A 135,862-nucleotide genomic window follows, 5' to 3' on the forward strand; every position below is an offset into this window, starting at 1 on the left:
TGCCCTTGGAGTTATGAATCACATGAAGTACTGAAATACGGCAGTGGACTGGGCTGGAATGTTGAAGTACTTGGCCTTGGCGAGTCTTTAGAGATTAGAACGAATGTAGAGTTTGGATCTCCAGATCCTACAGTGACATTTTGTCTGTGGTCATTGAAAAACATAGGAACTAAAACATTCTGTTGCTAGTAACAGTTTCTCTGTTCTTTGTTTCATTTGTCAAACTTCGCTGCCATATGTGATTACACTTTTAAGTATGGTGTTGTATATGAGTTGTTTGTTCGCTTTAGATATTGTTTGGTCCCACAGAATTCCGTTCATCATGGATATGGCTTTTCTACCCTGTATGTTTCTGTCTTTTATAGCAGCATCGAGTGTTCCATCTTGAGTTATCTTCATACCCAGGTACTTGTATTCATCACAGTTTCTAATTTCTACCCCATCGTCTAATATAATGGACTGTTTTGTCCCTCCAATACACATGGCTTCAGTTTTCTTAATGTTGACTTCGAGACCCCATTTGTTATATTCTTCTATTAGCTTCCGAGTCATGTAACTCAAGTCGTCATGATCTTGAGCAATCAGTATTTGGTCATCAGCGAAACATAAGGTGTACAGTGTAGTCTCGTCATTGAGAGGAATTCCCATGCCATTACATTTTCTTTTCCACAGCTTGAGTGCTTGTTCCAGATAAATTTTGAAAAGGGTAGGCGAAATACAGCAACCCTGCTTTAGTCCTTTCGTGACCTTAAATCCTTCAGATATCCTTGATCCAGTTTTAATTTTTGCAGTCGTTCCATTATACAGACTTTGGACTGCTTTGATAAGACCATGCTTAATGTTGGTTTGCTGTAGGGTTGACCATAGTTTACTTAGGGGTACACTGTCATATGCTTTTTGTAAGTCTACGTACATCAGGTGAACTTCTTTATTGACGGCTGTTTTTTTTTCAATAACTTGCGTAATAGAGTACAGTTGGTCTATTGTGGATCGCCCAGCTCTAAAACCAGCTTGTTCCTCTGCTTCGTAATCTCTATAGTCATTTTCTATTTTGTTCTTAATAAGTTTCCCATACATCCTACTTATTGTGCTGTTTACCGCAATTCCTCTGTAATCTTCACACTGATCCTTGCTGCCCTTTTTGTGGATAGTTGACATGATAGATAATTTCCACTCTTTTGGTAGTTCGTGTCCATTCAAGCAGTCTTGAAAGAGTTTTCTTAACTGTTCCTGGAGTTTGTCTGTACCGGCTTTCACTAATTCTGCAGGGATGTCACCAGGACCAGGGGATTTTCCATTTTTCAGGGATTTGATTATTTCTTCCATCTCTGATTTACTTATTTGTAATGGTGATGAATTTATACGTATACCTATCGTGTTGTCTTCCATGTTAGCAAATTCTGGTCTTTGTTCTGTTAGTAATTTTTTGAAATATTCTTCCCATTTTTCTGTTGTTATTGGTGATATAACGTCTTTTTTCTTATTATTTCTCATACTTTTAATCAATCTCCAACTCTCTGTGCTTCTTCTACCTCCTATGTAGGTGTTGATCTTTTGGCAGTTCTGTTCCCATGATTCGTTCTTTTTTTGAGTGATCTTTTTTCTTACTTTGGCTTGTGCTTCTTTGTAAATTGTTTTATCGTTTTCTGTTTTTGTTGTTAAGAATGTTTGGTATTTCCGACGTTTATCTTTAATTTCCTTCTCTATTTCTTCATCCCACCAGTATGGTTTTATTCCTTTATGATTTTCGTCACATTTCCCCAGTGCTTCTTCTGCTGCTAAATGAATCGCCCTTTTGATGTGTTCGTAGTGTTCTTCGGTATTTTCGAAGTTACCCATTTCTAATTTCTGGTCTAATCGTTTTTTATACAGTAGCTTTACACTCTCATGGTTTAAACTGTCTAGGTTGTAGTTTTTTAAATACTCTGTATCAAAATCAAACAAAGACCTAAATAAACAACAAGGGGAAAACGACGGGTATCTAATTAACATTATCCTTACAAATCGGTTATGACTCATTACGCAGCCGTCGGTATCAGTAAAATATTGTTTTCGAATATACTGGACGGAAACGTTAAGTGTCTGAAACGCAATGTTCCGGACAGTGTGCGTTGTTCATATTTAAAACCATTTAAATTATATTTTTCGGAAACGCTATGCACGATAATATGCCACGACCTTTAGATTTAAATTCAGCGAAAAGTCGGAAACTGTTTATTAGAATGAAATGGCATACAATAGAGTAAAATAATAGAATATAATGAAATAAAATAGAATAAAATCAAATCTTAAATTTGTCTTTTATTTTAGTTTATTATCAAGACATAGTTTGTTATGTAGCTTAATATATCTTTCAAAGAAAATTTATGACGCACCATTAATATTTGACAGTAAATAACTGTTATTCATTTCCTTTGTGACTTTATAAAAGAAACCAACAGTTCAACACTGAAGCATTTTCCGAAACAGTTCGTACAAATTTTCTACAATTGAATCAACATCAATCGAAGGATTGCCTTCGACACTTTGATAGAAGCTGTGAACATTGGACCTAGTCGAATTTATTTCCTTGATGCTGGGGATGGACATTACTAATTTTATTGTTATTGGCAAGGATCAGATCGCAGTAGCCCTAGCGTTGGCTTCGTCTGGAATATCTGCAACTTTATTAGATGGCGAACGAATTGCAAATTTTGCCTTGAAATTACTATTAAACATACAAATTCATGAAACACCAGGTTGCAACATCGCCAAAAATATCGCACTGGCGAAGATTTTACAGGCATGCAAATTAATCTTTCGGGATGAATGTACATTCATCATTATAGAGACTAGACAGAACTTTGAAAGATATTCGTGGCAATCAAAAACATTTTTGGTGGAGCTATGATTGTCAGTCAGTTGACCAATTAATTGCTGCGGATGAACTAAACGCATGCCTAACATCATCCAATTTGTGGCGGTACGTAAAGACGCTGCAATTGGCAAATAACATGAGAGTGGTTTTGCAACAAGATCAAAGTGCAATTGTGTTTTCGAAGCAGTTATTAAATATTGGAAATGGTAAAGTAGCTATTGACACTTAGACCGGATTCTTTTCATTACCTAGAGATTGAAAATAAACTATTATTGATTGTTTTTTGTTATTTGGGGTTTAGAAAAATGCAATAAGACAAGATGGTATTATTCAGGAGTGTATAATATACTAACTTGCTTATTTTTTGTTTTCAGCATTAGCAGAAAGGAATAAATTTCACTTAGATGTTGTATATTTGATTTTCTGTTAATCACATTAGCTGTTACAAATGACTCACATTGCAACAACATTTAATTTCTTAATGTAAATCCTTTAAATAAGGAAATATAACCAACTTCCAGCTGGAAAAACTTAAAGCTTCTCTTTTGTAAGAATGGACTTCCTTCAGTTGCTATCTTGTTTTTCTATATTATGTTTTATTAAATTGTACAATTCATTGAAGCTGTTTATTGACAACGAAAACAAATAAAAAATCGTTAATTTTCAAGTAATTCAGCAAAAAACGGTATTAAATTCAATATTGGAACTGTAACCAAACGAAACGCTGTTAGTTGACAGCCGAATGCGTGCCATCGAAACTCCAAAAAAAGAACGCAGAACTCGGAACACCTGACGGTTGTCTGTGTGCCCTATTTTCTCCCTTAAAATGCAATGCTGAGTTAATGATGAGGGTAATAAACTAATTAGAACCGAATGAACTGAACAATTATTTAATTTAAATAAAACACAGTTTAAAAACATACATAAATACTTTATTAAGAGTATATAAAGGACGGATACAAATAGAATAGAATGTTTCAAAGTCTTATTATTTTGACATGGAAGCATAATTATTATTAATACATCTTTATGGCTAAAACCTAAAACTACATAACTGCCATACGAACGAGTTAGATAATTCTATAATTTTGCCATACATTGACTTTGTTAATGGAATGGCACTTGTATGCAGATTACCTAGAATCAGATCTACAAAATTGTCGTATTTTATAATGCATAAACAGATCTAAAATAAATGAGAACATTTAAACAAAACTCTTAAAAATATACTGAAAGGTAAAATATTCTTTTAAAATGTTATTGGGAAGATTACAGTAATGTTATAGGACTCATTTTGTCAACTTTGCTGTCCTTTTTCAGAGAGGGACAAAGGAACAGCTAGCTTTGAAAGTCGACAACAGCCACATGACATTTTTTATTTTTTAATGCAAAATGCAGATATTTTTTTACTTTTTAATTATCCGTATCAACCATCCAATGTTATTGGTGAATTTAAATTTCTTATCGTGTCTTTTATTTAGCCTTGCTTTAATCTTATAAAGTTTAATTCGAGAGTCCCAGATTAACACAAATAGCACTATCTTAAACAAATGTGTCGAGTTGTCGGATATGCAGACGACATCGACATCATAGCTAGGTCCACAGAGTCTGACCGATGCATTCCGGTGTTAAGGGCATCTGCACAGAGACAGGACTAAATATAAATACCCAAAAGACTAAATAAGTGCTTGCCAATAAGTGTTACTATCACTTGTGAAGACATATGGCCTCAAAACTACCCAGAAAAATTAAAGTGACTGTCTATAAAACACTAATCAGACCACTGCTAACATATTGAGTAGAAACGTGGTCACACACAGAAGGAACAAGAACTGCTTAAATGTTTCGAGCGAAAAATCCTAAGAAAAAAAAAATAGAAGAGCAAGAGGAATAGAAGAGCATTGTTTGTGGCACAGGCGTTGCAACTTTGAAGTTTCGGGTAACTTGACGCAGTAAAATTCATTATTGATAGGACATGTAAATGGGACAACGAGCCAGAAACAACTTAGAGGACGATTTAAACTCTATTGGAGTTAGAGCATGGAGAAGGGTTGCCAGTTGGTTGGAGAGAAGAGGTGAATGGAGGATTGTTCTGAAGAAGGTTTTGGCTCATAAGATGTGATGCCACTGATGATGATAATAAAAGTTCGTATCGCCACACGTTTTAGTAATTAAAAATGGCTAAACATGTATAAGACACTTCGATAGTTCAAATCAGTTTATTACAAATTTTAATTTAGTAAAGACAATAGAGATTGAGGTAATTTGACTAGTATTGATACAAACCGGACGGTTTGTATCAGTACCGGACGAAAACGAAATAAATGTATTCTTAGGAATTGCGACAACATTTTTGGAAAATCCAGTGACACGTCGATTTTTAATTAAAGAGGGACACATTGTTCCGATCTTTTAGATTATTTTACTTCGACCCCTAAGACAGGGTAAGAATCACCTTAACATTTTTCAATTACAATAGGGGTTAAATAAGATATCGTTTTAAATCCCTAGCAATTGCCTATACATTAATTTTTAACTTTTTAATTCGATCCAATACTTTATTTTATTCGTTTAGAAAGAAATACATTTTAAACTTTCAATTGTATTTATCTGCTTAGTTAGTTGATTAAGTAAGTCAGTGGTTTAGATTTTAATTTCTTTCTTATCATAGTCTTTGGTTTTTTTTTAAACGAATAGATAAAAAACGTGAAATAAAGGATTCTCTTGTGAATATCAGTTGTAAGCATTAATTTGGAGTCTTTGAAAATTTCTTACAAACCACTCCGGAAATGGTAGATATTACTTCGTTGTATTTTATGAACAATAAATGTGCCAATAAGACATTTCAGCAATTTAATGAAGGACATCAAGATAAACATGTCAGTAGGAAGTATGTTTTGGAATTAGTAAATTTTTTGGCAATGTAGGTAATAAAAAAAAGAGAAACCTAAGAGCCTGTAGTTAATGAAGCTAGTGAAATTAGGACATCTTCACCTAGATCCCATGTAAAGTACGAGGCAACTAGCAGCTGTATCTGAAATCAACCGAACTAGCGACCAAGCCATTTTTAAGAACAAATTCGATCTCGATAAAATACACTTAGTGCAGGAATTTAATGAGGATGATTATGACCGCTGGCGCCGTTTACAGTTTTATGAAATAATTAGTGAGCAAGCTGTAATCGATCTACAGTTTTTCTTTAATATCTGCTTATCTGATGAATGCACTTTTTTCATAAACAAAATTGTAGTTAATTGCCACAATTGCCGTTATTAGTCTAATTAAAACCCCAGGATTTTCCACGAAGTACATACACAGCAACCGCAAAAATTAAATGTATAGTCTGGTATTTTCGGTGATAGACTGCAGGGACCATTTTTCTACTTGAAAACTTGACTATTGAAATGTATTTAAAATTACTGGAAGACGTGATTAATCCTGCCTTGGCCAATATTATTTAAAAAGAATCAAGAATAAGATGAAGATCATTTGATTTTTTAACAGGACGAAGCTCCTCATCATTATGCTTTACTTGTTCTTCATTATTTAGAGAAGATTGCATACTTGCATTGAATTGGGATCGAATAGCCTCCTTGGTCAACAGATTTGTCTCCCCCTGGATTTCTTTTGAAATGATATATTTGAAACCCATATTGTTGGGGTGATTCTTACCCAGGATTAGGGGTCCAAGTAAACTAATCGAAAATACCGGAAAAATGGGCCCCTCTTTAATCAAAAATGTCCAAATATTTTAACAATTTTAGGAAATATGGAAATTTAAAGTTCGTTAAAGTATGTTGTAGTAATTCAATAGGTTATTCTAACCTTACCAACAAACTTAAATCTACAATTAAGTGGATAAATTATTGGAATATTTTATTTTGAGCCGGTTTCAAAAATTAGTCAAATAATAAGTAATTTACAATTTTACGTATACAAACTTTGATTAAAGAGTAATGTAGTGCAAAAATCCTATATCCGTAATTCTTATTTTAACTTTTTAGCGCTTATGAAACAAAACTTTTATTATTACATTGTTTATAACTAGCTGTCAAGCTATTTTTATTAAATATTTAAAAAGCTTATTCACACTACTGTAATCTTTTTTATATTTAGTCTACATCTATCTATTATTTTGCAACATACTGGTTAACAACAAAAATGAATTGGTCTTATTTAATTATATGTGGATTATAACTTTATAACTTGCATATAAAAAATACGCATGCATCATAGTGAAGTAATTTGTTTCTATTTCATTCTTTGTTTTGCTGAAAAATTAACACTAAAGACATTACCTAATTAACGTATAATGTTCACTGAAATTACTAAAAAAATATGACAATAACATGAAATGAAAATACATAACACAGATTTTGAGTGAATTATGATTATAACCAAAAAGCAAAACATAATTACGCAATAAATGGTTTGAATGAGGAGTCATGCACTATCGGATAAAAGTAGAGCAACAGTTTTGACAAAATTTTCGAATCCTGATTCCAAATAAACAAACTGTTAATAACATAGTAACTTTTTGCAGTAACTGCAACTGTGGAATATATCAATATCAACAATATTTGAAAAAATAATTTTGTTGATTTTATATTTTGAACATTTCTGTGGGGAAGAATAATTCCAAGTGGTATTGCAATTTCGAAAAAAGAAAAAAAAAGAGATATGTGAATGCCTTAATGGGGGGTCAAAACTAGATGAAATTTCAAGACAATTTAGTCAAGACAAGACAGTTAGAGAATGTCTAAAATAATTTCATTCCATAATGAAACAGAACATTTCAAAAACCTACTAAAATCAGGAAAGCCAAGAAAAACAATAATAACTGACAGACGCAAATGATCCTTGCTTCGCACATCCCATAAATTATTACCAGAGGCCGTTGGCTAACCGACAGTACAGATAAGGTTAGTAGAAACAAAGTTGTTCAGTAGACGTCCGGCATTTGCACGTCTACATTTAAACTGAACTTAAACGAAAGGAATGAAAGAGGAGAAAGGCTTCTAAATTTCTGCACCTCTTGGGAGAAAAATTGACTGTATCCTGATTTAATCCCGTTTCAAAATTTCCATAAAGGAAGCACACGTTTACCCAGGAATAACTGCAACAGTGATCACTAGTTACTTTCCGCCGAAATTCGTCTCAAACTAAAATATACACTCGTCCAAACTGGTCTCTAAGGAACAATTATGAATTCACACGGCGGGACAAAACCCAGAAACAAACTCATTGAGTCGAACACAAACATAAGACCTGGACGAGCAGGGAAAAAGGAAAACGTAGGCGTCAGACCAGACAAGGAACAGAATACAAGGAAGAAACGAGGTGAAGGCCAGAGGCTTAGACAATGAAGCTTCAAGATCAAAACATAATGAACTACCAGCAAGTAAAACAACTATGCAGATAGGATAAAAACAAGTATTTAAACGAAGTCGAGACACTTCAAAATAAAAGTGAAAACAGGGACATGTTCCAAAGGTAAGGCAGGTAAGGACAGGCAAATCATATTCGACTTCTCACCAAATCTATATATATAAGGGCAGAAAATGGAGATCCTAACACATAAATCACAAATAACTCAAAAATTAAGCACATACTGCGAAAATCTCATGGCTTATCATAAAACAACAACCACCACAATTACAGCAGATATTTATATTAAAAAGGTAGAAGGGCTTAAAGGCCCTGGTATAGACCAGATAACAGCAGATATGATCCTGGCAACAGGTGAAGTAAGGGTAAATATAATCTAAGAGATTTTCCTAGGCATATGGAAAACTTGTAAGTGGCCGATGACTGGTTCACCTCAGTTTATGTACCAATCCACAAAAATAGTTCAAAGAAATATGCAATAAATACCGCATCATTGCCCTTATACCACACACTAACAAGGTAACGATGCAGATTATCTTAGAAATACTAAAGCCGTACGGGCTCCCTGAAATACCAAAAGAACAGGCAGGATTTATGTCAGGCAGAAGCACCACAGAACAAATTTTGAACTTTTGAGACAATTTATCAAAAAATCAAAAAAATTCAATGCAAGCACACACGCGTGTTTTATTGATTAGAGTAAAGCATTTGACTTTGTCAGATTGGACAAATTGTGGAAATATATGGTGGAAATGGGTGCTCCATAACACCTAGTCGCATTACTAGTATGGAGAAAACTCAGCAAAAATGAGGGTATCTCAGAATGGAAAGGAGGCATATCCATGAAGCACCAGAAGAATCCACAACTTAAGGTACGCAGATAATACAACCCTTTTCGCCGAATCCTTGGAATAATTGATCAGCGATGGTCGAGGAAGCAATGACAAAGCTCACCAAAATATGGAAAAGTTAGACCATTACCATACATACAAAGATGAGACTTGTAAAATCACTAGTGTTCCCCATGTTTTTATGTTGGTATAAACGCTGCATGTTACAAAAAGTTTCTAAAACATTGTTACCGAAAAAATCACCTCTTAACTTAATCATGTGGTGCGTGGAGGTGGTCTGGTGAAGCTGACATTGTAGGGAACGGTGCAATGAGTTACAGTCCGGGGAGGAACACCAACAGGATATTACAAAATAGTCACAGCCCCACTAAACCATTGCTTCATTATAGAAAATCGAAAAGATGGAAACACATCAAGAAACATAATTGAGAATTCAAGATGGCACGATGTCTGAACCGGATGACCAACTAGGAAGAAGGGATTTAGAATAAAAAAAAATACTACGTTTGGGGACAATATACTTCTCCGAATTTCTGTTCTTTCTTGCAAAAATTTTTGTATCGCAATAATTTTGGTTTTAATTTTAGCAAATATTTCAACAAAATTCCGTAATATGTATGGCCTCTCATATTATAATGCACTCTATTGAACCTAACGAAATTATGACGAAGATATGTCCTTAAAAAAATAAATTATAATATGCAAAATAACTATAGACTACCAGTTTTTATACCTAAAAAACTGCAAATCTCATTGTATTCATTTTCGAGTTCCAGTATGATTTAGCTAAATAAAGTAAATATATGTATTATTACGTTTATTTCTTTGTATCCGACAATAAAGATAATAAAATACTTCGCGATATAGATTTAATGGCGGATTTACTAATACTATTGTCGTATAAAGGCACTAATACGAATTAAAAGAAATGAAATGATAATAGAGTAATACTCAATAAATAAAATGGATTTAAAGAATAATAAAAAATAAATTTTAATCAAAATGAAAAAGCGAAACTACAAAATCTAACATATCTCACTGCAATTATCATATTTCGTTCCAAATTATGGCTAGTGATATTAGGATACCAAAAAGGAGAATCATGTGTTTAGGATTCTGTGTAAGGCGGTGGTCTCGGATAAACGCCGGACGCCACGTATAGCGTTACGCCATACGTCGCATCTGTATTATATAATAAATAACGGATGCGGACTCTTGCACGCTGAACGCAGCGTGCAACTACTGTACAAGCATACAGACGGAATGTACGACGTAACGTTATACGCGGCGTACGGCGTTTATTTCGTTACGCCATACGTCGCGTCTGTATGTTTTATATAATAAATAATGGATGCGGACTCTTGCACGCTGAACGCACCGTGCGACTACTGTATACCATTACTTAAGAGACGCTCGCGTTAATATCTTTATTCCAGAAGAATATATCTATCTGAAAAAAAATGTATATAATTTCTGTAGAGAATACAGATACATATGATAGGTAATTTGCAGTAGTATTGCAATAGAGGCAAATTCATGACCGACAGAAATATCCATCACTTACAAACATGAATTGACGAGAATTGCTCCACCTTGCTAAATACAGAGAAATTTCGAAAACATGTGATCGCAATTCTCGGCGAAAAAACGTGAAAGAATGATTTGAAAGGTTTAAAATCGCGGTAGCCATAAGATGAAACGTTTTTCAGTTGTTTGTATTTACTAATAATATAGGAAACAAATTTAAAACCATAAGTACATGGCCGTCGTATGCAACTTAAGTACTTAATTAATTAAAACTCATGAACTAGGCATCATTAACTAAATTAGGAGCTACCAATACCAATTGCAATACTTATATGATAGCGTAGTTCAAGAATTTTAGTTTGAGTTGGAAGTTTGAAGAACCTTGAATGTTATTGAAACTTTTGTACATCAAAAATAGTTTCCTTATCAAGAGTGTTTTAATTTTATTGTCGTATATCACATAGTGACATACCAAAACTACAAATAACTGTTTGCTTTAAGAAAACATCCGTTAATATAGACAAACACACAAGGCTCTTCCCATTAAAAAAAAAACAAAAATAGTGTACTCGTCTTCTCATAGCTGCGTTGTAATCACAGACTTTCGTATTATTGTTGTTTCGGTTGTATCCACTTTCGACACAGGAGCTGATACCACATCTGATGAGACAAGCCAGGGAGATACCTTACTCAATGTAGGGCTCAGAGGGGTGGTGGGCTTCGAATCGGATCCGTCCTCTAGGCTAGTTTTGTTCTGAAACAGATAAATATTAATATATTTGAAAAAAATCATTAACGGTAGTATAGAAACGTAGATTTAAGCTACTTATAGTAGGCGAGCGGCGAATCTCCAAAAAGATAACCATGACCTATAAATCGTAGGCAATCGGAGAAATTTGGTACCAAAATGTTCACAACTGCACAAATGAGCACAACTTTTCTAAATAAAATTTATTGAATGGGTTAGGGGAACATAAAAATAAATGAGATAAAAGCAAACATTTTGATTTTATAATTTGATTGAAACTTCGGCTTGGTTTTGATTTCTAATTTTGACACAATATACTATTACAATTCTACATATAAATTTGATATTTAAAGAAGACAGTTTCACAATTCCAAACTAAATGATCATAAAGTTTTAGCAATTTTTATCCGACGCGCGAGTAGCGCGCAACCTCGTTTATTCCTACTTGTAAAGTGCGCACGGAAAATTATTTACATGAAAAATTTGTAACCCTTTATAAGGGTCGATAAAAGTTAAGATAAAATAAAGTTGATTGTTGAATAAATTTGTTTATATATTTAAAAAAATTATCTTTTTTTAATAACTTTGATAAGAGTACAATAAAGTATCATAATTGTAGCAAGTGACTCATGTTTTAACGATTTTTACAGACTAGTATAATTGGACGTTTACCTTTTAGAAAAAAATATTAGTTTGTTCCGAGAAAAGTAGAAAATTTAATTATTATTTAATAAACAAATTAGTGGATTATTGCAGAATCTGTTTAATATCTTAAAAATTGACAAAAACCTTCTTCTTTTGACCGTTCAAAGAACATACGTTCAGGTAAAAGAGCTCTCATTTGATATGAAATACATTTCAATAATTTGATGGTCTATTTTGAAACTGTTCAAATGTTTTGGCAAAGATTTAGGTCTAGGAAAAATGTAAAGTTGTCAGCGTGTATGATTTAAGTTGAAGTTATCTGCAATGATGCAGATGAAGGAAACGTAACTGGCAACAACGCCACTGTTCGGGTAGCTATCTTATTGTCTGTTATCTGTAAGTCGGTTTCCTAAGCGCACTGACAGGGGTTTCATAAAGCAGAGAACAGAATTGTTTGTAGTAATATTATAATAGTATACTTGTTATATTATTATATATTATTGTAGTGGAAGGAGCTTTTGCGTTTACTTTTTGCGAATTGTAAGTAATTTAGTTAAATTCAATTTGGTGACAAATAATAAATATGACAAACAGTAGTAATAGTATATCAAACGAAACGTCACAATTTAACACCCGAAGAAAAAACTATGATCGGAAATATGTTTGAAGGACTTTGAGCCATAGAACAAAATATAAATATAAGCGATGTAGTTACATTATGTAGTATTTTGACAATAGATTCCGAAGCTAATGTGTACAGAATAATTAAAACAGACGATAAAAACGACGATAATAATGCTTTGAAGGTTGAGACAAGAGGAAGCAAACAAATTAAATTGGACGATACCAAACAAGCCATTCGTGTTGCAGTACATGAATTTTATTTCAAAAAGGAATTACCAACTATAAAAAAAATTGCTTCTTCTCTTCAATCTAATGAAAGTGTTACAAAAATATCAAGACATGTTTTGTTACGTACTTTATACGAAATGAACTTAAGGTATTTAAAGAGAAAGAGTAATAGCATCCTTATTGAAAAATAATAAATCATTTTATGGCGCTGAAAGTATCTGAAACAAATAGCAGAATTTCAAAGAGATGAAAAAAACATACAGATGAAACCTGGTTAAATGAAGAACATAATGTGACAAACATTTGGCAGGATTTAAATGTGAATCCGTCGTAAACAAACGACAAGCTTTGCTAGATGGTTAATCGACAAGTTTAAAAGCCCCATCTGGAAAAGGAAAACGCCTTATTATTAGCCATATTGGTAGCTACTCAGGATTTATTGAAGCAGGTTTAAATTCATTTGTTTCTAAAAAGACTGAAGATTATTATGAGGAAATAGATGCAGATCATTATGAAAAATGGTTTTCAGATATTCTTCTAAAAATCGAGTCAGGATCTGTTATTATTATGGATAACTATGAAAGGTTGTCACTCCATCTTTTGTGCGGTCGTCCGATACTTCTTCTGCCGATTGGTGACTTATCTCTTGCTATTTTGACGACACGGGTCTCCTCCATTCTGCTTATGTGGTTATTCTATTCTTTTTTTCTAAATGACAATCAATTTGTTCTAAAATCCCGATTTTTTTTTATAATAACCGCACGCCTATCGTCGACTCGTCGATTTCCTTTCCCCTCAAATCCGCAAAGGTCAACATTGAAAATATGAGTCACTTGCTACAATTTTGGTACTGTGGTGTAGGATTTTTACTCACAATACCATATTCGTGGAGAAATTTTTGTATTTCGGCCAACATGCAAATTATTCGTAGTTTGCACTTTAACTCAATAAATTTTCCCTTTCTCTAATTTATAACGTTTACAGATTATTCGTTATATTAGAATGATTCAATTAAGCTTTGTATTGATTTTAAAAAATTCCATCTCTTCTTCTGAAAAAGTTATCTCAAAATTTACAAATATACATCTATGAACATTTAATTATTAAGAAAAAGTTGTTTTTTAAGCATTAATGTAATAAATAGTATTATAGAATTATATTTGTATGAGAATGAATGTCGTTTAACTCAATTTCTCTCTGAATATTTAAAAGAAAATTCATGGAAAAATATAGTAAAAATATAGTTAAATTAAAGAGTTTCAAAATAGAAGAGTATTTCTTGCTGGATGATTACCCGCTCGTAAAGCAACATTCCGATTATTATTGTAAAATCGTATTTATGTAATCACATAGATGCAGATACCCGGCTGATATTTCAAGCAAAACAGCTTGATTGACTAAGGTCAAATAAAGCAATTATAATAGATTCTCCTGATACAGACGTATTTTTATTATTGTTGGCACACATAAAACGCTCAAACCTTGTCAAAGAATATGGTTTTGTACAGATACAATGATAGCCCCCGTAATGGAAGGCCTGTTTCAATGTTTCAGAACATTGAAATTCGGCAACATTTAAATTAGAAAACAGTTTTGTCTTTCAAACACTGAAAGACAGAACATTACCTTAGTGAAGGAAAGAACGTTGCAACATTGTGAGTAATGAGAAATGACAAACAAAAAGGACACCTATGACAAGTCATACGTAACTAATACAAATTTGGATATTTACAAGAAAATAAAGCTAGGGACGGCTCACGATGAGGCAGAATATTTAGCAATGCGCCGTCAAAGATTTCACTATAAGAGATTTCAGAGCCATTAGTCCAAGAATGTGCATTTTAAGAGTTAAAGGTCGTTTCTTTAACTACAGTCTAATTAATGCACATGCCCCGACAGAAGAAAAAGAAGAAGAAATTAAAGAAGAGTTTTATGACGAATTAGAGACCGCATATCAGTTATGCCCAAAAAATTATATAAAAATAGTCTATGGAGACCTAAACGCCAAAGTTGGAAAAGAACAGCAATTCCAACCCACAATAGGTAGGCACAGTTTCCATGAGCAATCAAATGACAGTGGCAATAGGTTAATAAACCTAGCAAGATCACTTAACATGGTGATTGCCAGCACGTACTTCGCTCGCAAAGATATACACAAACGTACCTGGAAATCCCCGGATGGACTTACAGTAAATATGATAGATCATGTCATTGTAGACTCGAGACACCAATCGAATATAATAAACGTCCGCACCAGAAGAGGAGCAAATGCGGATTCTGATCACTACCTGGTCGAAAGTAGGGTAAGGGCTAGAATTTCAAACATCAAAAAGGAAAGAGGCTCTAAACATGAACGATACAAGGTAGAAGGACTCAAAGAAACAAAAAAAAATAAAGAGTATAAAGAAAAGATAAACAACAAACTAGAAAACAGAATAACACATGAAAGCCTAAATAAGGAGTGGGAAGAATGCAGAGACATCATAAAAGAGGCAGCTAAAGAAGTACTAGGCATAGAAGGTAGAGAAAGAAGAACAAGAACGAATGACTGGTTTGACGAAGAATGTCAGATCATATTTACTGATGCAACAGGGGCACAGAACCCGACAAGCAGAGGAAGAATATAAACGACTAGGCAAAGAAGAAAAGAAAACTCACCAAAGAAAAAAGAGAGAATATATGAACAAAGAACTTCAAGAACTACAAGAACTAAGTAAATCAACAGAGACAAGAAAATTTTATCAGAGACTAAACAAAAGCAGAAAAGACTTCAAACCGAGAACAACGATGTGTAGAGATAAGGAAGGTAATATATTGACAGAACAGCAAGAGATACTAAGTAGATGGACAAAACATTTTACGGAAAAGTTTGAAGAAGATCGGAGAGAGACGAATCCTGACATACCATTAGACCAAGTAGACAACAGAGAAAAGACTCCACCAACAATAGCCGAGATTAGAGCAGCAGTAGACAAATTAAAGAACAATAAAGCACCGGGATCGGATCAAATAGCATCGGAGTTACTAAGGAAGGAGGAGACGCACTACAAAAAACAATACATGAATTGATAACAAAGATATGGTCGAATAAACAACTACCAGCGGAGTGGAATAGCGGCATTATTGTACCATTACATAAAAAAGGAAATCAGTTAGAATGTGGAAACTACCGTGGAATCACGCTGCTGAATGCAGCATACAAAATAATGTCCAACGTCATTTATGAAAGACTTAGACCACACGCTGAAAAAATAGTTGGCAAATACCAAAGTGGCTTCTGTAGACAGAAGTCAACAATAGACCAGATATTTGTTCTGCGACAGATACTCGAAAAAACAAGTGAATATAACATCGACACACATCATCTCTTCATAGACTTTGAAGGCGCATATGACAATATAAACCGAGAATTCTTAATAAAAGCAATGAAAGAATTTAATATGCCAACACAACTAATAGAACTGATAAAAGAATCTCTAAAACTAGAAAGTAGAATCCGGATAGAAAATGAATTAACGGAAACAATAGATGTGAAAAAGGGACTACGCCAGGGAGACGCTCTATCATGCATCTTGTTCAACATCGTACTCGAGAAAATACTAAGGGACACAACATTCAATACACGTGCAAATTCTAGCATTTGCAGATGATGTTGACATAATCGCAAGATCAAGAAGAGAAATGATAGAGGCATACAACCAAATAGAACGAGCTGCACAAAATAGTGGTCTTAAAATCAATCAGACCCAAACAAAATATATGCAGGTAAGTAAAAACGCAGAAATAAGGCAGCCACAAAATATAACAATAGAATACAACATAGAGGGGGCAAAAAACTTTATAACCTTGGGATCCCTAGTTACGTCTGATAATAACGTTACGGAGGAAGTGAAGAGGCGAATATTTATTGCAAATAAATGTTACCATGGCTTAATTAGGCAACTAAGATCAGATAACGTCGCAAGAAAAACAAAATGCCAAATATATAAAACCCTAATAAGACCGGTACTCACATACGGCTCAGAAACCTGGACACTCACTAAAAGAGAGGAAACGTTGTTTGCCACCTTCGAAAGAAAAATCTTGCGACACATATATAAGGGCAAAAAAGAAAACGGAATATGGCGAAGAAGATACAACTCTGAACTATACAAAATATTCCAGGATCCGGATATTATAACATTCATTAAAATAGGACGGCTGCGTTGGATAGGACATGTAGAAAGAATGGAAGAAGGCGAAATACCAAACAAAATATTCAAAAAGATGCCAGTAGGAAAAAGAACAAGAGGAAGACCGAAGCTGAGATACTAAGAACAAATAGAAAATGATATAACAACGTTAAAAATAAAAAACTGGAGAAAAAAAGCACGAAACAGATCAGAATGGAGAAGAATCCTGGAACAGGCCAAGACCCAAAAAGGGTTGTCGAGCCAGTGATGATGATGATAACCCTCAAAGATAGAAAACGTGGGTAAATGTGACCTCCATCTAAACAGTATAACCTCCATATAACTCTCAAGCTATCTGTTATTTACAGTATATTTGAAGTATCTTTAATTACCCTCAGTTGTATATTATTTTGTTCTCAAATATTTAAAGATGCGATCATCTCTTAATAAGTCTAATTATATGTTATTCCATAGTCAAAAGCCCAAAGAAAAAAGCATTAGAAAGCAGAAATACAATATTTCAAAAGCGCAATTACATTACTAATAGAAACATTACTATTAGAAAAGAAGTGATTTACTTCTCAAGTGTATGAGGTTTCTTTTTGTTATGATTTAACATATGATGAATTTAGATTATTATTCTAACAAAAGTATTGAAAGTATATTTTGTTTGTAAATTGTTTTTCCTTAATTCTAAAGGGTAAACTGGTTAACTTAAAAACATGACTTTTGTAATAATACATATACTGGTTTCAGTTTCAAGTTTATAGACCGTGAGTCTGAAATTGTTTCTTCCCTATGTTTCGTCTGCAACTGTGGCAGACAATATCAAAGGCGGTGCGATAACAGTTGCAAACGTCTCCCGCTTACTGATTAGATTATGAGATTAGATAAGCAGTTACCATCGTTACCGACTCGTCTTTGTAATTTTGTAACCATTGTAAAAGGCCGGCCACGAAAGCTTTCATTCTTTCTTTGATATGGTGACTTTTAGGTGCATCTTTAACGTACGTGCCAAGACGTTATCCTGCTAATTATTTTTGATTGTCAGAACTATCAAAAGACGCTATTTATTCTTGATATAATAACAACTCTTCTTTTTATTTTTGTTCCTCTCCTATTGGAGATGGGATATCGTCAAGGCTATTCCAACTGTGTTTACAGCTGTTCTAAGCAGTTTGTTTGTCCTCTGTCCATGTATTATATTTTATAGGAATGTGTATTTTTGTCCCCGCATTAGACGGCCCATATAATCCAATTTTTTCTTTGTTATGGTCCATGCTTTCACATTCACGTTAAAAAGAAGGACACAATTATCATGGGCTGCTTTTGGGAAGTTGAGCTTCATTTTAAAAGACAGAAAAATCCCAATACACTTAAAACGACAAACCTATGACACTTGTATACTACCAGTTGCAACTTATGGATTGGAAACTATGGCAATAACAAGAAAAATGGCAGAACAATTAAGAGTAACTCAACGGGCCATGGAGAGGGCCATGTTAAATATAAGCCTCAGAGACAAAATTCCTAACACCGAAATACGTCGAAGAACTAAAGTAACCGACATCATGGAAAAAATAGCGACATTGAGATGGCAATGGGTAGCACATGTAGCAAGACAAGACACCAACAGATGGTCTCATAAAGTGACATTCTGGAGACCTCGAGAAACAAAAAGAAGCGTGGGAAGACCCAAAAAGAGATGGATAGACGATATAACAGCTGTAGCTGGAAAGCAGTGGATGAGAATTGCAAAAGATAGGGAAGCGTGGAAACAATTGTAGGAGGCCTATGTCCAACAATGGATGAATGAAAGCTGAAGAAGAAGAAGAAGAAGAAGATGCTTTCACAACAAGGTAATAAACACATATATGACGGCTTCCATGCCGTACAAGGTACTAACACATATGATATTAACATAATTATTTGTAGACTGATGTCAGGAAACAGTTCCATTTTTATGATAATGTAACAATTACTTTTAATACGTCTTTTGATCTCGATAACTTGATCACTTGTCTCGTTTATCATAGCTTTCAAGTATTTGTATTTTCGAAATCTTGATTGACGTCCAAGCATTGATGAGCGTGAACATTTAGAGTAGACTGAGTTTCTCTAGTGCCTAGCCCTTTTCTGAATCTCAACTCTATCTAGCTAATATCAAGTTCCAGCTTTCTATAAACACGGTTATGAATGATTTTTAGAAACACTTGGCTTTTAGAACACTATATGGCAGGTTTCACTCTTTATTTGCGGAAGGTTGTTTCTATTGTCACGAAATAATTCATTTATATATTCAGTCCATCTCTGTAATGTTTTTTTTTTAAATCCGTGATTATCTTTCAATATTGTCTTACACCATTCTATGTCCTTAAGTGCTCCCAAAATTCTTTGACATCTTTTATTCTTCTTTTGAGGTTTCTGTCAATTCTTTATACCTTTTCGAATGGTTTTTTACTTCTCGCCTTTGGTCCATCAACTTCAATCTCTTGTGTTATCCACACTTTGTTTTTCTTATGTGCTTTGGTTAGATAGTTCTTGTCCACTACTGATATCCTTATATTTATACAATTTAACTCTTATTTATGTCAGTTATATCGTTTATGAGATTGAGAAATTTTCGTCAATTTCTTTTTCTACACCTTTTACGATGTTCTCATTTCTCAGTTTAGTTAAGTAAGGATTTTGGTTTTTAGTTAAGTAAGTCTTCTGATCTTTTTCAATTTACTTTAAATTGTAGACACTACACGATTGTAATCCGAGCCAAAATCTGTCCAAGAGTATGTTTTCTTACATGTGACGGCGTTACGGTATCTCCCTATTTACTTGTCATTATGTAGTAGATTTGGTTTCTCACAATTTTTCTCGTGTATGCTGTGGAGAGGTTCATGTGTATACTAACAACAACTCATCTGCGGTCAATTCAGATCTGTAACGCGAATAGTCCATCAATTTAATGTCTTAAGTGATAGCCAATCAAAGCGATCTGTAAGAGCTCGCTACGTTACTCTATTATATGTATCTAGGTGTAGTTGTTGGCGACATGTTCAAGGAATAGGTGTCAATCTGTTTCTAAGTGGTACGTTTGCGAATTTGTAAAAAACTTTCAGTTATAACAATTTTCAGTTATAACAATTTTTAATGGTTTTAAAAAATAGTTTTTTCCGGTATACCTGCTAGCATAAAAAATAATAATTAATATTAGATAAAGAAGATACACCATAAATTAGTTCTAATATGCTACATTTTAAGTTAACTTTAAAGACATTGCAGACACCAAATAACAGAAAAAAACGCATATTAACATAAAAGCGTGCATTACTTACCTCTTCATCCGAGTCTTTAGAATCACTTTCCGTAATTTCCTCTTTATGATCCATTTCAGAATTGCAAAATGGATTATTAGGGTGGAAAACGCTGATAGAACTGAAGGGGTTAACATTACTGTCGTTCAAGTAATCAGCAAACGGATTAAGATTTATTTTCTCGTCCTCGACTTTGCAAATCTCCAACTTTCCGTCGTTCTGTCCGAAGAAAGTTACTGTTACCGGCGTAGGACATCGTTTATGATCTTTATCATCGTTTCTATTTCTGTTTTCGTCGACTAATTCTTTTTCTAGTATCTTTGTCGGTTTGAGGATCGAATTGGTTATTATTGGTGGTAAGCTCGGTGGACCACTGACGGATAAAGTTAATTTATCCCCGCCCTAGATGTGATGATAGGTGTTAATGAAAAGCATACACACACGGGGTAACATGTATCAAACAAAAAGCAAAAACAGTAAAATTATTAAAAAAATATACACTAAATAAATTAAGTTCGCACAAAACACTCAAAATGGTTATTAATCTGACATAGATGTAAACGTTCAAGTATTGCCCCACAAGGGGACTGAATTGGTTCTAATACTGCTTGTTTTGCATTGCATAGCTCTAGCAACTGATGTTACGCTAGTTTATTATCTTTATTATCCAGCTATTGGTTAACCTTATGCAGGTATCATGATGTCATTAAATGGCATTCCTCCATTCTTCTAGACATTGTGCCAGTTTTGGACATAAATCGTCAGTTGTTAGGTTAAATGTTTCAATATTATCAATTTGTTTTACTGCCTACCTAAGGAAAGTGTGAAAGTCGAGATCAGGTAAAATACTATTTCCGTAATCAGAAAGATAGAGAAAATATATCAAAGGTGTCTCATAGAGCTAGAACGAATTAAAGTCAATGTTTTTTTAATCGAATATCATGTATGTTAGTTTGAATTTTAATTTTTCTTATATGAGCCGTTGAAAGCCAGGGTGGTACAAGTGACTTTTAGTATATTGTTCTGAAGCTACTTTCTTGTGGCATTTTAAATTAATTACTATTTAAATGGGAATAAGCCACAATTAAAGGTTAAAATACGTTTATTGACGTTTCAATTTCCACTTCGGAAATCGTTCTCAAAATACAACATTTAAATTTATTTTACATTATTCCATCTTATATGTTAACATCTAAACATAAATTGTAGTTCCTATACTACAATCGAGATCTGAATCGGCCACGTGGCCCAAGCGGTTGCAAATACGCGGAGGATCTGCGTATCTGCTGGAAAACTTTAATAGTGTATGTTAACAAACCATAGTGCTATAGTGGTTAAAGGATACAAAGGGTTGTCCGTAAGGCTCACAAGTGAAACAATAGAGTGAAATACAGATATTCAGAAACACAAGTACCCATAAAAGTAGTATTTCTGAGCGGCACAATGGCAAAAATTTAAATTAAAATTTATAACACATAACAACTTATGCGTGCAAAAAATGAAGTCCCTCCAATTTTAATGGAAAAATAATTAATAAATAGTATAGAAACTAATAATAATAATACAAATAAATAATAAATTAAACATAGTAGAAAATAATATAAATACAAGCCAAAATATATTAAATAAAGATATTGTTAATAAAATGGATTCAGATAGAGAAAGCTCAGTAATACTTAGTATAAATATTACAAATGTGCATAAATATGAAAATTTCGATTTTTTAAACAATGACTCAGTGAGTGATTAGTTCGAAGACATTGCAACTGAGAGTGATAGTGTGCTCTCGACGGATGCCTCTCAGTATAGTGATTTAGAGGAAGAATAAATAAAAACAAACAAACAAATAATCAGATAGCAGCAGTAACGAAAAGATAAAGAAAAAAAAAACAAAGAAAACAAGATGACGGAATATAACGAAAAAATGATCACAGTAGAAAAGTTGAACAAGGTAATAGTCAACATGAATAAACACCATGCGAGACGCATCGAAAAGATGCAAGGTCAAATTACAGAGCTGCAACTAATCATTATAGCCAAACATGAAGAGGACCGGAAGCTAACTGACCTGATGGACCATGACTGACACCATCAGCAGGATGTAAGAACAACTTCTGGCAAAAAACAACGACCAAATAGATAAACTCCACGAAAAACCAAAAAAAGAAAAATTATTGAAACAGATGGAAAAACCGGTGGAAATAAGTTTCGAGGCAAGAACAGCCTAGTACCGGCACTAAGAACTAACAAAAGATAATGGAAGTCGAACAAACGGAACCTGGATGTACAATCCAGACCAAGAAAACGAAAAAACCCAGCAAAAGTGAAGAACCGGACAAAACAATGGGCATTGGCGAAAAACAAATGCTCATAATACAGTAAAGGAAGGAAAGAGAGGAAACATGCGAAACAAGGGCGATGAAAAAATCAGCACCGACATAGACTAATAAAGACCCTGCAAATACAGTGTCAAATGTGCCAAAACAAATGCGGAACCAGAAAAACAGGCTGAGACAACACCAAAACCACGGTAGGGAAAAATCGTTCTCAAAATACAATGTTTGTATTTTGAGAACGATTTCCGAAGTGGAAATTGAAACGTCAATAAACGTATCTTAACCTTTAATTGTGGCTTATTCCCATTAAAATAGTAATTGACTTTTAGTATATTGTGAGATAAAAAGCCTTAAAGTTTAGATAAAACTGAAAAATCCTGAGACGTGTTATTATAATTTTTTTGTTAAATATAGTTTACAAATATGTTAACTTAGATTTTGGTGTAAAATCAGCACTATAATTTTAATTTTTTTTATTAATTTGTGACCACTTTGCCTCTCAACATTAATAAAACTAATAAAAATAACTACAGCTTAAAACAAAATTTTATTAGCAAAAATCCATAAAATCATGTAAGCTCTTCCTCTCCCAAGGATCCAATATCTCCAATGGACTGGTCTTCCACAATATTCTTAAAATACTTCTTTTGAAAGGGTGGTATGAACTGGAGTAGATCCACCATGCCCTTTTTTTATTGGCGCCAATTTTAAGTGGAGCAGAGTGCAGTGATTAATTTAGGGGCACAGTTTTTATTATTTTGTGGAAAAATGTTGATTGTTTCAAAACCGAAGTCTTCAAAGTGCTCTTATAAATATTTTGTACGATTGATCTTTCTCAAAATGCAGCCACTGAATGTTCAATCAAGATACTGTACAATCTTTTTCATTTTTCTTGCGGCGAGTCACGGAGTTTTCCACCAATGCTATGGAGAGAATATTTTCCTTTTTCATTTCATACACCGAAAAAACATTTTTTGTTCTACATTTTTTTATTGTTGTATACCAGTCTTCAGGCGTATATTTTAAGCGATTTTTGGCCGAATTTGACCGAAATCTCGATCATTTGGTAAAAATTAATGGCCCGAAACCGTAAACTTATGATCTATTACTTCAATATCTGTATCTGAAATTAATTTTAATCAGAACAAACACTGCTTGAAGTTGCGGTTTTGACCGCCGCAAGCATTAGTGTAAGCAATAATATGCTTTGCTGCATTTGCCATAATATGCTTTAGTATGCATGATCCGTTTTTTGTGGTCCCCGGGAAGCAGTGATTTCATCCCAAACATACATAAAAGAGTTTTTCTCAAGGGAACAACTTAATGTCGGAAAAGGCAAAACCTTTTCTAGGTCGAACGTAAAACAGTAATTCATTTCATTGGTGACACACGCTAGTTTTGCCTTAAATGTATCACACTTCACACATGGGTCTTTAGACGGACTATGAAAGTGTAGATTAAAATCGATGGAATATATTTCGGTACATTGCTTCCGATACTGGACTTATATTTTCTGTTGAGAATTTTTCCTTATTGTACATAATTTTTATGTTCAGACTGGCATCGAGGTATTTTCTATTCGGATTATGACTGAGTATAATGGGACTGCTACATGGGGAAACTGCTAATATGTTCACGTACATATTGAACATGTTCTTACATGTTCTGAACAAGTTTTATTTCTGGGTTTATGCCTACCTCGCAAATCTTCTCCAGGCGATGAAACACGTGAACGTTAAATTGCTCTTTCAAGTCGACCATTCGAAATTTGAAACCTTTGCAAAAAGTACTGTTTACGTTTACAAACATTGTGTGAAATACTTAAGTATTTATAAAATACATATTTGTGGTACTTCTAATATTATTTATACTTTGATCACGAGGACGTCTATGTTTAATGGCACCTTATTTAACTAAACCAAAAACCAAAGCATTTTATGCAGAAAAATCGCCCATTTTCCAAAAGTTTTCAAACACTGTTTTTCTCTCCAGCTCATCAATTCGGTTAAAACATTTTTTTCTGCAATTACAATTTGTATTGGAAAATGCTTTTTGTGGCATCTTTTTGCCAGATGTACTGTTATATTCACGTCCTGTAATCCTCTTTCTCTTACGAATTACTTTGGTATGTTTTTCGGGTTCTCTAAAGCGCTTTTTTTCAACGCGTTTCCTTTTATTACCACTTTCATGCTGACTTTGCAAACCTGATGCCTCATCAGATAAAATATTTTGAGGTTATGTATTTTGTTAAATGTAAACAATAACTATTTGTACCTGAAGATAAGGATGATTTCAAATTATCCAATCTGTCCGGTTCATATTCACACTCACTACCAGGAAAAGGTTCTATTTTAGATTCACTAGAACTCATGTTTCAGATCTTGCCGCTCTCAAAATAAACCGATTTTAAACACGCTACTAAAATCTGTTAAATGTCACGAGTCTACTGACTTGTACCACTCTGCCTTTCAATGCTATTAGCATTTCGTTAAATAGGTAAACTAGTTGTGCCATCTCTAGGTACAATGGCAAACATAATTATTTCATATTTTGTGTGAAAATAGATTCCTGTAAAATGAAGATTTTGCCGATATTTGGACAAAAATGGAATTTTGTGACTTGTACCACTCTGGCTTTCAACGGCTCATATAGTCCAGTCGTCAGAGGACCTCTAAAAATCATAAGAAGAACTGAATTTTGCCGAGAATGTCAATTTTGGGACCGCAAAAAGATGCAAAACAGTTTGCCACTTCTACCCCGGTTTCCCCATTAAACCAACTCTTGGGGCGGAAAACATATCAATTTATTAAAAATCTACACCTTAGAAAAAAATATTTCAAACAATAATTTTGAACAAACATGTAGATTATCACTTTTTGTGTAGAATAAACCGTTATCTCAGAAACAACTCTTGAAGCGACCGGCGATTTTAAACGTAAGTTAAGCGCGCGAAATACATTTTTTTAATAAAATTTGTATCAACTCGACTGTAAAAATTCAATTTCTGTTAATCAGAGTGTCCTATCGACAAAAATTAAAATGTGTTTTAAAGGTGAAGAATGCAGCTTTCTGCACTTTTTGCATTTTGCCGCAAGTCAGTTTCTACACTGCGCGCCATTAAAAAGAAGCCACCTAAAATGTTTGGCATTTTTTAATTTTTAAGAACCCTATAAGAAATTGAATGTCATTAGATGTTTGTGTAATGTTTAAGAATATGTTCTAAAGCAGTATGAAACAGCTTTAGCATCAGCATGTTCTCCCAACATGCTGATGCTGAATGGAAAATTTTAAAAATTTACATTGTAAATTTTCTCTGCTTTCTTTATAAAAATTACAATAAAGTCGTGATTTTTAATGTTCTGTATTATCACCTTTATTTTGAATTACACATCTCATTCGACTTGGCATTGATTTGATCAAATTATGGATATTGTCTTAAGGAAAAGCTACCCATTCTTTCATGAGCGTCAATCGAAGCTTCTCACGATTTATTGGAGTAGGGTATTCTGTTTCTTACTCTTCGTTTGAGTTGGTCCCAAAGATGTTTAATCGGGTTCAAATCTCGGATTTGACCCGGCCAATTCATTTTTGGTACACCGACGGTTTCCAGGTATTGTCTTACCATCGTGGCTACGTGTGGCTGCGCGTTGTCTTGCATGAAAATAAAGTTTTTGCCCACAAATCCAGCAAAAGGCATTGCATGCTCGTTTAGAATTTCGGTAATGTATCAGTGAGCATTCAACGCTCCTCTATTAATAAACGCGAGATCAGTACGGCCTTGGAATGAAATGCCTCCCAAAACATTACAGAGCCTCCTCCAAAAGCAACACGTGCTTGTCGATCACAAGCAGCATATCGTTTTCATTCTGTACGTTTTGATGCGACCGTCTGAGCCATAAAGAATCATCCTGGACTCATCACTAAACAAAACATTTTTCCAATCTTCTATCGTCCAATGCTTGTGGTTTCTAGCAAACTCAAGTCGGCGTTGTCGATGTGCTGCTGTTAACAAAGGTCCTGTTGCTGAGGCAGCGAGTCCTTAAATAAAACTCCGTTAACTTTCTTCTCACTGTAGAGGGGCTTAATGTCCACCCGTGAGCATTTTGAAAACGGTTTTGGATTGCTCTAGCCGTAAAGAACAGATTTTGCAAAGAAGTGCGTTGTAAAGAACGGTCTTCTCTGGCCGTCAAGATTCTTCTCGCGCCTGATCCTGGTCGTCGTTCGTGAGATCCAGTCTCTATGAATCGTTGGTATGTTTTTTTGACCATACAATGACTGACTCCAAGCTGTCTGGCCACTTCTCTTTGACTCATTCCATTATCAATCACAGTAACAATAACAGATCTAACAAATCTCTCAGCCATAGTTTTAAATTTAAAAATTGCACAAGTTCACTCTTTGAACAACTGTACACTAATAACAGATTTTTCAAAAACAGGAACAGCCATATTCCAAGAAAAACAACGAACAAACAACACGTGCATTCTCCGAAGTCGTAAAACGGATATCAATTTTGCGAACTTATTACCCTTAAATGACCTGTCGGCACCCAATGGCGGTGCCTAAAAGTGTTTCTGCATTTTGGGAGTTTTGTTTACAATAGAATAAATTGCATAAACTTAAAATTATTGAAAAATTCTGAGTGGCCTCTTTTTATTGACGCGCTGTGTATAAAGCTGTAAAATAAATAAACATTGTGCGATTTTTGCCATTTTTTACGATTCCCATGATATCAATAAAATGTATCACTTTCATTAACCGATCGCTGTAGAATTTTCATTACTATAATAGCCTAATCTTCAAAACCTATAACATGAAATTTCTATCTTGAGTTTTAGCATCAAATATGTGGCATTTGAAATATGCCTATAAAAATGCTGAACTTAAACTTTTACATTACAAACGATCTCACATTGCGAAAAGAAATGCTTCCACGAAGACGGCATTAGGTGAAATTTGTAGCTGAAGTTGTGTAGTTTAAAAAAACGTACCTGGACAATCGAAAAGAAGCAGTTTTAAACGTTTTAGATCGTTTCTGATTCCAGTCCAATCGTTTCAATTCGATTTTATTTTAATTTTATTTAATTTTTTTAAATTTATTTAATTTTATTAACAAACACGCATGGGAATGCGTTTACTACTCCATGTAGTGTGTGGTCGCGCTATATGTCGTTTCAGGTGTTACTGGAGCTGCAGTCATTAAAGTCGCTATAGTCGGTTTTATTTTTTTCACACCTGTGTGCAATCCACCGCTCCGTACATAGCCCGCGATAAAAAAGCTATGCTTCCAAAAAGAAAATTTTTAGGAGTGAGTTTTATGCCGCCCAGTATACAAATTAAAATCTTAGCCAGTAAGTAATTGACTCTTAGTGCTTCGTTTTTAATTATACAAGGTGTTAAATTCATTTAGGAGTTTAGGTAAAATTCATAACATTGATTGCCGTATCTTTCTCTCTTGTCGTTCCCCGTTACTGAGGATCGTGATTTCTTCCAATACTCCTAACAATTTTTCTCCATTGGTCTCTATCTTCAGCTGCTCTGAGAGCTTTGCAGAATGAGTTTCCAGCTGGATTCTTAATTTCATCGGACCATCTAGTTGGTGATCGTCCTCTTGATCTTTTCCCTGGAACGTTTCCAGAAGTAATTAATCTCTCCAAACTATTGTCATCTCTGCTAACCACGTGACCGAAAAATTGCAGAATACGCTGCAGACATATTGTGGCAGACTGCCCTATATAAGGTATAAAATGTATATTAACAAGGATTATTCAAATTCAAAATAATATACAGAGTATTCTATAAAACAGTTTTAATTAGTTATAGCTAGTTCTATTGGACCATCTATATATTTTAAAAATAGTTTTAAAACGTGAATGTATGCCGATGATTTTTGTCTCTTCTTTCTCTTTTTCTCTGTCTATCCTAATAACAGAGATATCAAACTTCGCAGTACTGTATATACTATATATAAATTAAAACAAAACATAAAAAACTATTCATATTAGTCCACCTGTCATTAGTAAAATTAGTTAACAATTGAAATATAACAATTGACAATGTAACAACGTATAACAATTTTACTGTTTTATTATGAAGCATTATCAGTTATCAAATTTTAGCCCAAATATTCTTTTTTATTTTAAACACACTTACCACCGAGATAAACGTTGCAGCATTTAAAGAAGTTTCTTCTTCTTTTGCTTGAACGAACATCTGATTCGTCAGTTTTTGATGTTGAAGCTCTTCTTCGGCTTTAGCTAAAATGTTAGAATGCCAAATCTCAAATTTACATGTTACAAGGAAAATATAATGTTTAAACATTGCGTAGTAAAATGTATACAACATTTGTAAAGTTAGACCTGACAATTTAATCAATAAGGATTCTATATATTAAACAATTACAATATGAGCTGATCTGAAAGCTTTAATCCCAATAAAATGAATGTTCTTTGCGTTTTTAACTTTACTGCTGTACAAATATCTTCAATGCGTGCGTACGGTTTCAAAATGGTATACTATTGTTTATTTTTATGAACGAGAGAGTAATTAGCATAATTTTAACTGGTAGCTCCGACCACTCCATGGGCGTGCTCAAGATTAATTGAAAAATTACTTTGAATAATTGTAAAAAATAAATGAATTATTTCAGTGTTATAAAGTGTTATGTGTATGTAAACAAAAGTGACCTCTTTTATCACACACTATATTAGAACTGACTGGCCTACATTAAAAAGGGTTTTAAAAAATTCACATTTTTTTTAATTTTTAAAAATTACAAAAGAGAAAAAGAGTTTTTAAAACCGTCTAAGGTATGTTAAATAGATGAATAAAAATATTAATATAAAACTTACAGCTACTTGTTACAAATCCAAATCAGATTCAGAAGATGAACTTTCAGAACCAAGATTTATAATAACTGGCTCGATCATTTTATCAGTAATATTGTCCAGCTTCCACATTTTTTCCTCTTCTTTAATAGTGTGATTTACTGCCTTTTCCCAGTTTTCAGGTTTTACATTATTTACGACCTCCAAAAACAACTGTTTAACATCATGAATTTTAAAAGTGGTATTTTTTCTTGAAACTTCACTCTTTATCTGTGCCCATACCAGTTCAATCGGGTTTAATTCACAATGATATAGTGGGGATCTAAGTACTGTCATTCCACGATTTTTGGCAATTTCATAAATTTCGTATTTTTTAAATTTTTCTTTATGAAGGGCACACAACGAATAAAGTTCCTTTCTTATAGATCCGGGATGGTACGTAATATTTTTTGAACTCAGCCAATTCTGCAAGTCTTTTTTTAACCACTTGGTTGTGGGCAGTCCTTAAGTCTGGAGTGATAACTTGCATTATCCATTACTATTACACAGTTCTTAGGAAGAAGATCTATCATTTGTTCGAACCATTCTTGAAAGACATCAGCGTTCATGTCTTCATGGTAGTCACCGGTACGAGTTGATTCAAAAGTTAATAAACCACCTTCAACAAAACCGTCTGAACTGCCAATGTGTACTATTATCAGCCTGCGTCCCTTTCCTGATAATGGGTTTAAACCAGTAGATAAGTTATTTACAAAAGCGTGCCTTGTAACAGTTTCATCCTGCCAAAATTTATTTGGTGTATGACCCTCGTTGATCCATGTTTCATCAAGATAAAATATTTTTCTTTTTTGGTTTCTCATTTCCTTTATGGTTCTTAGAAAATGTCTTCTCCATATGACAATATCGCTTCTTTCTAATAAAATAGACTTTCTGGGATTCTTTTTCCAGCGGAAGCCTATTTCTTTTAAAAGTTTCCATAACGTACTTCGACTCATTTCTGGGTAATCCTTATCATCTCGAACTGAGACAAGAACTTTATCCAATGTTGGAAATTCTTGTCCAAAGAAGAATTCATGCACTTTCCGTCGAAGTCCTTCTTTAAAATGATATTCTATTTGAAATTTTGGTTTCCCTGGAGCATTACGTGGCATTTGAAAACTACCACATTTCTCTTCTTTAATAACTCTGTAAATCGTAGATTTCCCAACACCAAGTGTACTGCTAACTAACTCAACGGTCTCATCAACACTTTCACATAAACGTTTGTCTGTAAATGATTTAAAACAATTAAATATTAATGTTTTTTCATTAACTGTTAGAGGACCAATTTTTCGGCGTTTACACGGCACTTCCAAATTTTCCATAACACTAGTATACACAATAAACTGCACCTTGCAACTGAAGTACTTACTTTTAGTGAACTGTTAAGAATTTTGAATACGCCACTTGGACCTTCCTACAAAATGGAAAAAATCACTATCACATTTTCTGTGGAATAAGTTTAGAAGGTAATTATCTAGTCAATTACTGTCTTAGATTCCTGGAATTAAAGAATTAAATGTTTGATTGTTGAAACCCTTACTTCGTGGAATGCACTCATTTCAGATAAAATAAAACGTTTTATTCTATCTAAAGAATTAAACTTTATTTTGCAAATAGGTAGGTACTTATTAAACTTTTATTGGTTATATATAACCAATAAAATAAACATCTTACATTTCTTGCAAATTCATTAGTACCTGTTAACCTACATCACTCCGACACTGGCAACCTTATTTAGGGATTAGTAACCCTCACAACTATTATATTCTCTTCTGCTCCAACCTTTATACCTGGTGGTCATACTCAATTTAAAATTGTTTTTCTATATACTTCTGTAAACTTGTTGACAAATATCTGTTTTTCATTGAGTCACCCGTATCAACAGTTTAGGGATTTGCATACATAATTTATTGTTTTATTACTCTCTCATACATAAAAATACACTATAGTCAAAATTATCTCTCCACCTCTCGTAACTACGATAACCTTTTAGGAGTATAGGAAACTTCAAATATATCAATTATTCTAGGAAGCCTATAATCACTTTTCTACTAATCACATTTGACAATCATCTTAAAACAAATAAAAGACCAGGTCCAGACGGAATATACCCAGAAACGTTAAAATTAATCAGCGAAGAAAATATCAAAATATTTGTCCTTTTATTCAATCGCATTTATGATACAGGTAAAATACCCCAAGATTGGCTGGAGTCAATATTCATCCCACTACCAAAAAACCCACAACACTGCAATGAGTTCCGTCTGATAAGCCTTATGAGTCATGCAGTAAAAGTCTTACTAAAAATAGTACATAATCGTATCTATAGAAAGTGCGAAACAATCACCGGAGACGATCAGTTTGGATTCAGAGCCGGCATGGGAACGAGAGAAGCCCTGTTCAGTTTACTAGTTCTCGTCCAAAAATGCTACGACCAACAGAAAGATATATTTATATGCTTTATAGACTTCGAAAAAGCATTTGATAGAGTAAGACACGACCTACTATTAGAACGTTTGCAAGAAGTCGGTTTAGATGGAAAAGACATCAAATTCTTAAAAAACTTGTACTGGAACCAAAACGCCAGAGTTAGGATCGAAGGTTCCACATCCGCAGAAGTAGAAATTAGGAGGGGAGTTAGACAGGGATGTGTTCTGTAGCCTCTGATGTTTAATCTTTACTCCGAGTTTCTATTTAAAGAAGCATTGGAGGATTCCAAGGATGGAGTCAATGTGAATGGCGTAAATATCAACAGTATCAGATACGCCGATGATACAGTGTTAATTGCGGATTCCGACTTAGGTCTACAACGACTCATCGACAAGACCAACTCGACCTGTGAGCAATTTCGTATGAAAATAAACATTAAAAAAACCAAAGTGATGTCAATCCGAAAAAACCAAAACGTACCTCAACCTTGCACAATAAATGGGCACATTTTAGAACAGGTCAATAGATTCAAGTACCTGGGATGTTTTATCGATAGCAGCCTAAATCCTGATCTAAACCCTATTCATTCTACAAATTCCCAATTGTCAATAGAACCACGTGTAAGCCAAACAGGGTCGTACTGATGTACGATCTATGTATCATATGATTTTTAAAAATATTTACTTTTGAAACTGTTAGTGTAAGAATTTCTTGAAATTTAATCATTATATCACAATTAAACTAAACTCTAAAAAATAACACGACCAGTAAATAACTTAATAATAATTATAACATAAATATAACACAATATATTAACTTAAAAATCAACACGATACAATTATAATTAAAAATGATCACAAGTTGGGATCTGTAACATGAGAATCTGTTTCGCTTACGGTAATAAATTATATTTTATAGCCTCTTGACGAATGAGACGGCGAATATCAACACGTGCTCATGTTTACTGATGGGAATTTGGTAAACGAATAAACTTTAGAAATAAGATCGAGAATAGAACAGGCCAGAAAATCTTTCGAAAAAATAAAAAAACTGCTTTGTGATTCTCGAATAAAACTCGAAATTCGACTACGTTTATCAAAATGCTACGTCTGGTCGACTCTTCTATATGCAGTTGAAACGTGGACCCTTAAAACATCAACCGTAAATAAATTGGAGGCCTTTGAAAGGTGGATCTACCGGAGAATACTCAAAATTTCATGGACATCGCATACCTCAAACGAAGAAGTGCAGCATAGAATAGGCAAGGAAAGAGAACTTTTTAACACAGTAAAAGTTAGAAAAACATCATACCTAGGCCATATACTGAGAAATAATAAGTACCAATATACCCAACTTATAGTGAAAGGAAAAATCGAGGGAAAGAGAGGCCTAGGAAGGAAAAGACTATCGTGGCTCAGAAACATCCGACAATGGACAGGGCTAAATTTTGAACAGCTAATAAGAACAGCTGAAGATAGAGAAGAGTTTAAAATTGTAGTAGCCAACCTCCATTGAGGAGAGGGCACTTTAAGAAGAAGAACTAATCACATTATTAGGTCCATCAAAATAAACTGGCTGCGGTGGTTAGGTCACATAGAGAGAATGAATGAGATGGAGCCGCCAAAACAAATTTATAATCAAAGAATAGATGGAGTGAGAAGGAGAGGCAGACCCAGAGCACGATTTAAGGATCAGGTGGAGGAAGACTTAAAATGTTGGGAGTACGAAACTGGAAAGCCATGGCGAAGAATAGGAGAGAATGGAGACTTATCCTTGAGCAGGCCGAGGCCCACCATGGGTTGTGGAGCCAATGATGATGATGATGATGATGATAATCACTTTACGGATCCTGGTGATGACTTGAAATGAATCAAACACTCATTTATTTCATAAAAAAATTTCTAGGTTTTCTTCCATCAGCAATAATTTTATCCTTTAAAATTTATAATTTATCATTTCTCATAAGTTTATTATATTTTCAAGACATGAAAATAATTTTGCAGAATATTCTTTAACAACACAATATTTATTATTCCTTATGACATATGCAACTTATTTTCAATTATAATGTTAAAGTGTATTAAAAAGTTACATCTAAATATCTTATACAGATAAAATTTTTACAAACAATGCGGTCATTTTCTTTACAAATCCTGATACACATATAAAAATTAATATCGGTGCGATAAGTTATTAGCATGTGATATGGTTAAGGGTATAAAATTTATTACATTATTAATTAGTATTGTTACTTGTATGAGGCCATTTACAACGGTTTCGAATGTGGAAATGATTGTATGATAATGTAATTATGAAGTTTACCGGCTGGTTCTTTGCACATGTATGACCTTATTCGCGAATTATTTACTTTTATAGTGTCCCCTTTTTCTTACAGTACCTAAAATCATGAAATTAGGCCGCATGTCCATTTAAAATAATATACATTAAACAAAAAGAGCAATATGATGCAGTGACTGATGCTGAGAATTTCCAGTTATAACGCGTTTTATACAACACTACCAAAGGTGTTTGCATATCTAATTATGCATATTTAAAATTTACATATTTAATTTAGTTAATATGTCTAGTGGCTGTAATGCCAGTGTACTCGGCAAAGTGATTCTAAAAAAGAACACACCTACCGCCTAAATATTTCGTGTTGGTATCATGGTTTGTAAATTAGATGGACTGTAAGTACATATGAGTTAATAACGAGAATTAATATTCCTTAAACGTTTGATGACCTACGACTTTGAAAAACTATTTAATTTCATTTGTATAAATTAAATGATGATACATGTACAAAGACTCAATGGACCAATAATCCCTAATTTTATGCCCTTATTATAAAGTGTAGAAGAACCCCCAGGAAATATTTTCTTTACAAAACATCTTGTTTGTTTTATATTAAAATTCAAGTTTGAAATTAAATATTAAAAACATTTTTCATTTAAATCTTCCCAAAAAGTGTTAATTTTTGACATGGTTATTAATGTTTTTCAAACGAAGATGTTTTCTTAATGCACATTGGAAATGATAGAAAAAGAAACAGTAGAGGAAGTTTGTTACGGAAACTGTTTTTCGTTGGCTACGCAGTGCGTGATTATAGAGAGTAAAATACAATATGTAACCAGAAGAGTAAGTCATATCGTATTAATTTTTGACATGGTTATTAATGTTTTTCAAACGAAGATGTTTTCTTTCATATTAACGGTTGAATCACAACGTATGTGGCCTCGTTGAAAAGGGAAGGGTGCGTAATATAGCGACATCGAAGAATTAAAGTTGATATGCCATAAAGATATTCGGGAAGACCCTCAGTAATGCTGACGTTATATAGGATGGCATTTAATAGTAATTTTCAAGATATTTCAGTATGTGATGAATAAGTGAAATTAACCGGGTTTCGGGTTTTTTTTTAATGAAATCTGAGGCATCCTTTCGAGACTATATCTATCTTCCGACGTTTTTGAGATTACTGGATGGAAGATGTAAAATGGAACAAAGTGTTATAGATCATACAGATAAATGGACGCCGGACGTATATTTGGTATATCTTAGCTAAACTATAACAATTTTCAATTAAAGGTGACTCATCCACAAATTGAACTGAGAGCTAACGGCAATAATGTTAAATGTCAGAAGTAAATTCTTACCGATACTTACCGGACTCATTTTTATTGTGTATGTTTCGCCAATGTGGGTAAGTGAAAAGTAAAATGGTTCCATAAAAATTTCCACCGTAGCAATATACCTTCTGCATACCAGTGCGAATAGTTAAACAAGTTCGTTGAATACTTTGAAATATCAGTAAACTTATCAACCCTTCGCTGGTCTATATATTTACGTCCTTGGAAAGAATAGGAATGAGAGAAATAGTTTATTCGTTTCACATTCCATACCTGCATAGGCGTGGTGTGTTCTGTTTCTTGTGAATATATTTATTAAATAGACTTTATTATATTTATTAACTTTAAAATAGTTTTTGAGGTAAGTAAACAACAGACCAATAATATAATTGATGTTTATTCTTTTTATAGCATTAAGATGTATGCCTTAGCAGGTCCAAGTAATATACAAAGAATGCGGAAGTTTATGTCGGTAAAAGCAGATTGTCTGAGTGTATGAAAATTTAAAAAATATTGAACGTATTGTACGTTAAAAAAAGGTGACTGGGATTGTGCAAGCTCCAAAATTACAATGTCTTGGTAGAGAAAAATGCCAATTATGGCCATCAGAACAGCAGACATGTAGAGTTGGTTAGGACAAAAAGGAATTCCATTTTCCAAGGACATCGTTAAGGCTGAGCTTTTAAGTGTCATTGGACAGCATAGTGACAGATATCGCCAGCATGTTGTAGATACAATGGCTCGTGCTAAAGGCATCACCATTTTGAGATTTCCTCCTTACCTTTGCGAGTTAAACCCGATAGAATTAATCTGTGCTCAAGTAAAGTGTTACGTAGCTCGTGAAAACGTGACATAAAATTTCTGATGCCCAACGTTTGTTAGAACTCACAATGGAACCGATACGGAAAGAAGATTGGGCTAATACCGTAGCCCATGTGATCAAGGAAGAAGAGAAATGTGGAGATTGGACGAATGGTAGATACTGTTTTCGACAAAATAATAATATACTTAGGTGTTACTGAGAATTCTTCTTCGACCGAGTCGCCGGATTCAGAAACTTCATAAGCATAACTTAGGTAATTATTTCTTTGCTTTGTAGTTCTCCTTCTATACAAATGGAATATAATAATTATCTTGCAAAGTTTTTTGATTTTTTGAAGTACTGTGTAATAACAATAAAATTTTACTTTATTTTGTTAGACACCTATAAGATACCTGTCAAAACGGTCTGTCTATATCGGTCTTAGATTTAATTTTTACGTGATTACTTATGTGTTTAAATAAATAATAAATAATTAAAATATTATTTTGGGGCGCCTCTGCAAAGTTGATAAGGGGAATATCACTTGGAAGCTTTAAGTACGATGTTGCCAATGAATCACCTTCAATTGAAAATTGTTAAAATATACCAGAGACATACTTTCAAGACTATCTTCTCACGCTTTTGAAATGACTTTGTGGAAAATATAAAATCGAACAAAGTGTTATAGTTCTAGTTGTACCTTGTATTATTGTCTTGATATATTACAGAAAAATGTTTAATACCTAATTTAACCAAACTTAACTGTTATGTTTTGAATTAAAAATTAGAAAAGAACACAAAAGAAAAAATAAAGAAACAGAAAATTGTCGCCAAACCACCAAAACAGTATTTTAGCATTGAAAATTTTATTTACTAACCCTTCAAGATGTTGCATTTGATTTGTCCTGGAGGTAGAGGTTTTGCGATACCAACAATTTTAGTAATATTGTTTGGAATCTCATTCGGAAGTGATTTTGAAGCACCGTCATTTTCTGCTGTAATATAATTATAATAAAATATGTGATAGATAAAAATTAATATACAGGGTAACCAACTCTTGTGATAAAGTCGGTTATATCTTTTATTATACGAGATACCAAAAAAAGTTACATATTTACAAAAATAGGAGGTAGCTGTAAGCTTCACATTTTAAAATTAGTTATAAATATACAGGGTCTACCATAACACTCTACTGTATCAAAGATATTTTTTTAAATGAATGTAATAAGGTTCTAAAAATCAAGCATTAAATGCAAAAAGTCTTCTTCTTCTTCTTTAAGTTCCATCTTATATCGAAGGTTGGAAATCATCATGGCTATGCATATTAGTCATTGTAGATATATATTAGAACAATATTTCACAATGTTAGTACAGGTAGTACATATGTTATTAGTTATTGTAAGCAATAGATATTGTAAACAAGGCAGTAACCTAATGTACTGAAATAAATACAATTTTAAGATCTAAAGTAGTGACAAATAATTAACAACTCATAATAACATCCTTTTATACCACACCCTGTATTATATTTTAAATTTAAAATCTGCGGTTCTTCCTCGTTACAAGAATATACAGTTGTTGCTTTTGTACCTCTTTTCAATTATACAGTGCGTTTAAATTGTTACGATTTTCACTGAAATTTGGTTAACCATATAAGACAAAGCAGCTTTGTATTTTTTTAACAAGTAAGTGAAGCGGATTTTAAGTTTAAAATAAAATACAAGGTGTTTCAATTAATAAACATATCTTTGATGCAGCACAGTATTATGACAGACCCTGTATATATGCAACTAATTTTAAAATGTGAAGATTACAGCTAGCTCCTAAATAACCTTTTTTTGGTATCTCCTATAATAACAGATATAACGGATTCGGTCACAAAAGTTAATCACCCTGTATACGAAATATTATTATTATTACTAGAGATAAAAATCAATATTCATTATGTTAAAAATAAATAAAAAGAAAATATCCTCACTTTCAGATTCTGTGTTCTCATTCCTCTTGTCATCTCTGGCGATTCCCGAAAGAGATTCTTTTGCTAAGCTCTTGAATAAGAAATCCAGTTGACTGTCTGTATTAGACGGAGTAGGACTAACTGGCGGCAGTGGGCTTGTCGGAGTAATAGGTTTATTTCTTGGGAGGGTACCAGTTTTGCTGCTTACGGACAAAACAGGGCTAAACGCAAATGTTCAAATAATGAAATATATTACAAATCGTACATAAATATGTTGCATACCTATTTGACGAACCACCCCCAATCGAAGTCTTCCCTACAGAACTTACAGATGCTTTACCGAAACTGTTCTGTCCAGCTGAGGTTCGGCCAAAGCTGCTTTGACTTATGAGACCTATTGAATCGGGACCTAAAATAACATGCAACCAATTATAATTCATAATAAATCATTATAATAAACTGTTTAAAAAAATTAACGCGTCACATTATTTAAAAACATTTTAAGAGAATGTTAATTTTTAATCTTCTGTCTTAAAGAAGTGAGCATGTTTTGTTTTATGCAAAAATATAAAACGGTAATTAGCTACGTTTTTACACGAACTCAAATTAAAACCCATTCTAAAATTGTGGATTAAGATAGTTACAGTAGGCAAAAGTTACGAAGATCCAACGCAAATCCTTATTTTCGTACCGTTACTGTTAGTAGCGCAGCGGTAACTATTCGGTGCCATTAATTATATAAAAAGCATAATCAGTCCACTGTCCATCTCTTCGGATACAGTCGGCACACGCCACATGTGGGAGGTTGGATCTTCCTATGTGGCGTTTACACTATTAAGATAATTTTAGAGAAGTTGCATCACAAACCCATTGTTCTGATCCACCTTGACGTTGTGATAGATCTTGAACAAGATAGGGTACTTACAGCAAGGAAATCAAGTACTTACAGCAAGACAATAATAGCACTCAAGGTAAAGGTGTATTGTACCCTACCCAAAACTGCTTCGCAGTTGCTTGTCTAAAAATAATTATCACAAGCGATCTACTTTGGGCATGTACCTGGCAGCACTTTCATTCATATAACTAGATTGGGAGGTGTGTAGAGATATATGTTTATTCTCCTATACGTGTGGCATCAGAATAATCCAAATTAACAAAAATAAAAAAAAACAGGGGGCTCAAGAAGTTGTCAAAAATGACATCAATTACTTCCATAAAGCATGCCCAGCTAACCCAGCTAAGAATGAGCTATCAATCTCCACAACATGGGACATAAATCTTTATTAATGATACAGTGAAAAATTTATATCAGCGATATATATTTCAACTATCAGCAACTTGTGTCGACACATCTATAACGATATATGTAAACACTTTTTAGATGTTACAAATGCAATTTATACGAACAGATTAAAAAAATTAATTGCTTTTCTGAATTTGGCATCTTGCTTTGATATAATGGGACCAATTTTATAAGGCAAGTCTTTCGAAATCAGCAGGTTTAATTCTATTAAAAAATTCGAAAACTTTGTTAGATACTCAATGAGCCGACATTAACTGATGGTAGAAACCGTATTTTTCAGGTCTCAAAATCCACTTTTTAATCAACACAGAACGTTTTTTCTTTCTTTTCATATTTAGAGTAATTAACATGCCGCGAATTTGCCTTTAGATGTGTTCATCATAGCAATATAAAATAAACATTTTGCAATGCAAAGAAACTGTACATTTATCTCAGATTTGGCATTTCTAAAAGTGTCGTATACTTCTTAATAACACAAATTCATTGCAGTTTCTCTCAATATATAAACACGAAAGCGAATTAATGTCTGGCTTTCGACATTTATTTACACAGATACCTTTAGAGGACGATTCTAGTACTCTTGAGAAACACCGAGATACTCGAGGTGTCTTAACAATACTTATCCGGAGCTCAGGAACATGAGGGAACAGTGTTGATACTAGCAACCTTGAAAGCTGTACTAGCATACTATGAACACTTACAAATATTTCTAGATGGAGAACTAATGTGTCACAGACTTCTCAGCGGACTACGTTTACCAGTACTCCCGAAACTGCTCTAATGGGGGTAAAGATAATAGTGATTCAAAGAACTATCTAGATAAAATGTTGTCTCTGGAGAATGGAGTAGTACCCACACAATATGCCTGATGTATCAATGTATCTTCATGTACTCCTTGATATAAAGAATGAGGTAGTCTTCTAATATACCAAAGGACTTTCTTGAAGAACAAAAGAACTTCCTAAATTTAAACGTTTGCTGTCATACCGTCCACAGACCAAAAATAGTGATATTGACTACCAATAAAAAGTATTGACAAGCAAAATATAGGACTCAAGATAGGACGCTGGGTCATCCTGGGCTCTTCGCCAGCAGCCGATGGAGAACTACATTGAGTCTCCTGATCGACAAGAAGTGCAAGAAATGATTTAACAGGCTGCATTGGAAATCCTATTACTAACTCCATCGTGCTAGTTCTTCAAGATCTTCAAATACCTCAAAAGAAACTTGTCGGCTTTTATCTAGAGCACAGAACTTTCTGAAACAGTTTAATGGTAGGATGAGAAGATAGAGTTTTAAAAATATGATAACGACTAGCATTATAGTCACCAATCAACCAAAATAACACCGGACAAATAACAAATATCAACGAAAAGTGAGACGCATTTCTAATCCTGTCCTGACACAAATAAGAACTTTATAAGAACTTTCATGCTACATCTACCTTGAGAAGCCGCTCGCGCTTCAGCAGCTGTTTATCTGTTTTAGCCTCTGCTACTGCTTTTAAAGTTGTAGCAGTCAACCTATAATTGCGAAGATGAACACCATACATGTTAAAGAGGATATTCATTTATTGAGTCAAGACAGAATAATAATTTCTTTCTAAGAGATCAAATGAACAAGAAGAGATCAAATGAACAATTCAGGTCACAATAGAGCGATGAAGAGAGAAAGTGGGCCATTTTACATTGCCTAATCCTCTTCACGCGAATAGTGTGTTCACAATAGATCACAACCTTTTAATGTTTTTAATGACGGAGTTCAAAGAATGTGATTTACCAAAAATCATACTGGAAGAAATTTGTTAATCACTGAAACAAAGTATTGCCCGTTGAAGATATAATAATTAGCTTGATATCTCCCGATGAACGAGAGTGTGTTCTGTCAGACTCGCTTACAAACCGGGCTATCACCTTTTAAATTAAGTACAGTCGCCATCAAATTATTGCAAAATTTATTACCTGAATTATTATTTATTACATGTCTAATTTATTACATGTCATTATGAAGTAGCTTCTATTTGATGGGATTACTAACAAAAGCAGGTAACAGATATAACCATAAATAAATAGTCCTTTGTTTTGCTCTATTTGTTTATGGTAGATACCTTTTGAAACTTACCACGCCACTCAAATACAAATGACTTTGCAATAAGCCTAAGATAACGTTTTCTGCAATAATTTACAGGCAATTATACATTGTGTTTTTTATATATATGTTTTACACACATCAGGGGGATTCGTTGTATAATTGTTATTACAAAGTTGTCTTTTAACCAAGTAACTTTAAATATTCTGCTGGTAAATAGAATTCCTCGTATTTGATTTTCATGTACTAACATCATCATCCACTTTTAAAAAACGGGATATGGTACTCCGGGAGTGACCGAGTGGCGGAAACATAGCTTTCTTATCGTCTACGCACGGAGAGATGGGTTTTAATTTAATTCAATTTAATTCCATTCGATGAGATTTATTTTATTTTATATTTTTTTATTTTAATTTAATTTTATTTTATTAAGAAACACGCACGAGACTACGTTTACTACTCCATGTAGTGTATGGTTGCGCATGTAGTGTATAGTTTCAGTCGGTTTTATTTTTATCATATTTGGCCGCAATCCACCGCTTCGTCCGTAGTCCGCGATAAGAAAGCAATGCTTCCAAAGCATACTTATAATGTCACGATTGGTAATTTAATAACTAAAGGTTCTGTGCCATAATAAGATTCGGGACGGTCGATAATGCACGTCCAATGCTCACTGATATTCGAGACAGAACTGTACTTTGGACGTCTGGCAATAGCCACCCTATACCTACTGCATATACACAAAGGGGAGAAGAGAGATTTGCGAGTTGCAACAAAATCCAATAATTTATTTCATATTTTCGCTCAAAGAGTGAAAATTTTATCTTATATCACCTTAATTTGATTATTTTATTACTAAGTATATCCGCAATTTTTTTTATAGTAGAATATTGCAAATCTATTTCCCTAATTTAACCTATAAACAGCTCAACGTTACCTGTTGGAGTTGACGGAGTAGGGGTGAGACTCTTGGTTATATCATCCTTAACTGTGCAATAAATAGGCTCGCATGCAGATTTTTCGCTACTATTAGAAGATATGTGTTCCCTTTCCCTCTCCCTCTCGCGCAACACATGACTCTGTCTTCTTCCATACCTAAAAGAGATAAGTAGTATAAATATATATATATATATATATATATATATATATATATATATATATATATATATATATATATATATATATATTTGTTGTCATTTTTTAAGCCTGATAATATGAAGACCTCTTAAATTTTATAGATTCGCCTTTACAATGCTAATATTTATCTAGAATATAACTAGATTTAAGAACAATATCGGAATGATAATTAGATTGATCTTGAGAAAGCAGAGTTTCTCGAAAGGTTCTTTGGAGGCGATCAATAAGAAGGGTGTTCTCAGTGAGTACGTGAAAATTGTGAGAGACATGTATAAGGGAATAACAACTAGTCTTGGACCAGGTGTGGGATAGACTGATAAATTTCATGTGAAAATAGGATTACTGCTCAAAATATACATAGACATCTATTTTTTCTTCTTTTTCACCCCTGTAACTTACTAAAATAAACATTATAGAAGTTTTCATGGACTTTCGACCATCAGTAATAATGTAATCTTTCATATTGGGTTAAAATTTTTTAAAAATACTTATTAATTTTCCCAGGATTCGAAAAAAATGAATGCATTTAAAAAGCATTGGCCCAAAATTTTGCGCCTACGCTCTTAAATGAATATGGTATTGGTTGGAAGTAAAGGAATTTAAAACATCTTACCTCTGGCTAGGCTTCCTTTCTAACTGAACAGTTCTTCTAGCTTTATTTTGGAAAGTACTTTGATATTCCGTTCGACCCGAGTAGCGGAATCTGGAGCCCATCCTGAAAAAATTCTGTCTAGCAGAAGGCCCCTTTACGGGTGCTCGTAAACGGAAGAAACCGTGATGTTCTACGGCGCATTTCCACAAGTGTTTACAAGCTTTTTCGTTATGTAACCTGAAAATTTGAAACGTTTATAGGTATTCATTGTCAACGTAATATTAATTATTCGTTCTTGTATATCCGCAACGTTCGTAAGAAGTAATCTCTAACACTCCAACATCGCTTTGATAATGACTGACACAGTCGCGGGCGAAACCTCGAAACTAATAATTCCATACTACGACCTAGAATCCCGGAAACCAATAACCGTTACAAAATGCTGGCCTAGGAAACCTATATTCCTAAATAACATTTAACAATAGGTCATTCCTAGATGAGTAAAACCCTACACAGAGCTTATAGTACAGAGCCACCGAAAAAATCGAAATAAGGTTTGGTTCCCCAAAAATTCCAAATCACCAAACCTGGAGTTATTTTAGGTGAATTTAATTTGCTTAGCACTTCTTGAGGATGTAAGAGTACAGATAAAATAAATAAAATATTTAGAAAAGTGCTACCAAATACAAAGTGTACTCTTATCAATGAGAGAATAATAAAAATAAAATGTAATGGCATGTCTCGCAAAACAGGAAAACAAAAAGCAAAATACGTATATCGATAGAAGGCAACCGTATAACCGTACTGGGAAGTATTACCACATACATATGATAGCGACCATTGGCCCATTATAATAAAAAATATTAACTTAAAAAAACACGATAACTTTCTCAGAAAAATTGGAAAATTCCTTGAGTTCAACTAAAAGCATACAAAGAATACATCCTAACCATGCCATATTAAACTATATTAAAAAATATTATTATCTAGATACCATCCCAAACGTTCCGGGGAGAAGATCAAGAGGACGATCACCAACTAGATGGTCCGAACAAATTAATAATTCAGCTGGAAACTCATTCTGCGAAGCTCTCAGAGCAGCTGAAGATAGAGACCAATTCAGAAAAATTGTTAGGAATATTGGAAGAAATCACGATCCTCAGTAATGGGGAAACGACAAGAGAGAGAGAGAGAGAGAGAGAGAGAGAGAGAGAGAGAGAGAGAGAGAGAGAGAGAGAGAGAGACCATCTCATGCTGGCATATCACGTAAGGACAAAGCTGATTGAATGGCTAAAGAAATTTGCAGAATATACACAAATTGCACAAAATCCTACGTCATAAACATGACAAAAAACAAAAAGCATGGTTAGAAAGGTGGCACCAAAAAATGGAACAGTAGGCGGTACTGTAGACTAGCGCGGAGCTTCATACTATATTTTCTGTATAGGTGGCTTCTGTAAAGGCGGGTCGCTGTTTCCTATAAAATGTCGGATTGGAGTGGCATTAGAAGACTCCGTTCTCGGTTCCCGGGTTGGAAAGTACAGTAAGTACATCCCGGCCTCTCAGTATTGTATAACTACATAGCAGCTCGACCATTTCTTTCGCCAATTAAAAGAATAATTTCAATTCACATCCGAATACACTCGCACTACGTAAATTTTCATTCACACTCAGTGGCGTCTAGTGACCTCAGTATGCGGGTAGGTGACACATATACCTTTATATATATATATATATATATATATATATATATATATATATATATATATATATATATATATATATATATATATATATATATATATGCCGTTTAAAGAGCCGGCCATTACACTTGCACCATAGTAACATTGAACATCTGCAGATCTATTTTCGCTAATATCAAAAATCTCCAAAAATCTTTCTGTTATCTGATCAATTTTGTGAACAAAATGGATTGATAAAATAATACACTGTGATTTTTCGGTTATATCAGTAGTATCGTCCGCTAGTATAGAAAACAATTGAGGTTCAATAATTTCTCTTGAAATTTCATTTCTTATGTACCTAATCAGCAAGACAATTTATTAAATCGTTTTGTATTGTTTTTGACAAATCCGTTAACACCCCTTCTGTTTTTTAAATATGATCCTAGATTTCCTGATTGCGTTTAACTGCAAAATTAAAAATTTCTTGAAGAATGATGGCTCAAACAAATATTTGAAGAATGATGGCTCTCATCCCGACCGCGAAATGCAAGTTCTTGTTTTGCTGAAATAATCGTAACATCGATAATTTAAATATAAAAATAAAATTCTCTTTTTTCCAACTTCTTCATTATATAACTAATTGAATTAAGTAATATGTCCTGGTAAAGCGCTGTCAATAATTTGCGTATCTTGTTCTAACCTTTTTAAACCTAAACAATTGCTTAAATAATGTTTTTTCGAAGATTCATTTTTTTTGACACTAGCTGATAAATTTTTCAAATCTGAATATCCCTTACTCACCCAAACATTTTGCTTCACACTTGCAAGCAGTAGATAAGACCAACAAAAAAGTGAATTTCTAAAATTATTACCGCATCATACGATATTGTTTTAAACGATCTCGAAAATAGTCGATTATCCTTCTTATCTGTGAATAAAATTTGTAAATTTGGCAAAGGAAGGCCCGTTACAATAATTTATAATCTTTCTTGATTTTGGTGCCTTGAAAAAAGTGTTTCAAACTGCAGATTAATAGTTTAAAATATTCATAGCCCGAAGCAGTCCGAAGGCGACCGAAATCATCGCCTCTGAAAACGATAAAATCACTGACTATAAGTGAAGCCGTGTTGCTTTTGGGTAAGCGTAAGACAGAGATACGTAGAGACGTTTTATTCTCTTTTTAGGCGAACATTTTGAAGAGCCTCTCAACAAATAGGAGGAGCGCAAAATAATTATTTCGGAGAGAATGAACTAAAACTTTGGAGAGAATATAAAAAAATAGGTCTTTTATTTTAAATAGGTATTATGTCAAAATTTATAAATCATAATTTTGAAATAAGTAATTTATAATAATAAATAATTTATTGTTGCACATTTGAAGAGGTTAGGCGGTGCCTACCTTGCCTACCCTGACCCGCCCCTGTTCACACAGCAGAAAAAGAAGTTTTAGTTTTAGTTAAATACATTTGTAATAAATATCTTTTGTAACAGTGCAACGTAAAATAAAGTACTTTTAAATTCATCCAGCATTATTATTACCACTTCAACTTATTGTTTCTACGAAAGATATTTAATCCAAGTCTACATACTTAGCCAGTCCCAAATCACTGTAATTTATATGTAACTTATCTTTTAAATTGAATATAAGAAAATTCACAGAAAGCTTCATACTGGAACTGTTCATATGGGTTAGTTGTATGAGTTAAGAAATATATACCTGTCTTACCTGAATACAAACGTGTGTTCTTGTTCCCTGCCTTGATCATCGTCTTCCACTACTACCAGCGTTAACTTTTTCTTCTTAAAATTTAGTTTTCCAATTTTAGGCCAGAAGAACAGACCTATTTTTTGATTTGGCTCTTCAAATACCAGTATTCCCGTTGGCGTCAATCCTAATCTGTATTCCATACTGTCCTTACCCTAAGAACAAAATCAGTTTAGGTACATTGTTATACTCTTTCGGATTGATAAAATACAATACTTCTTCAAATATTAATTGTGAATTGCATATTGTGTCATGCTAATAATAAAGACAAAACTACATGTTGGCATTTACAGAATCGGCTGTTATTGATGGAAATTAATGTTAACAAAGAGTCCGAACATAAAACAAACATGTTTGTTACCAGTTATTCTAACCAGTGTTATATTTGTTATCTTAAAATGTTTTCATCAGCCGAATTCAAAATTTAGGTTGTAGAATTTTTAAAAGCTTGTATTTTAAAAATGGCTTCTGAAATGTCACAAAAAGTAGATCTAATGTTACAATTATGGATGATTACCTTTATATAATAACGAAAAAATTAATATGTCAATAAGAAAATAGCTTCCAATACATATGTGATACGTTGTTATTATAAAATTTGGGATATATATAACAAAAAAGAAAAATATCCAATAATTGTGCATTGAGGATCAATTCCTAAATTACATTGAGAAGAATTAATTGCTTTGTTTGAGGACAAATAGACATTGTTGTTAGACATAGGGTACTAAAATTATAAAATAAATTATCTTTATGTTTAATTGGAGGTCGTCGGTAGTTCTTGGACCATAAAAATTTTGTCGACGTCACTTTTGTAATGAGCTTGCTAAGATATTCGTTTTTGCTTCGGCTTATCATTCAACTGATGCTGATGCCTTAAGTAATATTACTGCTTAAAATTTTGAAGAGGAAGACCTTTTCGATCATTATAATGGTTTAGGTTTATTGAAAGATGTAGGATCAAGAAAATAATTACTACCACTCTCTAAACGGATACTATAAAAATAATTACTATCACTTAGAATTTATTACGAAAATATTAAGGAGAATGACGTGTAAACATAAAGTTTTAACTTACCAAAACTGTATGCATATCTACACCATACATTTCTAACCATTTTACTTCATTTAAATAGCTTTGCTCAGCATTAGCCGGTGTCAGGCCCTTACACTTTTTAAATTCTTCCAGAATTTCTATTTCCATTTCTTCCGTTTGGTTCGGAACAAACCTGAACTCCGAAACAGTTGCAGGAGTATGTTGTGTTTCATCATAATCACCAAGTTCAGCTAAAAATTAAAAATATAATTAATTTGCTAAATTCTTATTAAAACCTAAATCACTATTAAATCAAATATTTTTAAACGTGAAAGACAAAATAAAAATTAATCTTCTTCCACATTCTTTATAAATTTTTTTCTTTGCCCGTCTTTCCATTCTGTAACCAGAAATATATTTTTTATATATCCTACATTCATGTTTCTGTATGGCTTTCAAATATGTTTTAGCTTATGCCATAGAGATTATTTTGGCTATTTTGGAAACTATGGCTTAGAGGTTAAATATGCTACGATAAAACATATTAAATAAAATCGACAACTGAGAATATAGAACAATGAATATTTGGGTAAAAGTATAGAGAACGTTCCAGTTAAGTTAGCTACAAATGAAATTTCAGTAAATCACAAATTTGCGTTTGCGGTATTGCCTTGTCCTTATTATGTATATGTTTTTTGCCTCAAATATGCTTTGAAACAGTACATTTTTATTATATTATTTTATGGAATCTGGTATTTTAATTTTTTTTTAATTTATATAAAACACGAACGAATGATTATTTGTTTCTTTCGATATTAGTTGCAGCGTTGATTTTGGGTTATTCAATCAACTGTTGCAGTTAGTCATAAGAAAACAAATTTCTAATTGCCATTTGGTAGATTATCGAATAAATTTGGCAATACTGACAAAACCTTCAAAATACTAGTTGCCGTATTGCAAGATAATAAAAAGTAAAAATATATATTAAAATCATTACAGCAGAATTTAACTTGTTATTCAGTTTCTAACTTTAGTATTTATAGTGATTTATATATTATTTTTTTTGTTATTTTATCATTTTATGTTTTCCATGTTTAATTTAATTAATTAATATTATATCGCACGCTCTTTCGGATTTATTAAAACGACATGGCAACACTGACAAAAATAAAATTTTTCTTCATTTGTAGCTACTTAACCGGAACGTTCTCTATACTTTTATCCTTAGACAAGGAAAGAGAGGGGACGCGTAATCGTATGGAATTGACTGAAGCCAAACCGGCACCAGAAAGGTTGCCAGGTCATATTTTATTTCTTCAGTAGATTGAGAATAATAGATATATATATATATCAATAAATAGATTTTTTTCAAAATTTATAATTGAACACTGACATAATGATCACTTTTTGAACATGATTTTATCATTACATATTTTTATAGTAGATCGATATAGTGTTTCAGTAAATTGAAGTTGAAATCAGTAGATCTACTGAAAAATCAGTACACCTAGTAGCGACAGATAGTAATGGGCAACGTACAGGCACCAAACATGGCGGTCACATCGAAACTGGCTTCACTTTTCGAAGGTTTATTAAATGGGTGTTACATGTCCTCTCCCTTTCCTTGTCTAAGCTTTTACCAATATTTGTAATATATTAAAACTTACCCCAAGATAGGAGAAGTGAATTTATGAACTAAAATTCTACTTTATATAGCAAAAGACATACCCCTGTATCTGTAGAGTAGGGAGGGCGAGTTAAGTTTCACAGCACTTAGGCCACAATTGACCCATTGTGCATTCTCCCAGGGAGCTGTCAGCCTTAGCTCATTGTCCATCCTGCCATTTCTAGGTAGGTGGACAAGTCACCAGGAGACATCTCTCTTGTGTGGGCAGGTGTGGGCCAGGACTCGCCGAACGCGTACTCTCGTATTAACGATAACTCCGGCCATTCACATAGGACATGCTCTACAGTTTCGTATTCTCGTTCACACTTCCTACATAGAGGTGTGTCTGCTAGCCCCAGTGTGTGGAGGTGTTTGTTTAGTTGTAAATGACCAGTTAAAAAACCAACTGTCAAATGTAGGTTGTTCCTGGTCATTCCCAAGTACTTCTTTGATGCTGGCTTAGTGTTGCCCTGGCAAGTTTACATCCTTGTCCTTCTTCCCATCTTTTTACGGTTTGCGTATGGGAGTGACATTTGACAATTTCCGCGATTGTTGTAGTTGACCAACCAAATAATCCCCAAGTCCTAAGAGTCTTAGGCCTGCCGCCTTCCTAGATAATTGGTCAGCAATGCGGTTGCCTTTATTCCTATTGTGTCCTTTAACCCACCTCAGGATGATGGTATTACCATCCGAAGCTTGAGTTAGTGACTCGTGACACTCCATTACTAACCCTGATGTGACACGTGGTCTATTCAAGCTTAGTAGCGCTTGTCTGCTATCTGTGCAGATCATTATAGTTTCCCCTGCTATACCTTTTTGGGTTTTCTCTTTTGCTGCTATGTAGACACCAGTCAGTTCTGTCTGAACTACGCTGGCATTTTTGCCCATACCCCACTTTATTTCTATTCTTAGGTTCAGTGATCTGATGTATATCCCGCATCCTGAGCCTTCTTTCATTTTGGAGCCATCGGTATATATGCAATAGGTATTTGTCGTTTAATATATCATGGGTATTTGCCACGTTTGTCTCCCTATACTGTCTTGTTTCGATTTTTTAGGGTTTGTTAAAGATAAACTTTAGTTCAATTGAGTCGCAGCATGACATACCCCTATTTCATTTAGTTTGAAATGATATTTGACGCTGACGAGCAGAATTACCAAGGTTTTCTAGCTAGTTGAAACTAAATGAAAGTTAACATACGCGGGTATACAAAGAGTAAATGAGAATAGAACTGAAATAATTGAAAATTTAAATTGAAGAATAATGATTAGAGTACTTAATTAATAAAAAAATTAAGCGCCAACTATTTTTAGAAGAAAAACAGTCAACAAGTTAACAAATGAATCAAAAGAGATTGGAATAAAATAATTATTTCAAGAAACATAATAAACATGTGACGTTTATAGCATTACAACATTACTTTGTCAGACCAGCGTTTTCACTCTGTTCTGTACGAAGTGTATTGTTACGATAGATAATGACGTGTCGTATGACTCAAAACTGTAAACATATTTTTCTAATAAGTATTTTTTAGTAGGCAATATCCAAGAGACCCCTACGCTAAAACCAGTTTCAGCCGTCGACCTGACTTGTCGACAGATCAGTCCTTGAGTCACCTTCTCGTCTATTCGATAGAATCCCGTTCTAATGGATGGAAGGTCATCGATTCATCGCCAGAACTTCGAGAACAACGGCATTTTATATTTAAAGAAGGAATTCTGTTATAAAGAAACAGTTAGTTTTTGAAGATCGCGCCGCGTTTTAAAATGTAACGCACGTATTATAATAAATTATATAATTATTAGTGTAAGATAAATTAGTAATAAAGACTTTAATAAATTTGTAAGTGTTATAAATAGAACCTTTAATAATAAATAAAAATAATAAATTAGAATTAATAAAAACATAACAGTATTATGTAATACTTTCCAGATGTATCGAAAAATACTTTGAAATTATTAATTATCAATCCGAATAATAATTTAAATATATTAATTATCAAGAATACCAAGAGCAGCAAGTTGGCCACACCCAATACATATATTCTTATTTATTGTAACTCCTAGACTAACAGAGGCCAAATATACTGTGCATATCAAAATGAGTTTCTTGAAGCAGTTTGTACAGCTGGTTCCTAAAAAACTGATACGACTCTTAAAGCGTATTTTGTAGAAAATTGAGCAGTGTATTTTGAAGGATAAACACTTATTACACTTAATTATTTACATACTGTCACTCGAAATAAAGCAAGGTTCTGGAAGACCAAAAATATCTACCGCTCATGAAGGTCGTACGCTTTTGGAGAGATTAGAAGAGAATCCTTTTGAAGATGCGAAAACTGGAAGAATTAGGTCACAGTTTCCAGGAAGAAAGACAACCACTTGGTCCAGAATTAAAACATCGTGTCTTAGGTACCGAACTGCAGCAAAAAAACAAGCTCTTACACCACAGAAGCACGTAAATCAAGACTTATATTTGCTTTAAACCTTCAGCTACAAAATCAAGATTTTTGGGACAGGGTAATATTTACAGATGAGAAAATTTTTCATTCTTCTAAAAAGGGCAAAATTGGGGTGTTTAGACCAGTAATAATAGCTTTAATCGTCTATATGTTGATATATATCGAGCAGCTAGTCACTTTAGCGCCAATTTATGGGGATGGATTTCATCTAGAGGAATGGGAATGGTATTGCGTATTGATGGCACGTTTGTTGGGCAGCCTTTTTTGAATATTCTAGAAAACATCATCTTTTCCAGTGTAGAACAGTTGTATCCAGAAAATAATTTTATCCTGAAACAAGATAATTGTCTTGTTTACACTGCAAATATAATAAACCAGTGGCTCCAGAATAACAACATCGAAACATTGGCCCAGCTACAGTCCATATTTAAACCCAATTGATAATGTGTGGGGGGGTCTGTTGTCTTGGTGTAAGTTCATAGTTCCTTTCACACAGATGGACCGAAGACTACAAGATGTTATCAATGCTGATGGATATATTACAAAATATTAATTTTATTTTTATATATCCCAATTTAATATAGTTTTGGTCTTCCAAACCCTCGCTTTCTTTCGAGAGTTCCTTGTTCCCTACTTCTTCTGCTTATGTTAAAATGTTGTGCTGCCTCTGATAGTGCCCAGTTATCATTTAATTTGGTTACAATCCTTGCTTTAATATATTGTTGAGTTAAGTCGTTTGTTTTATTCCTTAATAATAATAAAAATAATAACAACAACAACCCTATTTTATGTAAAAACTATCATTTATAAAATGCAGGAATTCAAAATAATATCAAAATTTAGACCCTAATAATTATTACAATTTATGAATTAACATATGAAATCAATTGTTTGTTTTGTTTATTTTATTATTTGTCTGTCATAATAAATATAATATAATGTCAGACAAATCAAATACACTGCTCAAAATTATCAAATCTTACTAAGAGTCGTATCAGGTTTTTTAGGAACCAGCTGTACATATTGGAATACAAGAATATTTGACAGCTTTTTAATAAGACAATTCATTTGGCTCCATGATATGAAAAATATAAAATGGCGGTTACTAAGGAAGGCAAACGATAGCAGATTATTGATGTAATAGTTAATTGATGAACTTCCGTTAAAATTTTTATAAATGATTGAACATGCCAAATTTTTAACTCGCGTATATAGTTATAAACAGAAAATATTCTGGGACCAAAACAACTGACGATCATAAAACTTTGTAAAAGTGTACTTACACTGTAAAGCTAGAGCAGCTAATTTAACAGCAGTCTTTTCTGGACATTCCAATTTTCCTTCTAGAAGATCTTGCTTCAGTTGCAGGAAAAACTGGTATCTAGTCAATTCCTCACGGAGATTGTTAGGTTCGGATGAGTAAAATTTAACTTTGAGTCTTAAAGTGTATGGGGGACCAACTAAAAATAAAATATGTTTAAGTAAATAGTAGTAAAAATAAAGTAGTTTACAAAAGTTAACATTTAGGTAAATTTCATCATAATCTTCAAATCATCTGTGTCATTATCCTCTTATGCCTAGCTAGGCGAAATCGTTTTCTACATTATCTAGCCATTTAGTTCTTGGTCTATCTCGTTGACATCTTCTTTTTGGTAGTTGTTGTTGATATACTCCAGATATGCATACCTGCCTACGGGCATACACTCCGAATGTCCTAGCCATTTCATTCTAACTCTTTTCAACTCTGCCACAAATGAGGTTAACTTCGGCATTAGTATGTCTTTGCCAGTTATCATCTTCCAGCAATTTACTGTTACTTAATTTCATTTAGTAAAGATCTATATATGTTTCACTTGCATACATAGAAGACAGCTAACTCTTTTTTATTTTCCAGCAAGTAAACGTGAGGTGATCAAATATTAAACAGCATAATAAGTTCTGTTACTCAAACTGATTGGAATTTAAATCGGTTTTTCTTGATCTTCCATCCGGTTATTCGGAATGATTTTACTAAGGGAATATCTGTATTCCCATCTTGAGAAGGACTGTTGTTGACTTGTTGTTGTTGAAGTATAAAGGTCTGTTGTATTCCCTATTCCTAATAAGAGTAATATTTCTGATACTCTTCTTACTCTTATTTTCACACTACAATGTATTGATCTCTATAAGTGCTTTCTGGACGATTAAAAAAATCCCTTTGTTTCATTTCAACAACCTTGAAAGAAAATCAAGATTTTTGAGTGAGCCATAATTAGGCGTTTGTACATACCAAAGCGGTATTGTAGGGCAATATTCTATGGTTAAAATTGACAACCTTTGTAATGGTTCCTATATATCAAGAAAAACAGAACGAAAGATAAAAGCTTACTTTTAATTTGTTTTTTAATACTTTTCGTTGGATCCAGCCAATGTTTAACGTGGTTAGCATCCGTAAATTGTAGTCCAAAATAGTCTTTTTCTATCAGATCCAATGAGTAGAAAACTTGTTCATACAGATCTCTAGCCTTTGCTTTTTTCTGAAAAAAAAACATCGGATTAGAAAAACAGCATCGTACTTTTGACTGTATTTTTAAGTAAAACGTTTAAGAAAGTGTAAAATTATTTTTTCGTTGAAACGTTTACAAATATCATCATTTACCATCACTATGTAAACATAGTTTGTAGAAAAGCTGCCAAAAACAAATGTAGGAATAGTATAAAGTAGATCCACACAATTTGAACATCTTAGAGTAATACTTGTTTTGTTTTTACTGGCCAACAGCACTGGGCCACATAGCCCCCTCATACGCTCGCTAAGAACATGCAATTGACAGGGAGTAACGAAAAATTAACGCCGATCCTGTGCTCCGCTTCCACGTTGGTATCGCCGATAGAGATATAATTAGGCTTCGCTCAAGAAACAACCCTCTAGACTCTGTAAGAATTCTAACTGAAACGAACTTCAAGATAACCGACCGTTGGTGAGAAGAATGCACTGCCTGCCACCCGGAATATGCCATGTATCACAAGCAAGTCAGAGGGTTTCGACCAACCAAGACGAATATGGGCCACGCTGAACAGAACAAGAACTGTGACAGGTGCTTAGACTCACTTTTCAGGTGGGAAAAATACCGTCGCCAAATTGCGACTGCGGTGCTGCAAAAAAAAACAGTTAAATATTTAGCGGAGGCTCGATCAGATGCCACAGTGGCAATACGTCCGATTTCTTAGATGCATCCAAAAAGTCAATTGAATATATTTGTTAATTAAATGTTTGTTTATTAATTAAATTATTGCTATTTACTGTTTTTAATGTATTTGTTTATACACAAAACTCAACTGTGATGTAGCCATACACTAAATAAAAAATAAAATCCACTTTCTAGTTGTATTCCCCTGTCATAAATGTACATCATCCCTAATAATAATATCGCGTGGCAGCGCATGAAATTGACTGTGTCTATAAACAAAAACATTTTGCGCTTCTATAACAAGGTGACGAAGAACCTCGGTCGAGAAACGATCGGCTATCGACAACATCTGTATGCCGAATTTTGCAGGGAGTACCCAGATATTCAAGTATCTGAACAGCGAATAGCAGATTAATACCGGGAAATTATAAGAAATAATCTTATCCCAGAGACTAGACGCGATACCATCAGAAGCGAAGTAGAACGGGAGATTCATAACCAAGAGCTAGTTGTAGATCAAATCATTAATGAAATCCCTAATGAGCAGACTCCTGAGTCTCTTATACAAGAAGCTCAACCTGTTAATACGCAGCAGGACAAGAACGAGTTGCACGATAGCCTGTAAGTGAAATAGCACTTACCGTACCAGAGTTTAATGAGACAAAGCCACTAAGCAAACCACCGCTACCAGAAATAAACTCTTGTGAAAAACTAGGTGTGCTGTTACAAATTGTGAACACTAAATTCCTCCAGTAACAGCAATTACTAATGTTATGGGCATTAATATCAGAACACGACGGGGTAATAATATCGGGAGGACTGAAAACAGAATTGCACCCTGGGAAAACGAATGTTGAGGAAAATTGAATTATTGTGGTATTTTTAATCCTTTTTCAGGTAATTAGTGTCGATGCACACTAACCCAGGGGACCATAGCTTTAAAAACATTCTTGCAGGATAATTCTTTTTATTATTTATATTACATATTCGCATTAATAATTAGCGTTTTAAAAAATCAATTTTAAGCAGTCTTATCCGAACATCATTAAAATCAAAACAACGTAATGAGAAACTATGAAGTAATTAAAAGTTAAGTAAGATTTCAAAATCTCCCACACAAACCAGGCAATGTACCATTTAGTGTGAAAAAGAATGTGGGAACTAGGATATATATTTCCATTCAGTTCAGAATATGAAAGCTTAAGATGCGTTCTAAAAATAGTGAGAAATACAGAAATGGTCATGAATTTCTTTTATTACGATGTTCGCCTTGCCAAATTACACGCTTTATTAAATAACTGTTATTATTCTGCAGTTTAAGAGATTGACACAGTTCGTGAACGTTATGGTTTGATGGAGAGGCTGTAATTTTAAATTAGAAATGCAAACGTTTTGTTCAAATATTTGGTAACCCAGTTTTTATAAATGGTTGTTGTTTTCAGTTTCAAATATTTACCTATTTTTTTATTTCTAATTGAAGCGGGAAAGTTGTTTTTTTTAATATATTAGGATATCCGTAAACGACGCATTATTAAGAAGTTGCTCAATTTTCAAACACTAAACCCATTTAGTGATGGTACTAATAAACAGTACAACTACTATATAGTTCATAGTTCAGTTAAATTGTATTTTTGCTAGGAGAGTTTTGGGGTAGTTCTGATTTTTTCATTCCATATGTTTTTTGGGGTGCATAATCCGAATCTGGGGTTTGCGGACAAACTTTCGTGACGCAACATTAAAAAAAAACAGAATAAACCGTTTTTTTTTCTTTTTTCGGGTTTTTTGCTTAAAACTCGAAAACTATCAACTTTTGGTAAATGGTCTGTTTACAGAAATTAAAGTACTTGAAATTTTCTACAAATACCAGTACCAAATACGAACCGTTCGGTTTCTAGTGCGAGTTGAAAATTGTAAATTTTTAGCAGTTTATGCAAAACCCACTTTTTACATTTCAATATTTAATTTTTATGGATGCTGTCATTTGATAAATGTCACCTGGTTTTCCCACAAGTAATTAAAAAGAAAAAAGGCAAAAATTATGCAAATTCAGTAGGTAAGTAGAACTCGCAACAAAATAAAACTTAAAATCTCGTTACTTATGATCATATATTATTATGATTATAAATTATAATATGCAAAATTTATATGAGCCGTTGTCTTTTGGAAGGCCCTGGCTGATGTTCTTCGATAACGATGAGTCCTGGTTCTGCTTGTTCTGGAAAATAAAAGTTTAAAATTAAGTCATTTATCAAGAAGAGATGAAGATTGCAAAATAGATTGTGAGATTAAACATACCTTCCGCATCGTACTGAGGTTCTTCGATGGCATCGGGTCGTGGCTCGGGGTCTGATTGCTCCATCGTCAGCGTCGGGAGTCGTTCTCCTGGAAAATAAAAAGAGGAGAGACACATATCATATATCAAGGAGAGATGAATGACTACAAAATAACTTGTCAGATCCAACATACCTCTCTCTCTTTCTTCAGTTTCTTCTACGTCTATGTCCGAGCTGTCTTCTGGGGCCTCAACATTGTTACACAGTCCTTCGCATGATGCGCATATTGGGGAACAATGGAGTCCCGCCTTCCTGCATCCACAATTGCGTTGACAGCCCTTTTTACATTTACATGAAATGTACCGGAGTATTGAGTTTGGTGCAGGGTCCAAAGTAGTTGGTAATGGCACAAGACCACTACTAGTTTTTTGCCATCCCCACTCACTTGGGTCTTTTTGTTGCTCATTAGGTGTGACTTGACCGGATAACCACTGCTGTACCTGATAGTAAACTCTCAGTGAATGTTCTCGTGCAGCAGCTTCAGTTGGGGGCAATGAGGAAATGTTGGTCTTATTTTTGAATGATGAAGATACGTATTGTTTATATTTTAAATCGTTTAGTTTTGTCTCTTTTTTTCCATATAGAGCCGTGAGAAACATGTTTCCCGCTGTGGCAATCTCATCTTGACTTGAATTAGGGTATTTGAAAGCTTCAATTACCGATTGCAAATCTTTGTTCTTCTGCAGGACTTTAAGAAGTTTACCTTGATTAAACAATGCAGAAGTGGTATCACAACCACTCATCGCATGCAGGAATAAAATATGATCCAATAGGATTTTCTCAGCAGCCAGATGAGGGTTGTAGAGGCTTTGCGAAAAGTGGGTTTTGCAGTCACACCGGTACAAATTGCCAATTTTCAACTTACACTTGAGACCGAACGGTTCGCCTGTACAATAACCAAAATAGTGACATTTGTACAGAACTTTAAGTACTTTAATTTCTGTAAACAGACCATTTACTAAAAGTTAACAGTTTTTGAGTTTTAAGCAAAAAATTTACAAATTTACTGAATTATCAAGCTATGGGAAAAAAAGTCGATTTCATGCACTAATTAGTAAATTTTTGAAACCTACTCTGTGTTATAAAGAGCGATGCCAGAGAGAACTCCACAGTCCGTGCAACAATAAATTTTTGGTTACAGCAAATTTTTGCAGAAGCAAATTTATTTGAGATTTAGAGGGAGTAAAATATGCACTTTTTGATTCAATTATTGCAAAGAGTACTTGATTTTATAAAATATATCATAAAATTACATTAGATAAGCTTTAATTTAAGCTTTTATAAGTTTAATTTCGATCAATTCTTATTGCATAATTAGCGATCAAATTTGAAAAACGGTGCTTTATCAAAATAGCAATATTTTTTGTATACTGCTTGAGACTGAAGACCTTTTGATATTCAAAATGAAATTTTATTAAACCGGATCGGTTTATTTGTGGCTAAGATATGATAATCATAAGACGAAAAATATAAAAGGCTATAACTTAAAAAAAATCGCAAAGGGCTAATCCAGGAGCATTCTCTTTTTGAAGACTTATTTTATCCCCATAATGTAAAATAAAACCTAAGAAATGTTTTAATCATTTATTTATTTCATTAAAAATATGGTCATAAATACCTATTTCGCCTAGATATTTAAAAAATCGCTGCCACTTTATTTATAACAAATGGGCGGTATTCGATACTCCATGCCATGACCTATATTTTCAAGAACCGAATAAAAATTTGTTTTGTTTTTATTAGTTCGTTCATTTCTTTTCTTTGTCCTCTGATCAGTCTTCATATTTCTTTTTGTGTTCCGTAGAAGTCGTGTTTCATCTGTTTTTTGAGAAGCCCCGTCAGTGTTCCCTTTTTATTTATCTAACTAAACTACTTATATTTATATACGTTTCATTTCTGATTCGTTTATAGTGGTTATATGCCTGTTGTGTTTGTTGTATTCTGTAAAGGCTTTCTTCTTTTCTTCATATTTTGTCTTCATTTCCTCTCTGAACCATGGTGTTTTCTTTTTTTGATACGTTAGTGTTCGTTACTTTCCTCTCTCCAGGTGATTCTGTTGCGTTAATTATGATATTTTTGAGTTTTTCCCAGCTTTCCTCGATGTTATTGTTTTCTAATATTTTATTCCCAGCGATCTTCTCTGATATTCCTTTTCTGTATAAGTATTCCGTGAATTTCGTATTTAGTCCTACTTTGATTTTTGTTTGTGTTGTCGCCGCTCTCTTGGGAGTGAAGTATTTCAGGATGATTCTTATTTTACTTAATACTCGGCTATGATCGCTACCTACATCTGCCGAGTTGAGGCATCTTACGTCGATTATTTTCGATGGATGTATATCTCTGTAGGTTATAACTAGACTTAGGCAAATATGCAAATAAAAAAGTATGAAATATGCGCATAAATATGCAGTATTTTATGCAAAAATATGCAGTGTTTTACGCAAAATATGCATATTTATCTAGAAAATATGCATGTAATAAAAAATATTTACAATATTTTTTTATTTACAAAATACTTAAATATTATAAATACATAACATATACAATTATTTTAACATATAAATATTATTTTGAATTGTGGTAACAATAGATTATTAAATGATGTTCAAAATTTTCTAATAAAAACTTATAGCTTCTATCTGAATACATATATTTGTAAATAGAAAAACTTCTTTCGACATCAACTGATGTAACTGGGGCATTTTTCAAATTTACTCTAATAGATGGTTCTAAATTAAGTGGTTCGGAAAATGTCCCAGCTAGTACTTGAACTACTTCAGAAAGAACCTGGTAACCACTATGTTTTTCCATGGTTACTTTAAATTTTTGAAAAATTTCCTTTCCTATAGTACCTTTAACGTTTTGACACAAAGACTCAAATTCTTTTATTAAAACTACTCTCTAACAATGATAATTTTGAGGATTCTAATTGAGTTATAGTTTTCTGGACAAAACTATAATTTCATTTTATGAATGACAGTTGCTGTTAGAGGATGTTATTTTGAAAGGCTTGCTTAGCTTCCAATAAAGATTGGCAACTATCATCCGTAAAATGGTTAATTATTTTTTTTTAATCAACAAAATGATCAGCATAGAAATTAGCTTGCTTCCAACCATATTCCCCAACGTGTTAAAATGGGTTGCGGTGGCAGTGGAACAGCAGGAAGCATATCTCTGTAACATTGTATTCTTACAGGTGATTTCAGGAATACCTTTTTGACGCTCGCTATTAAACTGTTAACTAGTGGAAATTATTTTCTTACTTCCTGCGCAACTCTTATTAGCGTTTATTCCATGCGCTAAACAAGTGACATGTATTAAGTTTGGATAAAATATTTTTAAATTTTGTCCTGCTTTCACCACATATGGTGCGGCATCAGATAAAATAAGGAATAATTTATCATTAGGCACAGCAGCAGGAAGAAAAAAGTTTGCTAATGCTTCTTGTAGAAACCGTGATATTGTTAAAGCGTTGGTTTTTTCCACTTGCTTACAGGAAATTAAATACGATTTTGGAAAGGTTTCATCGCTAAGTACACAAATCAAAGAGTGCACAATGTATCTTCCTGACGAGTCAGTGGTCTCGTCCACACATATGTAAAAGTAATTATTACCTATTTCAGCTTTTATGTTGTGGATAACTGAGGAGTATAACAACTTGACATTATTTCTCTTTAGAGTTCGTTCACTGGGAATGTTTTGTTTGCAATAATTTTTTAAAAAAGAACTAAAGTTTTCATTAGATAATTTTGAAAGCGGTATATTAGAAGATACTAATACACGACACAAGTCTTTGTTAAAAATTTCTTGTTTGGTTTGTTTTTTGGAACTTGACTGAAAGCACTTGGACACTGAAGGTTGATATTTTTCACCGGATGTGGTTTTTACTTTTTTAGTTAAATGTTTCGCGGTTCTGATATGCTGATGTATTTGAAATTTTTTTTCAGATAAAATCTAAAAAAGAATATAAATATTCTATAGTTGTACCCATTTTTAAAATCTCAGATTGTAGAAATAAACGAAAAATGAACCGTTTTTGCATAACAATTAAAATATTTAAATGAAATCAAATAAAAATCGGTGTAGTAATCTGGAAAATGTCAAGAAATGTATGTACAAGAAAGAAGAACCCCCAAATATTTACAAGAGGCTCTTGGTCTTTTCTGTTTACATTTAAAGAAAAAATACTGTGAGCATAAATTAAAAGCACCTAATTAAGTCCAATATATATTGTTACGAACATGCTTTCGGCATGGCCCATGTAACGGTTGCATCTCGAAAACGCTTCGAGAACTTTCGCGATGTATCGAGTGCGAGAGAGAACAACCGGTCACGTAGGCGAATTAGAGGTGCGACTACTTTGGATTATTCTAGAATAATACTTTTGGTATATATATGTAACGATGTTATGAGTTAGTTTTAGTTGTTAAGATGTTAACGACCTTTCAGTAGACTATTGAATGGTTTGAATTTTAAATAGGTATCCTATTTTTTATCCCAAGGAGTTTAAAAAATGCTTGAAAAAAGAAAAAATACATCGATTTATTGCGAACTAGCGTTGTGTCGGTACTTTTCTTAAACATAATCTCCAATTTTAAAATCTTTGTTTGTACCACCGTGTAAATTTTTAAAATAAAATAAAAAATAATACGTATGTACTTACAGTTTTGCCACAACATGAGCAATAAACTTTATCCATATCCATAGATAGCTCTTTGTAAGGTTTTATCCAAGTTGAAACATTGCTTATTTTCGGCATTTTCAAAGCTCAATAATTATTCACAATTAAAAATACACATTGTTTACGCCTCCAATTTTACAACAAAAGTGAAACTGACCGTCAAAATAAAAATTTTTACCTAGAGACATAAACTGGCAAACGCAAACCCTTAATTCCAGGACAAAACGTGACAAAACTATAAGCCGCTGTCTTTTATTAGTTACTATACCAAGAATTTGAATACAAAGTGATTATAAAACAAAATTAAATATTGGCATTTTCATGCTATCTGTAAGTTTGAATATAAAAATATATAGTTAACACCAAATTTTCAAATTATATGCACTTTATGCTCACTTTTATAAAAATATGCAAAATTGGACATTTTTGCATTTTTTATGCATTATATGCAAAATATGCAATTTGCATATTTGCCTAAGTCTAGTTATAACATAATCTATCAGAGATCTTTGTCCACAGGTGTTATTAAATATATATTTGTGTTGGTAGCTGTGGTCCAAAAATGTGTTGTTTATTTTAAGTTCGTTATTCGTGCAGAAGTTGTTCATCAGTTCTCCATTTACGGAGGACCAGAACTGACCAATCAACTATTAAAACTAATGCAAAAAATAATAGAACAAAACAGAATTCCTCAAGAATGGAGATCAAGCATCCTAATACCTCTCTTCAAAAAGGGAGACAAATCGGACCCGGAAAATTACAAAGGAATTAATTTATTGAACACGACACTAAAATTGGATAAAATAATAAAAAAGTAAGAACTAAAATAGGATACCAAATGGTAAAAAAACAATTAAATAATCAACTGCTATTCTATATATCTAATTTAATATAACCGCCAGAAAATTTAACATGTTAATTTCCCACAAAAAAGATAAAATGCATGGTTACAACAGGAAATTTACTAAAATGTAAATTGGAGCTGGAATGCTAGATAATAGAACAAATGATGGAGTGTAAATATCTAGGCAACACATTATCTAGCTACGGAAAGCTCGAAAGTTAAGTGGAAGATATAGTGAATAGAGCACAGCAGAAACATCAAGAACTGAGTGAGAAATAGAAGAATAGAATGGAACGATCATATAAGCCGAGTGACAATAAATAGAGTAGTAAAGACAGCAAGAGACGGTCCTTACTGAAGACACATTGAAAAACAGACAGTCATATCTACATAAAACGAAGGTTACCATTATAAGTGTCATTTCTTGTTTTTTTTTTGAGATGTTAGTGTTCTATTGATCAAAGGAATATTACTACCGATGACTGGTTCACAAGTATGAATCTGAGTCGTTGTACGCGAAAATGCTGACGTTAGTTGGAAAAATTCGTGAAAACAAAACAGAATTACCACCAGAGTTTGTCAACCCCTCAAAGTCACGGTTAGTTAACAGTAGTTTACTTGGCTTTCGACAAAATGGCACTCTTGTGTTCTACAAACCCAAGCAAAATAAAAACTTCCTACTGTTATCCAGTCTTCATTATGATAATAAAATAGATGAAGTAACAGGTAAACCCGAAATCATAATGGATTATAACAATACTAAAGGGGATGTTGATTCCGTGGACAAACTGTGTGCTGCCTATAACACTGTAAGAAATACCAGGAGATGGCCAACGGTAGTTTTCTATTCGATGCTAAATATTGCAGGTATGTCACTTTTCATTGCAACAATCGCGATAATGTAACCAGCAGAAGATTAAAGTTTAGCTAGACAATTAGTTAATAATCACCTTCGTGCTCATGCTACTCTTTCTTGTTTGCCATCATCAATGAAATTAAGAATTACAGAAATGGTTGAATATAAAAATCCATTACCGCCTCCAGCTGGTAATATTGGCTAACAAAGGGGACGCTGCAGTTACTGCGACAGAAAAAAGAACCGTCCGACCAAGTATTCATGCGTTAAATGTGGAAAATATATGTGTTTATAACATTGCACAAATATTTGTAATGAATGTGTATAACATGCAAAATAATAACTATTTAAATGGGAATAAGCTATTATACAATTAAAGGTTAAAGTAAGTTTATTGACGTTTCAATTTCCTTTTCGGAAATCGTTCTCAAAATACAAACATTAGTAAATTTAACAAATTTTGTTTTTCGTTACTTGGTGAAAAATTCTTCTAATAATTTAATTTTATCTGACTCATTTATATTGACAATTCAGACATACATTATACATTTTAAAGTAGACTGTTAGTGATTCCATAGTAAATTATGAGGGAAAAACCAGGAAAAAACCTCATAATACTATCCCGACATGGTAAGTATTTGGTCGTGCATTTAGTTTACTTTCAATAAACACCAATTTCTGATTTTATATGTTTGTTATTTAAAAAACATAAATGATGTATCCTCTATATGTTACTGACTTACCAATACTGGTATTTTCCTTTTAATAACTTCTTCATTTAATATGGGTAACCAGATCCTACTACATTCTGCCGAGGAATTTGCGACACAATGGGTCTCATTTAGCATAATTAGAGGCGCTTCTTTGATTTTTCTCTATTTACCATCCGTTTCTTTTAGGACTATATTTGAATCATTCCATTGAACCCTGTGTTCATTATCCCATGCGTGTTTACATATTTGAGATCTATCAAATTCTCTATTTTTAATATAAGATTGATGTTCACTTATTCTAAAATTTAATGATCATCTAACTAAAACTGATCGCATTCACAAGGTATTTTATAAATGCAATTCTTTGTACTTTCTTGTTCATTGTTAGGTTTGGTTTTAGACAAAATAGATCTCAATGTGTTTGTTGTTTTGAATGTTGTTGAAATGTTGAATTTATTTCCTATCCTTTTAAGTTTTTCTGATAATCCTTTTATGCATGGTATTGTTAACTGCATAATGGAGATAAACTAGAGCCCATTGCTATACCAAAATTTTGTTTATAGAACTCATTATTTAGTTGAAAATATGTATCATCAGTAGCTTAGTTAAACAGTCAGTACATAATATTAATAACTCCATTATAGCTGATATGTTTAGTCTTGTTCCAATCTATGTTTAGTCTAGTTGCCAATGTATCATCACTACCTAATTTTGTCTTGAATATATTTTAAGTCTTATCTAATGGCACATTCGTAAATAAACTATTTATGTTAAAACTTCCCAAAGTATTATTTGAATTAAATTCAATATTGGATAATTTATTTAAAAAATGTTGTGTATTTTTTATAAATGTGTCATTTTTATTTGCAAATGGTTGTATATTTAATAAAAATTTTGATAGTTCACTAGAAGGAGAATTCATGGTACTACAAATGGGTCTAAGTGGTATATTCGTTTTATGAACTTTCGGTACTCCATAAAAATGAAGGGTTTTACTGTAATGAGGTGAAATTAATCTTCTCTGATAACTTGAAACAATCTTTATACTTGAATAATATGTTTTTTTCATTTGATTTATGTTTTTTAAATAACAAACATATCAAATCAGAATTTGGTGTTTATTGAAAGTAAACTAAATGCACGACGAAATACTTACCATGTCGGGATAGTATTATGAGGTTTTTTTCCCCATAATTTACTATGGAATCACTAACAGGAGATTTTTACTGTCATCATGGCATGTGTTGGTCTTAAGACGAATTACATGGTATGATTTTTTCTGACGGATATTCTCAAGTTAAAGTTGATTTCATGTAATCGAATGAACTATCTTACAAGTAAAGTCGTCCCAGGAACGCACTCAACAATATTGGCAATATCATTTTAAAGTCGTCTACTTTAAAATGTATAATGTATGTCTGAATTGTCAATATAAATGAGTCAGATAAAATTAAATTATTAGAAGAATTTTTCACCAAGTAACAAAAAACAAAATTTGTAAAATTTACTAATGTTTGTATTTTGAGAACGATTTCCGAAAAGGAAATTGAAACTTCAATAAAATTATTTTAACCTTTAATTGTGGCTTATTCCCATTTAAATAGTAATTACTTTAACATGCCACAAGAAAATAGCTTCAGAACAATATGCAAAATAATTAATAAACAAGTGTTTGTAATAGTAGTTCATTTTATGTTATTAGAAGAATTTTTAGTCCGCCGCGTGTACTGATGCAACTTTTTGAAGCGCGTGTACTAAACGGGTAAAAAGTGAGAGAAGAGGTACATTCAGGGACAAAAAAACTTGACGAAAAAATATATTGCTAATATTATTAGAGACACTACAGTTGGAAAAACATCAACAAAGAAATTTGCGAATAAAGAGATCTAGTGGTAATCAAACGGAGTTTAGGAAAAACTAAAAAAGAGGAGAAAACTATAAAGTACGACAAGGTCTGATACAGATCTTTAAACTTTTAAGTCGAGAAAAAATAAACGAAAATATCCCAACCAAAATCTAAATTATTAGAAGTGGAAATATTCTGTACGATTGAACTTGATAGCAGAAAAGATCTCACAAAAACCAGGATTTGAAAGAGATCATTTTGAAAAAATTAAACACAAATGTAGGTATTATAAGAACGGAATACTTTCAAAAGCAATAAAAACATTTTAACAAACAATCTTCCTATAAATTTTTTACTAGAATTTACAGATGTTTAAATTCTATACCTAACATATTTCACAAATACAAGTACCTCAAGTAATTTAATACTATATAAAAAGACTATAATTATTATAACGCAGTTTTTATTATGCATTAAGTACTGTTTTCATTGTAAATTCCAAGCGTAAAATACTTCCAACACTGATTCATATTTATGTTTACTTATGATAAAGTTAATTACTACTTTGTAATTACCTTTTTGAACAGATATTTATAAATAAGTCAATTACACATAAAGAAAATGGTTATTCAAGGTAGGAATATCATTGACCTCTTAAATTTTAAAAACTAAAATATAATATATCTTTTATATTGTAAATAATAAGAATCCACCACTAATGTTTTGACATTGATTTTGCATTTTTTAAGTAGTGTACTTAATTGTGATTCTTCCTTGGCATTAAACAGATCCAAATTCAAATCTCATGTGGTGAAAAACTTACATAATTAGTAAGTTGGTGAATGGACATGGCTTGAAAAGCCAATAATGCAAAAAAAATGATTCATAGTTGACATAGAGTAAGCAATTTATATGGAATCAAGTGTACATTATGAGAAATATTGACCTTAATTACTTTATTTATATATTAACAACTAATAGTTTATTAATTGGAAGTATTAGTCACTAAAGTATACAGTGTGAATACAAGAATTAAAAATCTTCATATTTTTTAACTTTTATGTTTACATTTATTATGTTTTACTAGTACTCATTTTTTATAGTAATGCCTAATGTTTTTGTTCTTTTTACAGATTTTCCTTTACTTACATTTTTCCACTTTCATGGAAAATAACTTTTGGGGGTTTAAGCCATTAAAACGCCACGCTTGGCTAGTGCGTGTTGGCGAGTTGGTGTGGAAGTGGGGGAGGAAAGGGTGGAGATGGGAATGCTTTGGGTTTGGACATGGTTTCCCCGGGGATGGGTGGCTGGGGAAATCCATGAGCTCGCGTGGGCAGGTGTGCTATTCCTGAAGTAGATCTATCCCCTGCCGGGATCGCAGAGAAGTATCCACCCGCTACCCCAGATGGACTGACATGATACCTGAAGCGTGTTAGCAATAACTGGATGTAAGCCGCACAATGATGATGACATTTTTCCACATTCGTAAACCTTAGTAACAAATGCAAGTGTAGCAGGAGTGGAAAATTAACCAGACACTCAGATTTTTATGTATTTTTTCGTTTTTAGATAAAAACTTATTTAATTTTTTTTTTAATTTCATTTTATGCCTTACTAACGATAACGTGTTTTTCTTGTTTGAATATGTTTAGATAATTTTAGCGATCAACAACAGTTCTACTTTTTGTTATTAATGTGAAATAGTGTCTTAAGTCTTGTTATTAAACTTTATTTTGATATTTTAAGTGTTTACAACTTTGGCTTTAGTTTTTTTTTTGTTTTCTCCTTTTCAAAAATTGTAAAACCAAGACACCAAGAGAAAAGCACAAGCAGTTGCTTTACAGGATAATGGGTGTGGCCTTAGTTACATCGCAAATGCTTTAGGAATTTCTCATAGTACAGTGTTTGATGCAATACAAAGATTTCGGGAAACAGGACAATATACCAGCAGGCCAGATCAAGATATACAAAGTATGACATGTCAAGTTGAAGATAACTTTATTAGATTACGAAGCGTTACTCTACCGCACATTATCAGCGCTAGTACTTATTCAACAATTAAATTATGTCCATACAAACACAATTTCCGTTTATACCGTTCGAAGATACTTAATAAACTTTTACACTTCGTTCGTGGACATCTTAATTGAAGTGTTGAATAATGGAATGTGACGCTCTTTACGGATGAATCAAGATTTAACAACAGATACTCATCACATGGGCGGTCTAGGATTTGGAGAAGAGCTGGTGAATGTTATCATCAATGTTGTTGTTACTCTCAGAGTTTAATTTGGTGGAGGTGATATACTGGTGTGGGCAGACATTTCCCTAGCTAGAGGTTCATACAGGACTTGTTACAATTGGAGGTGGCAATTTAATCGCTGAAAGGTATATTGAACAATGTTTGGAAGATCATGTAGTGTCAAGATAATGCTCATCTACATATTGCAAGAATAACACAGGGTTACTTGGATGAAATTGTGATTCCCTCATTTTATAACCAGGGTCTCCAAGGAATCAAGACTTAAATCCAAAAGATCAGCATGGTATATTCTGAAACAACGTATTAGGCATAACCATGTTGAGTTTCCAATCATTAATAACTTGGAGCAAGCAGTTCATGACAAATGGGAGCAAATACTTCAGGAAGAATTTTCTGCCCTAATCCAAAGTATGCCTGATTGAATGAGAGCTTTAATTAGGACTCGTGGAAGTAATACAAGCTACTAAATATTGTTTTTCATACATGTTTAAAATTTAAAACATAAATTTTTGTTTCTCTGTAGATTTTAAATTTTTTTGAATTTTTTATTCTTTTTCCTTTGTTAAATTCTGGATTTGTAATAAATTTTACGTTTAAATTTTGTTTATTACTAAATACTCAATTGGGAACATATTAAATTTTTTTAAACGGGAGTCCGGTTAACTTTGCACTCCAGTGTAATACTAAATGGCTATACCAAATCACTTGTTCCTTTCAATTGAATTAATTTTCTGCATTGAAAGTTCTTATATTTGCTTAATTTCACTTTATTTTGACTTGCTACTTTGATGATATGTTTTAATGCTTCTTTTTTTAATAATACATTTCCACACGTTGCTCAATAACCTGATCACACATCACTATTTTTTATAGAACATAAAAGAAACTTCATTATTAACAAGTTCGCGACGACGCAGAATTCCGAAATTTTACCTCTCGGTCGTAATTTTTTTTATATATCGTCGGTATACTGCGAAAACCAGGTAAATGACTAATTTTAAAATATTGAGTTAAGTATACCAAAATTCTCAACTTTTTCCGCTCTACATACAGGTAAAACCCATTAAATGATACGACTTACCATTCAGCAGATAATTTATGTAATAAACAAATAAGTTACAGCTAACCAATTTTTCATTTTCAAATAAAACAATATATCGCTACTTATTTCCATAAAATTAAAGTTCTGTTCCATGTAAAACAAAGTAAGCCCACAAATATTATTATGCCGGACAACAATATATTTCTACTACTGCATACCATATTCAGTAAAAAGGTGATAAGTGTCTTTAATATATTTTACGTGTTTGATTTATTAAAATTTCTCTTTCATATCGACTAGTAAAAACCTTTAAGTACTCTTACTTCATTCTACCTGAAAACGGTTTGAGTTAAAATTTAAAAATGATTACTAAGCTAAAACCATAAATGATCTTAATGGTGTTAAGTTAAAAGATTATGCTAAAATTAAGCAGACTATTAAATAAAATTGCTTGTCTTCTATATTTGTGGCTAGAAAAAAGTTTTAAAATACTTTGTTAATAGGTATTAATTAGTTACTTGTGCAATATCTTGTGTTTTTAGATTTCGTTGAAACTGAAGACAGCAGTTCAATTCTTGATGATTCTTAGAACAATATAGTCTCAATGATGGAATCCATTTTTGATAGTGACTTTTCAGATGTAGACCACACATATCAGTCAAGTGAAGAGGGATCACTCTCTCTAAGAAGTCTGTATGAACTACAAACAGCTGATCTTGATAGCCTAAATGATGAGAAAGAAAATATTGAAATAGGTGCACCCACGAACAATTTAGTGTCAACTGAAATAGCTAGTTGGATATTAAATCTACTTCTTGACAAAGTATGGAAAGACGTACATTCACTAAAACGTTAGAGAAAAGTTAACTCCAAAGAATGGGTAATAAATGTCGCAAAAGGGAGACGTGCTAAAGGTTTGCCTTATGAGATAAAAAAAAATAGACCAACAAAATTGCCAAAACCAGTCAATTGTTCAGAGTGCGTTTACAAATGTGCCAGTTATTTCAGCGAAGATTACAGACAAAGACTATGTCGTGATTATTGGAAGTTAGAATATATAGGCCAGAAAAATTGTCTTATTGCACGTATTAAAATGGAGCCACGAAAGAGAGTCGTTGCAGTTTGTTGAAGTTTAAAAAAACCACGTGCATTTTCCAAAAAGTAAAAGAAAAGTTTACTTTTCTTTGAATGGTCAAGACATACAGGTATGTGAGAAATTTTTTTGTAAGACAACGCCATGCAAAAATACACCGCCAAATAAAACAAGCAGTGAAACCCGACAAATCGTGAAGGCTCATATTGAGTCTTTTCCAACCATGGGCCCACATTATATTCGCCAAAGTTGAAAGCGTAGATATTTGGATAAAAATTTAAGTATAAGAAAAATGTACCAACTTTATATAAATGACTGTGGGCAGAAGAAACTGAAAGGTGTTAGCGAAATTACATATCGAAGATAGTCAGTTCAATTCGATACATATCGAATTGAACTGACAAATCGAATCAAAGACAGTTACAGAGAACACCAGAAAAGAAAAGAAGTATGTAATCTTGAAATACAAAATGATAAGAAAAGATCTATGGGATTGAACAATGGGATTTTGTTTCAATTACTGTCGATCTTGAGGCCGTACTATAGATTCCAAGTGGATTGACTGGACAACTATATTATTCTCGAAAATTATGCGCCTACAATTTGTGTGTATATAAAGCCGTATTACCAAATGCAGCTTACTGTTTTGCCTGGTCAGAAATTAACAGTAGACGAAGAAGTTCTGAAATAGGAAGCATTATACTCCACTACTTATCAAAAGTGTTCCAGAATATGTAAGTGAAATAAGTTTATTTTCTGATACCTGCGGAGGACAGAACCGTAACCAGCATATTGCAGCCTTACTATTATGGGATACTTACTTACATAAATTTTTAGAGTCTGGACATTCCTATATCAAAGTTGACTCTATGATTAGTAGTATCGAAACCGCTAAAAAACACAGATCTATCTATGTGATGCCAGATTACTTGTTTGTTTTTCAAAATGCAAGAGGAACTAAAAATATCAAGGTTGATGATAAAAAAGTATGTATAGATCCATACAAATGTAAAGAATTTAAATACTACGATTTTTATGACTTAAAAAATTTGTCTCACACTTTAATTAAAAACCGTACAAAAGACCAAAACGGCGAAAAAATAATGTGGTTGAAGATAAAAATAATGAGATTCGTAAAAGGAGAGACAAACAGAATCTATTTTAATTATGACATGTCAATAGGCTTCAATTATTTCCTTGGGGGTACTACACGGCAGTCAACAAGAAAAAAGCACGCCAAGTTATCAACTAATACAAGCAATCTTCAAGAACTTAAGCGACTTTATGATGCACATTTGCCAATAAGCATTTTAAAAAATAAAGATTTGGTACAGCTATGTGATAAGGGAGTGATACTGGAGGAATATCACGGGTGGTATCGTAATTTGAAAACGGGAAATGATGTAACCGACATCACACATCTTGCCAGAGCCTGCTTTCAGTGACAAATCGGACGAGGAAGCCTCATAATATTCTTATTATTATAATATATAATATTGTTATTATTATATTCGAAATAAATTTGATTTTTCTATAAAACTGCCTATCATTCATATAAATAATAACTATAACTACAAACAGCTGTTAATAAAATTTTCAGGGAAAACCAGTTAAATGTCATAAATATCGACTAATACCTTAAAACATTGCTATTACCTAGTAAAAGCCTCATATCTCGATCACAAAACTGGAAAATAATATACTTGGTTTATTATATTTGTGTTAAATATGTTATTTGAAGAGTAACTGATTTATTTAGATTTACAGGTAAAACCAGGTAAGTGATAGCATTTCCAACTTAAATTTAGGACTAGTCAGATAGGTGTCTCAACTTTTTCAAACTAGTGATAGAAAATAATTTCAGATATATGCATCTTTCACTAGAATACCTAATATCGAAAACAAGCTGACTGCTTAATTCACAATCAAAAACTAAACTTTAAAAACGTTTTTTCTCGATTTCGGTATTCCGACATTTACCTGGTTTTCGCAGTATACCGACGATATATTTTAACTAATAATCTCTATTTTGTCTATTATTAATATATTTTTCATATGTTTAAAACCATACTTTCTATTTAAAAGCAATTTTTTGTATGTACCACCCGTGGTACACGCCGGCTGTAGTGAACATTCTTCAAGAAAAAACGTCGTGTACCACAATAAGAACGGTGAATACGTCAGTGGACACAATATGAAGTCGTGGGTGTCGTAATATTTTATTGCATTTGTAACGATTTTTTGCCTGTTTAGGTTACTGTTGAAGGTTGTACATGTAACCTAAACATATACGCAGGTAAAAGTGGTTCAGATATACCTGACAATGATTTTGGACATTCCTACAATATTTGCATGGAATTACTTGAGAGGCTTTTGTATGAAGGAAGGACACTATATATTGCAAATTATTATACTAGTGTAAATATAATCTATTAACTGCAAGGTTTTAGAGAATTAAGAAATAGAAAGGTACCGTGTACCACCGGTGGCCACAAGCGGCAGAATGAAAAGTTAGGCATGTACCACCGGTGGTACACGTCGTCACGAACGTGTTAATTTTTTATTTTGCTTTTTTTGGTTATGTAAAATTAAAAGTATTTTTATTTTAAATGTAAGTATATATGCTTTATAAAATGAGGACAGGACCTATATTTCCAATTTGTAAGTGAGACGAAGAGGTACTAATATCTTATTTTGTGCCTTTGAGCATGGTACCACATGCTCATTAACCTGACACATGGGACACGCCCTCTCTATCACCTACGTGGGTAATTCTAATCTGGCGCGTCCATGTCGCGGGGGTGGATACATATCACTTCCTATACTGAAGTGGTAGATGTCCACCCAGACGAGCCGGATTAAATAAATGGTTAAGTTCAGACGTGGTTCACAGGGGACTGAGATAGGGGAGAGGGAACTGGGACAAAGTTCCGTGGGGTATAACACGGACATCTGCACAGGGATACAAGTGAAGACCATAACGCCATCGACGGCGTAGAAGATCTTCTTTTCGATTTCAGTGGTGGGAGTGGCAACTCCGACTTCTAGGCATAGTGGAAGCACAGCAGCATCGGACCCAGAGTGGGTGGCTACAAACAGCAAGGAAAATCACGGGTAGACTATCCAATTAATCCTTCTTCCCCTGGTAATTCATATTGCCAATAGTATTTTATTCTGTTCAGAAAAAATGAAAAAACGACCCTCAGTCTCAGACAGGTGTTAAATCACCAGAAAATGTGAAGATTTCCATAGCTCGACATAATAAAAGTAAGAAGCGGAATTCTTACCTCGAACATACACACTCTATATGCAGCTGGAAAAGAAATGAAATTGGTCAGGTTGAAAATTGATATTTTAGAAATAAATGAACAAGAAGGCCTATAGACAGAATATTCGGGATCTAAAAAAAATCAAAACCAAGAAATGAGTAATACAACACAGCATATCACTTAGCGGGTGTACATTAGCTCAGACCATAATCCTCTTACAGGAAACTTTAATTTTAGGGAAAAACTAATACAATCTCAGAATAAAGTACAAAGATATAACATCAAGGCTTTGAGGGAAAAGAAGAACTTAAAACTGAAATAGAGAAATTTACAAACACAGAGAATTGCAAAAGATAGTGTCTATCTTTTGCAATTCTCATCCACTGCTTTCCAGCTACAGCTGTTATATCGTCTATCCATCTCTTTTTGGGTCTTCCCAAGCTTCTTTTTGTTTCTCGAGGTCTCCATAATGTCACTTTATGAGACCATCTGTTGGTGTCTTGTCTTGCTACATGTGTTACCCATTGCCATCTCAATGTCGCTATTTTTTCCATGATGTCAGTTACTTTAGTTCTTCGTGTTAGGAACTTTGTCTCTGAGGCTTATATTTAACATGGCCCTCTCCATGGCCCGTTGAGTTACTCTTAATTGTTCTGCCATTTTTCTTGTAATTGTCATAGTTTCCAATCCATATGTTGCAACTGGTAGTATACAAGTGTTATAGGTTTTTCGTTTTAAGTGTATTGGGACTTTTCTGTCTTTTAAAATGAAGCTCAACTTACCAAAAGCAGCCCATGACAATTGTGTCCTTCTTTTAATTTCTACTTTTTCTATATTGATGTTATCTATCGTGATGTTTTCTAGGCCGTTGCTTAATATCTTCTGTTTTGTCGAGATTCATTTTTAATCCTATTTGATTCGATTTGTGATTTAAATCTTGTAGCATTGATTTTAGTTCATGGATATCTGTGCTTATTAGTACTATGTCGTCTGAGAAACGGAAATGGTTAAGATATACTCCATCTATTTTTAATCACTTTTCGGCCTAATTTAGTTTTTTGAAGACATTTCTAATGCCAAAGTAAATAGCTTGGTGAGATGATGTCGCCTTGTCTCACACCTTTGCCAAGGTCTATTTTCATAGTTTCCAGATCATCATATCTTGAATCTACTCTGGCGTCGTCCAATGCTGTTAAGAAAACCCATTTCTCGATACTGTCGAATGCTTTGTGATAATTGACAAATGCCAGATGTAGTGGTATGTTGTACTCTATTGTTTTTTCAATAACTGTCCGGATTGTTTGCAAGTGATTGATAGTGCTAAAACCCGTATAAAAGCCTGCTTGCTCCACTGGTTGATATGCATCTAGCTTAGCTGTCAATCTATTTCTTATTATTCGGGTTAGTAGTTTGTAAAGGTGTGACAATAAGCTTATTGGTCGGTAGTTTTCTATATTTGCGGCGTCTCCTTTTTTTATGGAGTAGAATGACTTCCGCATTTTTCCATGCTTTTGGTATTTGTCCTTCCACTAGGCATTTATTCAGTAATGCTCTCATTGCCTCTTCTAATGCAGTGCCTCCCATTTTTAGCATCTCTGAAGTAATTTTATCTTCTGGTGTTTTCCCATTTTTCATTTGTTTTAGGGCGGCTCTAATTTCTGATGTTATTATTTCAGGGAGCTCCCCGGGGCCCACATTTAAGATATGTTTTGTTGGTATACCGGGGTTCGGAATAGTAGAAGTATACAGCTTCTCATAAAATTTTCGGATTTCTCTAACGATCTCTTCCTTATCGAGCACAATGTTCCACAGTCGTCTTTTATCTTTATGATTTTATTCCTGCCAGTGGATTTACATGTTTTTAGTACTTTCATGTTCTTATTGTTCTCTATGGTTTCAAGAATCTGGTTTGTTCTATAAGCTCTGAGGTCTTTTCGAATATTTTTCTTTACGCTTCTGTGAGCGATTTATAGTCCGGGTAATCTCTGTTCGTTCTTCCTTTCTTTATCTGTTCCAGAGTCTCGGGTTTTAGTTAAGGTTCTTTTTGTTTTCTTATTCTGCAACAAAGTTTCTTAGTGACTGTTTGTATGCCTTTAGTTATTTTCTCAGCTAGTTCATCTATATTCTTGTGGTCAAAGGTATTTGCTACTAGTTTCCGTGATAATTCCTCTTGGTATTTCTCTTTATTACTGGCTAGGATGTCTGCCGTCAGTAAAGGGTTTGTTGTTAATAGTTTTCGTCTTTCTCTCTTTACGTTAATACGTATATCGGCACGAACTAGTCTATGGTCACTGCCGGTGTTAAATTTGTTCAGCACCTCGATGTTTTTACATATTGATCTATCACTGGAAAGGATAAAATCTATATCATTCTTAACCTGGCCGTCAGGGCTACGCCATGTCCACTTTCTTTGTATTTGTTTTTTATAGAATGTGTTCAGGCAAAACATTTTTTCGGTGCTTACGTAATTTGCTAATGTCTCTCCTCTGGTGTTTCTGTTGCCTACACCGAAATTTCCTATGTAGTCTGAGTCGCCTGCTATTCGCCGCCCTATTTTTGCATTAAAATCTCTGGTGATGATAACATAGTGTGTGTTTTTTAGGTCTTTAGCTCACCTTATATCTTCGTAGAGTTGTTTTATTGACTCGACATCGGCAGTGGAAGTTGGAGCATAGCAACGTATTATCTGTAAGCTATATCGTAAGGGGTGGCATTTCTTTGGAAGCAGATACAGATCTTTTTATGATTTGGGCAGGTGGCCTTAATGCCAATAGTTACATTAGGGAATGTTTATAAGAACATGTGTTGCCTTATATGCATTTTGTAGGTAAAAAGTTTCTCCTAATACAGGATAATGCTCGACCACACATAACCAAGATAATAATGCAATACTTTACAAATGTTGGTATTCAGTTACTAGCCTTGCCACCTAGAAGTCCAGACCTTAATTCGATAAAGCATTTATGGGAAACTTGGGAAGCATAGTTAGGGAAAATTATGGCAAGTTTAAAACTGTGGCAGCGTAAGAACGGGCGCTAATAAACAAGTGGGGACAAATACTGCAAAATGAGATATCTGCTTAGATTCATTCTATGTCAGAAAGGATGAGAGCTGTCATTCAAACTCGAAGAGGAAATACTCGATTTAAGTATCCATATTTTAGAAATATTTTATGATATTGATTTGAAAAATATCTTACTCCAGAATAAAAAAAAAAATTTTATTTGTTGTTACATTAGTCAATATTTTGGAATTTGTGTTTCATTTTATGGTTTGTTATTGATCATACAATAAAAATAATTTATTGGAATTGAAGTTTTTCTAAAACTACTTATTTTATTTAAAATAAACTTAGTGTCCCATTACTTTTGCAGGTCAGTGTATTTTGGATTCTTAAAAATAATTAATATTTTTGGTGAAATCATGGAGCACTCAGATATAGATTTAGTTGTCAATGGAATAACAACTGTTTTGTTAATGTACACCAAAGGACCAGTACCTACACATGAGTGATAGATATTCTTAGATATGGTAACAATTATTATTAAAAGTACATAGCATGTACAAAAGGACTGAAGAAAATCCACTAAATCAAAATTAGAGCATTTTAATATTTGATAAAAAACGAGCTCATAAGAACCTAAGAATGGCTCAACTATGTGTATCAGGAGGTATCCAGGTATCCTAGGTGTCATTCTCCATCTCTCAGCTTGTAGGACACTGCAAAAAGTGACATCTATTCCCAGTTTGTTGAGAGACAAAAGCTGACCATGAACCAACAAACAAAAAAAACTGCTGGCGTAGCTCAGAACGGGCCAAAAAGCACCTGATGTCTAGTGAAGCAGGCACTATAGCCTATCCAAAAGCCACAAAAATAGAAGTAGAATAAGCACAAAAGACATTTCACATAGCAACATGAAGATATTTATGCTATGAGACCAAATGACTCCTTAACCTACCAATATAGAATGAATGGCATTAGTACCAGATCAATATTCAGAGCAACCCAAGATAAAGTGATGATCATGTAATTAGTTATATGAAAGTTTCAAGTACTTGAAGAAGTTTTGGTTGCTTCAGAGGTTACTGAATGTATCTTCCATAATTAACCTGTTATTATTAAGCAGTATTCATAAGGATAAATATACAAAAGGTGTGTTCTTCTGAGTAAGGATAAATGTTACTTCAATATTAATAAGCTAATAACAATGAATACTTCTTGGAACATAGTAGTTATTTCCTCATTTTGCATTTATGTAGGTTGTTGAACCTTCTTAAAAAAATTTTAAATACTTGAAACATAAACAAATAAGGAATACTTTGTATATGATCACCTCCATTTTATTAATATAATCTCTTTAAACATTTATTTGGGATAATCGAGTATTAATTTTTATCGGTTATTTTTTAGAATACCAGGGGGGTCGCGACCTAATAAATGTTTACTATTTTGTTTAATATTTACTTTTTGATTCTGTTTACATACAAAACCGACATAAAAATAACTTCTCTATTATATTTTTAAATATAATTTTACCTTGGATTGTTCCCTACAATGTTATAGGAAATAGTATCTAGGATGTTAACACGCCTACACAAACAAAAAGAACCAGGTAGTATGTACATCTGGATTTAAATATTAGCGAAATAAAAGATAATTCAAAAAGTACTTACCGTTAATTCGACTGACAAGTCGGTACCATCTAATAAAATAACTTTACATTGCAACAAATTTTTGTTTATCACACTTTTATTCGATTTTGCATTTGTACTATTTGATGCATTTCTAGGTTTTCTTCCACTTAAAAATCTAAACATTTTCAACACTTATATCTCATTTCACGTTTAGGTTTGAGCAATTTGTCTATTCTATAGGTTAGATTAATTAAAGACACACTTTACATTTACATTTCATAATAATTGGTCGATCTGATTAACGTAAGTAGCGCTTTCACTTACTATAAGGAAGCCATATTAATTATGTGTAAGAATTCGGCAACCCAACCAGCTCTTGTCGTAAATGCAAACAATCAAACAACAGAGCCACCTGTTGAATTGGTTTTGTTTTTAAACGTGTTTCTTAACTTTAGTCAAATTAAAAATTCTGAATGTAGGCAACTTATACTACAGGGTCTTCCTAAGAATTTTTTCTTGAATGAATAAGTTTCAGAAAGGTTCTTACATCAATTTTGAATTTTTCTTTGGATCTTTCCAAGTCAATTTTTTGTCGAAGAAAGAATGGTAAACTTAAAGTTGACTCACGCCTTAAAATTTTGTATTGCTCTTGTAAATCTGAGTATTGTTGATATAATTTAACATACCCACTGTTAAATGTTAAAAGGCCAACGATAGATAATTCGACTCACATAATATTATGGTTTCATTATACCGATAACATTAAGTCGAAATCACGAGTACATTTTTGTTTTTCTTGGTGACAAAGGATGATAATTATAATACTTACATTATTATTATAACATATTTATTATAGCATACGATGGATCCGCGCAACTCCAAATGCAAACACATAAACACATGGATATCATAACTGGTCCACCAGTGATCTAACTTAAATATAATTGCTAAAACCATTGCAAAATCATTGCAATTTGTATAGGTATGTAGATGTAAAAAGTTATCAATCGCAACGTGCCCAAATTTATCAACAGTTTTAAGTACACATTTGACTCCACTCTGCGTCAATAGTAGGTACTTATGCTGTAAGGGACATCGTAATAAAAAATTTCAAAATTATGCGTGTAAGTGTCTAACGAGAACATGTATTTTAACGTCATACTTCGCAGGCTTGTTACCAATATACCATGTAAAGTTGTATTATGCCTGAAAAGCCTCTAACATCTCGCTAATAGTGACATATACTTCAGATGTGTAATGAGTAGAACAACTTTTAATCAAAACTTTCAAATAGAGATCTTTCAGCATTTAACCGCCATTTTGAATCACCAAATCGAATAGCTTGTAACAATAAGAATGAGTAGATATCAAGATGAGCCTGAAACTTTAAAGTATAGACATGAATATAGACTCTATGGACAGTATGGAGGACCACAAGCTTTCAATCAAAACCAAGGCTCCGTGTAAAATGGACACATTGTGTCCTACATAGAGAGGCCTTAGCAGCAAAGAACGTTACACCCGAATTAAGTGTTGTGATGGATAGCATTATTAAAGTGGTGAACTACATTAAAACACGACCCTTGAAATCAAGACTTTTCCATAAACTTTGTGAAGAAATGGGGGCCGAGCACACCTCTTTAATTTATTGTTGCAACTCTCGTTGGCTGTCCAAAGGCAACGTACTCGCACGTGTATACGAATTAAGAAGTGAATTTTACACGTATCTACATATAGAATCACATGATGATGTGTAAAATTTTATTAATTCAGAGTTTATAATAAAATTAGCATACCTCTGTGACATATTTAACAAATTAAATGATCTTAATAAGTCTTTGCAGAGAAACAATACTCATATCCTGCAATTGGTAGATAAAATTACTGGGTTTCAGAAGAAGTTGCTCTTATGGAAGAGAAAATTAGAAGATCAAGAAATTTAGGTACTGTTTCCCTGCTTTACAAGGTATTCTACCAGAAAAATCAATAGAAATCCTTGATCCCTCTTTAAAAAATATGTTTACACAACACATGTTATTATTGATCGAACACTGAAAAATATTTTCCCGAAGATATGGAGCAATATGACTGGGTCAGAAACCCTTTCCTGTCATCCACGCCATCGATACTCAACAGAGGAAGAAGAACAACTGACAGAATTGTCCTGTGATTCCAGCCTAAAGCTTCAATACGACAAGGACCAAATGTTTGAATTTTGGAGCTCACTTTCTCATGAATATCATGGTGTCAGCACTGCTGCATTAAAGGTTTTATTACCATTTGCAAAACCGTAGATTTTGGAGGATAATAAATCTAAAAAATGTTCACGATTTGCTAATTCCTGTGCTTCATTGTGTCCTCTAAATGCTAGTTCATGACTGCCGCAATACTTTTAACATTTAATAACTTTATTTAAGTAATGTGTGCCTATTCTTTGTGACCTGTTCATTGTGTTTCTAAACTGAAATTTGATAAGCAGAGTCCATCACTGAAGCAATGTTGACAGTACCAAATAGTTTAAATTAACATGCCTTTTCTAAATGAAGAGCACTTTCTTCATGTTTTTTAATTTTCTCACCTAAATGTTTGAGATCTTTACAACCTACAAATGTTCACAACTCTGTTTTTATGAATATTAAAGGTGTATTTTTCCTGAAGTTGTTCGATTTCTTACCTACTTACATGCTAATATTTATCTGATCAACGATGACAAAAACCTTCATTCCAAAATAATCTTTACTGTGAAATCCAGTCTCACTATTGAAATTTGCAACTTTTTTACAGATTGCACAGTCACTTGTTAATTCTATACAATAATGTTATGGGATTCTTTAGTAGGTGGTATTTCTACAACTTTTTGTCAACTATTTTTGTGATTAATTGAACCTAGAATTTGAACAGCATCTCTGTTTTGCGCACACAGGGTGACATGTTTATAGTTAATCTAATTTTGTTTGTTTGTAGATATTATAAAAAAGAGATGTAGATGTTTTAAAAAACTAAAGAAATGCAATTTAAAGGGCCTGTGTAGCGCAAGCGGTAGGATTCTTGCCTCGCATGCCAGTGGTCCGGAGTTCGAATGCTACCGCCGGCAAGAACAACTAGACATTTTTAAAAATGTCTATAGGCCCCAGGTCGACTCAGCCTGAATAAAATGAGTACCTTGGGTAAAACCAGGGGTAATAATAGGCGGTTGAAGCGTAGCACTGGCCATGTTACCTTCCTTGTATACCGTAGGCCCTAGATATAGCAGACTACCCTGCTATACTCCCAAAGCCGCGAAGCGGTATAAAACGGGAGACTATTATAAGAAATGCAATTTCAGTAAGAATAATTTTAAAATAAGTAAATTCCTGTAGCAAAATATTTAAACAACCATTTTTACCTACTTTGACCATTTATCAAAACAACCAAATATTTTACAAGTTGTAATACACTTGGACCTCTACCTGAGGTCTATATTCTATTACGTATATTGCAGTATATTGAAAATTTGTGATTTAATTTCACATAAATTTCCAATCATTTATGGAAATTTTGCAAACAGCATGTCAAAAAATAATATAAATGCTCTTACAAACTTACATAGCTGTATCAGGCAATATCACATGTAAAATATGAGCCTAACTTAACATATGAATGCGGTTAGGTCACAATATTTTTATATCTTGATATACTAGTCATGATTACAGCTCCATTAAAGAATTAGCAATCCAGTTTTGGCCGTCAAGACTTACAGCGATCAGTTTCGAGAATAGTTTTAAAAGGATCTTCTCCTTCTGTCGAATAAACACATTAATTGTAATTTTCTTTACATTTTTTTATTGTTTTTACATATATTAACGTTATTATGCATTGTTCAGGAAAGTCTGATGTAGAATCTACTTGTATTGAATAATATATAATATATAATAATAAGTCTCCACGAAAGAGTCCCATTGTATGCATGTGTCTCTTGGTTGGCATATATCCAGTTAGGAAGTTTGTTATGATTTGGAGCTAATTCCTACTTGTTTTCCGCAGTACATCAGTCCTTTTGGCGCATGAAGTCCAATATGCATTTTGCCATATGATTGAACGGCTATATTTTCCCACTGAAAGTTGGAAAGTATGTTAGATTCGGATCCAGGCTTTTTCCGGTCGCGAACGGTATTTTTTAGCATGTGCTTTTATGACAAGTTTAACTGTGATATGTATGCGACACTATTATATTCCGCTAGTCTATCGAATTTTTTCCGGCATTCCCAAACTAGCGTAGAGTCTCCCATAGAGCTCTAGAGAGCCCCCATAGGCGCTTTACTATTTGTGCACATATTGAATCTGTTGAAAGTTGAAAATTCCTCATGTTAATTTTTGTTTCACAATGCAAGATTGCATAAACCTCTGCCTATAATACTCTCTGAGATACGCCTGGAATATTCTCCTTCTCCTTCTTAACATGCTATACACCAAAGTGCGTAGGCGACTATCTCATTACTAGAATTCTGTTCTTGGCGGCGTGACACAGCTCGCCTGTATTGTGTATTCCTGTCCATTCTTTAATATTCCTTAACCAGGATAATTGTTTGAGGCCGGCTCCTCTCCTACCTTCGCTCTTCCCTTGTAGGATTAACTGTGGTATTTCATATTTTGCTCCTCTCAATATGTGCCCAAGATAACCAATCTTGCGTTTTTTAATTAATTCAAAGAGTTCTCTTTCCACGCCGGCTCCAAGGTATGCGCATCATTCTTCTCAATGACCACATTTCAAATGCTTCAAGTTTGTTGATAGATGTTTTTTTTCAAAGTCCACGTTTCCATGCCATAAAGCAAGATGGACCATATGTAGCACTTGACCATTCTGTAGCGTATTTCGAAATTTAGGTTTTGATTACATAGGAGCGGTCTGAATTTCACAAAAGCTTGTCATGCCATTTGTATTCGGGTTTTTATCTCTTGTTGTGGATCCAATTGGTCATTGATTGTGGTGCCAAGGTATTTAAAAGTTTTCACACGTTTTATGCGATCGTCACCTATGCATATTATCGGGTTTTCTGGAGGGTTTCTGCTAATGACCATATATTTCGTTTTCAAAATGTTGATTTTGAGGCCATATTTTTTACCTATGCTATTCACCCTGTATTAAGGTGTTCAAACATAAAATTGCCTCTCTTGTTCCTAGTTCTCCCTTAAAACCGAATTGTGTTGACCCGCTAGAATAGAAATATTTACGTTTCTACCACTAGAGTATATTCTTACAACCAACCTTTCTGCAGTTTTAGACACGTCTGCGTACCAAGCATAACCCTGCAACCTGGGTTGTGTGTTTTCTCTGCTCCATCTCTCTCGTAGGCAGATATAAAGATGGAAAGGTACTATAGAACTGTATCTGGGTACCATATGGTCAAAAGTCAACAGTTGCTCAGGTTTTCTTACAGTGTATAATATTCTATTCTCGCCTCCACCCGTATAATGATGTGAAGAGGATGAGGTCCAGTAGGGTCTCCATAACTGCTGTTGGTTTACCCCTTTAATTGGTGTGCCCTTGTAATTCTAAGGAAGCAAGCCTGAGCACCTTGTTTAATATGAAGATAGTACTTTGTGTGCTGCACCTTTGTTAAGTATACTGCTGATGAATGTGTTATTGCTGATATTACTACCATATTATAATAAATACCATAAAACATGTGTGGTTTTATTCATATCTTTCGATTTTATGATTTTGTAATAACTCTTCCAATTTACCATCTAGGTTTTTAGCAGCAATAATTAGAACCCTAAACGGGTTCTAATTATTGCTTCTTCAGTTTATTTCTCGGACTAGCAGGTAATGACCATGCCTCCTCCCTCCCACATGACCTCCAAATCCTTTACTGTATCTACAGTAAATTTCTTAGTGTATTCGTCATCCTTATTCATTCATCCATTCATTGCGTGTTCCAGTTTGTTCACGATTCAACATTTTTAGCAAATTTTTGTTGCAGACTGTCATTTACTGTTCTCTAGAGATCCTTTACATTCCTTGAATACGTCTGTGACTTCGCTATTGATATTCCCTCGAGGTTTATTTTTACGCCCCTTGAACGCTTCTGTGATGTGTGATGTCACTATTGATATGTCTTAGAGGTCTGTTTATACATACGGATTTTATCTGTAGTGTACACAGTATATGTAGTGACACATCTAGTGTACACAGTACTGTTTCTGTCGAAACATTGATTTCATGACACAATAAAATCTATTTTCCAAATTTATATATATATATATATATATATATATATATATATATATATATATATATACATATATATATATATATATATATATATATATATATATATATATATATATATATATTGTTATGATATGTAAAATCGAGAAAAATATTGGTTTGTTTAAAAATATTTCAAAATTCAAAAAACATTAAAATAATTCAGATAAGTAGGATAATATCCAACAAACATTTCGGAGAAGGAAAGTTATTAAATCCTTGGATTTCCTGTACTAAACAAAGTGTAAGCTTTGCATTTATTTCTTTGTTATACTTGAGTGACCCGCATAATTTTAAGCGAAAACAAAAAGACAATTGAACGGGGTTTTCCAAAAAACATTAATGCAGTGATTAGAGACAAATAGAAGAGATTTTAGAAAGTGGTTTTTGTTAGTTTTAAGAATTATAGAAAATATTATTTGTAAATAAGTTTTAGGAAATTTTATAATTATAGGTAAAAATTTGTTTGTTATCGAAATGAAAAAATGGGGGAATTGTGACGAGTTTTCATTGGCGGAGATTGAAAAAGGTTGGATAAGTATGTAGGAAAAAGTTTAGCGAGATTGAGGAGAGAGAAAAGATAGAGCAGTCGGTTTTCCAAATTTGTAAGAGCAACGGTGATTGTTCTCTGGCAGTTCCTGAGAAGTAGCAAGCAGTAGTGTTGAATGTTAGTGAGTTTTTGTGGAGTTAGTGTATCTGACAGAAGCTGGAGCAGCAAAATATTGTAAGTCATATTTTCCTACTTATATTCCAAGAGTCACTGTTCAGGCCAACGAGAGATTCAGTTTATCGTAAAGAGAAGATATTCCAAGAGTCATTTTTCACTCGGGCCAACGAGAGATTCAGTTTATCGAGAGGAGAAAGGCTATCATAATTTGAATGATTGTTGCTTTTGAAGGAGATCATTAAGGACGATATACTTGCAACAATCTGTTGTAAGATTGCTGATTACATAGGGAGCGGTTGAGAGGAGATAATATAGTCTACAAGGAACAAGGATTTGGACCACTCATCATCAGAGAGAGATATTTTGTTTTCTGCAGTTTTTTTCTTTTATTGATAACACAATTTTTACACTTAATTTAGAAAGGATATAAATATTTTGATTAGGAGAGTTAGAATAGTTCGGAATTTTGAGATTTCAATTAATATTGTTGGTACCATTAATTTTGATTGTTCACGTACGTAGAACAAAATTTTTGAGAATCATTATATGAGATTTGTTTATTGAAAACTTTTGAGTGTGAATTATTTCATTATTTTTATTTCAATATATAGTGTTAGATCATATGTGTTTTTTATTATTCCGGTATTCTCTGGACCTTACCTTTCACATGTAATAGCATAGATATTGAAGCACGAATTTAACCCTGAGATAAAAGAATTAAAAATTGTGATAGAGTCATAATCATATCATCTAGATAATTTTAATTAATCAAAAAAATTAATTAGCTAATTATTGCTTGGCGCACCAAGACTTTAAATATCACAATAACTGGCTTCCAAAACGTGGGGCTTGAAAATATCGCAGCTTTACATTTGAAGGAAGGGAAAGAGATCTGGAATAAGTACAGGTAATCCAGAGATAAAGACATATAACATTGAGGGAATTTGAATTTGAAAGTATTTTGACAATTTTTCCAGGGAATATAAATTTGATTTATTGATTGATCGTAGTTAGTGGATATTTACTGCTATTGAATTATTTGATTTTATTTTCTTTACCAATCATACATTTGATATTTATTTTGAATTATTTGAATTTTACTAATTGCATATTTGATATTTGTCGTGAAAATTTAATACATTTGGGGAGAAATATTGTCGTGTTCTGAAACATATAGAGTGTTGTAAAATTTCACATTTGGCGGGGACAAAAACAGTAACGAAAAGAAACAACATGTCGACCACAAGGAGTCAAAGTAAAACGCAAGAAATGAAAGAGGATAAGATAGAAGAGGAAACAATTATTGATGAAGGATCGGATAATGAAGGAAATACCACAATAATGGAGGAAAGAAAAGAAACAGGAATGCTGGAAAAATTATTAGCAATGATGCAAATACAGACACAAACAATGAATGAAACATCAAAGAAAATGGATAAAATGGATAGAAATCAACAAGAAACATCACAAAAAATGGATGAAACAAAACAAACAATGGAAAAAAATCAACTGGAAACAAAACAAACAATGAGCAATATAGAGCAGCGTCTGGAAAACTATGAACAGGAAATTAAAGGATGTGTTGAGGGGATAAAGAAAGAACTGATACAACAAATAGAAGAGATTAATGAAATTAAAAATAATATGAAAGAACAAGAAATGAGAATTAAAGATAATTTGGAGGGATTAGAAATAAAATTTGAAAATGCGCTACAAGAAGACAGGAAGGAAGTAGAAAGAAGATTAAAGCAAAATGAAAAACAAATGGCAGAAATTGAACTAAAAGGGGTAGAGAGAAAAGAAGTTATCATCCATGGAACAAGCGAGGCGAAAATACAATTTGGCGGGGATATTCGGAAAACACACCCAGTACCGTTTGTCAAAAATTTGAAAACCAAATTACAACATATTAGATATTTTGACGATTGCAAAGAAACAATTAGAAACCATTTGAAAGAAGGAGCAGCGTTATGGTATGAAAGCAAGGAAGATGAGTTTGAAAATTGGACAGATTTTGAAAATAAATTTCTCAACTATTTCTGGGGGAAAAATAAACAGAGAGAAATCAACCAAGAGCTACAGAATGGAAAATATCACGAAAAAATGGGAATATCTGAAGAAAGATATGCTTTGCAGATATATAACAATTCAAAATATCTAGAATACAAATATTCTACCGAACAGCTGGTAGAGATGATCAGCAGACATTTTGAGGAAACGTTGGAAGATCACGTGATTTTGAGAAACTATCAAGATATTGATAGTTTGTGCCAATTCCTTCAATTAAAAGAAGCAAAAAGAAAAGAAATGAGAAATAGAAGACAACATGACCAATATAATGGAGCGGAAAGAAGGTATTCATCAAATTATGACCAGAGAAACCGACATCCCAGATCAACAAACGAATATAGGCCGAGAAATTACAATAATTACAATAGACAACAAAATTACGATAACCGGAATGATACACAAAATAGAACAAATGAAAATCACAACAGGAATAGAGATGCACAAAATCCTCCGAATAGGAATACTAACGAACAAAGGGACGATAGAAATAACCAGAGCTTCCAACAACAAAATAGAAGGGAGATGAATCATGTAGCAATAGGAAACGAAAGACAAATTTCTAATTCTAATCTAATATTTTTAGATGCATTTATAAAACATAAAGCGATTAAAATTGTGATTGATTCTGGATCGGAGATATCGCTAATCAATAAAAAACTAGTAAAAGAATTAAATTTGGACAGATTTGTGTATAAGATTCCTAGGGTTGATTTAGTGGGTGCAAACAATAAAAATTTGTCGACAGTAAACGAAGGCTTGGGAGTACAGATAAGAGTGGGAAACAAATTCCATATTATGAAATGTGTGGTGATTGAAGATTTAAATCATGATATGATAGCGGGAATTGATGAATTGAGGAAAAAAGATATCACCATAAATTTTTCGGAAAATAAACTGGAAATCAGAGCAGAACCAGACAACACAGGAGAAGAAAAGCAAACAGATAGGAAAACAAATTCTGGAAGGATCAATGCACAGGAAAAACGCAAAGAAATCGATATGACCGTAGAGGATAAACCGAAAGTACAAGAACAAGATCTAACAGAAAAGAAAAAGAGAAGGAAGAAAAAGAAGAAGAGTTCGAAAAGAAAGCAGGAAAATAAGATGGAGACCAGAGAAAAACAGGAAATAGAAGGTACAGAAGAATTGTTGGCAACCGACGATAAAACAGAATGGAAGCAGGAAGAAAAAGAAGGTATCATCAGAGAAATGAAAGGAATAGAAACATGGTGCTCGGAATACCAAAGGGAATTAGAGGATAAAAAGAAAACAGAAGAAAAAATGGCATTGATGGACGAGAATCCAGAATTTTGTGAAGAAGTATTATGGACAGTGAACACATGTGAACAAAAGGTGGATGAAAGAAAAATAAATTGTGGAAAAAACATGGAGAAGGAAATAGAGAAGATTTTAGGAAACCATGGAGATTTTGTTAATAAAGTAAATCAAGTGGTTAAAAATTATGAACTTTCTTTTAAGGGAAAATACTTGGAAAAATGTAAAACGAAAATATATCCAATCCCGTATAAAGACAGGCAATATACGGGGTATTTTAACATTCACGACATTTGTCAGTATCGTAAGTAGATTTTAATAACATAGTGAAATAATTTGATCCTAGAAAACTTTTGTCATTTTTAAAATTTAACAAAGAGTTTTCGGCAGATCAAATGGCGGGGATTTGTTATGATATGTAAAATCGAGAAAAATATTGGTTTGTTTAAAAATATTTCAAAATTCAAAAAACATTAAAATAATTCAGATAAGTAGGATAATATCCAACAAACATTTCGGAGAAGGAAAGTTATTAAATCCTTGGATTTCCTGTACTAAACAAAGTGTAAGCTTTGCATTTATTTCTTTGTTATACTTGAGTGACCCGCATAATTTTAAGCGAAAACAAAAAGACAATTGAACGGGGTTTTCCAAAAAACATTAATGCAGTGATTAGAGACAAATAGAAGAGATATTAGAAAGTGGTTTTTGTTAGTTTTAAGAATTATAGAAAATATTATTTGTAAATAAGTTTTAGGAAATTTTATAATTATAGGTAAAAATTTGTTTGTTATCGAAATGAAAAAATGGGGGAATTGTGACGAGTTTTCATTGGCGGAGATTGAAAAAGGTTGGATAAGTATGTAGGAAAAAGTTTAGCGAGATTGAGGAGAGAGAAAAGATAGAGCAGTCGGTTTTCCAAATTTGTAAGAGCAACGGTGATTGTTCTCTGGCAGTTCCTGAGAAGTAGCAAGCAGTAGTGTTGAATGTTAGTGAGTTTTTGTGGAGTTAGTGTATCTGACAGAAGCTGGAGCAGCAAAATATTGTAAGTCATATTTTCCTACTTATATTCCAAGAGTCACTGTTCAGGCCAACGAGAGATTCAGTTTATCGTAAAGAGAAGATATTCCAAGAGTCATTTTTCACTCGGGCCAACGAGAGATTCAGTTTATCGAGAGGAGAAAGGCTATCATAATTTGAATGATTGTTGCTTTTGAAGGAGATCATTAAGGACGATATACTTGCAACAATCTGTTGTAAGATTGCTGATTACATAGGGAGCGGTTGAGAGGAGATAATATAGTCTACAAGGAACAAGGATTTGGACCACTCATCATCAGAGAGAGATATTTTGTTTTCTGCAGTTTTTTTCTTTTATTGATAACACAATTTTTACACTTAATTTAGAAAGGATATAAATATTTTGATTAGGAGAGTTAGAATAGTTCGGAATTTTGAGATTTCAATTAATATTGTTGGTACCATTAATTTTGATTGTTCACGTACGTAGAACAAAATTTTTGAGAATCATTATATGAGATTTGTTTATTGAAAACTTTTGAGTGTGAATTATTTCATTATTTTTATTTCAATATATAGTGTTAGATCATATGTGTTTTTTATTATTCCGGTATTCTCTGGACCTTACCTTTCACATGTAATAGCATAGATATTGAAGCACGAATTTAACCCTGAGATAAAAGAATTAAAAATTGTGATAGAGTCATAATCATATCATCTAGATAATTTTAATTAATCAAAAAAATTAATTAGCTAATTATTGCTTGGCGCACCAAGACTTTAAATATCACAATAATATATATATATATATATATATATATATATATATATATATATATATATATATATATATATATATATATATATATATATATATATATATATATATATACAGACAACTTCAATTGACTTATTAAAAAAAATTCTGTACCTATTGAACTAAATTTTTTTGTTACACCTGTCTATACATGAATTTTAAATTATACCACTGTGATTATACATTGTATCATTTAAATATTTTTTATGGTTAGGAGACCAAATATATGCCTCACTATTGGTAACAAAAACTACTCTGAAAATCGTCATCCCTTTTATATTTTTTGCATATAAAAAACTTTACCTCATTACCATATAAAGGTCCTTATGCAGTTAAACATTTTTTCTGGGCATAGAAAATATAGAGTCCAGTAAGTGGCGCTAAATAGAGCAGTGCGCGTAAATTTGTAACTAAGATGTGAACGTATATTACCCGTATAGTTAAAAGGTGGCGCTCAATGGATATATGTGGCAATTTTCAATTATTAAATAAAAATGGAGGATAAATTAATATTCATTGAATTTGCTGCCTTGGTCAAAATTTCTGTATATTTTAAACATTGTAGAATACTGTTGTTTATCTTGTGTATCTGTCGATTAGCTTTAACTTTATAAGAGTCTAGTCTGGCGCCAAACGCCATTTAAGAAAATGATCACAGATGATATGGATCCTTTAACTTGATTGGAAAATTCTAAAGAATATACATCTTTGATAAAACGGATCTGCATCCTGTATAAGAAAAAAAAAACAGATATACCGAAAACACAAAAAAATCTTGTATTGTATCTATTACGATGAAAAACGTTGGTTATTATAAATTCACTTTTTTTTTTCGTCTTTTTATATAACTCAATGTAACTTTCAAATTTTCACTTTAATTAATGTACACATAAAGTTTTTAAGCGTTTTATCCGTATGTTCTTTTGGTAAATATTTATAAATCTACTCTTTTCAATTCTATAGTTAATTGTTTTTGTTGCACCAATAACTAAAAGTTATTTATTTAATAATATTTACTAGTTAGTGAAATTCCTAATTTTTAAAACGATAGAATGTCAAATAAATAGTGATACATTTTACACATGAGATTTCATGTCAATATTTCCTTTATATCCCTACAGTAATTTCAAGCTCATCCCTAGAACTTGCTTTACTTATTGTCTTCCTGTGTATCCAGTATGTGGCGCCAAAAGGACCAAGCGGCAACAATTGTAAGTAATTTCGGTACAGTAGCAAAAATATAGACGCATATTTGCGTCCTTATTCGTTGATAGTAGACACTGTAATCACTTTTTTAGTTAGAAGATGGCGCTGGCTCGTTTACCGTGTTCTTCGCATCCATACTTATTCATAATATTTGGAATTATTTTATCATAATTTTGACTATACATTATGGTAGCTATTCGTAAACATATCAAAAAAGAGATGCTATGACCTATCTACAACACTATATTTATTCTCCGTAAATAGGAAACCTTCTAAAGAGTTCTTTATTATCCTAAAAATTAAATTTTAGTCATAGATAATTTTAAACAGTAAACAAAAATATTCTTGTCGATAAATGAGTTGGACACATGCAAATGGTATTTTGATCGATCTATTACATTCGTAAGAACTATAAGGTTTCTACTCATGAAATCACCTTGAATATCTAAAAAATTAATACAAATGCTGAATGGTCATTCTAAAATCTAGAGTTAAAGTTAGAAACCCATTTAAGGCATTGGAATGCTACGAAAAAGTTAACTTGGAAAAGGATCACTGGCAGGTCCGCCGCTAAGGTATTGGCCGCCCGTGTGCAACTTAATATTTGCCGCCCCCCTTCCAATACTTTAGACATACATATACTATTATTTAAAGAAATGTGTAAAAGATGCATAATATAACAATAATAATTTGTAAATAGATAAATACTTACTTGAACATTTAGACTAATCTCTATGATCCAACGTCCATGTATTATCATAATGTATATCCTAATATCCTAATATCCCATCCTAATATCCTAATTTAAAAGTCCATTATCCTAATTTAATAACCATGATCCAACGTCCAGAATATGTATATCGTAATATCCTAATTTAAACGTCCATTTAATTAAAATAAACCTTGAATACCAACATAAAGACATGAAAAAACTAAAAACGCACTTTTCGGGGTTTCGTCTCGGAAAACTTTTTGACAATATCTTTAATGTCCAATGTCGCACACACTTCATATTCTATAGATAACATTGCAGAAAGCAGAAACACATCTTACTACAATTGTTATTTGTTCTACATGCGCCCCAATGTTTTTTCTCCATTTCATATAATTTTTGAAGAGCAGAGTCAACTGTTAATCCTTTTTTTAATGTTGTAGATAGTTTAAACAGTTTTTGAGGATATTTTATATGAGCTGCACCGGATTTATGTCTTTTTAAAATAATAGCTAAATGTTGCCAGTCACTTACCCCATTAATTCCACTAAGTAATTGTCGGCTGCTTTCATCACAACAAAACAGTTTACAAGGTGCACAAAAAACATTATTTAGTGATAATGAGTAAAGTAACCACGGGCGATGAATTTGGTCTTGATTAGGTAATGTGCGATAATAATAAGTTTCTGAAAATTTCCTATTATTTGTATCTCTGAGGAAGTTAATTTTTGTAATTTGCTGAGGAAAATTTTCAACAACAAATTGAACTTCACTTGGATTCATATTCTCAGGCCATTTTGCGGGATCGTCTGAAACCAAGTATATGCTGGAGCTTCCTACACTGCAATCCAGATTAACTGGAACATTAATTGTTTTGTCTTGGTTGGTGGTTTCAGGTTCAGGCGTTTCAGCATCAGCACTCGCACTATCGCTATTATTGTCATCAAATCATCCGTCTCTATGGAATATTGAATTGTTTGGTACATACTTTTTTTCTATGATTTGGACTTCGCTTGAAGTTGAAGGTCCTAAATTTATATCCGAGTCTTCTATGTTTTCATGTATGTTTTTCATCAAAAATGATTCCAGTGCACCGCTAAGTTTTTTTTTTCTCCTCAGTTTTTGCCTCTTTTATTTTTCTATATTAAAAACCTGAAAGTCGTTTTCTTTTTCTTTCGGACATTTTGAAATTATCACTTAAGAACGAAGCCGGGCGAATTTAACAAAATAAATCCAAAAACACTGTAGATAAGTTGTCCAAATAATGTTTCTCCAAATAATATGTAGCCGTAACGCGTATACGAATAAAATTGCTCTGATCTTGACGTTACTTCGAAATACAGTACCTACTGTGCAAAAGAAACGGGTACACTACTATATTTTACAAACACAATCTTTTATCAAAAGGGTGTCTAAATTCATAGAATTCTCAACTAAAACTGAACATAAGACATAATAACCCATCTATAAACATAACCATAGGAACAATATTAAAACAGAAACTTTACAACCACTTGCATAAATTCTTGTAAAGTATCTACGTGTGAAATCTCAATTAACTGAAGTCCGAAAGCCGCCAGCCGCTTTGAATTAAAAAGTATTCCCGAAACTGCTTTATGACTGTACCTGCAAAAGGGCGGCAGTTCATACAATAAATAATATTTTTTGACATTTTTTTTTAGATTAGGATGAAAAAAAAAGGTATACATGATAAATGAAACGCATTTAAGTATTATCACGTACTGAATAATTATTATTGTTTGGAATATTAGAGTTCACAGAATTATCTGAATCATTACTATTTAATTATTTTCATTTTAAAAAAGTATTATCATGAGTGGACTGCTTTTGGCCGCCCCTATTGTTGTCGAAGACAGCTACTCAAATTATCACATCATAAAATATGGCGTACCTTAGGGTAGCGTTCGAGGTCTATTTCTGTATCTGATATTTACAGCAGACGTTCCAACCAGCAATGATACCTTCTTAGCTACTTTTGCCGAGGACACGGGAATCTTGGCAGTGGATATCGACCCTAATGCAGCATCACAAAAGTACAAAATTGTTTAGACTTATTACAAAACTGGCTTAAACATAGAAGATCAATGTTAATGCCAGCAAATCAGTACAAATTACTTTTACAATAAGAAAATGTGAACTGGCTATTTACCAAAAGGTCTCAGTTATCTCTTGAAAATAAACTGCTTCTGTACAAAGCCATTGTACCATTTTAAATAAAACGAGCGGTTTTAATTTATATAAATATATTTATTTATAAGTTTACTGCACGAAAATATTTTATCAACTAAACTTAGCTAATGTCGGAGCTACTTTTATATACAAGATATTATGTACTAGAATATTCTGGAATAGTCTACCTCTATTCTTCTCGTTGAAAGCGCATCGAAGACGGGCGCTACTGAAGTGCCAACACTTGAATATTCTAGATTTATCCTTCTAAGAATTGTGACACGTACTACGCATCGGAGATGGGCAATTTCGTTACACTATACTCATACCAGTTTGGGCTTATGAAATAGAACTATGGGGCTGGAATAAACCTTCGAATACGAAGATACTTAAAACATTCCAATCCAAAATACTCCGTATGATAAGTAAAGCTCCATGGTATGTATCCAACCAAACACTTCACAATGATCTGGACATCCCACTACTTACGGAGATAATAAAGAATGATTCAATAAAATAAAAAAATCGCACTACTGATCACAACAACGAACTGATAAATAATTTATTCACCCAACCACTTGCCGAAAGAAGATTGAAGAGAGTATGGCCAGTAGACCTACTGCAATGATACTTAGAGAACCGTGACTGGACGGTCACGGTTCAAACTCAATTTCTGTAAATTTGATCCATTTGAGATGTGCGCTTTTAATTGATAACGAGGATTAATGTAATTGCCATTAATAACTTAACAAATTGAAAAAAAAAGTTTTTTTTACTAGAATAAAAAGCACAAATTAACTTATTTTTGCTGTGTATTCGTGATTGTAAAATATTTCTTATAAGAGTTAATCAAACGCATGATTAAGCTTAAATGACACATTTGTAAGCTATCATTCATAAGGTTATATCTTCTTTGTATCATGATTATAGATAGCCAACATGTCAACTTTTATGAGAAGAAGAAGAGAAAAACATACACAGAAGAAAAACAAGTAATGACATATATATTTCGTCAAGTAGCATCCGGCTTGTAACAAGTGCCTTAGATTACTCGATACAGTTCATTTTAGATGGTTACATTATTTAAGAAGATAATTGAGAAAGTAATATTTGAAACACCCTTTTATTACATTTATAAGGGCGATTTACAGCACGCTTCGTCGAGCCCATATAAAAAATTCGTCTTGTCGAAAGGCGGCATCCCAGCGAATTAACAGTAACGACTTTAAAAACGTAATTTTAGGATTAATTAACAATTTCCCTCATTTTATAAAAAGAACGCCAAAAGATAATTGGATAATTCCTAGACCGCAAGAAGAAATTATTATTCTTAAGAAATAGCCTTAAGAGTTTGAAAGACGAGACGGACGAGATGAGCAATTTGCTTTCTACAGGGTTAATTTTCTGTTTGTGGCCTCTTCTTGGACATAAGCAAAATCAATAATAATTTTTATATAAAACTTACTATGAAGTAAAAACTTCTTAGGTAAAATGGTACAAATTTATTATTTTTTTAAAAATCATTAAAAATGAATTAATAAAGTTTTAGAATGTTTTCAGTCCTATCGTATCATCATTAGTGAAACCATCTTTATAGTAGTTGAAACTAGCTATATAACAAGGTCAGATGCCCCTTGTATTAAGTACATATTTTAAGTATTAAATTTTATAATTATTCTGACACTAAAAGTATTTTTATCAAGAAGCGATAGCGCATGTAAACAAATAAATATATCGGTACAGGGTTACGGATATTTTAACTGGTTGCGTTAATGCTGCGACCGCCCTATTCAGGGTTGTACTCTGGCGCGACTAATGTATTTTTGAAATAATACTTAAAATCATGTAAAATTTTTAGCTTAACACTTTCGCTGCTGACTTCTATGATAGATGAGTTGTCGAGTGCGGCCTATTTTTTCTAAAAATTTTAATATTTTGGGCTTTATAATTGCTTTAGTACTAAACTGAAGCCCATATATAGAGAGTTTAGTTGTTTTTTATCAATGTCACGCATGCGTGTCGGGCGCACCTAGGTATACATTTTTTGCCATGTGCTGACTGAAACGCATGCGTGTCAATATATTTTTTACTACTTTAAAAGTTTATTGAAGACAATTTTAAGACAACTAAGTAAAAACAAAACAAAAATTAATAAAAACTTAAACACTAGATGAACAATAAAAAAACTTCAAATTCATAACATACATAACTACGTAATTTGTTGCACTATTGATGGTAATCGTTAAAACATTCGATGCATAATCCGGGCTCTTCTGTACATTGTTTACAGTGGTAAAGCGTCATTTTACGGGTTTTCTTGCCAGACCACACTCGCTTTCTTACTGTTTTCCTTGTTTGTCCTTGGCCAAAATTTTGGTAATAATGTGGACTGTTTTAATTGTCGGCCTCAGCTTGTTGAAGTTATACTTCTATACGCACGGTCGGCGTTGGAAATTTGCACGGGAGTGAATCTGTGAAACCATTACATATGTAAAATAATGAGTAAGAGAGAGACATAAGATATATTTTCTCTCTCTTCCTCTCTCGAGAATAAAAATGTTCCTTTTGTATAAATATATATTTAATATTATAAATATATTATATTATATATAATATTATATACTTATATAATATAATATATATTAATTATATTATTTATGTGATATATTTTGTATTATTTATTAAATGTTCATAATTATTTTAGGCTTTTGTATTTCAAAATAATCACTGTATGACAGACAACTGTCAATTTTGAAGTCCGTTAGTATCATGTCTAATTGGCAAATCTTTTACGTATTTGGTTCAGACGCTGGTGTACCTGAGTTCGAATTCCAATATGAATTTCCTTTTTTATTTTTGAAATATTTAAAAATCTCACCTTAATGTTATTAAATATATGTAATATACGCAAAAATGCTAAATTTTAAAATTAAATAAAAATTTACAACATAATCCGAGTTGTTGGTTTTTTATTTTTATGTTTGTAAAGTAAGTTATGTATATTGGCAGTTTTAAATACTTATGAATATTGCATTTCAATTTGTATTATATTATTATGTTGAATTATGTTGCAGTGTATTGTATTGTAATTTTTATATTAATAACAACATAAATAATGAATTTTACTTCAGAGTATGTGTAAAAATTTTTTTTTGCATTCAACTCCTTTTATACACATATGAAAATAAAAATATGTATTTTCATTAAAATATTGATACAATCCTTTATTTACTATACTCCTATTACAGATCAAATGTTTATATACAGCAAACGATGCACCATATACCTACCTATATACCTAATTCTTTTTCTCTTTCTGCTCTCTCTTACCTATAGCATTAAATATGTAATGATTGTGCAGATTGACTCCCATATAAATTTGTAACGGCGTATAACTTCTACCGGCAGTCCCACTGGACTGCCACACCCTTTTTTTTATTCATCCCAATGTTTAATAGTTTTTCCAAAACTGACAGTCGGTAGTCGTAAATACTCATCGGACGTAAAACAATTTGTTTATGTAGCAAGTACAAATTCATTAGCATCAAGTGTATGTAATGTATGCCCCCACTTCTTGTACCACCTTAATGATTTTCTTTCACAGGGGTAGTAAGACTTTAGTTGGTCTTGCCGATCGACACCCCCATATGCTTATAATAATTAAAAATTGCAGTAGGTTTTTCTCTGGGTCTATTCCTTCTATCAACAAATTCCGTCATTTCATTTTCAAATTCATTAGAGATATAAAGAACGTCACGTTTGTCCTTCCATTTACCAACTAAAATAGTATCAGAAAAACAAGCAATTGGCTCACCTTTTTTTTTTCAATAACGTCTTTGGGATTATGCTTCCTTCTCACATTTAGTGTTCCAGTGCAGTAAGTACTTCGATTTGTTAATATTTTAGCTAGTTCATAGGAATTATAAAAACTGTCCATGTATACACTATGTCCTTGGTCCAAATATTCCTAAAGTAGCTGTAAAACTACTTTTTTGTGTGGCCTTTTCGACCGGCATCATCCAGGGATTCAGTGTAGACTAAAGATTTTAGAACTAAACCACTTGGCTCTGTAAGAATATAGAGTTTTATCCCGTATTTATGACGCTTGTTCTTGATATATTGTCGGAATACCAAGCGTCCACGCCATAGTACCATTGACTCATCAAGTGAAAGGTTTTTCCAGGATAATAAACAGCAGACATTTTATTGTTGAAGAACGTTATTATAGGTCGTACTTTGTACAATCGATCTTGAACTTCTTCTGGCTGGGTTTCTAGCAAAATGTAAGCACCTGATTATGATAAGTAAACGATCCCTACTCATATGCCCCGAAAAACATTTTAAATTAAATAATGGATGAGATTTCCAGCAATCATTGAGTCTATTTAATTTGATGGTTCCAGTTTGAATCAATAGTGCAACAAATTTTAACATTTCTTCTCGTGAAACTGGCTTCCACTTTGTAATTCTTGATTTTTCTCGTATATGTTTAGAAAGGAATATCTCTTCTGCATACAAGTTGGTTTGGCTAACGATTAAATCCAAAATGTCATTATCAAATATCATTTTAAAATAATCGATTGGGTCATTGCCACCTGGTTGAACCAAAAGTTCATTTGTTTTCGAAAACATAAAATCTTTCATATTCATAGGACTATTTGTCCAATCAGGAAATGAGTGTTCTAACACAGTTTCGTTTTCGTTGGGAACGTCATCTTGGATTTGAATCGGCATTTCATTTACTGTAACAATAAGAAAAATTAATAATACCGAATCACATAAAATATAAAAACTTACTCTCTCTATCATCGTCTGAATACTCCTCGGATTCAGAAGAAACGCCCTCGAAATCAGAATCAGTGTTACTGCCAATAGAATGATTACTGAATAAGTCCTCCTCGTCAGTAGATTCATATAACAAAGCTAACGTCTCACTTTCACTTAGTTTATTAGGATTTTTCACCAGTACTTTACGTTTTTTACATTTTGAAGGTCCCGGTATAGAGTCCGCCATTTTAATAAGACAAAACGGTCTATACGCGAACGTAACAAAATAAATAAGCCGACAAGCAACCTTTCACTGCAACAATACAATCATACTGCTCGAATTCTTTGAACGCGTGTCTGACTTGACCGCGCTAATTCACGCGCTAATTTGTATCCCCTACTCTAGCATGTCTGAATGCCGAATGCCGTCTCATTGGGAAATTCTGAAAACGGCAAACATATTATTTTAAATACTTTGTGCCTTAGTAACACGCTAACAAGATGTGAACTATCTGCTGCATACGCTGTATTTAAAATGCTCTGTTAAATTTAACTGGTCAGATGTCACGCAAGTATGTCGTCAGCACCTGGCAAAATAACTTAAAGTCACGCATGCGTGACATCAGCAGTGAAAGTGTTAAGGAATGTACTGAGACGTAGTTTAAAGTTTTAATTTTTAAAGTTGAATTGATTGTTATTCTAAAAAAATCACATAAGGTAAAACTACCTATTAACGGCCTATACAAATTCGTGATGTAAATCCGGTCTATTCAACAAATTGAAATTCTTTTGTAAATACGTTTAAGTTAGTTAAACTTAATACTACGGCGCGTGTGTATCCTAGCGAGAAATTTATTAGGCCATTTTTTTATGTATAAATGGTGGGGTGACATGTTCTAGCTTTTGATGTAGTCAGTTCGATTTAATCAAGCGAAGGAATCAGTTTGAGAGCGGTCGCCAATCCTTAATGTTTTAGGTAAGCATTGAGAAATTCATTGGGTAAAATATTTGCTTGCAAATTATTACACAAAATATTTTTTAACCTACATGCAGTAGTTTGTTAATTAAAAATGGTTATTAGTTGTATTTTTTACAAAACACTTTAGTTTTTGGGCCAAGACAAAGTAAAATTTACAAAAAATAAAAGAAAAAATAGTAGAAATTTGAAAATCTCGAATTTGTTCCCAAAAAATTTTTTTTTTTTGTAACTTACTCAAGTTAAAATATATAGTCTGACAATTAATTAATTACAAAAAAATATTAAAATAATTTTATTTTATTCTGGGCGGTATTAGATTTTATTATATTTAGCATTTGCTCTAATTTCGGCCTAACCCAAATTTAGCTTGACATGGTAATGGTATTTACAAAAAAAGACTCAATTATTCACATTTGAGTTATTTTTTTCTAGAATCATTGTCAGAACTAAAAAGCTTAAGCAAACGCAAAGAAAAAAAATATTCACAAGAGCTACTGGATCGGACCTTAAAGTACATGAAAACTGGCATGTCTATCTATAAGGCATCCAAGATGTATGGTATATCAAAAAGTACATTAAAAGACAAAAATAATGCAAAAGTACGTGCACGAAAATATTGGAAGACAACCAGTTTTAACTTCTTCTTCTTAACATGCCATACACCAAAGTGCGTAGGCGACTATCTCATTACTAGAATTCTGTTCTTGGCGGCGTGACACAGCTCGCCTGTATTGTGTATTCCTGTCCATTCTTTAATATTTCTTAACCAGGATAATTGTTTGCGGCCGGCTCCTCTCCTACCTTCGATCTTCCCTTGTAGGATTAACTGAGGTATTTCATATTTTGCTCCTCTCAATATGTGCCCAAGGTAACCAATCTTGCGTTTTTTAATTAATTTAAAGAGTTCTCTTTCCACGCCGGCTCTCTTAAGGACGTCATCGTTTCGAACTCTATCCACCCAAGGTATGCGCATCATTCTTCTTAATGACCACATTTCAAATGCTTCAAGTTTGTTGATAGATGTTTTTTTCAAAGTCCACGTTTCCATGCCATAAAGCAAGATGGACCATATGTAGCACTTGACCATTCTGTAGCGTATTTCGAAATGTAGGTTTTGATTACATAGAAGCGGTCTGAATTTCACAAAAGCTTGTCTTGCCATTTGTATTCGGGTTTTTATCTCTTGTTGTGGATCCGATTGGTCATTGATTGTGGTGCCAAGGTATTTAAAAGTTTTCACGCGTTTTATGCGATCGTCACCTATGCATATTATCGGGTTTTCTGGAGGGTTTCTGCTAATGACCATATATTTCGTTTTCAAAATGTTGATTTTGAGGCCATATTTTTTACCTATGCTATTCACCCTATCAAGTAATAACTGCTGATCTTCCAATTTATCAGTTATAATCACTGTGTCGTCTGCATAGCGTAGGTTGCTAATTGGTATGCCGTTCACCTTAATGCCTAATTCCGTGTCTTCTAATGCTTCCGCAAATATATTTTCAACATATAAATTAAAAAGCATCGGAGAGAGTATGCAGCCTTGGCGGACACCTTTCCGGATTTCAAATTCATCAGTATATTGGTCTTGATCAATCCTCACCTTTGCCATTTGGTTCCAGTATAGATTCTGAATAATTCTGATCTCCTTCTGGTCAATGTTGGCCCTATGTAGTAGTTCCATCATGATATCATGTTTAACATTGTCAAATGCCTTCTCGTAGTCGATGAAGGTGAGGTAGACATCTTTTCGTTGATCTAAACAGTTTTGTATTAAAGTGTTCAAACATAAAATTGCCTCTCTTGTTCCTAGTCCTCCCTTAAAACCGAATTGTGTTGACCGTTTGACTGATTGTTTGACAGTTTTAACTAGTGATGAGAAAAAGTAATCGTAAAATAGATATTGTTTTTGGCACCGTAGCAGTGCTTATTAAAAATCTAAAGTGAGCCAATACATTTAAGAATGGAATTTCTGGAAATGGATGATGCTAACATTTCGTAACCCGACATCCGGAAGTAAGACCTCGTGTATCACAAAATCTGACAGATAGCCGTTCCTTCGTTTGGAATTGGTTAACGAAAGACAACTGCGACGAGACAGCCTTTTTCATGGCTCCACAGGACAAACAAGTGTTCGTTACAAGAGGGTCTAAAACTGTATATTACAGAACTGCTAAAGACGTAAAAGAATTCGTCTAAATAATATTTTTTTTATTTTGTTCCCGAAATTTTTTTATGGATTTCAAGAAATTTCGTCTTCACAAAATGATTTAAGAAACTACCATTTCTGCTCCTCCATACGTATTTAAAATCAAGTGATTTGAGAAGTTTATAAAATGTAGTGCTTTTAAAATTCGGCTAGCTTTGGTCCTCCTTAACAGCTAAAAGAGTTTTCTGTATAGTGTGTATGTCATGTAAATTCGTAAAAATTGGCCAATTCATCACACGGTAGATTTATCGGTATTTTCAATTTTGTCTAATATAATTTTTCTGGGTTTAGTCTTTTTGGAGAAAAAAATGTTCCGGTATTCTTCTGCTCTCCAACAATTCTGTACATAGAAGCTTCATCTACTCGACAAAAAAAGCTGTCTGTTTCACTACTTCCGATAATAAAGCTTTCGCATGCAATTTTATTACCGACGTATTAACATTATTTATAATGTTAATACGTAAATGTTAATACATACCTTTTTCTGTGCTACTAAAAGAACGTATTGTTGATCGCTTTTTTGGGCTAATTTCCTCCGCAGAATCTGTAGAACTATGCAATTTAAATTACAAATTAGAACGCACAACCTTAAAAAGACTTAAACTTAAAAACTACTACTGTTTTGTGTAAAACATACTGATGTCGCTAGTTAAATGATTAGAATAATAACAAATAAATGCAATATTTTGATTGTGAATAAATTAGCAATTAATTTAAAAATCACTAAAATAGCTGGTGTAACTCATTGATGTTATCCGTATAAAGAAAAAGCACTTACCGTTTGAATATGGTGTATTAATTGCAGCTAGCGGAGTAAAATAGTGGCTGAGCCTCTTGGTGGGCAGAAAACCGAGGCTGACGCCGAGGCTCAAAATTACGTTCGCATCTCCGATAAACTGGAGATGTCTACACTCCGATATCTCGTTTGAATCTGTGTTCACTTGGTATGAGATAGGTACAAATCCTCTGACCATCCTTCTTAGGTGGTCCGTAAGTTAGTGGGGTAAATGTTCCATAAATCAACACTATTGTATCGCCCATAATTTAAATAAATGGTTCACAGAAATTTGATAGTTTGTAGCGTTTTCTGTGCTTTCGAGTTAGTTAACAAATAATTTTAAGACAAGCGAATTTCTTTAAACTTAAAAACAGATTACCATGTGTTATCCAGTTTGACAATGAGAATTTACTCAATAGAGGAAACATAATACACTTTAATCTTTTAATAAAGCAATTAAGTAGTTAGAGTATATCATTAAACAAGATCATATTATAATACAGTAATAAACATATTAAATGTAAAATATGTAAATAAATACTAAATACTTTTCCAAACAACTACATATACTTTAAATTAGCAAACAAATAATTATATAAACAAATAGTTAATTTATTATAACGAAATGCCGTTTTAATGCAGAAAGAAATGTTAAGAAAAAGTTAGACGCGGCTACTCGACTGATACTGAATAAAACAAGACCAGTCCTCAGACAATAGACCACGCCTCTTTGTTTACATTGACTATCGCTTCTTGATAAAAATATTTTTGTCGATAATAAAGGATTTCATTTTTAAGGGAACATAGAGATCCACGCTCGAAAAAATACACTAGTCCAACGAGTGATAACAACCAACTGTAATTCAGTTGATTATCTGTCATAAATGAATTGATTATCTGTCGAACCCATCAGACGATAAACATACACTTCAATAGAGATAGCGCCGCAGCTACAAGAATACTAAGGCAACAAAGAGAAAATATCTACAACAAATTAAAAAAGTAGAAGGAGAACATAGACATAATCAAAGTAAAACATTCTAAAGAGTGGTAAGACAACATAACAGAATTTTTATAAAAGGACATCCAATTTTATCTGTAAATTCTGCTTTTACGCGCTAATTGGAGCTCTCGTGTCGATGTTCTAACTTCTCATTTTCTAGACAGGACTCTTGTAGATATCTGTCTGTTGCTAGTTTAGTTCTTTTCCGGATTTCCCTTTGTATTGCATTGTATTTTTTGTGTATTCGAACGTCTATTAGGTCTAAGATATCTTGCGCCATCCACTTTTTAACTGTATACTTGAATATAATTATTTATTACTGTATACTTGAACTTACCACTTAAATTAACTATATACTTAAATTTAATTAAGAATATAACAATATATACTTGAATATAATTTATATTTTTTTGGGTTACTTGTCATTAAAAATTTATTGGTAAACATTGGCTTGGTGCGGACCTGTTAACAGTACCTTTGGCGTGTCAATTTTTATTATTTCGGTGAAAATTTAATTATGCCATTAATTAGTTTACGTGTTTGCACTCTATTCGTTTTATATCCTCGTTGAAGAAATGGCAAAGTGATCAATGATTACTCAATTAAGCTAAATATGACCATGCTGATTGCGCGACAATTGCTTCTTCTTCAGCTATCCAAACTTTGCTTGCAGCTATTCCGAATAGAAGAATAGAAAAGGCTAGAGCAAATTTCAACAAAATGAGAAGAGTTCTATGTACCAGGGATTTAAAACTGGAACTAAGAGAGATTAAGCGGAGAATGGGAGTGCAATCAGACATAATCGACTATATAGAGGAGAAGAGACTATCCTGGTACGGCCACGTCAGAAGAGCGGACAGAGGACGCTGGATAAACAAAATCACAGAATGGAGCCCGATTGGAAGAAGAAAGAGAGGAAGACCCCGAAGGTCATTCAGAGATGAAATCGACGAGGCTATGGAGAAAAGAACCCTGCGAGATGGAGACTGGAATGACAGGGAAAATTGGAGAAAACGGTTGAGTGAAGGAAGACAGTGAAAACTGTGGAAATCCTTAGTAGTAGTAGTAGTACTAAGAGTTAGGTTGGCGAGGTGCTATGTTTTTTCGACTTTATTTTATGGAATGGAATCTTGGACCTTGAATGCGACATCAATGAAAAAACTGGGATCATTTGAGCTGTGGGTGTACAGAAGAATTCTGAAAATATCATGGACAGAACACGTCACAAACAAAGAGGTTCTGGGAAGGATGAACAAAGAAATGGAAATTTTCAATTCAATAAAAACAAGAAAATTAGAATATCTCGGACATATTACACGTGGAGAGAAATACACCTTGCTCCAACTGATTATGCAGGGAAAGATCCAAGGAAAGAGAAGCATAGGGAGGCGTAGAATGTCATGGCTGCGCAACCTGAGAGAGTGGTACGGATGTACACCAAATGAACTTTTCAGAGCAGCCGTCTCAAAAGTCCGAATAGCTATGATGATTGCCGACCTCCGCCGCGGAGATGGCACTTGCAGAAGAAGAAGATTCCGAATAGTTCAGCAGATTACAGGAATATGCGAAAGACCTGTCCATGAGTTTAAAGGAAATGACCAGAGACAGAGATTTTCGGAGACAGACAATCCGCGACATCACGATAACCACTACACTCCCTCTGGAGAGTCAGGATTGAAGAAAGAGAGGGAGAAAGATTCGGAATAGTCCAGTTTGTAGACCTATTGAACCACTTTCTTAGGTTTTGAAGCCAGGATATTATTCTTTTCCCTGGTCCTCTCTTTCCATAGACCTTGCCCTGAAGAATGAGTTACAACAATCCATATTTCTGTTAATTTCTCATAACATGGCCAAGATATTCGAATTTGTGCACTTGATTAAGTTAATAATCTTGCATTCTTTGCTTATTCTACGTAGGACCTCAACATTAGTTACACGATCCACCCATGAAATTCTTAAGATGCGTCTGTAACACCACACCTCGAAAGCCTCGAGCTTTCTTAAAGAAATTTCAGAAAGTGTCCAGGCTTCTACTCCATATAATAACGTAGAAAATACATAGCATCTGTTGATAGAGATTTTGGTACCAAGTGGTAAATTGTGACTTCTGAAAAGAGACTTCATCTTTACGGAGCGCTAATCTTGCTTTTTCTATGCATGGTTTTATTTCAGTAGAGTGGTCCAATTGGCTGTTTGGTACCAAGATATGTGTAGCTCTTTACCCGGGCAATTGGTTGTTGGTTAATCAAAAACAGTGTATTCATTATTTCGCGCTTACTGACTACTTTGTTTTTCTTTTCTTATTGAGTGAAGTCCATGTTTTCTACTTACATCTAATATGTGCGACATTACTCTTTGTTAATCATCTAAGCTATTTGAAAAACTGTCAAATATTGATTAACGCTACATATTTCGGCATTAATTTTTGTGGCAAATGCTGCAGTTGATATAAACCGTTGAAGATGACAATTGCGCTGAATAGGAAAATACTGTATTCAGTACAAATTTCTTTATTTTTTGTTTATTGTCTTACAGATCGCCATATATATTTACAAAAATCCATCATTAATAATTATGTGAATCTCCTATGTTGTCATAAACTGTGTCGTTACTGCATATTATTCAATTTCTCCCCTTGGCTGGATCAAAACTAAAATAGAAGAACCATCTGCCGTGATTATATCCTACTGACCCAAAAATAAAAACGTAAAACCGTTAACATATTCAATAATGACCATCAGCCTTATGTACAAGCTCAATTAAAGCCCGAAAAACTTTCCCACACTGGTCAGGCCAGTATGCAAATCAAGGGTCAATATTTTTATTTTTAACCCCTTCTTTAGAATTGGTCAAACCGGTTAAGAGTGCGATTTTTATTTTTCGGGGTCATCCTACGTGGAATTTCTATAGAGGGCATCTCGGTTTTTGATCATGGAACGGGGGACAATAGTAGACAGGTAGAAACGATGTGTTTGTTTAGCACCCCGTTGTATTAGGAAGCTACCCTTCAGAAAATTAGATGGGCTTATGATTTCTTTGTAGAAGATCTTGAATGATTATTTTTTGATAGCTATTTTGCTGCGAGTTTTAATTTAAATATTAAAATTTAGATAATACTGTTATAGAAAACGTTCTAAATAACAATGTTGGTATGTCATACATACATACATACCTATATATATATATATATATATATATATATATATATATATATATATATATATAAAGTCAAGTAAACACAGACGGTTGAAGGTAACCGGGAACGACCCAATACTAAGGAAGCAATAAAAAACGGGTGCTTCTAAGTAAGTGTCTTTTATTAAAAGTCAAGCTTTCGCCACATAATTTTGGGCTACATCAGAACTTGCTGTAATGGAAAAACATTCTTTACAATATCATAATTAAAAATGTTATTTTAATCTTACCTTAATGTCGACACTATCTCTTAGTGTATAATAAAATTGACATGGACATACACATATTTTTAAAAACAAACCAAACGCATCTCCCAATCAGAGGAAAAGTGGCAAACAAGGCCTTTATTCAATATTTAAAGTTATTTTATTATAACCATGTGGCCGGCATTTTTGACAAGAAATTGTTAATTAAGTCATGTGTTGTTTCAACTGTCACCTATCGAAACAGCACCTGTCTTAATCACTTCTTCTTTTTGTTGGCATAGAACAATAACATTATTCAGTCAGCAATATTAGACTTTTTTAATTATCACACAAAATTAAATTAAAAATTAAAAATAAATATAGGTCACTCCTCTATATAAACATATAATGTTTAATAAATTATTTGGTTTGTAAATTTACATATATATGTATATAATATAATCAACAAATAGAGCAAATTTTTGTCAAAACAATGAAATGTTTTTTTTAATGGATTCCGTTCAGGAAATCGAAACTTTCACAAGAAATGAATTATTTATTAATTTATAAAAAGAACGTAATATTATATATTTCCACGATCTTTACATTTTTTGTTTATATATTTACAAATATTATTTTTAAAAATATCAGTGTCAAAATAAAGTAACTAAATATACCTACTTAACAACTGAAATGTTCAAAACAATAAAAGAGCTAAGAATACCAAATTAGTTGGTAAATTTAACAAAAATAACCCGTAAAAAAGTTAAATGCAGAGTACGAATTCAGAAGGAACTGTCTGAACCTTTTAAAACAAATAACGTGCTGCACCAGGGAGACCCTCTTTCCTGTATACTGTCCAATCTAGCTCTGGAAAAAGCAATACGTATGTCCCAAATTACAGCCATTGGTTCAAAAAATATAATAAAGTGCAAATCCTTGCCTATGCTAATGATATCAATATTGTTGAAAAAAAGGAAAACGCTGTACGATAGGCGTAACTAGCATTAAAAGAATCAGCTACAAAAATAGGTTTAATAATAAACACCAACAAAACGAAGTATATGAAAATAAGCACGCAACCACAAATCCTACGATCACTTGTTATAGAAATCGACGTCATCGAAGCAGTGAACGAATTTGTATACCTGAGAGCGCTCCTTAACACTGAAAATAATACTACCGTGCAGAGATCAACCGCAGAATTTGCACGGCCAACAGATGCCATTTTAAATCAACAATTATATCGAGAAATACAAAAATAAAATTGTACAAAACAATATTACGCCCAGTCTGAACATATGGTTCAGACACCTGGACTCTTCTTCTTCTTTCAGTGCCTATTCGTTCCGAATATTGGCAATCATTCTGGCTATAATTATTTTATTGACTGATGCTTTAAATATATTCGTTGTTGTTGTGGAGAACCATTTCCCCAGGTTCTTCAACCATGATATTCTCCTTCTCCCAATTCCTCGCTTTCCGAATACTTTACCCTGTAGGATTACCTTCAGTAATCTGTATTTAGTGCTGTTTCTCATTATATGTCCGAGATATTCCAACTTTCTCCTTTTAATGGTCTACATCACCTCTCTTTCTTTGCCCACTCTTCGTAATACGGTCTCGTTGGTTATCTTGTCTGTCCATGATATCCTTAGAATTCGCCTGTATAGCCACATCTCAAAGGCTTCAAGTTTTTTCTCCATTGCTTCAGTTAGTGTCCAGGATTCAACTCCGTAATACAATATTTAGAAGATATAACATCGTAGGAGCACCTGGACTCTAACAAAAAGTAATTAAAACATGTTCGAATGTTTCGAAAGAAAAGTACTAAGGCGAATCTATGGAGCACTGAATGACCATGGTGTGTGGAGAAGATGATACAACTTCGAACTTTATAGAATATACTAGGAACCTGATATCGTAAAACATATTAAGATAGGACGTCTGAGGTGGATAGGGCATCTAATGAGAATGGAACAAAATGACCTAGCTAGAAAAACGTTCCTTGATGGACCCTTGATGGGAAAAATATGGGAATACGTACTTTGCGGAGGAAGGCCATGAATGAGGACGACTGGAGATTCTTGAGGAAGCTACGACCTACACAGGGTTGTAAAGCCAGAATGATGATGATATAGATTTCATGCACAGATACTGTATCTAAGTGAATTCTGTTAAGGCTTTTACATGTATGGCGAGTGGTTATGTCTGATGCATCTAACGAATCTTGTAGGTAACAGGGGTGTAAACTAGTTCGCCTCCCTGTAATGTATCCTGGATAGCATTTTTACGTGTAAATTAAATGAAATAGTGCTACTATTGCCTGTTAGACTATTTTATCGAAATCTCCTGGCTACTATATATACATAGGCCCATTATCGCAAGAAAACATAATCGTCAGACAAAAAAATGTCAGATCCAGTTTCCCTATTTGCCAACTAAACATAGAGGAACTCAGCAGGTAAAAATAACGTGCAATAACAAGGATAAATACGCATAAAATAAATTTAATAAGAACACATTAAAAGCAATCTGGAGAATTTATGGGCAAAATAGGAGAAGTACGACGGGGAAGTTCCTTCCTTTTCATCACATTGAATAACGAGCTAGCAAAAATTCACAAAATAGAAACTAAAGGTGTATATGTGAGAATTATGAACACAAGTTATGTATAAAAAAAATTGAAAACCTCCACACCCTAAACACTAGAGGTAAAACTAGATTCCGTACCATCCATCCTACAGCTCTATAGCTCTTCCCCTGCATTCTTAAATTCAACAGTTTTTTTGGAAACCTGTTTTCTTCCGTCCTAACTACATCGCCTACCCAATGAAGACGCTGTAGGCGGACATACTGAGATCAAGGTGGTTCTTTATATAAATTATATATTTCATAATTGTATCTGATTCGGCACCAGTTTTTTTCTTTCAAAGAACAAGTTTCACATGCATAGCTCACTATCGGTTTATCGGATTATGAATTATGTATTGTCGAGGAGTAGATTATGGATATGAAAATATGAGGTTGATCTATTTCGTTGTTAATAATAAAAATCAAAAACTTCATTAGCTCATAGATATTATAGAAAGACATAATGACTAAAATAATCAAAACATAATTCAGGAAAAGATAATGTAATAAAATTATCGTATTATAGGAAACAACACACAATACGACATCCTTCACACACTTTCTCAGAGGAACGTACGAGAAAATAAAATGTCTGGACGAAGAATCATTTTATGTTTAACACATCTGATTCCATATAAACGAATGGTCGTTTCCATGTTATTGCTAACAAAATAAGACTAGATATGGTATTTTTCATTATTCTATAACAGATAAGAAATTAAAAAGAAAGTATATAATTTTTAAAAATTTTTTTCTAATATTTATTAAATGAATCAAATATATCTATGTTTAAAATAGTTGGTCCCGATTCAGGAACATGTCTCATCTTCAATATACATTCTCAAAATTCGCCCTTTCGGCTTTCTCCGATTAACCTCCCTTCCCCTACTGACCAAACAATCCGTTATAAATCCAACATACATCAATTACATAAAAATCGCGACTCTAAAAAAACCCAAAAGAGCAGATGCACCCTTTCACGATCCCTTCGAGTGACCTTCTCTAGGTAAATTTACATACCGGTTTGACCAGTCTTGGGAGCCAAAGATTTATCCCTATTGTTCTACGGGTTGACCCAGTTCGTACCCCTGAATGACCAGAAAGGGAGAAAATATTTAGCAACTTTTATTTAGATTTGTACTTCGTTTCCTGTACAGTGATACGAGTGGAAGTTAAGTAAGGCTAGAGTTTTGTGCAAAATATGATTTTGTGATTTGTGGTGAATTTAGTGCATGAAGAAAATTTTGGTGAAAACATGGTTTATTTTTTTAGTATAAAAAGGTTATTTAATGTTAATTTGTCAAAAGATTTTTAACTTGAAATGAAGTTAATGCTTATTTTTTATTTAGAAATGCCATAAACCGCTAATTTGCTTTGCGTTTCTCTATTTGTAGATGAAATTCTGGATTCTCGGGGGGTCTCATTTTTTACAAATTGTGGAATTCATTTTTTACATAATAATATTTAATTTTTTAACTATGTTTTTTATTAAATTTTCTAAAATTTTATTCAAGTTTCTTCGATTTGTTCTATTAGGATTTCTTATTTAGTAAATTCTACGATAATGACAAGTCCTAGACCAAATTATTTGCCCCGTCTATACCGTATCACTTTTGAATTTTTTAAAATTTGTGTAAAAAATTTTTTATTTAGAATTTCTTATTAGATTCATCAATTTTATATCATTTAAGAGTTTCTTGATATAGTTTATTTGACCGGATCTTTGAGGTATCTCCTGAGACCTATGTAGAGCGTATTATTATTTCTATTATTAGCTATTTATTCCACCACTTTGAGTGGGTGACTTGAAAATCCTATTTTTCTGAATTTGCCAAGAATAATCTAATTCGCAGCGCAATCTCTGACCGCAAAATACGTGATTAATACTAGTGTGTTGGTAAGAAACTTTCAGAAAACAGTTCCGGAATATTAATTTCAATTTAGGTCGAGAATATTATTCTTGGGCTGTTTGGGAAAGTAAATACGACTAACGCGTTTGACGTTTCTTTAATTATAATATAACTGTAAATGTCTGTATGAGAAATAGATTTCCGGACGTCCATGCTTGTTGTTCAAACAATCCACAGCGTCGTTCGGAAATGTAATATTTTTACTACTAGATACCCAACATACTATTCTGTGCGTCGTGCTATGAAAATCAAAAATATGACTAATTATCCAGGGAAATAAGCAAAATTTAAGCGGGTCCACGATAACTCAATAGCCAGGTATTTGACGACTTTTTTTTGTTAATATAGTAAGCAAACCATACGTTTTCTGCAGAAATTTTGACGTGTTTTTTTAACTATTAACAATTTAGTGGGAACAATGTGATTTTTTAAAATTTTCTGCTTATCATTATAAGGGCATCCATTTATATTTAACTATAAATAGTTTATCTGTTCAGAAATAGAAAACATTTCAAAATGACGTATTTTAAAAAGTTTTTTAATTTCTTTGCTCCAAAAATAGTTGCTACAAAAAAAAACTATTGTAAAAATTAACCTACACTTTGTGATTGCCCTCAAAGACGGTCTTGTGCTGCTTAACAAAACCTCTAAAATTTTAGCTTGATCCATCAGTTTAGTTAGTTTAAAAATTATTCAAATTATTTATCCCAGAGGTCTTTTTTAGTAATCATAGAAGACATATAATAATATAGATACAATATTTCTACAGGTACCTTATGAAAGGTAAAGACTTTCTCATTTCGTAAACAAAAAAAATTAAAAAAAAATATTTTTATGAACATAACGAATAAACCATAAACTTTATATAAACATAACCAAAAATTGATTTGTAAAGTTACTGTTATTTTTAACGTATAAACAATTAGAATAACTTTTAAATTGTTACCTACTCTGTTTTTACATAGGTATTTAAAAAGCTTATATTTTTTACACAGGTTTTAAAGAAATAGAAGATATTCTGGGATGATTACATAAAATTAGAAATAATTTTTTTAATTCGCAGCTAATTTGTTTATAATAATTAAGTAAAGTAATTACTTTCATTTTAAAGATAAAGATTTAAAGATTTATTATACAGTAGAAAATCAATTAAAAAATAAAATAAAAAATTTTAATTTTTTGGGAAAAGTATATTTTTTTAAACGTCATAAAAGTATTAATTTTTGTGACATAATTGACAATATAAAAGTCAAGTCAAGTGTAAAAGTCAAAAGCTCAAAAGCTCCGTAAACCGCAGTGGACTTGGTAGGCAACAATCCTTGGGTTACAGTCTTTGCAGTACACAAAATATCTGGAAGAATATTCGATGCCGTGGGATCTTCGGAATCAAACATAATAATCGTACTTTTGTTTTCTGTTTTTTTTTAAATCTGTCTTTCACTAACTCACAAATTCACTTGTTTTACGAATATATTTTATTTTTATGTACTTCCTATATTTTCGCGAAAATCTGACCTGACTTTACATTTATAACTATGATTTATTTGATTTATTATTTACTTCAGAGATCTCTATTGACCTTTACAAATTACAAGCCGCTATACAATTTCCATTACTTCAAAGATTTCAAATGGTTACAACTTTGATTACTTTTTTAATTCTTGTGAATTCTTGCTACTTGACATTATTGACAATTTCAGTGTATCTTCTTACATTTTTCATATTCTTCCACATTAAATTTGCTTCCAGCTTTTATTTACTAGTCTGTTATTATCTTATATACTACACAAATACACATTCCTTTATTTTCATTTTATTATCTTATTTAAGTTCCTAAATATTTATAGTTGCTATCTCCTTTTACCTATTTTTTTCGTCGGCTAGGGTTCCTTGTATATATGTCGCATTGTAATAATCATGCATTTAGTTTTTCTCACGTTCACTTCTAATACGTGATGTGTAATACTTTTATTTGCTCCGTTTTCTAAATATTGTAGTGGATCTTTTTCTTTTTTTTGGTATACCAATAATGCTTTCCTGAAAATAGATTGGCTGTTAAGGTTGAATAACGATAGAGACACACACCTCTCGCCTCTTTTAAGGTCTATGTTTTGTGTCTTTGCTTCCAATACAGATTAATTATGATACGTGTCTTGACTATCTACATTCTTTTCTCTGAGCAGTTTTATAAGTTTCTGATGCCTTACTCTATCGAATGCTTCAAGAAAATCGATAAAACAAACATATAGATCCTGATTGATATGTACACATCTTTGCGCCAGCACAGCAAATATTTCCTGAATCCCAACTGGGTATCATTTGTATCATTTTCCAGGTTTTTGTAAAAGTCTTCCGTGTATTATTTTCAGGATAATTTTAACTATGTGCTGTATTAAATATAATGTTGTGTATTGCGAACATACTGTTGCTTCTGCTGTCTTTGGTAGTGTAACACAGTTGCAATAACCATTATTGAGTGATTACACCTGTTAAAATTTTATTGTAACCAGTAATTAAACCATTCATAAACTTTTCAACAGAAAGTGCATGTGGCTGGCCTATACACCATGTAAAACTTTAGAACCTAGAAACCCCAACGGCCATGATCCTCCATAGGCTATCAGTGGTCACAGATAATGATGATATATTTTTCAAAGCGTAGCATTCATATATTTCTTTTGGTCTTCTGCAAGTCATTCGTCTTATGAGAATACTAAAATATATTAGAGAAAACTACTAATATAATAATTTGAATAATAATTTGAATTTATAATTTTAATAATTTTACGCACAATTTTATGGATGTTCTAATCATGCATGGGTTATCCGTTATGTGGATACAATAAAGAAAAAGTAACAAACAATAGTACGATATTTAAAAATGATTAAATAGGTAAAACAAAATAAGAATAAGACTCACAATCTATTTAAATCTACCACCAACGACCGATTTCGCATACTATAATTTGCTATGCATCTTCAGGTCTTAAGTTACATGGTAAAACTAAATAATAATTCTTGTACCGACATCATTTAGTTTACCATGTACCTTAAGACCTGAAGATGCATAGCAAATTATAGTATGCGAAACCGATGGTTGGTGGTAGAATTAAATAGATTGTGAGTAAGTCTTATTCTTATTTCTTTTACCTATTTGAAATGGACACACACAGGCAACATATTCAAGATTTATCTGTTATCTCTTTTAGTAGTCTCTATTCTTTTTTAAGAGGGCCTTGTCCCCCATCTCTTTTCTTTTTTCCCCTTAAAAATTACATGTAGTAATTCATATTTAGGATTTCTCATCATGTGGACAAAGCATTTCAATTTACTCTTTTTTATGGTATTCAGAATCTTTCTTTGTCATTTATCCACGTTCATTTACCATATCCTCAACATTCGACGGTATGCTCACATCTCAAAAGCCTCAATTCTTTTACACATTGTTTCTGTAAGAGTCTATGCTTACATTCCATAAAGCAGACGTAGAAGTTCTGAAGACATAATAATCGCATTCTTCAGGGAATTCTTACCGATATGTTGATTAATACTTTTGCATTCTGCTTAAATGATGTTCTGGCTTACTCTATTCTGCTTTATATCTGCTGAGGTCAGTCCCACTTTTCATTAATACAAGAGCCCAAATATTTGTAAGATTGCACTCTCTCTACTATTTCTCCATCTATCCTAATATCAGTTTAGATTGTTAGCTATATTTTTGTTTTTGCTGAGGACTAGCCATTTGATTTTTTTTTATTAATTTTCAAACCCATTTGTTAACTGTGGTTTGTTATCTCTAATAAAAGTATCTGTAAATCATTTTTATTCGTTGCTAGTTACACTGTGTCGTCAGTATATCTTAAGCTGTTAAAGACTAAGCCATTGACAATTATACCTTCTATTCTGTCTTATACATCTTCAACGAAAATATTTTCTGCATAACAATTAAACAAAAGTGGAGAGAGTACACATCTCTATCGAACTTCTATCATAATAGCAACTTCTTCGGACGTCTGACCTATAATTCTAATATCAGCTGTCTGGTTCCATCAGAAACCGACTATAAATTTCTTATAGTCTTTACAGTTTCGTGTCAAAATTTTTGCGTCTGTCCATATCACTCTTCTTCTCTCAAAATATCTTTCCGCTTACTTCATCTCATATCTGTCTTGGTCTTTCTCTTTTGTTGTTTTTTAATATTTTTGCTTTGTACACTCTTCTCACTGGTATAGTATCTTTCAGACGGTGTAAATGACCCCACCAACTCAGCTGTTTCTGTTTATAAACTCCAATGTAGATTGTACTTTCAGTTCGTTCCTTATTCTATCCATTTTGGTAGCACCTGTAATTCTTCTCAAAAACTTTGTCCATATAGCCTGTATCTTGCTCTTTTTTCATTCTGTTAGTACCTATGATTCGCTGCCAAAAGTCAGAACAGGTCTATAAAATGCTTTGAAAACTTTTATATTGTATTACGTGATATTTCTCTTCTGTATATAAATTTTTTGTTGATTGTATGATATAGTCGTAGCGTTTTCTCTACTCTGCTATTGATTTCTGCTTCTAGAGATCCTATTTCTTCTATTATTACTACTAAGTATGTAATAATTTTACATTGTTCTATTTTTGTTCTTTCAATTTCTATATTAAGTTTTTCTCTTGTTTCTCGTATCTGCATAACTTTTGTTTTGTTAATATTTATCTTCATTTCGTTTTCAGTGAGTACTTCTTTCCATATTTCCAAATTATTCTGAAGTTCTTTTTGAGTTTTTGCTATTAGCACCAAATCGTCAGCAAATACTCTTTTCAAGATTTCTACTCTTTGTAGATTTTTTAACTTTAAATTCAGCTTTTTTACTCCTTATTGTGCGTTTCTTAATAATTTTAAAAATTTCATCGATAAATATTGGGAATAGTGTTGGGCTAAGTGATCTGATGTTGAATTATTACTAATAATGGCATTGTTGTTCTCATGTATATTTTTTGTATTATTCTTAGTATTGTCCATTTCTTTTTCTCTTAGTGTTTTACATAGTTTCTGTCTTCTTACTTTATCGAAGGCTTTTTCTAGGTCAAGAAATTTTTTTTTATATACTTTTTTCTTTTTTAATTGTTTTTTTCTGTACTATGCTTTTTCTTCTTTTTTATTTCTTATTGTAATTTAATTACTACCATGTAATGGTCGCTGCCTATTTCGGGTCCTCTGTGTATTTTTGTATCCACTACTTTTCTTCTATCGATGCTTTCAATTATATGGATTTCTTATTTCGACTTTTGACTTCTCTAGTATACGTGTGGATTTTTCGTATTTAAAAAATGTATCAGTTAATGTTTTATTATTTAAAGTGTAAAATTCTAGCAATCATCTCCCATTGTTATTTTTGGTCATTTTTCCAAATAGTCCTATATCTGTATTGTAGATTTTGTCTACTACAACCCTACTGTTGAACTCCCCTGCAATGTTTATTCTCCTTTTACGGCTTCTGTTGCAAATATTAACTCTCCCCAAAATTCATTTTTGCTTTGTGCGTTATCATCTTCATTTGGTCCATATACTACTATGATAGTTTTATTACGGCTACATTTTTTATCATTCATTTCTATTAGTAATATTCCCTTTGACCATGCTTTCCAGAAGTATATTTGTATTTCCAGTCTTTTATGTATTATAAAACCTACACCTGAAGCTGCTGTCTTCTGATACTTTCTTGTCCTTTTTTCTACGTCTCTGATATAGCTAGTATATTTAATTCTGCTGCCTCAAACTTATTTGCTAGTTCTATTTCTTAACCATTTATGCCCTTAATGTTCCTCGCTCCAATTTTCGAAATGATATTGTTATGTTTTTATTAATTCTAATTTATTGTTTTTATTTATTATTAAAGGTTGTATTTATAACACTTACTAATTTATTAAAGTCTTTATTACTAATTTATCTTACAATAATGATTATATAATTTATTATAATACGTGCGTTACATTTTAAAACGAGGCGCGATCTTCAAAAACTGTTCTCCTTACAACAAAATTCCTCTTTAAATATAAAATACAGTTATTCGAGAATTGCGGCGAAACCCCATCGACGAGCCCAGAAGGTCGCTCAGACTAGTTTTATTCAGCCTCCTTCTGGAAATTTCGAATCGTGGGTGACTCATCATAATTCAGGTGAACAGTTCTTTCAACTGAGCGCCGAAACAACTAGAACAGAAAAGAATTAGTCATAATATATTTACAGTTTTATAGGCCATGATATTTATCGTAACAATATGCTCATTTTTTTCTTATTTGATGTGTCTATGTGTTTTGTGCTCTTCATTCTTTGATTTAATTTATTCGTGTCCATTGTCATAGGGTTTTGTCAGTTTTGCCTTCAACTTTGTGTCGTTTTTTCCGACTTGTGTTCCCCTTCCGCTACTCCTCATTTTTGTCAACTCAATATTTTTAAAAATGCCTTTCTTTTCCCATCTCTATTCCTCTCCGTCTAATATGATCTTTTTAACACTTATTTTTATCGTTTTATCGTTTTACCATTTTAACCGAGTTCTTTACATTTTTCAGTTATGTCTTTTCTTCTCTTGTTTAGCATTATTAAATGCTTTCTCGTAGGCGACAAAGCAAGCATATACATCAATAGTCTCTATTGTCTGGTATTTATAATTTTAAGCATATATATATATATATATATATATATATATATATATATATATATATATATATATATATGTATATATATATATATATATATATGTATATATATATATATATATATATATATATATATATATTATTTTTTTAACATGCACTTCGAAGAGCCTTTGTCAGAAGAGTAAAGCATTTTTTTCAAAGAATTGAAAGATTTTATCTGCGGATTTTTTCACATACATAATACTCATTAACCAACGGATTTTAAAAACAGTTATAAAAAATTACTTCAAATTTTTTATAACGTCTGTTACAATTTTCTTGTTTTTCACATCTTAATACAGTATTTTAAAGTACATACCTTAGAGAAAAAAAAATTAATTTAAATGTAAAAGTTTGGAAAGTAAAGTTAAAAACTTTTTACGAAACAATGGGCAACTACGTAGTTTGAAAGTTAGGATCTGGCAGCTTTTCTTATGAATTTTTCACATTTTAATTGATGCTAAAAAGAAATTAAGGTTCTAGAAAGCATTTTCTCGTAGTTTTTTAATCGTGCCGTTTTATGGATCGGAAAAGAAATAAAGCTTCCCTACTTTGAAAACTTTCCAAGAAAAGCATTTGGAAGAAGGAAAAGTTGGCTCGGAAAGTTCTCGGGTGAAACGGTTTTCAAATAAAATAATCTTAAGGAAAACACAAAAATTGTAAACAAAGAATTAGGAATTTTAAGCTTTAATAGACGATAATATGGCTCTGCTTAAACATGTTAAGCTGTGTGTAATATATTGCTACAAGATATTAAAGTAGGAATACACGTTGTCTTCTGCTTCTCCGACGCTCTCCCTTTTTCTTCTATATTTTCTGCTTTTAGAAGCCTTTTGTGCATAATATAACTAATGAATATTTTTGTTTTTATTTGCATGGATTTGTTAGTTTTTTTCCTAATAGTCTTATAAGCTGAAGGCCTAAGCGTTAACAGACGAAAAACAGTTATTGTTACCTTTACCGGAAAACGAACCCTGCAAGGATTATATACACTGGTGCACAGGGGAGTATAAATTCCATTTTTAAGTCAGGCCAAGTACTTGGGTGTATTATTTGACCAGAATCTGACTTGGAATCCACCTACTAAAAATGTCTCACGGAAGGCTACCATGGCTCTTGGAAAATGCAAACGACTGTGTACGAAGAAATTGGGACTAAGTCCAAAAATTAACCTTTGGTTATACACAAGAGTTATAAGTCCCATGATAACATACGGCCAGTGGCATGGTGGACCAAGATGCAAAAGTTTGGAGCGACTCGGTTAGTGGCACACACAGGCTTGCTTGCTTGAGTGTCACAGAAATCATGAGAACCACTCCTACAGTTGATTTAGTGATGTTGCTAAACTTACCAACATTGGACATATCTATAGAGTGAGAGGCCAAGTCAACAGTATACCGGCTAATACACGGTCAAACTCCTTTAATCATAACGCAAGAAGCCGATCAAACAAGGCTTCATCTACATGTCAAACTACATCAGGAGATAAAGTTGGACCTCAAACTCAAATTGGTATACAGATTTCTTCAAAACCAATGAACGTACAGGGGTTCGTATATACAGCACAAGATCAAGGATAGAAATCCGGTTAAGCTTGGGAACATATGTCACCGTATTTCAGGCAGAAGTCGCCGCTATACAAAGGTGTGGTATGAAACCAAGATGTCGGCAAGTGGATAATGACTTAATTGTGATCTACTTCGATAGTCAAGCAGCTCTAGACGCACTAAGTTCTATGCAAGTTGATTTAAAACTTATGTGAGACAATTTGGTTGACATCTCTCAGGTTGGCAGTCGGAATATACTGCCATTATCCTGGATGTCAGTGTACTAAAGCTACGTAGGAAATGAGATGGTTGATAAACTGACTCGAGATGGCGCTTATGTGTCTTGTTTTGGGGGTTACAAATACACACAAAATAGCAGCTATTGATGAATGGGTACAAAAAAGTCTTTGGGATGGTGGAAAAATGCACTAGGACAAAGACAGGCTAAATATTTTATTAATAGACATTCAGGAAAATTAACAGCCGATTTACTGACCCACATTCGACGAAACAATAAAGGCTCAATAATCATTTGAATCGTGTGGTTTTAACGGAAAAGATTACTTGTCGGCTCTGTCTAGACGAAGAGGAAACCGCTCTGTACGTCTGCCAAAGTGAAGGCCTTACAAGGCAGCGGTATCTAGAACTCGAAGAGAAAAAACCAAAAACAGAATAGTGCTGGATGAGGAGCTTTAAGTCACAAAGAGAAGCACAATAGATCTATAAGCAGATATATAAACCAATAAATAAACAATTCCTATCTAAAAGGTACAGATTAAGTAAAGGTGAGTCCGTCATTTGCATTAAGGAAAGAAGCCAGCGTTACCAGGTCATCGCAGTCAGAAAATCGTGCTAAAATCGTTTTTAAAATAATCTTATAATAATAATCTTATAATGATATTCTTAATAATCTTAATAATTTTATCGTAGGGATTATTGTACTTACTTATATTCTATTGAACAATAAAATAGAAAAAATAATAAATTTTATTGTCTGTAAGAGAAATAAACAAATAAATAAATAAATAAATAAATAAATAAATAAACCTTCTATCCAAAGATAAATAAACAAATAAAACTTTTATCATAAAGGCTTCAAAAAATTTGACAAGTACGACTTCTATTAGAGTAGTTTCTTTGTCTGTAAAGGTCGCAGTTTGTCAGGCAGAGAGCAGCTCTTCACTCTTTACCCTTTATTATACATTACCCATACATTGCTTGACTCAATTAACTCCAAAGTAACCATTAACCAAAATAACAATTTACTTTGGTTTTTGTACTGCTGCGTTTGAAAAATCTCTGACTGGAGCCTGGTTCTATTTATGAGCTTACTAAACTAGTTACATTATAGTTAGTCCGAAAGCACAAAAAAACAAACTCTTCTTTTAATTTATCGTCTTAATATGTTTAACTGCACATAATTAATGAAAAAGCTAAGTTTAAACTTCTGTACATGCTTTTTAATTGGCTTTTCTATTGTTAGTAGTCGACGTTATCACATACATTTTCAAATAAGGATAAACTTATGAAAATTAAATTAGTACGATTATTACCTTTTCTCTATCGATGTTTGTATTGTTATTAATAATGTAAGTTGTCCATGTCTCCATTTAAAACATTTTTTTTAGATTGGATTCTACTAGTTGACGGTTAAACTGCAAAACCTCGTAAGTTAGTTTTATGTAATTTTACAGGAGAGACGAAAAACATTTTGGCTTCTGTATTTAACATCCTTCTTCTTTTTATTTAAGTTCCATCTTCTATCGAAGGTTGGAAATCATCATGGCTATGCGGACTATGTTGACTGTCGCTCTAAAAAGTTCTGCACTACTGCATTCAAACCATTCCCTTAAGTTCTTAAGCCAGGATATTCTACGTCTTCCCACATTTCGCTTTCCTCGGATTTTGCGTTGCATAATAAGTTGTAATAATGCGTATTTTTGCCCTCTCATCACATGTCCTAAGTATTCAAGTTTTCGTCTTTTGATAGTTAATATTATTTCCGCTTCATTTTCTATCCTTCTAGTTACTTCCACGTTTGACATTCTTTGAATCCATGATATTTGTAGGATTCTTCTGTAACACCAAAATTCAAAGGCGGCCAACTTATTCAGATGAACTTGTTTTAGTGTCCACGCTTCCAAGTCATAAAGAAGAGTAGAGAACACGTAACATCGAAACATTCTCAGGCGTAGTTCTAACCTTATAACCCGACAACAATGAAACTTTTTAAGTTTAATGAATGATGCACATGCTATTTCAATGCGTGTCCTAATTTCTTTGGTTTTGGTCCTAATTTAACATCCAGTTTTTTCATCTTCTGTGTGTAGGTTTCGGTTTAGGTAGATAACTATTACATTACCATTGAGTAAAATTCAGTAATATTTTTTTGGTGAACAAGCCACTTACGAGGTTTTGCAACTTAAAATCTTAAACTCTCATTAAACGTTTGGTCTCATATAAAACCTTCTTCCGAGGTTTTGTAACTGAAAATCCTACTTAACGTGGCTATAAAAAAGCAATAAATTAAATCATTTTTAATTAAATTATTACGTTACAACACCTATAATATAAAACTTATAAAAGATTCCTAAAAACGAGTAGTGACAATCATTTTTTATACTTAAAAATTAAAAAATCAAAATCAAAATTGTCATAGTTTATAAAACTTGCTAATATTCACTATTAAATTTTGCTCATGAAAAAGAGTAAAAAATAAAAAAAAACCAAGCTAAAATTGTGATAGTTTATAACTGGCTATTATCGACTATTTACTCAAGAGAAAGAGACTCATAAAAATATCCAAAATCCTTAGGGATAAAGTTTTTAAGATCCTGCAAATCATTAAATTTAGAAAGTGTTATTTTTGGTGGAGTAGGATATGATAATGGCGGAGCTTTGTTTGCTTTTTCTTTGTTTGGTTGTTGTGATAACAGTTTCCAGTCATCTTCAAGATACAATTTGTATTCTATAAAACCATTCGGATGATATACTGCAAAATTGGATAAAGCACTACTCAAAGTTGAATTCCTGTTTTGGTAGTTACAGCCATCAGAAAAAAAAACTTCTTTGTTTTGTTGTGTTATGTACTTCTCAATCTGATGAATGACAATTGATGTGAAGTCAGAAGTTTTTATATTTCCAGCTCCCTCATGCCAGATGTAACTGTCACACTTACTTGATGCTGGATTAAAAAAGCTTAAGTTGTGATCATTAAGTTTTTTTCCATAGTACGAAGCAGATACTTGCAATTTTGGTGCACGTAGTACCGTTTATAAATCCATAGTGAACAACAATTTAGTTGACCGTTTCTAGTGGACTGTTTCAGTTTTTCGTTTTCTTGACGAGCAGCATTTTTTCTAAGAATATGTAACTTCTATTAAATAATGTAATAATAAATAAATATGTAATCTTCATTACACACAGTCCCAATATTCTTACTTGTACAAATTTCACATTGGTCTTTCCTAAAAAAAAAACACTTGTTTGCCACATTATTTTCTAAATACAATTTAGATGTTTCTTTATGGCAATAGTGGCTTTCAAGTTTAGGCAACTTTTGGAAAAAGTTAATTAGAAACTTTTTAATTTTCTTCTTCCCAACTCAACTGCCAAAAATGATTGAACAACTGTAACCTATTTTCTTGACTAAATTTTCTGCAAAAGAGTTTTGATGATTTTAAAGACAATTTGCATTCACAACCTGGACCCATTTGTCCCTCATTTCTTTCAACGTTCACATACTTTTTAGTAGTTTTTTCATACATTTTGGAATCATATTTCTCGCCTTGCATTCTTTTTATTCTGTTGGTAGACTCACCCCATTTTTCTTTGTGTACCTTCCATTTTCTCGCCCTTATGTTTTAGTTTGATTTTTATTGTCAGTTTCAGCTTCATTGGTAAATTGGTCACTTTCATCAGTGTCATCGGTAGACACTACATATTCAGATCCACTGTCTTCAAATGGTTCCGCTTCTTTAGAATTTAAAATTATAGCATCATCATTAATATTATTCAAACTCTGAGATAAAGATTTTAAATCACGGGCTTTTATCTGCCCATTTATTATCAATAAGTGATGCCTGATCATCTTGTACACTAAAAAGTAAACTTCACTTTATTTATTACCAAAAAATTACCTTAAAAACATATCATTATAGTAAATTTACAGTAAACTTACTGCTCTTGACAATCTGCACTGTGTGTTTTTATTAAGTTTAGAATATATTTTCCTCTTGAAATCATTATGCAAATTATGTAACAAGAATAGGTATTATCTTCTCAATAACACAACACCAAAATTAATAAACAACACTCAAGTCATGAATAGATAGTTTCTGGAAGTGCCACAAAATACCCGTTTCTACTAACGGTTATTTTTACGAGGTTTGTGTAGATGTCACTAGTACTATTAAATTTAAATGTTGACTTACAAGCTTTCGTAGTTTAAAAGATATGTAAAAATATAAACCAAAAAAGTATAAAAGTCATAATTGACCAAAAATCGACTTACGAGGTTTTGCAGTTTAACCGTCGTAGTGTAATTTAATAAAATTAGTTAAATGTTTTTGTTCGAATTCTTGTTCCTTTTTTATTATTATGTTATTCTCAATAAAAAGTTCTGCATGCTCTAAAACTTAACATACAATCATAAAATATTACCTTTTTTTAGTCATATACGTGGTTTGACCAAAAAAATTTGCATTATGGATATTAGGTATAACTTCATAAAATTCATAGTTTTTGACAACCCGCGTATATGAAAAAAAAATATTATCTGATGATTGTATTTTACATTTTAGATCGTATACAACTTTTTATAAGAAATAACTTTTTTTATATAATTAAAAATAAAAAAATTGTTCAATATATTGCACACTTCATTAGACATATTAAGTCATAATGTTTCTCCTTATTGTGTCTTTTGTTATGCAACTTAAAAGATCTAAAACAATTTTTTTTATAAGCTTATAAACATCAACATATTCTTTGTATATTTCTTATTCCCCATTCTTATTTCTAAACAAGTTTAAATATCCTATCTTAAAGGAATAATCTTGTTTATCTTAATTCCACCTTTAAGTTTTTTCTTCTATTCTCGTTTTTAATTTGTGCAGCAAAAGAAACAGTAAATCAACCGCCCTGTCGGTTGTTGGTCTTACTCACAAAGGAAACGTCTCGTCGTCAGTAATTTTAAAATGTAAATAGAAAATAAAACCTTAACATCAAGAGTAGAATGCTTTTTCCAGCTTTCCACTTCTCGTATTTTCCTAATAAAGAATCATTTCAAAGCCGGGCATTTTAAAAGATTTTCTTTGAAGCTGAGATATTTATATTTCTCCCTGTTTCTCAAAACCGTTCATTTCGTTGAAAAATTTGCTAAAATATGAAAATTCTTAATCGTTCTTGTTATGCTAGCATTAAACTTTTTTTATATAAAAATGCAAATTTAATACTTGCATACTTGCTACGGAAAATTTCATTATTCATGTTTTTTTTTTATATTTTCTCTTAATTTTGTATTACAGTGGAATTTAATAAATCACAATGATGTTATAACAGGTTATTTTATATTCAATGATGATGTAATCATCATTGAATAAATTTGATCTTGTCCATTCTGAAAGTACATATTTTTTAAAAAAACTCCGAAATAAAAATTTCTGTTGTAAGTGATACATTGAATTCAAAAATTAAATTAAACATTAAACAATTAAAATCCAAGTAAATTAAAAAATTCATAACGTTTTTTGTCTAATGGGTCCATCTTCAGTGAACCTAACAAGCAAGTAATTCCATTCAGTTAAGAAAAACGTAAGGTAAAATTTGGACTGTTAAATGCAAATATATGGTTTAGATTACTTACTTTGGAGTACTTGCATAGCTAACCTCAAAACCAAATATTGGTTATACGGCAATATGCCGATGTAATTAGATTAATAAACGGGAACATCAGTCCCTACTCGAAATAAAATATTTCTAAATTCCAACTGTCGAACGGGACTTTGCCATCTAACCTAAATTGCTGGAAGTAATAATTGACTGTTTCAATGACAATGAAATTCGGGTCAAGATTGGTAGTTCGTTTTAAAAAGTAAACCAAAACAAGGACTCATATGTTGAACTTATATATTAAAATTTTATTGGATTAGTTTATTAAAATTAGGATCGTAGTTATCATTATTACTTATTTGTTTTTATTTTGTGAATTAACAATGAGATAAACGGTTAAATAATTAAATGTGGAAGAAAGGAGATCTATCTTATAGACCACTGGAAGGGATTATAATATAATGCAGTGTAATTATATTTAATTGTGTGTGAGTAAAATAAACTTAATGATGAATAAAGTAATAAGGAAAATGTATTGAATTTTGAAGATGAATTGTAAGGTTGGTTGTAGATGTCTGAGGGGAATTTGAATTGTATTTACTATAATATTTTTTTATTGTTACGTTGCATGTTTACAATCTACTCTATACACAGAGTAATAAGTAAATAGTCTGTAAGTAAATTAACGTGAGTTAGGTAACGTCCATTGACGGTTATCTAAGTATTATCTTCTTTCGGCAAGTGGTTGGGTGAATAAGTTATTTAGTAGTTCGTTGTTGTGATCAATGGTGCGATTTTTATATTTTATTAAGTGATTCTTTATTATGTCCTTAAGTAATGGGATATCCAGATCATTGTGAAGTGTTTGGTTAGATACATACCATGGAGCTTTACTTATCATACGGAATATTTTGGATTGGAATGTTTCAAGTATCTTTGTATTTGAAGGTGTATTACATCCCCAAAGATCTATTCCATATGCCCAAACTGGTATAAGTATAGCTTTGTACAGAAGCAGTTTATTTTTAAGAGATAACTGAGACCTTTTGTTAAATAGTCAGTCCATATTCTTTAGTTTAAGATCTAGTTGTTTCCGTTTAGTTTTAATGTGCGTTATCCATGTAAGTTTTTCATCCAGGTGTAATCCCAAGTATTTGACAACTGGACAACAGGAGCCTTCTTAGGATGCTCTGCAAATATTGTTGTTTTTCTGCGTTTGTGCGGGCCCAGACCATATCTGTTTTTCTTAAAGTAGTATGTGGGTTCTCCCGTAGATAAGTATCTTAAACTATTTTGTTAGACGATATTCATTAATGCTCGATCTTTAGGCGTGATTAACCTGAAACCCCATGTGGCGTGTTTAGCATTACAGTCTCCTGCTACTATGAATTTGAATCCAAGAATTTGTATGAAGTCATGATACTCTTCGCTTGAAATTGGATGTCTAGATGGGCTGTAGACTAATGAAATACACTGAAGGAGGCGTTTGTTTCGATTTTAATGATTTCTGCTTGAATTTTTTCCGTAATATAAGGTTGGACTGCATAGTGTTTAATTTTTGATTTTCTGTAGGATTCAGGTGTCTTTGGTAAAATTTTTATTGTGTTGTTTGTTAAGGCTTTAGTGAAGTAAGTTTCTATTTCTAGTGCTTCAGTTAAATTATCTATCATTTTACTATAGTCATTCACGCCAAGTTTACTTTGCTCACACACAATTAATAAAATTACTTTATATTACATTATAGTCCCTCCCAGTGGTCCATAAGATAAATCTCCTTTCTTCCTCATTTAAAAATTCCATATTATCTCATTCTTAATTCACTTACTATCTTTTATTATCACATATTGTACTATTTCTGTCTTTTTCTAAAGTCAGTTTCAAATTCTACTGATCAAATCAAGAATGTGTTGCTTGTGTGAGTCCATTTTAAATAGGTAAAAGAAATAAAATAAGACTTACTCACAATCAATTTAATTTTACTACCAAAACGACCGGTTTCGCTTTCTACACTTTGCAAAGCATCTTCAGGTCAAACGGTACAAAGTAAATTAAATGCTGAGATTATATTAGGGCGCTGTCTTATAAAGATAAAGATAAAAAATTACAGTAATTATGCCAATAATACATGACTGTGTTTATTAATATGAATAAAATTGATTAAGCAGACAAAGTAAAAACCCACAAATTGGTAAGAGATAATCTATTGAATTGTAATAAATTAGTAAAAAACAAAATACTAATACAAAATAAATAATAACATTTTTAAAAGCAGATTTCTTTAGTAATTTTTAAAGTAAATTTGATAGAAAACTTATCAAATTTCTTGTATAACAATAATTAGTTAATTATGAGTACTACTCGTATAGATGTTTTTGAAATACTTTTAAAAACAATTGTTTAAAATTCTACAAATAAAAAAGGAACTAATGACAAATGTAAGAATAGAATAATACTCCCTGGAGAAAAAGGATGATTATTCAGTTTTCTTTCTCCTTTTACTAATAGAATCTGTCTTAAAATAGGTAGATGTTTGCGCCACGGCTTAACCAAGAAGTGTAGTTTTGGAAATATCCGTTTTTAACATTTGGTTCCAGTTTTTGAAGAATATTGTTCTATTTTAATTTTACTGTAGTCTAGAGTTTCGATGAAAGGCGAGAACCGAACATGCTCAACTAATAATTATACATTTAACGAGTATCAAATTTTTTTTTCCTTCATCTCTCTTAAAAGTTTTATAACTTATAACTAAAAATTCAGAAGTAACTTCTAAAAGGTTTTAAATACATAATTCTTTTCTTCTTCTAGTATACATACTATTTATACTAGCAGATTATTTTATTTGATAAATCATGGGTAAAAATGATCGCAATATAAACGAACAGTATAATTTATTAATTTTAACTCAATATATTGACATCTTTCTTGGTGTTATTCGCATTCAAACAAACATAATCACCATTAAATTCTAAAATTAGCACTTTTCATAAAAAATTCAGATACAGCCCCTGAAAAAACATAAAAACATAAAAACTTTTTTATCAGGCAATGTTCTATAAAAGCAATGGCCAATAATAAAGAAGTAAGATGGCCGCCTCTCAGGGAAAGCAATCAACTCTTTCCGATGTAAATTCACCCCTTTTTTACTTCAATCCACCCCCAACCACCCCCGTTTATGCCCCTCTTTTATTCTTTCACCCTACTTTTACACTTCTCGAAAGGGTCGACTGTATAATAAGTAGAAAAGAGACGCACAGATGGGTAGATCCAGCGGTGCGAGAAAGAAAGATAGAATTCTTAATGTCCGATTGTACGCTATGACGAGAAATTTTAAGTTTCGTTATTCGTTGTACTCTCTTCACTTTTATCGATTTCTGTCCGAGTGAAATTTTTCAGATACAGCATTGAGGCACGACTTGATACAGACGCCAATTAAAATTTCGTCAAACGAGATGAATTTTTAATGTAGATGAATTACCTCGACTGAAGGGGTAATAAATTGGTTGAGACCTTTGAGATTTGTTTTATTTAAAGAAAATGGATATTTGATATATTATTACAAAATGCATTTTCATTGCATGCGCGTATTTATAATCAAAACCAATCGTTCATATATAAAATGAAAAACAAATTTATATTTACAAATTTAAAATATTCTAACATGAGATTTACGTCAAATATACTGTTTCAGATATACCATGTGTCCAATTAAGTCTGCACCATACGGGACATTTTTTTATTGTTAGTTTTATGGATTAAAGTTTTTCTTTATGAAAAGGTCTGCATGTTCTAATACCTAAAATACACTGCGCTTCATTAAAAAGAGGCCACCTAGAATTTTAAAGGAAGTTTTCAATAACTTGCAATTTATTCTATTGAAACTAAACTCCCACAATGCATAAACACTTTACGGCACTGCCACTAGGTGCCGACAGCTAAAAATTAAGGGTTCGCAGAATTGATATCAGTTTTTCGACTTCGGAGAATGCACGTGTTGTTTGTACGTTGTTTTTCTTGACATATGGCTGTTCTGTTTTTCAAAAATCTTTCACTAATGTACAGTTGTTTAAAAAATGAACTTAACGCAATTTTTTAATTTAAAACTATGAGTCAAAGAGAAATGACCATACAGCTTGGAGTCAGTCGTTGTATGGTCCAAAAAACATACCAACGATTTGTAGAGACTGGATCTCACGAACGACAACCAAGAATCAGGCACGAGGAGAATTACGACCGCCTGAGGAGACCGTTCTGTACAACACACTTCTTTGCAAAATCGATTCTTTACGGCTAGAGCAATCCAAAACCGTTTTCAAAATGCTGACGAGTGGACATTACACTTCTACAGTGAGAAGAAGGTTGAGGAAATTTAACATAACAGAATGTTAACAAGACCTTTGTTAACAGAAGCACATCGACAACGCCTACTTGAGTTTGCTAGGGACCACGAACACTGGACGATAGAAGATTGGAAAAATGTTTTGTTTAGTAATGAGGCCAGGATGGTTCTTTATGGCTAAGACGGTAGCATCGAAACGTACAGACGACGTTGGGGACGATATGCTGCTTGTGTTCGATGAGCACGTGTTGCTTTTAGAGGAGGTTCGGTAATATTTTGGGTAAGCATTTCATTCGAAGGCCGTACTGATCTCGTGTATATTGATAGAGAGGCGTTGAATGCTCACTGATATATAAACGAAATTCTAGACGAGCATGTAATGCCTTTTGCTGGGTTTGTGAGCTAAATCTTTATTCGCATGCAAGACAACGCGCGGCCACACGTAGCCAGGATGGTAACGCAATACCGGAAACCGTCGGTGTGACAAAAATGAATTGGTCAGCTCAAAGCTTAGATTTGAATCCGATTGAACTCTAACGAAGAGTGAAAAGCAGAATATCTACTCCAATAAATCGAGAGCAGTTTCAGTTGGCACTCATGGAAGAATGCGAAGCTTTTCAACAAGGCAACATCCAGAATTTGATCAATTCAATGCCAAATCGAATGAGGAGAGTAATTTAAAATAGAGGTGGTAATACAGAATATTAAAAATCACGACTTTATTATAATTTGTGTAAAGAACACAGAAAAAATTTACAAAGTTAATTTTTAAAATTTTCCAATAAAATCATCATTTGTTATTTATGAAATGATTACATACTGCTTTGGAATATATTCTTAAACATTACACAAACATCTAATGACAATAAATTTCTTGTAAGATTTAAAAAAAATGACACAAATTTTAGGCTTCTTTTTAATGACGCGCAGTGTATAATCATTAAATATTAAATTTTGTCAGTCATATTTGTCAAAAAATATGATTCGTGGATATGGTTTACTCATTTATAAAATTTATATTTTTTGACAAACCGCTTATACGACTGAAAAAATTTAATATCTGATTGTATTCTAAGTTTTACATGACTCAGAACTTTTTATAAAGAATAAATGTTTTCCATTAAACTTGCAGATTAAATTGGACCATATGGGCCACTTTTTTATTTTTAGTTTTATAAAAAAAGTTATTCTTTATAAAAAGCTAAACAATGAAGACCTAGAATACAATAATCAGATATTAAATTTTCCAGTCATACTCTAAAAAATTAATTTTATGTAGTTAGCAACATCAGTTCATATTTTTTGACAAACCGTATATATGACAAGAAATTTAGTATTGGATGATTGTATTTTAGATTTTAAAACATGCAGAACTTTTTTTTTATAAAACTAGAAACAAACACATTGGAGACAAATGAAACACACTGTATAAGCGCCAAGAAATTTCTTAATGAGTTTTATTCACCATATTCGGCGTTCTTATTGTTATATATCGTTGGACTTAGGCAAATATGCAAAAAAAGTAAAAATATGCGCAAAAATATGCACTAATTTACCCAAAAATAGCATTAAATATGCATTTCTTTTAGAAAATATGCATTAAATATGCATTTTTTAGAAAATATGCTACTGTCAATTTAAAACATATATTTAATAATAGCATAAAAATTAATTTTAATAACTACAAAACAATACAAATAAATTTAAAAACTAAGTATGTAATCCAATGTACTAATTAATTGTAATGAAAGTAGTAAAAAAGTAAAATACTATTCCTTAGAATTATGGAAGCAATAAATCACCAAATGTTTTTCAAAATTTTTCAATAGAAACCTATGGCTTTTATCTGTGTACATATATTTGTCAATTGAGAAACGTCTTTCCATATCAACGGATGAAATGGGATCATATTTTAAATTCCCAAAAATATTTGGTTCTAAATATATTTCTTTGCAAAAATTACCAGCAATAACGTCAGCTACCTCAGTAAGTTACTGAAAACCATTATTTTTTTAATTATTGTTTCAAATTTTTGAAACATATCTTTTCCAGGTATCACCTTTAAAGTTTTGACAAGCTGATCTAATTTCTTTTATTAAGGCTATGCTTTCTACAAAGGACAACTTCTACGAAGCATATCAAATATAAAAAAGTATTAAATATTTAGTACTTACAATTTTGCTACAAACTAATTTTGTCTTTGCCTAATTTAACTTTAATTACTATTAATTGAATTAAAAATATTTGCGGTCACGTTTTAACTGGCAACCTATTATCAATGTATTCTCCTAATTTTAAATGTATGTAAAAATGTATGTTTGATTAACTCCGTTATAAACGTAGATATTCTGCAGTGGGATCTTGTACTATATTATATCGTTGACAGCTGACTAAAGCTGACCTGACTGGAAAAATGATGTAAATGTAGAAAAACCAATTTTCGATCTCTCATTAAACATTATTATTTGAAAAATAAAACTACCAAAGAAAAGTTACACCGAAAAACATCAAGAAAATCCATGAAAAATTTTTAGTTGATTGTAAAAGGAAGGTGCATAAATTTGCAGAGGCCCCAAGAGCTCTAGGCATATATTGAATGATGTTTTGAATATGAAAAAAATTATTCTGCTGATGGGTGTCGCAATTGCTAACCATCGACCAAAAATATGATCGTGGCGCCACTTCTCAGCAGTTTTTGGACCTTATGAAGCCTAATTCGTTAGACTTTTGGCATGGTTTGTACACGTTAATGCAATTTGAATTAACTACTATACACGAGAGAACATAATAAACGTTCAACAGTGGACTGAAGCAGGCAACATTGCTCCGAAGCGGCCGAAAGTGGCTCAATGGGTGGGAAAAGTTATGATTATTGTATTTTGGTATTGCAAAGGCATAATTTTCATTGACTATCTTGAAAAATACAAACCTATCAATAATTAATATTATAGTACATTCTTGGACCAACTAAAGCAGGAACTCGGTGAGAAATGGTCCCATATGCAGAAGAAAAACATTATGGCATTAAACAGCGTTATGACATAAGCAAAAATTCATGAGTTGGTCTTCTGGTTGCTTTCTCATTCGATTTATTCTTCTTTTCTGGTCTTCACCGATAAAAAGTCTAAAAATTTCGTAAATAAAAAATTCAGCTTAAACGAAGAGACAATTATCGGCGAAACTATTCGAATTATTCGGATGGCATAAAGAAGTTTTAAAATTGTTGGAATCAATATATTAAGCAAAAAAGAGACTATTTCTGGAAAACCTGTTTTTTAGTTTAAAGGAGGTTACTTATCAGACCACCTAGAATGTATCTTGTTTTCCAAAACGTAAAAAATGTTTAAACGATTTTATTTAAGAGCTAAATTCTTAACCAAATATTCTTAACAAAAAAATTAAATTATTGACATACTGCAAATGACTTATTTAATGACTTTTTAAACATAATATTTAATTTAGAGTACGTTAGAGTAAGAGTTTTAAAGTTAAAAAAAATATATGGTAATTTTCTTTTGAATTCTTAAAATTAATATGTTTTTTTTTAATTTAACTTTGGTTAACCAAAATCAATAGGTATTTATCAATAAATTAATTAATTAAGATCTGGAAATAATTCACAATCGGACGGATTGTTTCAAAGCAACCCGAAAAAGAAAAACAACGGAGTCAAACTATTCGGAGCTTTTCATTACAGAAGGAAAATCTGACAAAGAATTAATTTCGCAAAGAATATTATAAAAGTTTTAAAAGGAGGTGTACAGTGAAATACGGCAAGAATAAGAAACCTTTTTAATATTCTCTCTCGATTTGCAACGAAAAATCAATAAAAACAAGGATCTCATTAATTTTTTGCCCTTCCAGTGATACAGGATTGGATTAGTAAGGAAGATTAAACACGTATAACAATATATGATAATTTATCTCATATTGCGTATTTCTTTCAAATGCTAGCTACTATAATAATGGATTCATCTTATTTACTGAACCTAATTGTCCAATAAAAATCTAAATAAAGCAAGAAAAGAATTTAAACCAAATATCGGACTATGTAAGGATAAGGAGGGGCATATACTCAATACAAAAGAAGAAGTATTGAAAAGGTGGGTGGAACACTATAAAGAACTGCTTACTATCGAAGTAGAAGATCCAAATCAACCACCCCCAGGAGCAAACAACAATACACCATTGGAGCCTCCATCAATTCAGGAAGTACGGGATGCAATAAAACACCTAAAAAATAATAAATCTCCAGGAAGTGATGGTATACCCGCGGAACTTATTAAATGTGGAGGTGCTACTCTGACCAATCATATATATAAAATCATACTGAGAGCCTGAAAATAGGAACAAATCCCAGAAGACTAGTGTATTGGGATCTTTTGCCCGCTACAGAAAAAGGGCGATGAATTAGAATGTAGAAACTATAGGGGAATAACCCTCCTTAATACAGCATACAAAATATTTTCGAGTATTTTATATGGTCGCCTGAGTGAATATTCAGAGGAGCTTGTTGGCGAATATCAAAGTGGTTTTAGGATTGGTCGATCAACAACAGACCAGATCTTTGTGCTAAGGCAAATACTGGAAAAAACCAACGAATTCAATATCGACACACACCATCTTTTCGTAGATTTTAAATCGGCCTATGATAGTGTCCTAAGAAATAAATTGTATGAAGCCATGGATGAATTCCACATCCCCGATAAACTGATAAGATTGGTTAAGGCTACAATGCGTAATTAT

General features: G+C 32.6%; 1 protein-coding gene across 4 annotated transcripts; it reads right to left on the reverse strand.

Annotated features, from left to right (window-relative positions):
* Window positions 1–3,767: 3,767 nt before the first annotated feature.
* Window positions 3,768–79,239, reverse strand: yrt (erythrocyte membrane protein band 4.1-like yurt). 4 transcript variants are annotated; one of them, XM_072526942.1, is made up of 13 exons: window positions 78,890–79,239; window positions 54,474–54,621; window positions 53,389–53,565; window positions 48,020–48,228; window positions 46,903–47,096; window positions 43,513–43,728; window positions 42,700–42,857; window positions 38,654–38,780; window positions 38,393–38,571; window positions 37,293–37,409; window positions 28,838–28,941; window positions 20,370–20,750; window positions 3,768–11,377 (listed from the first exon to the last, which is right to left on the reverse strand). In XM_072526942.1, exons 1-13 carry the CDS (start codon window positions 79,031–79,033, stop codon window positions 11,201–11,203), a joined length of 2,331 nt encoding a protein of 776 aa, XP_072383043.1. In that variant the 5' UTR covers window positions 79,034–79,239; the 3' UTR covers window positions 3,768–11,200. The 4 variants fall into 4 exon arrangements, with proteins under 4 accessions (XP_072383043.1, XP_072383042.1, XP_072383041.1 ...); XM_072526941.1 differs by having other exon boundaries at window positions 37,293–37,406; window positions 38,393–38,592; window positions 78,890–79,238; XM_072526940.1 differs by having other exon boundaries at window positions 38,393–38,592; window positions 78,890–79,238.
* Between the last annotated feature and the right edge of the window lie 56,623 nt (window positions 79,240–135,862).

Source organism: Diabrotica undecimpunctata, chromosome 3 (genome assembly GCF_040954645.1).
Source record: "Diabrotica undecimpunctata isolate CICGRU chromosome 3, icDiaUnde3, whole genome shotgun sequence".
NCBI classification, from domain to species: Eukaryota; Metazoa; Arthropoda; class Insecta; order Coleoptera; family Chrysomelidae; genus Diabrotica; species Diabrotica undecimpunctata.

What these genes read in the sequence shown, in the direction of transcription:
- yrt (XM_072526940.1), bottom strand. Translation starts at nt 79,033, where the DNA reads ATGTTTAGATTTTTAAGTGGAAGAAAACCTAGAAATGCATCAAATAGT. An exon ending in ACTTGTCAGTCGAATTAACG is followed by an intron (nt 54,622 to 78,889) that starts GTAAGTACTTTT and finishes TTTTTTTTTCAG; the next exon opens with AAAAAAGCAAAGGCTAGAGA. An exon ending in CTAAAGACTCGGATGAAGAG is followed by an intron (nt 11,378 to 20,369) that starts GTAAGTAATGCA and finishes TATCTGTTTCAG; the next exon opens with AACAAAACTAGCCTAGAGGA.